This window comes from Microtus pennsylvanicus, chromosome 4 (genome assembly GCF_037038515.1).
Source record: "Microtus pennsylvanicus isolate mMicPen1 chromosome 4, mMicPen1.hap1, whole genome shotgun sequence".
Classification (NCBI taxonomy): Eukaryota; Metazoa; Chordata; class Mammalia; order Rodentia; family Cricetidae; genus Microtus; species Microtus pennsylvanicus.
In genome coordinates this window covers 106484378-106606273 of record NC_134582.1, presented here as the reverse complement: position 1 = coordinate 106606273, position 121896 = coordinate 106484378, and the positions used below count along the sequence as shown (strand labels likewise).

Here is a 121896-nt window from a genome sequence, read left to right as displayed (position 1 = left end):
TCAAACTGAAAGGAACTTTGCAGAAGATATTTATTCAAAGTCTCCTCTAGCAGAATAGGAGGGAAAACCAAAGTGTGTGGATTCTGCAGGAAGGGCACGATTCTCTTCTTTGGGAGTGCAGTATGACTCCCTGAGCAGACAATATATGTACACCATGCTAAGTATCCAAATGGAAATGTGGTGGGTAGATCTGGTAAACTGCAGCTAGAGGCCAATACAGGAACCAGGGAAGCTCCTGTGAGCAGAACTTGTCAGAAGCCATTTCCCCCAAAAATTATTGCAGGGACCATTGTCCTGGGGAGTTTGCAGAGAGCCCCACACCGCAAAGGTATTTAGAACTGTTTTGTCACACCCCAACAGTATTTAGAACTGTTTTGTTGGCAGAGCCTACCCCACACCCAACTACCTGTTAGCGGAACCCGCCCCACATTCCAACTATCTAGAGAACTAGGTGTGACTTCCCGACCAGGAATTGTGACCTGACCAATTGTAACCTCCTGCCGACGACCGCGTGGCTGGCTTGAACCATTCTGCAAGATTACTTCCTGCCCGTGCCCCTGCCCCCATCTCATCCCCAAATTCCTCATCCAGGGGCTATATAAGCTGCAACCATAACGCTAATAAACGGAGGCTTTGACAGAACTTGCTTGGCCTCCTTCCTCTTTCCTGCCCTTGTCTTTTCAGATAGCGCCTCTCCGGGGACCCTGGAATAACTGACCAGCCAGGCAGGTCACAACCCCTAGACTAACTGACCCGCCAAGGCAGTCTACAAGAACTAATCCTCTGGTTACATCTTTTCTTTCTAGTCCTCCCTCCTTTTCCCACCTGCTCCTTAGAGGTTGTCATTCTCCTGGACTAGCTCCTGCTCTTGCCACTATTGGTGGCCACTGCTCAGAGGAGCGAGCTGTGGTACAGCCTAAGAAATTAGCTTCAGGACTATGCCCCAAACCCGGATGATGAGCCAGAACTCAAGACATTTCAGGCAGGAGCCTAGAAGTGCTGGAGAGTGACATCTGATTGTGGGGAGAGGGAGGAAGTGAAGGTACTAAAAGGAAGACCAAAAAGAAAGACACAGAGAGAGAGAAGCGCTGTACAGCCATTTCCTCCAGATAGAAACACTCGGAAGACAGAAACAGACTGCATTAACTCCATTTCCTCCTGCTGTGACCAAGTAACTAATAAGAAATATTTAAGGAAGGAAGGTTTGATTTGGCTCACAGTAGGGGATACAGCCCATCATAGTGGCAAAGGTATGGTGGCAGGGGCATGAGACAACGGGTCACATCATGGCCACATCAGAAAGCAGAGATGAATGCTGGCGCTCAGCTTCCCTTTTTATTCAGTTGGGACCTCAGGGATGGGATGTTACCACCACTTCAGGAGTCTTTTCAGTGTCACATAGGTGGAAATGTCCTCACACACAGTCCAGAGTGGTTTCCATGGTGATTCCAAGTGGGTTGACAGTGATTAACTACTGCAGACCATGACTCAGGAGCGACAGTTAGGAGTGCAGTCGTGTGAAAGAGGTGCCCAGACCAGAATCCAAGTCAGATTCCGACCTTGGAGAAGGCTCCAGCGTGGAGAGCCGCATTTCCCTGACATTTACCATATGGACTATGGATGTCTACAAGGCCAGTAGTCATTCGCCTACACTCACATGGATCTGTGCCAACTTCTAGGTGGCAATGAGGACAACTGGAGCATGAACATGCAGAACAGGCACTAAGTCCCAAGTCTAGAAACTTCCATCTTCCAAACCAGCTACTTTCCTCCGCACAGTGTAGAAAAATGCCAAGAGGCAGTTGCCACATCGGGACTGCGGAAGGGCTAAGTTTAGATCCCACATCAATCCTGGTTCTTCTTTGTAGCTTTAAGCCAGACCTGTAACTGCTGGAAGATTCTCTGTGAAGAGGTGCAGAGCATTCTGGAAGTCATAACTCAGCACTGGTAAAAAGAAGGGTCATGCAAATCAAGTATGTAAATGTGAATATAAAACACTCAGAGCCTTTTCTCTTACCTGGCGCCCCAGGCGGAGGCTGGGGGAGTCTGAAGGCCTCACAGGTGCCATATCAAAGCAGTGGGAGGCCCCAGGAATTAGAAGAGCTGGCTCAGAGGGGCCCAAGTCCTGGGTTACACTCAGCACATGCCAGGGATCAGTGTCCCCTGGGAAGAAAGGAGAGCATGGTGTTGAGCTGGGGCTACAGCGGTGCTGTAGAGCCAGGTTCTGGTGGCACACTCACCATTCACATACAGAACTTGGGTGGCTCCGGGGCTCTGGCCACCATAATAGGAGTTTGTCTGGGACACAGCCTGGGCAACAGATGCAGCTGAGAGACCAAACACTTGTTCACACAGATTGAGCTGGGAGGGCAGTGCTGGGAGTTGGGAAAAAGGACAGGGAGGACCCTCACAGGTGACATCTGTGGAAAGAGAGTACCTATAAGTGTGAAGAATGCATGCAGCCCCCTGCTCTTTTTTAATAACAACTTATACAACACTCCCCAGTAGTGACCTTCATGAGCTCACAGATCTGCCAAACAGGCTCACACATCCCAGATCATGATATCCCCCAGTGACGGGGCTATGATGGAAAAGGCCAGGAGGTGGGGCTCCCAGAGAGAGTTCAGTGGGCTCGGGGAGGGCATTCTGCAAGAGTAAGGGCCTGGGGAATTAGGATGATTGAGCCAAGCAACAAGAAAAAAATGACCAATAGGGAAGAGAGAAAGTGAAAAGGTTTAGAGGGAAGGGAGAATCTGCAATGACTGATTCTCATTACATCATATCTCCCCTGCTAAAAATCCACAGCTCACACTCTTCTGGGTAAACATGACTCTCTTAGTCTCACATGAATCCTTCATCATTTGCTGACCACCTACAATGCACTCCGACATATGTTGGGCAAAATCGAGCAGAAAGTAGCAACCAAAATAGTAGTGCTGTTATTGTCAGTTTATAGATGGGGAAACCGGCTAATCACAGTTAGGCACTTGCCTAAGTTTGTCCCAGAGCACACACATAGGAAACAGAATTTGAACATTCTACTTCATACCACTATTCTCGCTTGTCTTCAAAGTATAAAAAGGATTTAGAACTCAACTCTGAGCTGGGGATGGTGGCATTTGGCTGTCATGTCAGCACTCAGAGGCTGAAGCAGGAGGAATAATTAAGTCTAAGGCAAACCTGGGCTAAATAGTAAGACTCTAGCCCATAAAAAAACACAAAGGCTTAATTCCAGGGTAGGACACCATATTTTACAAATGATACAGGATACCTACATTCAGATACACAAAACCCCCATTACTTTTGTAATGTGATGTTTGAGTTTTTAATCTGCAGTGTTTCTTTGTTTGCTTTCTGCAGTTCAGATTTAACTGGTCATCCTTAGTTTGTTTTGCAACTGCAACCTTGAGTCACTGAAGTGTGAGCCCATATTTAGGAAGACTTCTCTGGCTATGGTGTAGAAGGCAGACTGCACAGGAGTAGTGCAAGCCTAGAGACCAGAAGGGATGAAGGATGCAAGCAGCAGTGTGTGGGGCCTCTGACAGGACCACAGAGTAAGAAGCAGAGGAGAAGACAGGTTGCACAGTGGGCAAAATTCAGTGCTTGACGGGACATTTGGACAATGGGGAGCAGGCATCAAGATAAAGTTTCTAGCCCAGTGAATAAACAGAGCTGGAGATGTCCTGGGATACAGCACAGGAAGCACATGGAAGAAGGGAGGGAGGGGGACACTCGGTTTGAGACCTGAAGTGTGAGTGTTAGAAGGCACGTCACACCAGGTGGCTGTTTACACTCTCCAGCCAGCCCCCTCGGGGTTACACAGGGCCTCGGAGTCTGGTTAGTTGTGATCGTGAGTTCAGATCATCTGTAACATCCTCTGCTTTGGGAGTTAGGCAGGTCACTCACAGAAGCCAAACTCAGTGCAGGTCTGGTACAACCACTGCCGGTCCCCCACGCCAGACACTTGAGGTTCGGTGGTTCTCAGCTGTGCCACTGTCTCTGCCCGCGAAAAGCTTAAACACCTCTGGCCCATGCTGCGCAAGACTATCTAGGGGGACAATACATACAAACATAATACGTGCATACATACATAGACACATTCCCCTCTCCTAGCCAGCCAGGGCGCCACAGGCTTATAGGAAGGGTCCAGGTCAGGAGTGAAAAGGGTGAGTTCCTGAGTTTTCCTGTGGGGGAAGTCAGCGAGAGGGAGGTCCCTGTAACTAAATGTCCAAAGTCTTATCATCTGCGAGACCCTGGGCAAGAGTTAATCGGTCTACGCGTTTGCTCTTCTGTACGTGGGTGGGGTAATGATAGTGCCTGTCGCCTGAGAAACTTTTAGGTTTAGTGAGGTATTTGTAAAGAACTTGGTCCAGAACTAGAGCAGGGAATGTGGTGGCGGAACTGTAACCGTAGAATGGGGAGTGTGGGAGGTACCCCGTAGAACTCTTATCTCAGAGCGCCCCTCCCCCAATCTTAAATACTAGTTTGCATTTGCTGTTTGCCAGACGCTGCTGCAGCCAAGACCAAATAACAAGATAATAGAGATAATAATCATGGTCTCTAACATTTGTATACTTTGTGTTTAGCACCTGCCTGATTGCTTAATAAGCTAATTTTACTATCAGTCGGGTGAAATATGCAAACTTTTTTTTCTAATGAGGAATCTAAGGATAACAGGAGGGTTTCGGGTGTCTGAGCTCAGCCGACGTGGACGCAGCCTTGATCCCCTAACCCCTGGCTTGAGTGAGCGCCGGGGTAGGTTACCTGCACCGCCCGGCGAAGCCCGAGGTAGGGCGTGGAGTGACTGCGGTTGCTGGAGTCCCCGAGGAGGAGTCCGCAGAGCTGGCGCACGCTCAGCGGAGCTCCCGCCTGCCCGTCGTACTGTACGGTGCCTCCCACCAGCGCCTGCAACGCCCCCAGCAACTCTCCCTGATCTTCGGTGCGGTCCAGCGACCCACAGGCGCCCAGCTCCTCCTTCAGCACCGCCTGAGCTGCCGGGCCTGAGCGCAGAAGCCGCTCCACTTCAGCGAAGGATGCGGAGGCCGCCGCCAGGCACTTCAGGAACCAATAAGCGACGTTCGCGGGGGGCCTGGATTTTCCCTTTCTTGGAACCGCATCTTCTTGGGGTGGTTCCCCACCCGGGTCTATGGCCTCACCACGGCCTCACTAAAATTTTCCTCCCACTTCTTTCGCCCCTTCTTTCTAGAGCTCGCTAGAGGCCCCGCCCCTGGTAACGCCTCTCCCTGCCCTGCCACGCCCACCCGGCCCCGCCCTCTTCTCTGTACCGCCTTCCCTACCTGGCGCTTGCTCTCTGATTGCTTCTTCCAGTCTTCATTTCCAGCAGTTCTAAAACCTACCCGCGTTCCTGGGCTAAGGCCTTCCGCCACCCGGCTACCCTACGGCTGCTCCGCCCCTCTGACCAGGCTTTCCCTAGCTCTTCCCACTCCCTCTTCTTCCTCCACACTTTAGGTCCTACCTACCTCCAGCGATCCACCTATCGCTACTTGTGTCAAGCTTCTGGCCACCACCTGCAGCGGGCGGGAAGGACGTCGGGAAAGTGCGAGCTGGGCGTTGCCTCGCGTCCAACCCCTCCCATCCCTCCCCCTCTACCCCCTACCCTCCCACCCCCATTCCCCGCTCCCCCCCAACTCCTTACCTCGTTGTAGGCGTGAAAGTCCAGCACGGCGCTGAGCGGTGCCGAGGAGGCGACGGCGGCGAAGACTAGGTGGGGGAACTACGAAAGGAGGGACGTCATCCTGGGTCGAGGAGGGATGCCGGTGCCGGGAGTCCCTCTCCGACACACGTGGGTAGGGAGAGGCGTGGGAGTGCGCCCTAATAACCCGGGTTCGGACTCCCGAGGAAGACCTCTCCACCCCCGCCCACCCGAGGAATTCCAGGGACCTTCAACCGGGTCCAGGTGGCCAGCGAGCCAGCGTAGGAACCTCCGAAGCAGATCCAGGGGCTGGAGGCGGACACGTTGAGGAGGCGGGTGAGCGCCTGGCGGGCCGAGGCCACGTCAGCCAATCTGCAAAAGAGCGAAAGTTGGACCCTCTACCCTTGGGGGCCACTGTGCAGACCCGGACCAGAACCTAAGCAGGGTTCTAGGCTCTTTCTGATGACACTCGCTGCTTAAGCCAAGGGAGAAGGCCTATCTACCTTCCTTCGATATCCGTTTTAGGTGAGAACGGAAAAGTTTCCTAGCCCCTTAGATTAAAAACTTAACAAAAATAAAGAGAAGCCGGGGCGCCTCAGAAGAAGAGGGTTCGGGATGGGCTAAGGAACCGGGGGCTGGGAGAGACCCAAAGAGAAAGGAGAAAAGATACTGGAGAATAACGTCCTTTCTCTTCTACAACTTTTCTGAAGTGTTCTCAGTCAGTGCCATGTGGCTTCAATTCGAAGCCAACTGAGCTTATAGAGAAGATGAGGAGAGACAAGGAGCGATGGAGACAAGACAGGGATAGTCAGGGAGGCAGATAGAAGAGGATAAGCCTAGTTGAGAGCATTAAAGCCCATGAGAGGTTGGGGGAAGAAATGGTGGGGATTAGTCACAGAAGTGAGGCACACAGGAGAGACACGCAAGTATCTGGGAAAAGACCACACTTTGAAGAGGAAAAGTTCCAAAGCTTGAGACAATGTATCTGCCAGTGTGTAGCAAGAATTGGAGTGTAGCCGAGCTCCCGTGAGTGTGAGAGTTAACCGGGAAACTTGAGGCTCCTATAAAGACTGATGAGTAGCAGGGGGGATGTAAGGAATGAACTTGAGAGTCATGATCCGATTTATGCTCAGACAGTATTCCATTTTCTACCTGGAAGTCAGGGGCAGAAACAGGATGTGGTCATAGTTTTGCTAAGAGATTCTGCTGGTCTGGAATAGTAGTCCACAGTGAGAGCCTAACGTTCTTTGGACAGTAAGATAAGAGTGGAGGGCAAGAGAAAGATGGAAATAGAGACGGACAGAGTTAGAGATGACAGATAAAAAAAATATGAAACACGGAAGAAAAGGGGAAGCCGGAGACTCAGAGAAGAGTGGACAGTAACAGAGAAACACAGCCGTGGAGTCACTAATAGCATTGCTGTCCTATAATTTTTTTAAAAAGATTTATTTATTTATTTATTTTACAGTGTTTTGTCTGTATGCTTGCTGGCCAGAAGAGGACACCAGATCTCTTTACAGATAGCTGTGAGCCACCACATGGTTGCTGGGAATTGAACTCAGGACCTCTGGAAGAGCAGTCAGTCCAGCCCCCGTCCTATAATTTCAAACACCTTCCTTATCCCCACTCACGCATAGCGGCTGGACAAGTAGCGTAGCTGGGCCATATCCAGGCCCCCAGCAGGCATACTCAGACCGTAGAATCTGTGTTCCAGGCTTATCACCAGGGCGCCCCAGGCAGGGGCCAGTGCTGCAGGATGCCCTGTGAAGAGAACATGGGAGAGAGGTGGATGTGAGTTATGAGCTATGCGGCTTCTGGGGTCTCCCCATATTGTCACCTGCAGTTCCCCTTCCTAGTCTCCAGTTCCCCAATCCTTGCTCCTTACCTGCCATCACTGAGCCAGGCCCGAGGCTGCCCTCACCCCCTATGTGCAGAAAGACTGGTGCATCTTGGCCAGCTCTGTGTCGGTCATTCACCCAGTACCGCTAAGGGGGGTATGAGAGAGAAGAAATGACACCACACCCTGACCCATTCCCTGTCACTCCAGTCTTTTCCCTAAGAATCTCTCCTTCTACTTAGTGGTGTCTTAGCTGGGCTTGTCCAGGTCACATAACTGTAAAAGGAGATATTTTGGGCCCTGGAATGCAGAGGTGGGAACCCTAGTTACTGCCTAGCTTGCTGTGCAGTGTGCTAAATAAACTATTTTTCCTTTTTTAAAAAAGTAGATATTTTTGTTTGTGTTTTTTTTTTTCTCTTAAATCCTCAGGACAGGGAACTAGCAGGTGCATGGTAGGCATCTGCTATTTTGTGAAGCAGTAATAGTGACTAGGCAGGTTTAGGAATCACGGAGCAACTTTTGGAGATTGTGTATAGGGGAGGCAATAGAAAAGCATAAATTTGTTTATTCCTTCTTGTGATTTTTTTTTCAAGACAAAGTTTCTCTCTGTAGCTTTGGAGCCTGTCCTGGAACTTGCCCTGTAGACCAGGCTGGCCTCACAGAGATCCACCTGCCTCTCAAGTACTGGAATTAAAGGTGTGCACCACTACTGCCCGGCCCCTTCTTGTGATTTCTGAACACCTGTTGTCACCACTAATTTCAAGGCTAGTTTGAACTTCTGCTACATGTTAAAATCCACTGTTTTTTTGTTTGTTTGTTTGTTTTCTTGAGACAGTCTTATGTCACCTACACTGGGCTTAAACTTTCTATGGAGCCCAGGCTAACTTTGAACTCCTGATCCTCCAGCCTTTACCTCTCAAGCTTGGGATTGCAAGTGTGCAGGGCAAGGTAGAAAAGGGGACGGGGGTGAGGGGGGCACAGACAAGGTATAAAGCTGACTGACCAGATAGTACAGTGGATAGTGGTCTCTACTAGCCTTACCTGCAGGAAGGTTCTTCTGTCAGATGCATTGAAGGGATCCAGTGGCTGCTCTAACCACCCTTGTTTGGGGACAGTCACAAGACCCTGGCTGAGACCAAAGCCCAGATGGAGGTTAGAGCTCTCCTGAAACCTCTGAATGTGTTCTCTCAGGCGCCTGAGAAGCAAGGCTGTGAAACGGGAAGGCATTGGAGTTAGACTAGGCTCTGTAGGTCTCCCTACTTGGCCCCCAACCTTGTCTTACCTGGAGCTGACGGCCCCCAGAGGGAAACCAGAAGCAAGAGAGCCAGCCATGGAGCCTTGACTGCCATTCTGTCCGGTACTCTGTGTAAGGAAGGGTTTCAGGCACTCTACTCTTTTTCCATCACTGAAAACCTAAAATATGTCTTCAGGGCTGGGCTTTGCCGTCACGGGAAGCTCCTGTTTCTTTTGGGACGCCTCTCCTGGCAGGTTAGGCGTCCTTAGTAATCGCTAAAGCATAGCGAGACGCCAGAGTCGGTAGAAGCTGACTGCAGGCAATGCTGCCTGCGCCTAGCTTTCTTTTCCTCTGGCCCCTCCACCCTCATGGTCCCGTTACTCTGAGTCTTTCTTCCCTGCCTCTCAGCACACTTTTGGTTGTCTCAACAATCAGTCTCCCTCTGTTCTTTGATCTTGAATTTCTGCCTTGTCGGCTTTCCAGGCTTCCCACATCACCTCCACCATTCTCTCTGACCCACAGTCCTACCGCTCTTGGTTAAAATTCCCTTACAGTGTGTGAACTCACCAGCCTATGCTGCCTCGGAATTCTTACCCTGCTTGTCCTCTCTGTAAACTGCTGTTTCCTCATAAATTCATAGGGTTTGCTCCTTAATATTTAATGTTCAGAAAGAACAATTTTTTACGAAGGCAAAAATGAGCTGGGACATGGTGGAATGCTTGCCTATCGCGCATGGCATGCTGGGTTCAATCTCCAGCACCAAAATAGCCAGGTGTGGTGATGAGACTGGGAATCCTGTAACCCGTTCCTCAGGAGGTGGAGGTGAGGATCAGAAGTTCAGTCGTCTTCAGCTACATAAAGCAAGTTTGAGGGCAGCCTGGAAATACAAAAGAAAAAACAAATGTTTTATTGACAAAGGTGTGGCCCTTCTGTATCCCTCTTGATGTTTTATTCCTTTTCAAGGCACCGTGAGGAGTGTTTAGACTTAAAAATATTATGTGTATGAGTGCTTTGCCTATTTGTATGCATATGCACTATGTATGTGTCTAGTGCCCAAGGGGGTCAGAAGAGAGTATGAGGTCCCCTGGAACTGGAGTTACAGCTGATTGTAGGCGCTGGGAAGCAAAGTTGGGTTTCTCCAAGAGCAGAGCCATCCCTTCAGGCCCTAATTATGAGGAGTATTATACATATTTTCATATATGTACATATATACATACATGTTTATTTTGCTGTTCCTCTAACTAGAAAGTAAGCTTTAGTCAGCTTGGGATCCATCTCTCTTCCTTTGCTAAACACTAAAATTCCACCAACAGTATACATTGTAATTACTTGTGACAATAACTCATCAATTAATTTTGCTAGCTCTTCTTTAAAACTGTATCAAGGATTTGGTGACCTCATACTTCTGAGCCACCACTGACTTATCTAAAAAAAAAAGACCTTTTAAAGGGTCTTTTTTTTTTTCTGCCATATGGCCATTTCCACTCAGCAGAGAGGAGATCCCATTAAATAGGGACCACCTATTCCTTTCATGGTTCAGGACACACTCCTGACTCCATATCTTACTCAAAGTAAAATCTAGAAGATTTAAAGTGGCTCTTGAAACTTCACTTAACCTAGCCCTTGTTTCCTTCAGTTTCACTTCATACCCCCTTACTTTTAGGCCCTTTCCAGCCACACTGAATGCTTTGTATTTCACAAGTGTATCAGCTGCACCCCCTCGGAGTCAAAGCGTTCATTAGGATGCTCTAGCCCCAAGCACTGGGAAGTCTGATTCTATCACTTTCTATACTTTTCCTCTTCTGTTGTGATTTCTTTCTTCTGTGTTGCAGATCGAACCCAGGTTCCTAAACACAAACACAAAGATAGGGAACACAATAGATAGTGAAGATGTACTCTTTGTGCTGTTCTGAGAGTGGGCTCTAGTCTAACGCAGCATCATAACACCAGATTAAACCTCTTAGGAGCACTTGGTGAAAAGTGTACGTCTCAAGTTTCCTCCGACAATCCGCGTTCAACAACCATATGGATCTTCTCTATATGTAAAGAGGCCGTGTACAGCATGGGAAAAAATGTTTACTGGCTATACATCTGAAAGAAGATTGGTAACCAAAATAATCAAAGCCAAAAAAATCTAAATTCCAAGAGAACAAATAACTTAATTCAAAATTGGGGCATGGAACTAAACAGAATTCTCAAAAGAAGAAATACAAATGGCTGAGAAATATTTTTTTCAGTGTTCAACATCCTTAGCCATCAGGAAAATGTAAATTAAAACTACTTTGTGATTTCATCTTACTCCACTGAGAATGGCTAAGATTTTTTAAAAAAGTGGTGATGAATGCTGGTGTGAACGTGAGAAAAGGGTGTAAACTGGTACAACCTCTGTGGAAATCTATGTGGAGTTTCCTCAGCAGACTAGAAACAGATCTATCACATGATCAGATACACCACTCTTCGGCTTATGCTCAGAGGACTCTCCCCTCTACACAGAGATACTTGTTCACTCATCTTCATTGCTGCTTTAATCACAACAGCCAGGAAGTAGAAACAGCCTAGATGTCCACCAGCTGGTGAATGGAAAGAAAGCAGTGGTACATTTTCACAGTGATGTATTATTTAGCTGCAAAGAAAATGTAATTATGAAATTCACCAGTAAATCACTGAAGCTAGAAACAGTCATTCCTGGTGAGGTAACACAGACCCAGAAGGGCAAATACGTTTTGTCTAGTGTGGATGTTAGATTTTAATCTTTAGATGTTTGTTTACGCAGATACCCAGAGAGGTCAGGAAACTAGTAAGGGGACATTGGAGGTGGTTCTCAAGGGAAAGAGGATAAAACACAAATAGTATGAAGGAGGTTATAGAAATAAAGACAAGAAAGAGCTAAGTGAAGTGGGGGCTGGGGGTAAGGTGGGGTAAGGTAGAGGAAGGAGTATGGGGAGGGATAACTAACATGAAAGATCCCAGAGAATGGCATAAAAGTCTGCTGCTGTCTGAATTGTCATCATCATCTTCCTCCTCCTCTCCTTTTTCTCTGTTTTGGTTTTACCAGACAGGATTTCTTCGTATACCAATCCTGTGTGTCCTGGAACTTGCTTCATAGATCAAGCTAGCCTCAACCTCACAGAAATCTGCCTGTCTCTGCCTCTAGAGTGCTGGGATTAAAGGTGTGCACGACAACACCCAGCTTTGTATGATTGTTCTTAATTATATACATATACAGATACACACACTCACACATATTAAAGGAGTTTAAATGGAAATTCAAGGTGCTCTGATGACTTCGGCCTCCACAGGCTCTTGAACTCACATGCTTATATGCGCGCACACACATATACAGCATTAGAGCATCTCAAAATAAGTCTTCTAAAAAAGTAAAACAAATAAAATAAATGTTTCTTTCTGCATTTAAATTTTCACAATAATTATATCAAATTTTTCATAATTTATAATATGCTCAATAAATTCAAGATGATGCAACTGTTTATTTTTTATAAGGATAAAATAAGTTTATATTTGCAGTAAAGAGAAAGCCTAACTTGCAAGACAATCTTACAGGAGAACATACAGCATACCTTTTATTTCCATGGAATGGAATCAAGGATTAAGATTGAAGCTCTATACACTGTAAATCAACAGTTGCTGGGAACAGAGTCTGGAAAAGACAACAAAATGAGGAAACTTTTCATTGGGGCCTGTTGGCTGGAGTCAGAACCAGTACTAGATTACACAATTCCAGGACAAGAACAAAAAAGTGGAGCTGGGCAGCGACCACATACAGGGTCGACATTTGGTAAATCCCTAGCGGTATTTACATACAAACCAAATAGTTCTAAAAAGAAGATTTGGTCGTTACTTTATGAATCCATCTGCAATATCCACATCAGAAATAGAAGAAGCTCACTCAGGTTCATATTACATCCCATCCACATCTCCTGACTGGTGCGCTTCAGATTCTGGAGCAGTAGTCCGGGACCCCACAATGTTTGTTTGTTTGTTTTTTTTTTTGTCTGGGAGAGGGCGGAGGGCACATTGCTGGGGCACTGGAGCGTAGGTGTTGTCGCGGTAGGGGCAGTTGGTCTGCAGCTGGGCACTTTTCTCACTCCCCAGTGCCCTGACTTGCTGTTTTGTAGACTGTGCTAGCTTATCAAGATTTCCCACCAGAATCAACCCCTCCCTCTCTGCCGCTGCTCGAGGCTAGGATATCTTGCTACCGCTTTTTTTTTCTTTATGTAAGCTACTGAATATATTTCTTTGTCTAGACTGGGGTCTAAGATGCCTTTCTCTTTGGAGAGATGATGAAGAGAAAATGGTGAAAGGTTCTCACACCTTAGTTACAGTGTGCTTTGATAAAAAGGGTCTCTGCCACTGACTGGAACCTTGGTTGTTCTTGATAGTCCTCGATTTTGGTTGGTGTCACTATCATTTATTTCTTACGGCACACACACACACACACAACCACAGGTGGGCAAGAACCATTCTTCGCCCTTTAAAAAATATCAACAATTATAGTTAAGAAAAAGCAGTCATTGTTCGAGCTTAGAATAAGAAGTAAATTAGTTGTGAAAAGTGTGTACGAAGACTACGAACGTTATCAAAATTAGGGAGAACATTTGAAGCTTCAGGGCTCAACTTAATTAAGGGTAAAATGATTAAGCTCAGTTTTGCATCGTTTGCTTTAATTTTCTTTGCACTGGGAACAGCCTCCAGACCAAAGCAAAGTCAAGCACCCTGAGTGCTCAGGCGGGGTATGCCACGCTCCTTCGCAAATAACAGCCACCAGACCAAAACAAGCAGCAGCAACAAAACGGCTGCGGAGTCGGGTGTGGTTATGTGGTCATTCATACCTGTAATTCTAGCAATCTGGGAAGCTGCGACAGGAGGATTGGCGCTCATTTAAGGCTTCCCAGTACTAATGAATGATTTCCAGGCCAGACTGCTTTGAGGCAGATGGCTTACAACAGAGGTCAAGGGGACTCAGAAAGGAAACAAACCTAAGAAAAGGCCAGGGGGGGGGGCGGATGTGGAGAGCACGCACTGGCCACCTGTGCGCCTTAATTGCTTTAACCGGCTCTTGAAAATGTTGAAAATGACCTTCGCCTCCGGGCGTCTGTCTTAGAAGCAGTGCAGCTGTCTGGCTCGGCGAGACTGCTGGCCCCGGCTGATCCTCTGCATCACTGGTTCTTTGGAGCCCATCAGCTTGTGCGCATCGAGGGCTAAGCACCGACTCTGACAGTTGTGAACGCGAAAGCCGCCACTGTCCCAGCACAGAACGGCTCTTCGGGAGCGGGAGGGCAGGAGTCCTCCCGGGGCAGGAAGCAGGAAGCGGGGTGGGGAAGCATCTTTGGAAGGTCTGAGAAGCAGATCTCAGAGCTGTTACCCCACGCCATACTCCCGTACACACTGCATCCCAGACAAAGCCAACTGATTCCTGTTCAGAATAATTTTCTGGAAAGAAGAAAACATCAGGAATCCTGTTTGTCAGACATCAGAGGATCTTCGCTGACCACTTCAGGAAAACCGGAAGGCCAGAGAAATCGCAGAAATTGGGTTGCACACCTTTTTACCTTCGTTTATTGAATTAAAGGACTGAGCCGCCTACTACGAGAGCGTGGGCACTCTGGAATCCAGAGACAACGATCAGGCCGCACAGGCTTACCCGTCAGGAAAGAGGAAGGAGCCAGATATTGAAGGATAATAAAATCACGAAATGAAGTTTCGTGTGGTGGTTCAATCTGGAAGCTGAGGCAGGAGAATAGCTATGAATTCAAGGCCATTGTGGGTTACAAAGAGTGTAAGACCCGGTCTCAAAATAAAATAAAATAAACACTGCGAAACGGAGCAGCAGACACACGCGCCCTGGCGTCCTCCCATGGTCGTGAACCAAGGAGAGGAGCCCGCGAGCTTCAGGGCTTCTCTTTAGCCCGCCTTGTACCTAATGCGCTAGCAAGCAGCTTCTTCCAGATCCTTCTCAGGGTCTCCGGATTCCGGGTTGAAAGCTTCTCTGGTGGATGTTGTAATAGGCGCGTTTAAGGCATTTTCTCCCAGATACGAGAAGTTATTTTTTTTTTTTTTTGCCGGAACCGCTCTTATCTCTAAACTCATCTCTGTTCTGTGGAGCGAGGGGACACAGGAAGACTCTTAAAAGCAATGCTGCGTGCGGGAAATTAAGATTATCTGAACGAAAATCTTTCGACCAGGGGAGAAGAAATTTCTTTAAAAGCACGAACATGAATGTTTGTTCTTATAAATTTTTTTAGAAAGTTTGCCCTCATGTGGTTGGTTAAAGTGTGGTGCTGAGAATGCCCAGCTTGCAGTTCCATCCTTTGCACGGGTGTCTACATACCTTTTCTTGCCTATAAAAATCTCATCGCAGTGACTCCACACCCAGGCACACACTGTAAAGGAAGGTCTAAAATTGCAATTGAACGTTGTCTTTTCTTCATTCTCTGTCTGAACACCTACTCATTTTGTCATTGACCGCTTTTCTTTTCTCTTCTTCCCCTTCTCCCTTTCCCTTTCTTCTTCCCCCTTCTTTATCTTTCTCCCTTTTATTTTCTCTTCCTCTTTCCTATATTTTTCCTTTTTCACTACCAACTGATATCTACCATAATTTCTGTTCATGAAGACGTCCCACCCGCACCGCCAGAACACCGAACAGTTCTGTAGGCAGAGTAAGGCATTCAGTAAATATTTGTGAAAAGATTGACCGTGGGTGTGTTTATAATAATGCTGGGACGGCTGGAGAGACGGCTCAGAGGTTAAGAGCATTGCCTGCTCTTCCAAAGATCCTGAGTTCAATTTCCGGCAACCACATGGTGGCTCACAACCATCTGTAATGGGGTCTGGTGCCCCCTTCTGGCCTTCAGGCATATGCACAGATAGAATATTGTATACATCATAAATAAATAAATAAATAAATAAATAAATAAATAAATAAATAAATAAAATAATGCTGGGAACATGGGTGGAGGTCGGAGGAAAGCTGTCTAGAATATTCTTTCTCCTTCCACCATGGAGAACCTGGGGTATGAATTCAGGTCTTCAGGCTTGGCAGCAGATGCTTTTACGTGTTGAGATATTTCATTGGCCCTTTGGATATACATTAAAAAAATTCTTGTTTTTATTTTGTCGGGAATCACTCTGGGGTGACTTCTGCAGTGATCCTAGCTGCAGCGGGTTCATAAGTTTTTGGGTAGCGCCTGAGGATTAAGAAAGTTAGGTAGGAGAAACAGGGATAAGAAAGAAACACAGAGACATAGGATAGTACGGGGAGGGCCACTCAGTCTCCCCTGGATAATGAGTTCTGATTTCTGAGTTCACCCGGTGTTTAATTTTTCCATACACAAAAGGGGAGAAGAAGACAAAAGACTGCTTTAACATGATACAAAAGACAACTAGAGCAGTTACTTGCTTCAATACTTTGAGACAATCAAGCTATTATTTCTTGAGAAAAGTATCTGATGGTTGGGGCAGTGAAAACATCCTAGACAAAGTATCCTGTAGGCAGCCACTCCCTAAGTCAAACCTATTTCAAAAAAAGGAGCAGAAGTAAGCTTGATTCAGGATGGAGAGGATCTACCTCTATGGGCCATCGTAATGTCCAAAGCACCGAGTAACCACACCCTGGGTCAGGGTGTGAAGCCACACTAGCTGTCAACAACTCTGAGAGAGCCAAACTCTCTGACCTTCAGACCAAGTAGAATAGGCTCACATTTTGGGGCCTCAAAATTATTTGAAATGTATTTATGTCTTGCTTGCCTACGTATCTGTGTGCTACTTGCCAGGTGCCTGCCCAGGTCAGGGGCAGGGACAGGGCCGCAGGTCCTTTGGAACCTGAGTTACAGTCATGTGAGCCTTCCCGCAGGTGCTGGGAATAAACCTGCAGGCCTCTGAGCAGCTCTTAACTGCTGAGTCACCTCTCCAGTCCGCCTTGAGTGCTTCTTTAAACATGAGAATATTTTGGTTATATCTAGTAAAACACATATGTAAAGGAACCGAAACTCTAAAGCTCATCGTTTACTGCAGAATATTGAGGACATACCATTTTATAGAACACACAGAACTGCATGCAGGTAAGAGCAACGAATGACAAATATAATACCGGAATAACACAAAACTTAGAATTCTCATATTTGACAAGGGGCCGTTTGTCAATGTTTAGTCATCCCTAGCTATAGGTGTTTAACACATCTGGTTCTCCACACATTTAACACATTTTTTTTTCTGCATAAGATATTCCCCACATTGGGGTACCCTGGCCTATCCCTGTAATTCCTTCACTGGGGGTGGGGTGGGGCAAAGGCAGATAGATACCTGTGAGTTTCAGGCCAGCCAGGGATACACAGTGAGACCCTGTCTCAAAAACAAAACAAAAACAAATAAACCAAAAACACAAACAAAGCAACAAACAAACAAAACAAAACAAAACCATCCCAATGAAAAGGCATGCATGAACTCACAAATAAAAATTTTGCCATTCATTACAATAAAGTGATTTTTATATTAAATTACTTTTTAAAATTTCTTTAACATTTATTTTTTAATCATGGGGGGGGAGGATGTGCGCATCTGTGCGCATGTGAGTGCGCATGTGTCCTGAGTTCTGAGAATTAAACTTTCAACAAATGCTCTTAACTGCTGAGTCATCTTTCCATTCCTAATTATTTTTTTAAAATAAAAACACTTTTTAAAATTAGGAAAAACAAAACAAAAAAAATCTAAAACAGAAACGACACCAAAGAAGAAACTCCAAAACACTTCGGTCTCTTATATCTCTGCTTAGCCCCTATTTCACTTTGCCCATCTCGGAGAAGGAGCTACCCGCTTGGTCAGGAGTGGCTAAAATGAAGCTACGTTTTAACTGTCACTTGTATTTGGCAGTCTTACTGCAAAGAAAAGCAGGCAAATTTAAGACCTAGCACTTAAAAAAAGCATGTTTCCGCCCGGTTTCGAACCGGGGACCTTTCGCGTGTTAGGCGAACGTGATAACCACTACACTACGGAAACGCCCTTGGCAGCGGCGGTGCTTTTCCAAATTAGTTAAAAATGGATCCTATTAGCGGGGCCAAGGTGACGGGCACCGTCAATCCCTGCATTCGGGAGGCAGACGTAAACCGATCTCTGAGTGGAAACCGGTCTGGTCTACCGAACAAGTTCCAGGATAACCGAGAATACACAGAGAAACACTGTAAACAAAACCAAAAACCCCCAAACCAACCAAACAAACAAAAAACCCAAACAATCAACCAGTCAAAAAAGAATCCTACTGTCTTCATACTTTTGTCTTCATACTTCATACTTTTTCTTAAATTCAATAGTGGCAAAGCCCAAAGAAGCAAGTAGGAGCCCTGTACAGCTGTAATTCCTCTGTGAGCTCCAGGCAGAGAAATCTCAGGTGAACTCCTGGGAAATTTTATTTATTGCCATCACTGCTATTAATATATCTGCTAGTCTGTTATTACTCACACATTCGAGTTTCTAACTCTAAAACTGTTCACACATGTGTGTGTATATATATATATATTAATTTTTGCTATGTATGGGTATTTAAATTCTAAAAACTATTTTTAGTTGTACGTGAGTGCATGTCTGAGTGCAGTGCCCATGAGAGGCCAGAAGAGGGACACTTGGGACCTGGAGTTATGGGTGCTTGTGAACCACCCAAAATGGGTGCTGGGAATCAAGCTGGGGTACTTGCAAGAGCAGCAAGCACTCATAATCACTGAGCCATCCCTCAAGCCCGATATATATATTTAAACTCTTTAGATCAGCATTAAAAAATTTAAATCCACAAATGACTCTACTGTGTAGTGCAAGAACCCTAATATATTTTTGGTTGTGAGCCTAGCCTTTAACGGCTGACCCAGCTCTCCAGTCCAAGAATAATATATTTTTAAGCCCTCTTCTGTATATCATGGTAGGGGGTACGACAACATCAAATATTGTCCTTCTTTAGACGTCATTCCTGATCAGCTCTTAGTCCTGGCAAGCCTGGATTTCACTCAATATACAGAGGCCAGAGTCTCTCAGGCCTTTTTGCTCATGGGCACCAAATTCCTGAGGGTTCAGAGGCAGAACCCTGAGATGAATGTACTAATGAGCTGAATGATACATTCATTATTGCCTGAGTAAGGCATGTTTGTGAACCTGGCAAGCTTCAAGAATTCCCCCCCAAAAGCCGAATTTTCTGCATTAATGATGTTAAGTTAGGGAGAACTGTGCCCCTTCTGTTCTGTGTGGGGTAGCTGACATAACCCTCTTTGTCTATTGTGCTGGGGTCAAACACCCGGCCTTGTGCATGGTAGACAAAGGCTCTACCATGAATTCTCTACCTCCCCCTCCACACATCTTGGCTCTTTTCTCTGGAAACCAAAACAACAGAGGGGTATTTATTTTTGTGGCCCTCAATATTTTCTGAAGTATAGAACTTTTATTATGAACTCTACCTTATGATTTATTTAATCTCACTCTAGAAATCTTCACAGTCTTTTGACACAATCCTCCAAATACCCAGCCTGAGACTTGCTGTAGTGAGCTCTTTCCCCATCGCCTCCATGTTGGCCAGTGTCCTGCTGACGTGGTGGGTTCTGTGCTTGTGGCTTGTGACAAGGACTGTTGGAGCCCATAGAAGCGACTCCGTTCTGTCTTGACTTAGGGTGAGAGTTCAAGCTTGCTTTGCTCCTTCAAGGTCAAGCAACAGGCCTAAGGTGAAGTTGCAACACGTCTTGCCTAGATAACAGGATGTTTGGCCTAAGGTGTTTGGCTACTGGATGTTTTGCTTCTTAATGTTTTGAACTCCTGTTTTTTCCTTGTGTCTGGATAAAAATGTCCTTTTGCCCTCCCATTTGGCTTGGGGCGTGAAAGGGCGATGAAAAACAAAGCCGAGGCTGCAGTATTCACGGTCAGTCTCCTGAATCTATCGTGGTCTATTTCTTCTATGTCTGTGTTATTTCTATCTGTGATTTCTCCAACCAGGGATGATCAAGCCGGGAGGGACCGGTCCTTAGACGTTGTTGCCCAGATACGGCCTACGACAAGTACGTGGTTGGTGCTGAGAAGGACGCTTGAGCAGGTACAGCTTTTTATTTATTTATTTATTTATTTATTCATTCATTCATTCTTTTATTTATTTATTTAAGATTTCTGCCTCCTCCCCGCCACCGCCTCCCATTTCCCTCCTTCTCCCCAGATCAAGTCCCCCTCCCTCATCAGCTCGAAGAGCAATCAGGGTTCCCTGACCTGTGGGAAGTCCAAGGACCACCCACCTCCATCCAGGTCTAGTAAGGTGAACATCCAAACTGCCTAGGCTCCCCCAAAGCCAGTACGTGCAGTAGGATCAAAAACCCATTGCCATTGTTCTTGAGTTCTCAGTAGTCCTCATTGTCCGCTATGTTCAGCAAGTCCGGTTTTATCCTATGCTTTTTCAGACCCAGGCCAACCCTAAATAAGAAGGTGAATCCAAAGACAAACATATAGGCATCCTCCTGAATATTAACCTTCATCAGGCGATGAAAGGAGACAGAGACAGAGACCCACATTGGAGCACCGGACTGAAATCTCAAGGTCCAAATCAGGAGCAGAAGGAGAGAGAGCACGAGCAAGGAACTCAGGACCGCGAGGGGTGCACCCACACACTGAGACAATGGGGATGTTCTATCGGGAACCCACTAAGGCCAGATGGCCTGGGTCTGAAAAAGCATGGGATAAAACAGGTACAGCTTTTTTTTTTTTTTAAAAAAAAAAAAAAACCGCTTCGCTGCTAATGACGTTGTCGTGGAGTCCAGCTCCGCGCGTGCGCCCTGGCATCCTTCAAACTTAGTCGTCGGACTAAGCAGTCAGTGGGCTTGGATAGTGGCTAGTGGCTCATGAGCCCGTATGCTGCCTTCCACCTCCACCTCATCATGACTCCACTTACTTTTTCTGCACACCGAATCTTTTATTACATTCCCTGTATTTTTTTTTGTTTGTTTAAAAAATCCTAGTCTTCATTGACTGCAGTGTCACACAATCAGGGATCACTGGCCTTTAACACTCAGTATAATATGTGGCACAATTTAGTGGCTAAATTGTATGAGTTATGAGGTTTTTCTTTTTTACTTTTTAACCATCGCTACAAGGCTTTGCTTCCTTTAAACCTAACTCCAGATTTTATAGATAAAACATCATAACCGCTCAGATTAGATAGTATAATCTAGTATGGTACGACAGATAAGTTTTTCTATTACTGACTGGGGTGGCAGAATATTTGTGTTAGATTTAATAGCCAACAGATATGTCTGCTGGTTCGAGTCCCACTCCCAGCAGAATCTTACTGAACCTTTGAGCTCATCTTCCTTCCTGAAGGAAAGAGTTCTTTATGTAAAATTCCAGTTTTTGAGTGTTTTCTCTTACCTCCCAGACAAGCAGTATCAAGCAGGTATTTGAATAGAAGTCAAGGTACTTTTAGGCCATAGCGATCGGGGATGGGCCCTCTAAATCTGGTTTTCAGCTAAAGAAACCTAGGTTGAGACAATTTACTCCAGGAGGAGCGATTGAGGAAACCGTGTGGCGTGCAGAGGCAGCTGCATCAGGGATAAGCTTCTCAGTGATCCTGTAGGATTGAGGACAGAGATAGGAGACTCCCTCACCTAGCAGACAGCCAGATAAGTCTTCAAGGGAAGGGTCAGCCAGAACGTTTAGGAAAGTATCAATCCACATGAAGTTTTCAATTTACTTAATTAAGTAGGAGACAATCCAAACATCAAAGAGAATTCTAAAACAACAACAACCCCCCAAAACCATGGGTGGTGGGCTGGGGGTGGGATCCTTGGGTTGGTTACCTTTTCAGAGGAGAAAGATGTTATTGGAGCATCGCGGGGTGTAATGATACTGTCCTTGAACCTGGTGGCTGGAGCAGCTGCTATTTGCCCAGTTATTCTCAGAATCTGTTGCTGTCACCTCTCATGACAGTGAGGGTTCTTAATGTCCTGTTATTACCTTTGCCTGACAAGTTTAAGGAGAAGCTGCTTAGTTGTTTCTGAAAGCCACACACCAACCGTGAGCCAGTGTTTGCATTCCTTCACTTCCTCCCCAACAGTTGCTAGTTTTAGCTATCATAAATATCCAGGCATCTTAGGGGCTTTAATTTGTATCTCTCCAAAGATGTAAGCATCTTTTCTTGTGATTATTTAGTTCTTGTAGGTATACTTTCGTGTGTGCTAAAATATTTGCTCACTTTTAGTTTTAGTTTTTGAGACAGGGCCTGGGCTGGCCTTGAACTCCAGATCCTCTTGCCTGGACTCTTAAATGCTGCAAATACAGCTTGTAGCACCGTGCCCAGCACAGGTGGCATTCTTACTAATGAGCTTTGAGAGTTGTAGAAATATTCTCCATGTATCTCACTGATCAGACATGGTCTTCGCCAACTCCTCTTCTAACTGTAGAACATGCCTGCCTGTCTTTCATAGAGGGTTTGATTCATCATGTTTTCTAAGAGCCGTGTTAACCCATGTCCGAAAGGGTTTTCTTATATTTTTAGCAAGAATGCAAAAACTTCTGCTAATAATTTCTTTCTTCTCCACACTTAGATTCAACAATTCATTATAAAATGAGGTTGTATCTCCTTGGGAAGCTGTCCCTCCCTCTCACCCGGGGAGCTCATCTTTATTTTATGTGTGTGGGTGAAACCACTTGTTCATACACCCTGGTCCCTCTCCCTGGATGCCTTTCCTTAGATTTCAGACTGTTTTGGTAACTAGGAGACCTCAGCTCATAGATGAGTCAAAAAATGAAAATTATGCATGTCTCAGTTATCTGTAGTCTTTAAGTCAGGAGGGGGCACATGTTTCAACACAGCCCTGCGTGTTCACGCAGCGGAAAAGGAAGCACAGGAAAACTGTGACCAGCTTCGTGTTCAGTCAGTCCGGTAATTTACAGGCAGTTTAGCCTGAAGAGAACTGACACGCGGAGTGGGAAGCGATGAAAGACTCACCGTAAAATATCCAACGTGCCTTGGGGCTGACCAGACTGGCTACACGCAGTGATGCTATGCACAAAGTACACTCGCCGTGGAATCTGTGGGTCAGCGGTTCTCTAACACGAGAAAGTCAGAGGCGCTCCACACTCCTGCGTTTCCCGTCCATCTCAACTGGCATGGGTTAGACACAGTCCGGCCTTCGTGTAACTTCATTCTTTTAATCCTAGCACGGGTTAAAAGTCAAACTATGTGATATAGATAAACTTCTGGAAGGAGAATATGGTGCATATCTCAATTTAGTTTAATCTGTGTTCTTTTTGGATTTCTCCTTGAGATCCTTTTCGAGCACCTTCTCCCTGTTCCACGTCTCAAGCCTCACGTCGAGGAAAACCTTAGAAGGCAGATTCACCTGTTCAGACACTGTCCCCAAACTGCACTTTTGGATCTTCCTATACCCTCTGACTCTTAATTTTGTCTAGGATCGTTTTCAAATATGAACAGTTTCTCAGACCGCTTTCTAGCCTCAGTATCTGCCACTTTTCTCGCCTCTCCAGGAGGAGCTCAGGGACGGTAGAAGCTTAGCCACCGGTGGAGCCCAGTTCAGGGCTTGGCGGGATAAACGAATAAAATAAATTTTTTCCTCTGCTACTGTGATTTTTCAAAAATTAAGATATAATTCATGCGCACTAAAGCTCAACGTTTTAAAGTGGTCAATCCAGTGATTATTCATGTACTGAATCATTAACAGTCATTGCTATCTGACTTCAAATTTTTTATTTCTCCAGTCCCGGGCAACCGGTGATACGTCCTAATTCTAGCTTTGGTGGTCTGGACATTTAATTTCAATAACAACATGCAGTATGTGTCTTTTGTGCTGGTTTCTTTTTCTCCACACGGTGCTGGTAACGTTTCAGAAGTACAATCCTTTCTGTTTTTAGAAATATCATTTTGTTGGGTCGTGTAGGGCAAGACAAAAATCTAGTGAGAGCCAGATTAGGGCTCTTCAAGAGTTAATCTGTTCCGGTTATGGATTTGAACAATCGAACAGGAATTTCTCGTTTTGAGTTAAAAGGAAAAGTTTTAGGCCGAGCCAGCCAGGAGTCGAACCTAGAATCTTCTGATCCGTAGTCAGACGCGTTATCCATTGCGCCACTGGCCCGCCGTGAGGGGGCAGTCCTCCACTATTTATTATTAGCCACTTCATTAAATTAAAGGCCGACCTAGTATCAAGTAATGTAAACTCAACAAATGTTCGATTTGTGTAATTTACAACCCTTAAAATGTTTTACATTCATAAAGGAATTTCCTGCCTGTACGCCACGTACGTTATGAAAGTTTTGTATTCTATTCTCGGCGCCTCTTGGTTTCCATTAATTTAGGCAATTGGTTCCTCTGACATTAAACAACCTCTCACCTCCAGCCCGGTTGATTGAATGAAAGAGTGATGAAACGAAACCCACTCTTTCCTCTCCTTCCTTCTGTCCTCTTATTTTTAGATGTTTTGAAACAGTATCATTCTGGCCTCAAAATGGCAATTCCCCTGCCTCAGGCTCCTGGAGTTCTGGGATTACCGGTATGCACCACAAAGTTAAATATCTTAAGTTTTACAATCTCAATTCAGTCAGAAATTTAGACGCTCAGAGTTCAATTGAAGATTAAAATGAGCCAGACGTGGGGATACAAAACTTTAAACCCCAGCATTTTGGTTTTTACCTGTGGAGTTATCTTAAAAATATAAAAGAAAACTTGGCTGCATTTTATTTAATTTAATTTTGTTGTTTGTTAATGTGAGTGAAAACACAACAGAGTTGGTCAAACCTTTCCTGATTGAGTTTGGGTCAGCCTGGATGTTGCACTGCAGGTACTGCTCTGGGTAGCTTTCAAGCCTTTTTATTCTAATTTAAAAGTAACAAGAAACCTTTTAGAGTTTAACACTACCACGGAAATGCTTTAGAGGAAAAGCTATGGGTTTTCCAGAGAAAAGATATAGCAAAGCCCTTGTACGCTGTGAGCAGGATTTGAACCTGCGCGGGAATAACCCATTGGGTTTCGAGCCCAACGCCTTAACCACTCGGCCATCACAGCTAGCTATGCACAGAGCTGCTATTTTTCACATATGTCCTAAACAAAAAAAAATCATATAAAAGGCATTTACAAGGATTGAGCACTATAATTCTATCACTGTCACATACTCCCGTCTATTGGACAGTTTCCTTTCAGCAATGCACAGAAGGCAGTCACTTGATCAAAACCTAATCAGATCTCTCCCCCCCAGCCTTTTTCAATTGGACTCTATCGCTACAGGCTTTTAGGTCCCAAATTACAGGTTTTAAAAGGATAGCAAGGGGAGGAGGTGGAAATCTTAAATAAATAAATAAAAATAAATAAATAAATAAAAGGATAGCAATATTGCAGCACATCAGAGTTTTTAACCTTCTTCTTCCCCACTCCAGTACTCACAGATAATCGATTTTTCTTCATAGTTGTGTTAGGGAATAAAGGCTGAGTTAGTTGTATATACACTAAACAATCTTATTCAATCATCCTCTCTCCACACAGCTCGAGAGGCACTGCTCCCTAGGGAGGCAGTTTAGCAAAATCTATCCATACTCAAAATTCATGTGCCTTCCGAGACGGTATTTCTAAAAATGTTTGCCCACTCCAGGGGGTCTGCTGGGGTAGAGCTCATTCTCTTCTGTATTATCTGGAACTGCAAGATTGGGGGAAATCATCAGCAATATGAGTCTTTAAAAATAATTATCTTGTTAATGTTAAATAATTCGGAATAATTTCAGCAGGTACTTTATGGCAACACACGCATAGTGAAGTATTATGCATGTTAAAGAGCTGGCTGTGGTTAGACACTTGTAATTCTAGTTCTCGAGAGGAGTAGTGTTAGGGGAAATAAGAGACCCGAAAGAAGGCGGAGCCCAGGGATGATGCCCTGGCCCTTTGGAACGTGGAAGGCTAGCGGGCGCAGCAGCAGAGCAGCTGGAGACTCATTTTGGATTCCCCATTCTTTGCTGTGATTACCTAGCACAGATTTTGCTTGATAATAAACACAAATAATCCTTTGACTCTCCTCATCAGTGGAGGCAGGAGAAGCATAAATTCTAGGCAATCCTCCACTACGTAGAAAATTCGAGGCTATGAGACCCCCGTTTCAAAGAAAGAAAACATATAAGAAAATGAGACTATAAGGTGTGTGTGCATATAAATCTTTACTGTAAAATCCATGTTGAGATCAAAGTGCATAGACGATTACCATGGAAGACAAATTAGTGTTAGATTATTCATGTATTTTTACAAAATATTACGCCAAGAGCTGGGCATGGTGGCGCACACCTTCAATTGCAGTACTTGCGAGGCTGAGTCAAGTGAGTCTCTGAGTTTTAGGAAAGCCTGGTCTACATAGAGAGTTCCAGCACAGCCCAGGGGATGCAGAAAAACTCTGGGAAAAAAGAAAATCTCTACAAGAATGTATAATTAACAAATAACGGACCCTAGACGGTTTCTTCACTGGCTTTGAAGATTTTTTTTAGGCTGAACCGACAGTTTCAGCTTCTGTTTCATCTACTTAACTGCTCAAAGTGTAACTTGGGGTGGGAATCTAAAGATTCATCTTCAGACAAAAGCATACGTAAGATTAAAATGTTAAAACTTATGCTATATAAACCGACAACTTTCTACTTGAGGCCAGTCCCCCTTGAGCATTAGTTAGGACAGGCTGCATGCTATTGTTATTAAAGAGCTTCTCCTTTATTACTTTCTGAGATGTCACAAATTGGGAGGTTTGCATAGCTGCAGAGGGACCAGCCTTCTGCAGGCCAGAGAGACCAGGAGCGAGATGCAGAGTTGGCAAGAAAACATAGACTTCTTTTTCTGAGGGATAAAAGCTTCTCTCCTATTTTATTATTCTTTCTGTTGCCTGTTCTATTCTTATTTTTTCTGCCCTGTTCTTCTAATGTTTCCCTTCTTTCTTCTTCCTAATGCCTTCCTTCTTACTACTTCCTGATAGCATCCTTCTCCATCTTTCCTGGTGTTTTCCTTCTACCTTCTTTATGTTTCCCCTTACAGCATCTATACCCCAGCAGAATCTTAAGCAATATAGAAATTACAATGTGGTCACATCCTAGTTTTTAAGTGAATGGTTACAATGAATACAAGTCAAATTCAACATGTTTTCCATATCCCTACAAAATTAAACGTTTTATATATTAGAGGTGAAAAATTATCTCCAAGAACCCACATACATATTTATCTTTTAGACTTCTTACAGGTCATGAACCTTTCAGTCATAACTGTTTACATAAACAGAGTTTTTATAATTGTTAGAAAAACAGGTGACTAGTTTTACTCTTCATAGTTCAGAGTTCTGTTCAACTATCTTAACTATCTTGGTTTTCTAGTTACATGAAGTCAACTGTTTAAAGCTTTGCTATGATGCTCAAACCCGTGAATAGATTTCCCAGTATCAGGAAGAACTCGAGCTAATTCCTAGGACTCTTCTGTTTTTCTAATCGTTAACCTAAACCATAGCGGATATACTCCTCAAGAGAAACGCATAGGTCCTACTGCATGGCACCTCTTTGGTCCTATTTTCTCTCCTCTGCAGCTTTTGCTCTACCCGGGGCGGTGGCAACACCTTAAACAGTACAGCTTAAAAGGAAATCATCTTCATAATATCCACAGATAAAAATGCCCAGCAGAATGAGGTATTTCCATGAGGTAATCACATCACATTAAAGGCAGTGGGGATCCCCCAACACCCATTCCCACTATGCCGGATATCAGTTAAAAATGGAGGTGGCAAACATAAAGGCACAGGAGTAGCAAGAGACATTCTGGAGTCAAAGCCACCAGGGCCTTGCCTACCTGAGATTCACTCATCAGGGCCTTGCATTCTGGTGGGCCCCTCTCCAGAAGTCTATTGCCACCTGCTGTTCCTCTGACGTGGCCACCGGCACATACCGAAAGAATTTTATTAGAATTCTGGAGGCTAGTTCAGGATCAAAGAGCTGCCAGGGTTCTTTTCTGGTAAGACACATCTTTCTGCCTTCTGTCTCTATTCTAGTGAGATCTTTGTGCATGTAGGGAGGGAGATCGCTCATGTCCTTTCCTCCGTCACACAAGGACACAGGCTGCACTGGATTACAGTCCCACGTTGTGACCTCATTTAACTCTAATTATCTTCTACAATTTCCATCTCTCAATGCTCTCACACTGGAGTGAGGAATCTCCAGAAGATGCAATCGGGCCGCGCCATTTCCATCTTGTCTTTGGTAGTCTAGTGCCCACATTGGGCCTGTCTCGCTCTGACTTCTACTCATCTCAGTGATTGCTGTGCTGCGCCAGGGAATCTTCATGGCAGAGGGTGCCGGGATTGAGACGTGGAGCCTTCTTTTCAGGTGGAAGAACAGCAACTTTTATTTGCCCTGAGCTAGAGCCTTTTATACCTTTAGGCAGATGGCCTGAGACCTGCTGAGCAGCCAGAGGTCAAAATTAGAGCATCCTGTACTGGGACCACCTCTGCGGAAAATCACTGGCCAGGAAAAACACCAAACATCCTTGTCAATTACAGAGTACAAGGAAGTTCTGCTGTCGGTCATGGGGAGCGAGGGCAGCCGGATTGCAACATGCTGAGTTCACTTATGATGTCTAGGAAGAAAGGAAGAGTCATCACAGCGCATCCTGAGGGCACTAGAGCTGTGCGCATGAATGTTTCTCACAACCATGGCGAAAGGCTCTCTGGTGAAGCGTGACACCATTTATAGGCCTGTATCCTATAAATCTCATTTTAGCATTTGAATCTCTCCAGTCTGTAGGTATTTTGCTCTGCAGCATATTAAAGGAGACCTGATATTTCAGTTCCATTTTGTTGATTTGCTCTAACTGTGGCTCATGTGTTAATTAACCGGAATCACTTGGAGCCATCCCCATCCCCTTGACCTGTAGCCCTGGGTCAGGAATCTCAGCCTAAGAGTCAATGAGTTTGATCTGATAAAATGTTTATAACCGTTCTCCCTTGATCCCACACCCTCAAAATTCCTTCTTCTTTAGGTTTGTCGGATTTCAATCAGTACACATGGAGACATTTAACGTGGCATGGTGGCCTGCAATCCCAGTAGCCAGAAGGCTGAGAGACGGGGAGGATTGGCACAAGTTCTAGACCAGCCTGGGCTTCAATGTGGCGCTGTCTCCAGTGAGTAAATGAATAAATGAATGATGACTAAAATGACGTACTTCTTCTGGTTTGTGACACATCTCAAAAGTCACACTTTGGTTTTACCCCCAAGGGTCAGGGACACATCCTGAAGAGTATCAGGAGAGTCTCAGAGGACAGCTCCCTCAGACAGGACAGTGTCCTGTCTCTCTTCAAGAGACACTAACATTCTCAGGATGGGTAGAACAGCTACTCCCAGCTATCACTGGAGTCAAAAGCTGGAACTAGAGAATCATTTCAGTAAACTTTGGAGGCAAAGGCAGAGGCAGACACATAGATCTCTGATTTTGAGGCCTGCCTGGTCTTCAGAGAGAGTTCCGGGGCAGTCAGGGCTATACAGAGAAACATCATCTCAGAAACCAACCAGACAAACAAAACACCCCAAACAACAACGACAATAAACACTCCACCAAGATTTATACGGACTGGGTTAAGGGTGCATGTTTGTAATGCCAGCACTGAAGTAAGTAGGCAAATAACATTTTAAGGACTGGCAGTCCCTAAGAAACAGGCAAATCTATCATGTTAGGCTTCATGAAGACAGGCTAATTATGAAGAATGACCACGAGAACTATGGATGGATAAAAATGCATGATCTACAGAAGACAAACTGGGGTAGGGTGGGCACTTATCAAGGTCTATACAGATTATTTTCTGTGTTCCTCATTCTTTGCTTTGGACAATCAAACAACAGAAACTTGACACTATCGTGATTTTATAAAGGCAGCCTAAGAAGACACCTGTTTCCCAGAGAGCAAAAATCATGCCTTTAGATATTTGCATTCTGTTGTAGATGGTGGCGTTATTTCAAGGTTTCGTTTGTTTCTCAGGATTTTCCAGAATACTGGCACAAGTGACTACGTCGAGTTGATTGCCTGCAAAGGAAATAACGCTTATAGTTGCCCACGGTGCTAATGGCCTCTGACCCTCTTCCTGGGCTCAGAGTGCTAACTTCAGATTCCCTAAGAATCGTTTTCTTTCTCAAAGAATGAGCATCCGGATGCATTGAACATACGGAAGTAAGCTGTGTAGACAGAGTTTATAGTCTGGAAATCCTTTTTTGCAGAATGTGTCCTTAGCTTTTCTCTCTCGCTCGACGTTTGGGCAGAGTTTTATGCGCTATTTCCTATAATTTATAAATGTAAAACAAAAAGAAAAAATCCTACCTCTTTAAAAATGATCATTTCTAAAAACCTAGCATAGTAACTTTGTCTGTAATACATGGGTGTGGCCCTAGAAGGCCTGTGAGCGTGTTGTTTCCGTAGTGTAGTGGTTATCACGTTCGCCTCACACGCGAAAGGTCCCCGGTTCGAAACCGGGCGGAAACATTGTGACTAGCTTTTTGGAAGCAACTATTTGTTTGAAGAAAATAGATCCACCAAGTTGTCGCTGTGCTCAGTGTTTTCTGGCCGGCTACATCTGTGTGGAGGAGCAAGGCAAAAGGCCACACTTAGACATAAGAAGCAGAATCTACATTTGGTTCTCTGGTTTTGCACCTCTCAGGGAGGAGCACTGCAGGCCAAGCCTGCGAGTAATGATGGGGCGGGATACCAGGCTTTATTTGGCTCATACTTCCAGCTCATAGCCCATCATTGGAGGAAGTCAGAACAGGAACTCAAGCAAGTCTGGAACACAGAGACCATGGAGGGGAGCTGCTTACTGGTTTGCATCCCAAAGCTTGTTCTGCCAGGACCACGAGCCCAGGGACGGCACCACCCACCGTGGGCCGGGCCCTCCCCCATTGATCACTAATTGAGAAAATGCCTTACACCTGGATCTCATGGAGACATTTCCTAAACTGAGACCCCGTCTCTCTAATGATTCTAGCTTGGGTCAAGTTGACACACAGTCCCAGCCAGTGCACAAGCCTGTATCATCCTGACTCATGACATCCAGTTCGTGTGATGAACGCGAGTCGGATTCTAAGTGTCCTTGACCTTGTCTGGAAACTGCAGAACAAAACCGCTCTGCTGGTTCATTTTATGTATCATCTTAACTAGGCTGTGGTGTTCAGATACTTAGTAAAAACTCATGCTAGGTGTTTCTGCTTGGTTGGGTTCTGGATGAGGCACATTTAAATTGGTGGACATTTAGTAAAGAATATGTGTGTGGGTATTCCATAATCAACATCAGGGGTGAACGTCAGGAGTGGGGGTGGAGGGGTGGTTTCTGGGCAACTGCATTCTTCCAGCAATTTTCTTTGGACTGGAATGCAACCTTCAGTTGAGTCTGTAGCCTGCCAGCATCCTTCATCAGAATCTGCATTTGCCAAATCTTGTTCAAAACATTATTGAATGACAGTTTCGCAACTACGATGAGAAAGAAGGCCATGCACAGGGACCATTGAAAGAGGGTCTTGCTGTGTGGGAGACTGCGCTCAACTCTGCACATAGCACAGGACAGTGGAATGTGGTGAGGAGCAGTGTGAGGTTAATGGGGCTACTGGATAGTGTGGGCTTAGTGGACAAACACAGTAAAGGTCTTTCTCACTAAACTGACCTCTCATGCTTCTTGCTCGTGACAAACCAGGGAGAGCCAACATTCTGCAGAGGAGAGAGGAAGATAAGGCACTCTAGTAGATACTGAGGTAAGAGTTAGAGGGCACTGACAATCTTTCTCAATGGACTTACTTTGTAGACATCTTTCCTGGGGGTGGATTTTACAAGGAAGTGCACAAAGGGCCTGGGAAATGGTTCCGGAGTTTGATTGCAGTGTGGCCAAAGAATCTTTGCCAATCTCCACAACCATGTGAGCAAATTCCTTAAAACAAATGTCTTTCTGTGTATGCGCACTTCTCTGGAAAACTCTGACTGAATCACTGTTATTTTGAAGTATTCTGCTGCTTAAAAAAACAGTGTTTAGCCACGTCAGCAGCACGCTGGCTTTCATGTGTGATAACCAGGTTTGTAATTCTGTCAACTCTGGGGACAGGCAAGAAGATCATCAGTGGCCACATAACAAGTTCAAGGCCAGTCTAGGGCACAGGAGACTTTCAAAACAAACTAAAACTTAAATCAGAACAAAGAAATTAAAAACTCAGAGCAAACAAAAACTCCAAGTCTCCAACAACGAAAACCTCAAACTAACCAACCAAACAAAACCACAAAGTTTACAAGTTTCATTTGGAGAACTGGTGAGTAAATACGGTCGCTCCGGGTCTATAATTAATTCGACAAGAATACCTTGGTTCGTTGTGAATAAGGCAACAATTGCAATTTCTATATTTACCCAAGTTTGGAAAATGAGTACCAGCTGACAATAAAGTCGCAGAACCTATCTGAAAAGTGCCGGTCGATGCCATCACCAAAGTCACCGTGGACCTAAGGCAAGTCTCGGGGTTGTGCCCTTTCCCAAGCTCCTCCTACAGAAGGCAGGCAAAGGCAAAACAGACGCCTTTGTCGGTGACCTGCGTGCCCTGGGTTGTTGGCTCTCTTGCGTTGTTACTGACGTGCTTTGTTTGGTAAAGAGTGGCTGGTGCCACCGGGCGTCTTCATGCGGTACTGCAGCTAGAGACCGATTTCCGCTCCCTGAGTGGCAGGTCCTGGGGACAGTGGCGGAGGTGCAGCGCCGGGCCTTCCCGAGACGGGCTGGGAAGCGCGCGACCCCTAGGCTCCTAGGCGTTTAAGTCTCAGAGGTTTTTCAGGTCAGAATTCGCAGTTTGAGAGATTCTGTTCCCTTTGGAGAAGCAGAGTTGTGTTTGCAGGCACTAACGTCGGCTGCTTGTTGTCTCCATTTGTCTTTTATTTTAAGTAACAATAATACAAAATTGTCATGCTTTAAAAAAAAAAATTTAAACGAAAATAGTAATCACGTCTCTTAAGTATACCTAAGAAAGGCATTCACTCAAGCGCCGGCCGGTTAGCTCAGTTGGTTAGAGCGTGGTGCTAATAACGCCAAGGTCGCGGGTTCGATCCCCGTACGGGCCAGCAGAGACTTTTCTTACATTTGCCGGCTAATTCAACCAAGTCCAGAGGCTCACCAAGTGAATCTAGTTTCTCCTTACTCAGAATAGCTCACGTTTTTCTTTTGGTGAGGCATTGAGATAGTTACTGCTTTAAGTCCCTAATCAAGGCTAGCATCAAAAACAAAACGGTGTCGATGAAAAACAACACAACCGATTGTATTTATATTTCAAACAAGAAAGGTCTCATGTAATTTTCTAAGAATGAAGACGATAAACTCGGTGTGGATGTTGGCGTAGGATGTTAGCTTAGCTTTGGGGAAGTTAAGTCAGGAGGACCAGGAACCAGAAAGAATTATGACACTAAGAAAGCCTGAGTTTTTCTGTGGCATATAAAATGATAAAGACAACTCCAAATTCTTAAGGTTCTTAAAAAACTGAATGATCAGGCTATAAATTTCAGCATAACTATTTTCCTTGTTCTCAAAAGTAAAAGTGAATCCTGTTCCAAACCAAATGACATGGCTTATTATTTTTCTGGTATTGGTAATCAGAGGCCGTCATTTGACTGAAAAGGTCGGCTGGCACTGGCTAAGATATTCCACCTGAATTTCTAAAGCAGAATTCAGGTGCCACTCTACTGCAAGATAACAGAGTAGATAGCAGACCTTTCTCTCGCTTTTTGTGTCATGAGACATTTACCCTTTGGGAGCTTCGCCACAGTCAAAAGATTTCAATTCAGGGATTCACTAAGGTGGAACATTTGAGTACAGAGTGTGACCATTTATAAAATGTCACAGAGCACTTTCCACATATTTAGAGATGGTGACATTAATATGACAAAACACAATAGTGGAGAAAGGCCCCGCTGGGATTCGAACCCAGGATCTCCTGTTTACTAGACAGGTGCTTTGACCGGCTAAGCCACAGGGCCCCCCTTAAACACCTATACAATTATAGTCTATATATATTTATGGTTTGTGTGAAACAGCTATTTCCCGTATTTACTTGACCCTGCACCAAAGAAACCACACGCACGTCTCCATCTTTATACCAAGAGAATTTCCAGCATTGAAGAAATATTTTCGTAAATGTAAGGTTTAAAATTATTTCCAAATTTAAATGGTTGACAATTTTATTTCGTGGTGACTTGCGCCCCCTAGAGGGAATATTGGACGTTTTAACAGTTTCCTCATTTTCTTCTGTTCCCTAAAGTTGTTCTCCATTGGGCTTCAGTCCTTACTTTTCCAGGTATTGGAGATAAAACAATGAACAAAACAGCATAAATTTATTTTATTATAAAAGCTGGCTTCAAACTCGGAGATCTGTCTGCCCGAGTACTAGGATTAAAGCGTGGGCCGCTTTGACTGGCTCTCCTACTTTAATCTGGCAGAGAAAGCAGGCCCAGATGACGATTTCTGTAGGAAGTGTGGGCAGTGAGCTCCCACGTGCCCTCTCCTGAGATACCCCTACCCCGCCCCCACCTTTCAAAGATACCCTGGCCTTTTCTCATGATGCTGGGAGCTCTCTCTGAGCATCTCCCTCCTCTTGTTTAGTTCTTTGCCCCACGAGGTTAAAACAGACTAATTCCCTGTCCTCCAGGTTATAATAAACTAGATGGGGGACATGGAGAAATGAATAAAGAAGTGGGTGAAACGCGACAACCCCTTCCGAATGCTGTCAGAGTCTCTAACTTTGGACGTGGTGATGGGGCATCAGAGCAGACCAGAGACCTCCTCACTGCTCCTTCCCGGTCCCTTTGATGCACGGGGAAAGGTGGTGGCGAATTTAGAGGAAGGCAGCTTAGTATTAGAATGAGATTGATTTCCTTCCCTCCCTCCCTCCCTCCCTCCCTCCCTCCCTCCCTCCCTCCCTCCCTCCCTCCCTCCCTCCCTCCCTCCCTCCCTCTCTTCTCCCCGCCTCCCCCCCCTTCCTCCCTTCCTCCTACCCTCCCTCTCTTCTCGTCTCTGTCAATTTGAGACAGGGTCTTTAGAAAGTCCAGGTTTTCCTGGAACTTTGAGCCCTGACTGGCTTCAAATTTGCAACAGTCATCCTGTCTCCCAAGGGCTGGCATTCTAAGCACTGGCCACACCTGATGCTCCCTGGAATGTTCTTTTGTGGAGAAGACTGAGGGCATCTGTATTCACAAGACCTGAGAGACAGGCGCCGCTGAGTTTACAGTGCTGTGGATCTGCTTTCCTGCGGTTACCTCCCAACGCTTTCCTTTCAGACCGGCCCCATCCGCGTGTCCCTTCCCACAGTGGCCCAGACGGCATCCGTTTGTCCACACACCCTGCCACCCTGCGTTCCCCTCCTCACATAAGCACTTTTTAGTCTTTTTTTCTTTTTTCCCCCTTCCTTTGAGACAGGGTTTCTCTCCGTTAACAGGGCTAGCTCTCCAGGAATTTGAGTTGTAGACCAGGCTGACCTCGAATTTACAGAATCTGCCTGCCTCTTCTTCCCAGAGCTGGGATTAAGGGTGTACACACTACAGCCCTGAATATAGGTGGTTCTTCCTTTGCTGCCTGCCGCTACCCCGCTGAAGTTACTCTGTGCACACATAAATCATTTCTAAAGGCCAATGGCTTCATAAAAATCCTCCTGGGGGCACTTAACATCTGTCTCAGGAGGAAAGCTAAAGATTTTTCCACCGTTTCTCAGCTCCCTCTACGCGCCTATGTGGGTATTTTACTAGAGGCAGAATGGCCAGTTTACTCAGTTCCCCCACCCCTTTTGAGAGAGAACACATTTTTATTTTTTTTTTAATTAAAAAAACCCAGAAGAAAAGGAAAATATTGATAAGCACAGTGCAGTTGGTTGGTTCAGGACAGTGGTGGCTTTGAACACTGAGGTGATAGTTTACATTTGTACCAGGAGACTTTGCATTGCCCGTTACTGTCAACTCCTAAACCCAACATCAGCTTTGGAACCTACAATGTTTAGGGTGATATATAATGTATATAGTAAAAAAACCAAATAATGCATGGTGGTAAACCTCTACAATAAAATCTTCCCATTTGTATGTATTTAAAGGATTTTGTGTAGTAATTTGGAGCAGAGGGGCTGCGTCCCCAGCACCCCGGCCACCCACATGCTAGCTTATGCCCGAAATAACAACACACAAACTGTATTCATTTAAACACTGTTTGGCCCATTTCTATGTAGTCTCTTCTCGGCTAACTCTCGCACCTGGACTAGCCCATTTCTAATCATCTTCATAGCACCGCTAGGTGCGCTTACCAGGAAGATTCTAGCGTACGTCCATCCTGGGTCGGATCTTCATCTTGTGCATCTTCCCGGGAGCGGGGAGCATGGTGTCTTTCTCTGAGGCATCTTACCTCACTTCCTCTTCCTCCCAGCATTCTGTTCTGTTTACTCCACCCACCTATGTTCTAAGCTATGAGCCCAAGCAGTTTGTTTATTACTTAACCAATGAAATCAACAGATTGATATATGACACTTCCACATCAATTTTGGTTGTCTCTGTGCTTGGTCATCTCTTTAAATGCTCCTGGGTTGCACTTCTTTTTTGTAGTGCTGGGGACTGGACTCAGGGTCCCATGCATACAAAGCAAACACTCTACCAGCTGAACCACACTCCCAGTCCTGTGGCTTGCATCTTGCACATGAACATCTCTTAGACTGTTTGTCCATGTTGTGAGGCTGACATATTCTCCATGATGACACCCAGCGGGTGTGTTTCATACTCTAATCTAGCAGACTGTAGATCTCAGATCTGGTCATATTGGCTGCTGTCTGTTTTCTTAACATTAGGTCCTTGATCAAATTTACTTTTTTTTTCCCGCACAATTGAACCATTGAGGTTATTGTAACGGGAAAGCACTGTTCTAGAAACTCAGGGTCTTGTCGGGTGGTGGTGGTGGTGCACATCTTTAATCCCAGCACTCGGGAAGCTGAGGCAGGTGGATCTCTGTGAGTTTGAGCCCAGCCTGGTTTACAGGAGCTAGTTCCAGGACAGCCAGGGCTGTTACATAAAGAAACCCTGTCTTGAAAGAAAGAATGTCTAGATTTTAATTTTTAGGGTGAGTCATCTAGATAAGTACCTTAGGTTCTTTTTTATATCAAAGAGAAGGAGAACAACACCAGCTGGTTTTCTGTTTGTCTTCAATACTAGGGAATGTACCAGTATTGATTCCTGCTAGGGAAATCTTTAGAATAGAAAATGGTAACATACCAACAGAACCTGCACAGGGGCGAGTGATACAAATAGTCACATTCTGAGCCTCTGAAGCCTGTAAAATAACAGCGCCCCTCTTCCCCAGCTGAGAATGCAATGTCAGATCCCTTGCGGAGGGTCAGCCACATCTTCTGACCTATCCATCACCTTTCCAAAGCGGAGAAGCTAAAGCCCCACAGAAGGGTGGTACATAGATGACTGCCTTATGTCCTGATAAACTCAAAGATCAAAAAAGGCAGAGTCCTCTTTCCTCAAGCCATAAAGGTGCAGAATTTCCTTCCTTTGTTTCATGGGTTGCTGTGGGACCTCCTTTTCCGGCTTCTCTTGCTGCAAGGGGCTGTGGTTATTGAACACACCCGATATCCTGAATTCTTTCTCAGCAGGAACTCCCAGGTCACACTAACTACATGAGCTTTGTGGGCTCTGAGGTCAAGTTTACTGAACTGGGAATCTGCGTTATTTAAACACACTAATAACTAAGCTCTACTCTTTGAGCAGAGCACATGTAATTTTATGCTGATTGTTCATCTGGCTTTTTAAGCTGTTAATTGTGTCAGAATGAGGACTGTATCCTCCTCACTACCAGATAGGCTCTGGGCAAGAATTCCTGAGTTTCTACTACTATGAGCAGTAGGATTTGCACTATTGTGGGAATTAAAAAAAAACTGATCTAAATTTTATCATCCATTTCACATACATACATACATACATGCACACCATGAACTTTTTTGGGGGGTCCATATCCATATAAAACCAGGTAGTTAGTGAGAAGAGCACACAAAAATAAAGTAGGTGAAGGATTGAACATGAATACTTTGTTGTGTAGAACTTTAGGCTGAGCCCTCTCAGCCTCAGTACCTTAGTGCTTTCCCCCTCCATGGGAACCTAACAACTACACATGCACACACTGAAATGTTGGGAACTTTCCATCATCTACCTGAGTCCTTGTGAATGTTCTCCAAATAGAACTCAGTTATTAAATGGGGGCAAAATAACCCTCAGGTGCTGACTCAGTTCCTGGTGTTTTGACTCAGTCCCTGGGAAAAGGGCAAAGTGACCCTCAGATGTTCCCTCTTACCTCATCTGATCTGGCAACCGCTCTCCAGCCAATTATTGGTAATAGCCCCTTTAAGTAAGTCAATCATAATAGTTAAACAACAAACTCCCCACCCTATATAGGTTTAGGACACAGAGCTTTACCTAATGTATTTATTTGTGACTTTGGCTGCCCCCTTCTCTGTGCTCAGTAATGCAATAGATCACCCGTAGCTCCCCATCTCTCAGAATTCTGAGATAAGTTTGTGCCAGCTAGCTCCTGCATAACTCTGAGCTTTAAGTGCATCTCACACTGAAGATGGACCATAATTTCTTACACTTGTGAATATTGCTGCTAGGAAGCAGCTTTGATGTTTGAGCTAACAAAGCTTTCTGATTTTTTAGAAGTAGTTTATCTGGTACACTTTATGTGATAAATTATTTTTGACTTGTTTTTGATAAAATACCTCTATAATACTAGTTGCTACACACCTTATTCTGTTCTGCATTTTTTTCCGGGAGTATCTACCACCTGATATCCCGTACCTTCGTTTCCCCAGCTGGAAGCAATTTCCACGAGGATATTTCCTAGGCTGTATTATCCAGAGGTATCCTCAAAAACGTACCATTAACGCCGGGCCAAGAGTTTGCCAGAATGACATTTAGCAGACCATAATTATGTTCTGTAGTAGAGGATGAGTTAAGAATGCTATCCTTTATTGAAGGTTAATATTTAGGCAAGATTCTCAAAATCCAAACTGACTCAGAACATAAAAACGTTGTGACACTTAACTGTAATGGTAATTAGCCCCTAAACGACCCTGATAACTATACTTTTGTCGGTAGACAAAAACACCGTATGTATTTAAAAATGAGTTTTAAGTTTCCGTGCAGCAGCTGCTTTTTAGACTATATGAGTGGCTCTGAAAAGAGCCTTTGGTGGGATTATCAAAATCTGCTCACTTGGCCTTGTGGCTGCTCTCGGTCTTCTTGGGCAGCAGCACCGCCTGGATGTTGGGCAGGACGCCGCCCTGCGCGATCGTCACGCGGCCCAGCAGCTTGTTGAGCTCCTCGTCGTTGCGGATGGCCAGCTGCAGGTGGCGCGGGATGATGCGCGTCTTCTTGTTGTCGCGGGCCGCGTTGCCAGCCAGCTCCAGGATCTCGGCCGTCAGGTACTCCAGCACGGCCGCCAGGTACACCGGGGCGCCGGCGCCCACCCGCTCTGAGTAGTTGCCCTTGCGGAGGAGGCGGTGCACGCGGCCCACGGGGAACTGCAGGCCGGCGCGGGAGGAGCGGGTCTTGGCCTTGGCGCGAGCTTTGCCACCTTGCTTTCCGCGTCCAGACATACTGGAAACCTTAACAAGCTGGAGGTTATGAAACCAAACCGGGCCAACTCCCTTGGCTTTTATAGTCAAGCCACGGCGCGAAAAAGGAGAAACATCATTGGTCAACATTCTGAGTTCATTTTAACCAATGGAAACGAGGTTTGGGAACTTTTGTATTCTGATTGGATCAAAATAGACCCAACCTTTTTCTCTGAGTGTCCACTAACAAGACACAGAACACTTCACTCCATTTGCATACGAAGCGCTAGATAAGGCGTACACAAGGCATGTTTACTTTGGTTTCCCGTTGGTGTTTTATCCCTGCGGTTCTCCATCATGCCTGATCCTGCAAAGTCAGCTCCCGCCCCGAAGAAGGGCTCCAAGAAGGCCGTGACCAAGGCCCAGAAAAAGGACGGCAAGAAGCGCAAGCGCAGCCGCAAGGAGAGCTACTCGGTGTACGTGTACAAGGTGCTGAAGCAGGTCCACCCCGACACCGGCATCTCTTCCAAGGCCATGGGCATCATGAACTCGTTCGTCAACGACATCTTCGAGCGCATCGCGGGCGAGGCGTCGCGCCTGGCGCATTACAACAAGCGCTCGACCATCACGTCCCGGGAGATCCAGACGGCCGTGCGCCTGCTGCTGCCCGGGGAGCTGGCCAAGCACGCCGTGTCCGAGGGCACCAAGGCCGTCACCAAGTACACCAGCGCCAAGTAAACTTTCCAAGTGACTATTAACACCACCAAAGGCTCTTTTCAGAGCCACTAAGTTCTCGGTATTAGAGCTGCCAACATGAATGAGTTCTAGGGCAAGGTTCTGGAACCCTTTACGCAGACCGCGATTCTGGTACCAGGTGTAGTGCATAAATACACAAGGGTAACGCAAAGAACTGTCTGTGTCAGTGGCTCAACGTTGTGTCCTGAGAAGCCACAGACTGCAGGTTAAAAATGGCGTGAACTTTGGACGTAAGGAAGTATTAATGAAGTTTAGGTTGCATTGTTTCCTGGCCTAATTTGTTAGAAGTAGAGATTAGGGCTGAAAATGTAAAGTTCAGCTGGTGCAGAAAAACCTGGGCTTAATTCCCATCAGTATATAAACCTGGCCTGGTGTATGGGACACATCTATGTTAGTGTCTTAAGTGGAAGTAGGATTAGAATTTTAAGGTCATGTGATGTGTTAACAAATTCTGGCCAGGTTGGTCTACTTGAGGTCTCGTGTAAGGGAGGCTAGTTTCAAAAGGGTTTTGGGGGCAGTGGTGGCGCACGCCTTTAATCCCAGCTCTGGGGAGGCAGAGGCAGGCGGATCTCTTGAGTGCAAAGCCAGCCTGGTCTACCGAGTGAATTTCAGGACAGTCAGGGCTACACAGCGAAACCCTGTCCCAGAAAACAACCCAAACCGATTTCATTACGGAAACACGCATACATTTTTGCCACTCGCTTTTCTAAATTTTGCGGGCACAGCTACTCAACACACAGAATGAATAGCTTTTGGGTGGAAGTGTACTTAGGAGGTGAGCAGGGTCAGAGTGGATATGTTTTCTAGTCATTCAAGTCTTTACTAGAGATTTGCCTGTTATGTTAATACTTTTTAAATATATCAAACGATTTTTAACATTTATTGAGTACTTAACATGTCAGACACCCATCTATATATACATGCTTATAGTGTATGAATCCATTTAATCTTTACACAAATCTGTGAGGTAGATTTTAATAGGTATCTTTTATAAATCAAAAACAGTCTAGAAGGATAGAAAGGAAATGATTTACAACTAAAAGAGCAAGGGCAGAGGCAATTGGAGAAGGGATCTATCCCACAAGTAAAGGGTACTGGTATAATGTGAGCTTTTTGGCGTATCCCAACCAGTATAAAGTTCTCTGATCTGCCCCCTTCACTTTTAACGATAGCAAAGTCTTTCTGACCCCTTAGGCAGATCTCAAGTAGCTGATGGGACAAAACACCAGCATAGTACAGCTGCCTGTTTCAGGTTCATGGAAAAGAATGAGAAACACTTTTAGGTTTCTCCAATAAGTATTCTAGCTTTCCACTATTCCGCTACACAGGGTTTTGTTTTGTCAAAAAAAAAAAAAAAAAAAGACTGGTTTTTGCTGTGTAGCGCTGGTTGATCTGGAATTCATTGTAGTCGCCTGCCTCAGTCATTTGAGGTTTTGCATTATAAACATTTGCCATCTCATCCAGCATCTGATATTAAGGGTTTTTTTTTTTTGTTTTTTAGAATGATGTTGAGCCGGGCGGTGGTTGGTGCATGCCTTTAATCCCAGAATTTGGGAGGCAGAGACAGGAGAATCTCTGTGACTTCCAGGCCAGTCTGGTCTACAAGAGCCAGGACAGGTTCCAAAGCTACAAAGAAACCCTGTCTCAAAAAAACAAAAGAAAAAAAAAAAGGAAAAAAAAAGAAAAGAAAAAGAATGATGTTGAATTCCTTCAGGTTTATTTGATTAGTCTTGGATCAAGTTTTTAGCTTCTGAGTTTTTAGCTGTTGTTTACTCTAAGTTGGTAAGCTACTTTTTCCAAGTATACCTAATCTTGATTCTAGAAAATGTATTTTCTGAGAATACACAATGTTTTAATTAAAAAAACTTGGTGGAAATAAGACCTTAACTTCCATTGTCACTACTTTTCTCTCATTTCCCTTAGCTCTCATTCTGTTTCTCTGGAGAGTACAGTGTCAACAGCTGGAATGAATCAGTCTAGATTAATGTTTGTAAGCGGCGTAAAAACCAGGCTAGCTTAATATGAAACAGCAAATTTTAATGAAGGGATGCCTTACAACACCAGGGATCCAGCGATGAGCAGGAGATACAAAAAAGAGAGACTGGCGGGGCTCTTGCCCACCAGATTTATATGTAAACATTAGCCCGAGGCGAACACGCCCCCTAATAGGCTGGGCTATCCCTACAAATGTTCTTTCATAAATACCAAAACTGATGCACAGACCTTAAATAATTTTGCACAGAACTATGAAAAGCTGGAGAAAATTCCAGGACACCCTTCTACTGCTGTTTGGTGGGCCAGCCTTCAGCAGCACAGGGCTTTGACAGGAAGCCATGGGTTGGCAAAGCTGATCTCTTCTCTCTGAGGGGGGTTAGGGAAAATGGCACTCACAAACTCTCTTGATGGTTTCCATCTTTCTTCTTTTTTCTCTCTTTATTCTCTGTCCTCTATCTCATGTTGTTTTACAGCTTTTATACCCCAACAGAATCTTCCAGGCAGTACAAGAGTTGAAAGAGTTGCATTCCATTTGTCAAGTTGATGATTACAGGTAAAACATGTTTCTCATCTCCCTCACATGATCAAACGTTTTATGTATTACAGGTGAAAAACAAATTATCCCAAGAACCCACATACATTCAAACCCAAGCAACTTGTTATAGATTTGTCGTGTGGGCGAGCAAGGTGTTCTCGTCAGGTCTTTTGCTGGCAGGCTGCATTTTGCAGTTACAGAAAAAGGGCCAACTACTTTATTACTTATCTTGGAAAAAGATAATCTTGTAAGGAATTTTAAAGGAATCACAATCCTAAACTTTTATTTACATAAAAGAATCAGTCAGCTCTACTTAAATCTTTATGGTATATATCTGTTCATTAGTATGAAATTGAGGGCAGAAATGGGTATAAGGAATTTACCATAACTTTGGACATCAACCAAACCTACCAAGGAAGAGTACATCAGCCAGTGATACTTAGGCTGCTTTGTTCTTGTTCCCTGACCATAAAAGAGTTCCACATTCAACTATGTCCCTTTCTAAAACTTTAGATTGTCTTCTTGGGTTTTTCACCTCAAAGTTATTTAACAAAAACATCTTAGTCTAACTTCATTATTTTCAAAGCTTCGTTTCAGCTGTGATGCACTCTGTGAACACATCTCCCAACAATAAGGTTAAAAGAATTTAAACCAGCTGGGCTACTGGGACACAATTGTTAGTCATTAACTTGAGCTACAATCCATGCAGCTCCTTAGGTGAGACTCTCAGACTCCAACTGTGAAACATGTCCTTGTATTCATTTCTATTCATCAAAACTCTGTATAAGCTAGCATTATTATCAAATTAGACAGTACTACTTAGGGATGGGTCATCTTTACAATCCACAGGTAAAAATGCCCAGTAGAATGGGATGTTTCCAAGAGATAAACACACAACATTACAGGCAGTGGAGCTCTCCCCACGTTCACTGACATCATGTTGGATATCAGAGAAAGAGATCTGGAACAAACATGTAAAGGCACAAGAGAAACAAAAGACATTCCAGGTCCTGCAGTCCCATGGCCTTGACTAAAAGAGATTGGCCCACCAGAGGATTCCCTTCTGGGGGGCCGACAGCTGGAACTCCAATTGCAACTAGCTGCTCCTCTCTCTGGCATGGCCAACGGCACCCTTCTCCCTTATGATTACATGATGTGTGTGTGTGTGCGTGTGTGTGTATTTATATAACGTATATATAAAACACATATAAAATATATACTTCTCATATTTCCTGCCTCTTTAGTCATTATTAGTTCCACTTAACTTTGGACAAAACAAGATTTTAATTGTATTTTTATAATCAAATTATTAAAATGTTAAATTTGCTATACCAGTGGATGATTTTGCTGAGTGGCGGCGGCAAATGTCTTTAATTCTAGCACTCGGGAGACAAAGGCAGGTGGATCTCTGAGTTAAAGGCCAGCCTGGTGTACAGAATGAGTTCCAGAACAGCTAGGGCTACACAGAGAAACCCTGTCGGGGGTGTGGGGGGGGTGGAGATTCTTTTTGTAACAGGCAGCTTATGCCTTAGGACAGTTGTGGCTCTGCTCTGACTTCCTCAGGTAACATCTGGATAGTCTTAGTCACTGCTGCAGCCGCCATTCTGTGGGAAGTTTCATTTCAAGTGCTCTAACCGTGACTGCCTATAGAATTTCTGATGCTTCACGAGGGCTCTAGGGGTCCTTTTTCTTCCTGTCCCTTTGTTCTTCTTTTCTTAGATTATAGGATGGCGCTGGAGGTGTCTTGGCTGGAATTACAATCCAATGAAATGAAAGCGGAAGACTCGATGGTTCCACACTGGTTAGGATCCCTGTTAAAATTTTGCAGTCCTTCCCTGTCAGCACCCTGACCCTTTAAGAGGCAAGCTCCGCCCACTCCCAATCTCTCCCTTCCGGCCAAGGCAAACTGGTCTCCAGTCTTCTCTTTCTCTCCCCCTGTCCCATTCTTCTTAAGAGGAAGCTTTCTGTCTCTCTTCCCCTTCCCTAACCCCACCTCCCGTCCCTCTCTTTCTCTTTCCCGCATACTCCTCCCCCTACCATACCCCTCCCAATACTCACTAAATCCACTAAATTCCCCAAACCCAAGTTCTCTCTGCATGGTGTATCTGTCTGTCCCTTACCCACCGCGGTCCCCTACCCACCATGCCCCCCCCCCCCCCCCCCCCGCGCTGTAAATCATAACAACTCCCTTCCCCCCAACACACACACTTTCAAAATGAAGTTTCTGGTGAAATTTCCAAGAAAAGTGCAAATTTAATACCTGCGATGGATTGGAGAAAGGTCTTTGGTGAAAGTTGCTAAACTGAAATTTTCATCTGATTAAGGGTGTCACTCTGGAGTGAAGAACTCTTTGCCATTCCCCTTCTCTGTAATGTTCCATTTCCCTGTCCTGCTTCTACCCGAGATTAATCGAACAGAGACTTTTATCTCTATCTGTCTTTGGAAATGTAACGGGGAAAATGAAATTTGTTCATTCTCCTAGGATTTTCTATGAATATATTCCTCTATTTGTATCTGAAAGCATAAACCCAGTTTTTTTTAACTCTAAGTTTACTGCTCAAGAGAGCTACAGCATAAATATAGTTTTCACTTAGCTATCAAGCACATTTTTAATAAGGTAAGAAGTGATATTAATTTTAATATGTTCCATATGATCCACTATGTAAAAATGGTTTCAGTATGTAAGACATTTAAGTAGACCGTATGTGTGTGTGTGTGTGTTTAAGTGCTTGAGATCTAGATTCTGTATTATACATCAAATTTCTTCACCTGTATTTCAATTACAGATGTTTTTTGTTTGAAACAAGGTCTCACCATGTATACTGTGCTGGCCTTTGGAGTTATGTAGACCAGTTTGCTTCTGCTGGAATTAAAGGTGCAAACCCAGTTTGATTTGAGTTCTCATCCAGGAAGATTCAGATTATATTATATACCTAAATTGTTCTACGCATAATTAATGTTAATCTCATAATTGAATGAATCCATTGAGGGAAAACTAAATAAAACAAGCGTTCACTTCCCCAGTCACGTGCCAGGTTGTTGGTACAGCCACATACGCCAGGACACCTTTAATGTCTGTGCTTGGGTGGGAGATAGATGCAGGCAGATCTTTGTGAGTTTGAGACCAGCCTGGTCTACACAGTGAGACCCTCTCTCAAAGAAAGCAAAATCAAACAACAAAAACTCATATATGCCTATTATTATTTGACATTCAAAGGGCAGGAATGACCTTACAATGTTGGGGCAGGATTAAAGAGCCTTCTGAAATCACCAGCTCCTTTCCTAAGGGATGCGTGTGGTCAGCGAAATGGGCTTGAACATGAAAAAAGAACTGGAGGACATTAAAGTGTTCTTTAAGAATTAAATATAAAGAATAAAAATGTCTCAGGTACGCTACTCACAACTCTCAAAGATTTAACAAAGCCAAACCGATTTCAATTGGCTCGGTAGCTGCCAATGGTTCCACGGTCGCCGTTCTAGGACTACTGCCACCACCAGCTCTCGATGGGTTGTTATTGAGAGGTTAGTATGACATACATATGGCGGTATCCAGGCCCCTATAATCTTTTTTTTTTTCTTTTGAAGACAGGGTTTACCTGTATAGCCTTGGCTGTCTTTGAACTCGCTCTGTAGACCGGACTGGCTGGCTTCGAATCCAAGAGCTTCCCCTGCCTCTTCTTGCTGGGATTAAAAGCAAGCGCCACCATAGCCTGGTGATAGTGGTGATATTTTCTCTCTTGTAATCTCAATTACTCTGGAAGCAAAAATCAAGATTACAAATTTTAGGATGGCCTGGAAGGAGCTGCTTAAGATGAAATACTTCTGGTCTAAATCTGTACAAAACACCAGACGGAAGACCCAGCCCGACAAATCACGACCAAACTAAAATGATGGAAACACAGCAGTTATGACCTGGTAATGAAATGGCTGTTTCTTTATCGTTTCAGTGTAATAAACCACAGGAAAACCTTAACACACTTTAGTTATCTTCCTTACATTGTAATCCTGGAGGATTTAAACTACAGCTAAACATACATTGAGTGGAAGCAAGTTAAAAGTTTTCGACTGAGGCCTACAGTCCACGTACACGCGCATTTTAAGTCCTAAACCTTCCACCCTCGGACCCCCCCCCAATCTGAGTTGGGTTCTGGAAAGGCAGAGTTGGGCCTCGATCCCACAACCCAGCTCAAAGGCTGCAGTTCCTAAAGCCTTCTTTATAAACAAATCCAACGGGCCAAGCTCCTTTGTTGACTGCGTGGTGGCCCTAAAAAGGGCCTTTGTGTAACAGTGCGGAAGCCGCTGGCAACTCAGCCGCCGAAGCCATAGAGGGTGCGGCCCTGGCGCTTGAGCGCGTAGACCACGTCCATGGCGGTGACGGTCTTGCGCTTGGCGTGCTCCGTGTAGGTGACCGCGTCGCGGATCACGTTCTCCAGGAACACCTTCAGCACCCCGCGGGTCTCCTCGTAGATGAGGCCGGAGATGCGCTTGACTCCTCCGCGCCGGGCCAGGCGGCGGATGGCGGGCTTGGTGATGCCCTGGATGTTGTCGCGCAGGACCTTGCGGTGGCGCTTGGCGCCTCCTTTGCCCAGGCCTTTCCCGCCCTTGCCACGACCAGACATCGCTAACTCAGAGGAAGAAAACCCGACTGACGGCGTGCCTTAGCCACCAGGGCTCTCTTATAGGGAATGTGCGGACCGGAGTGAAAACAGGAAGCGCCAGGCGGAAGTGCCTGCGGCTGGAGGAGGGGCCCTCAGCAGCGCAGGAGTCCCGCGGCCTTTTCAATTCTATTTTACTTCATTTAAAAACAAAGTCTGCTTTCACCCTTTAATGTGATTCCTGCCCAACCCTTAAACAAGAAAAATTTAGCAGTATGGGATGTACCTGGAAAGGAAGCAAATTCTGTCATTTACATTTACGTTTCCTTTTAGCGTTTTGTATAGGACGATGCTATTTAACTTGGAATACCTTTTAATAAATCAAACAATAAAGTGTGAAAAAAATCACTAATTGAGCCACGCAGCTAAAATTCTTTAAATGTTTTATCAAGGGAATCATTTAAACTGCTGTCATTACTATTTTCCACTCTTATTTTGAAACAGTTTCCTTAATGTATTTGACGTGTTGATTGCTGTGTAGAACAGGCAGGCTCTCTTCGCGAATGATAGTATTAAAGGCTTGCAGCACAACACATGGTTATACTTTTTAAGTCAAAATTTGAAATAATTTAAGTATGAAGAAGTAAAGCGAAATTATACTTTTGTTATAACAGATTATAAATGCGGAAGGAATTTCAATTAGAAGTTTCAGGGAAATCAGATTTTCGATTTTATAATATTTAACCTGTCCGCGGCCCCTCCCACCCCCGGCCTCGTCCCCCGAGACGGTTTCTCTATTTCTGATTGTCCTAGAACTCAGTAGACCAGCCTGTCCTCCGAGTGTCTCTGCCTCCCACGTGCTGAGATTAAAAGGGCATGTCTCACCACTGCCTGAAGTTTACATAAATCTTGTCAAGACATAAATCTCACATGGGAGGTGGAGGTAGGTGGTTTCACAGACTATTAAGGGAAAATGCGGCTCCACTTGCCGAGGATATAGCCACGCAGAGCTCTCGGTGACATAAGAAAACCAAAAGCCTGACCCTAGAGTGAACTAGTGAGTCTCTAGGCATAGACCGCCAAATCCGAAACACCGAGTGCGTCCTACCTTCGGAAACTGTACCCTTCTATACTTTAGATAGGAGTAAGCTTTGTCCAGACTGTGGCAGGTTTCACCTCTAATCCTGTTATTTATGTCCGGTACTTGAAAGCCACGAAGAGTCCGGACACAAAAGTGTTCCAACCAATTTACTGAACCTAGTTTGTTTCCGTACATCTGTGTTCCACTCGATGACAAAGGTAAATGTCAAGCCTCTTTTTAGAAAATGTGGGTGGCTCTGAAAAGAGCCTTAGATTTGCGTTAGAACTAACCAAAGGAAGTTATTTCCCCTTGGCCTTGTGGCTGCTCTCGGTCTTCTTGGGCAGCAGCACCGCCTGGATGTTGGGCAGGACGCCGCCCTGCGCGATCGTCACGCGGCCCAGCAGCTTGTTGAGCTCCTCGTCGTTGCGGATGGCCAGCTGCAGGTGGCGCGGGATGATGCGCGTCTTCTTGTTGTCGCGGGCCGCGTTGCCAGCCAGCTCCAGGATCTCGGCCGTCAGGTACTCCAGCACGGCCGCCAGGTACACCGGGGCGCCGGCGCCCACCCGCTCCGCGTAGTTGCCCTTGCGGAGGAGACGGTGCACGCGGCCCACGGGGAACTGCAGGCCGGCCCGGGAGGAGCGGGTCTTGGCCTTGGCGCGAGCCTTGCCGCCCTGTTTGCCTCGTCCAGACATCTCGCAAATTTAGTAGCCCTTAGCAGCTGTGTAGACGAAAATGGCAAGAGCTTGAGCTTTATAGTTTTCTCCGGGAGCGAAAAAGAACCCTTCCAATTGGCTGTCTTTTTTTTTCTTTATTTAGACCAATGGGAAACGTTTGTGCCATCGCGTATTTCTATTGGGCACTACTCAAGATGACATCACCGAAATATCACCCACTCAAAAGTCTCTGTTTTTCTAAACCTCATTTAAATAATCCCCTTTTAAAAGGGAAGGGCCAACAGGTTCAGTGTTAGTGTTCCTGCATTGTGTCAATATGCCTGATCCTGCGAAATCTGCTCCCGCCCCGAAGAAGGGCTCCAAGAAGGCCGTGACCAAGGCGCAGAAGAAGGACGGCAAGAAGCGCAAGCGCAGCCGCAAGGAGAGCTACTCGGTGTACGTGTACAAGGTGCTGAAGCAGGTCCACCCCGACACCGGCATCTCTTCCAAGGCCATGGGCATCATGAACTCGTTCGTCAACGACATCTTCGAGCGCATCGCGGGCGAGGCGTCGCGCCTGGCGCATTACAACAAGCGCTCGACCATCACGTCCCGGGAGATCCAGACGGCCGTGCGCCTGCTGCTGCCCGGGGAGCTGGCCAAGCACGCCGTGTCCGAGGGCACCAAGGCCGTCACCAAGTACACCAGCTCCAAGTGAGCGCGCCCATCTCGCTCTTAACCCAAAGGCTCTTTTCAGAGCCACATACCTATTCGAGCAAGAGAGCTGTACTTGTTTTACTGGTAATTTTAATAATTACTCCCTTCCCAGGTCGAAGATCGCTGCATACAGACAGCTTGGGATAAAACTGGGGCAGAGTGACTCAGTTTTCCTGCTTTATTTGTCTACACCTTGGTTGGTGCTAGATATGTCCCTTTGCATCGTCAAGCAGCAGTCTTTTATTCCTAGGAGATTTTGCTTGTATCAACCATAAGCAAAATCCACGAGACTAAACTTTAAAAATGCGCTATTAAAGCTTCGTGTCACGTTAAACTACTCAGTATCCAGCTGTAGAGCTCCAATTGTCTGATATCTGGGATTCACTCAGGATCTGAAATGTTTTGGCAGTTCTTCATCCTCCCCTTCCCGTGTATACACACTTGTATACTCAGTTCAGCTCCACTCCACATGTACTTGTATTTTGCATTCACCTCCGTGGTCAGGTATCAAGGTGTTGGCCCCCAGTGCAACCAAGGCTGCTACTTCCTAGTGGTCCCATGACCTCTGCGGGGACACCAGCCCTGCCACAAAGGTGCCAAGCCTCGGCTTCTCTGACCTTTCCAATCCATTCCAACCGAGGCTTCATCTTCAATGGCCTCTCCTTGGCCACTCAGTGCCAACCGACCCTTAGCAGTTCTTTGTGACTCCTTCCTGCCTTCAAACCCAGCATGGCATGGGGGCTTCCACATTACTGAGTTTTACTTTCAGCTTGAGATTCGGCCTTACTTATTTACCCGAACTGGAGCACAGCTTTTGTGTGCTTACCCTGAGAAATACTTTCCAGTTTTTTGACTGAACGATATGCTGGTCTGGAACTAATCACAGTGGAATTTTTCAGCCTCAGCTAGCCAGCATCTATTGTTCCAGCAAAACAAATGTTTAACTTCGCTACTACTGGTCTCTTGTTAACCACAGCCGATTCTTCAGCCTCCTTAGTGAACAGAAACTGCAGTATATTTAAAATATGACACGAGTGGCCTAGAGCACTGCTCTCTACCTTTGTATTGCTGTCACCGTTTAATACAGTTCTTCATGTTGTGGCGAACCCCAACCACAAAGTTGGTTTTGTTCCTACTACATAGCTGTAATTTTGCTACTGGTTAATTAATTTTTATGTTTTGTGCATTGGAGTTTTGCCTGCATTTATAGATCTTGGAATTAGAGTTGTGAGCTGCCTGCCATGTGGGTGAGCGCTGGGAATTGAAACCAGGTTCTCTGGGAAAGCAGCTGAGTCATCTCTCCAGACCTTGCAGCTGTTAGACATTGTCAAATGGGTCACAACCACAGGTTGAGAACCCGGGGTCTAGAGTCTCCCATCAAGGAAAGTTCAAAGTCTCTCTGAAATGTCTTAAGTAGGTCCCCCGTCCGGCATCTGCATTTCCCTCAGCATTATCTCCCAAGATCTCAAACAGCTCATTAATCTCTACATTCAAAGACTTCTACAGTCCAAAGCTCCAAAAATGTGTCCACAATCCTTTCACAAACCTCATGGTCAAATCCATCACAACAACACCTCTCTCTTGTACCCATTTTTTTTTTCCTAGTTTGGTTTTGGTTCATTTGATACCATGACACAAAGCAACTTGAAGAGTAAAAAGTTTATTTGGTTTATAGGTTATAGTCCATCATCTGGGGAAGTCAGGCAGAGTTTAAGGCAGGAACTGAAGCAGAGACGATGAAGGAATGGCTTGCTCAGTTACCTACTTTATAGAACCTAGAGGAACTCCGACATCATATAGAAACTAACAAAATGTTCCAGGCATGCTCATCCCCATGGAGGCTGTTAGGTATGATCTTCAGAAGAGCCTCTCCGCTGACGCAAAATAACTCCAATTGGACCAGATTAGACCAAATCAAAGATGCCCCCGTTTAATGAATGCAGCGGGAGCACGGGTGGGGGGGGGGAAGGTAAGACAGAGAGGGAGAGATCATCAAAACCCGCGACCATGTGTTTCTCTTTTTGGTGTGAGCCTAAATAGCCCGTGGGAGTGGTCCTAACCCTCCCTGGGGAAGGGTCAGCACTTCATGGGCTTCCCTATGGTGGAGTCCCGACCAAGGCAACTCCCAGGGGGAAGGGGCTTAGGATGGATGCCAGGGACTGGGGTGGTGCTTCCAATCAGAGGTAATTCCTTAGCTGATGTTCCCTATTCCCAGGTGTGTCAGATTGACAAGTGAAGCTAACTATGACACTTGGCTACTTAGAGATCTAGATAAACATGTTTTTATTTATTATATGGATTTAAATTTGTTTAGGAGGAATAGCAACCAAATGTCCAGTGGATATGAAAAAAAAATCTACATTAAAAAATCATTGTTTAAAAAAAAGAAATGAAGTAATTTCAGACTATCCCTTCCCTTCAAAAATGAAAGAAATGTGGTCTCAATTAATAAACATAATTTGTCTTTTGGTTAATAAGGGGCCATGCTGAGAGGAATCAATTTGTGAAGAGAAATTCTATTTTAAATAACTGGTCAACATTCTAGGTTAAGTCCATCAGTGTAGGCTCAAATCTTGTAACTCAATGTCTGGGAATCACAAAAAGAGGTGGTGCAGGCCATGGCCCAAGGGACGGTGGAGTCCCGATGCAGAGGATACTGCTTGACAAAGTTCCAGCAAATCTTCACTGAGGGTTCAGTTGCTGGGTGCCATCTTTTACTTTGATTTTTAGGAGCAGATGTTTGCATGATGGGGAATTTTCTGCCTATGCAGACCCTGGGGAAATATATTCATGTCCCAAGGGAAACTTTGAAGACAGGGGGTCTTGGCTGAAAGGAAAGGGGAGTCACAGTAGAAAGAGTCTTCCTTATGCCCCAAGAACTGTGGCACCGATAGGGCAGAGTCTGAGAAATTTCTTGTTCAGCTCTGGATACAAATGTCATAAATATATCCTCTTCTGTGGCGCTGTCAAGGATAGTTGGGTCAGAAATGTCAGCACAGGCTCGTGGGCCCCTATAAACCTGTTAGTGCTATAAATCCCCTTCTCCAGGGTATGCAGCATGTAAGACGGGTGGCGGGGTATGGATTCCTCCAAGCTCATCTTCCTGATTTGGACACATCATTGCCCTATACCGGAGCCTTTATAGAGAGAATAAGAATAGTGTGGGTTGATGGAAAAAGAATGTGCTGCAAGGATCTTCCTTTCTGGGATCCTATGAAAAGAGCAGGACCTATTTTAAAACTAAAGAACGGAGAAATGCTACGATCAGCCAGCTAAATGCTTATTATAAGACGTTTTGCAAAGCTCGCATTCTAGAAAACATATGATGATTGCACCCATAGCTTGGTTAAGGCAAAAATAGTTCCAGACTGTCTAAAGTGCATGAGCAGCCAGCCTAGACACGGGCTGTAAAAATAGTTTTATGCCTGATTTGACAGACACTGTCCCAAGGTGTTGTTTCAGATAAGACTGTTCTGTAATTTTTCTTTTCACCCTGAACATTTAATGAGAAAGTAAAAATGAGATCTGGGGCTCTGATGCTGGCCAAATGATTTAATGTGGTTAATATGCTGTATAAAGAGAGAACAGCTGAACCCTCCGGTGTGCGTTCGTCTCTTTCTTCCTCAGCAGACACCACACTCCCTCTTTGGAACCTGAACCCCCACTGAAGCTGGATTTCAGCAGAGAAGAAAACTGGAAGGAACTGTTGGCCCTAGGGGAAGTTGGCAGAATTGGGGTTGTTCCATCTGAAGAGTAGCTGAGAAGCTCTGTCTCCATCTTGTGGCCATTTCGAATAATGTAGCTGGGGTTTTTAGGTAACAGCATATAGAAAAGAGGCCCCCAGTCCGTCTGGTTACAGCAGTCTCCAGCACCCATCTCCCTAATCTACTTGGGGAGAGAATATATAAATCATGTAGGTTTTCCAGCTTCTATGGCAACTCTAGCCAGGCTCTTCTGGACTAAGTGCCACCTAGTTAAAGACGTGAACAACGACATACTATCTACTGGTCAAAGACCACATCTGCAGGGTGACCCCAGTGCCTTCAGATGACCTCTTGGTAACACTCAAACAAAGCTGACAAAAGATGTAGTCCCTGAACTGTCAGCCTGTTAATTTAGGAATTCTGCCCCCAGCTGTCTAACCTGGGTGAGGCTATTTCCCTCATTCTAACTGTTCGTCTCCCTTGTTCAAGCACAGAGCTTAGCCCCTTTCCTCACTCTCTGTGGTCTTTAAATTTTTCCCACTGGATTAATGGATATTTTGATGTCCTGTAAAACCATGTTTATTAGTTTTACATGTAGCCGTGTAAAGGCATACAGGTCTTCTCTCTGTCTCCTTTGTGGATTCAGATGACTGAGGTTAAACCTGGTCTGCCTGTTGCTGCTCTCATTAGCTTCCTGGGACCCTTCCTATTTATGAGCAGTGTGACCAGATTATCGTAGTAGTTGAGTCGTACGTGGGTCACCTGATCTGAGAAGGAACCCCACAGCATGGCTGCTGCATCTTCTCTTTCTTGTTGGGATCTTCACTCAGTATGGCAAGGTTTCTGTGTCCTGACAACAGACACTCATCTTAGGAGCGGTATCTTCTCTGACCTCTCGTCGCCTACACACCTCACTGATACTGCATTTTCTCGCCTAGGATCTGGGGGATCTGGCATTCTGTTCTATTTTTGTCCATTTATTTACTAGCTCCGCTTTCCTGCTCTTGCCACTAGAGGTGAAATACCTTGGGAGTTTATTTTGGAACAGGGGTAGAGCATATTTTGATCACTTAAGTTTGCTTTGTGAGACACCAGCTGCGATACCGGCTAGGGATGTTGATGGGGACCAGCTAGGCCACTCTTTCCCTAGCATTCTGGCCCTCAGAAATTGGAAGATAATGAATATTTTAGACAAGGGAGTTCTAGCTTGCTATGCTACACATCAGTAATGTAAATGCAAGGGATAAACAAGCTGTAACCATGCTGTGAGACAATTAGGCAGACATGTTAGTAGTGACGCATATACATACAACATACACAGTAACAAAAAGGCAGGAAAAAACACGTGTGATTCCCCACCAAGGTCTATTCCCTTATTTGGTCACTTCTTTATGCTTGACTAAAACTCCAAGGTCCAACTATCAAAACACCAAGGTCCAGTCATCAAAATTCATTATTTGGCTACATTGGCTAACATTGAGTGACTTAAACTCATCTTAACACAGACTCCCCCCTTTTCGTCTTAAAAACTACTCCTGCAAAAAACAAAATAAAGCAAGCAAACAAATAAACAAACAAAAAAACAAACCGAAACAAAAACCCTACTGCTGTTTTTACAATCCAATCCAGAGGCAGCGCGCCCACTCTCTTGTCTCTTCTCTGGGGTAATAAATCTCCTTTGTGCAGAGAAGTGAGTGTCTGGGTATGTTCGGTGCCAGCTCTGAGTCCCCTGCAGTCAGCATTAGTGATCCAGACAAGGCATTTCACAGCAGACCCGCCCCCTTCGCTTCTGTTTCTTACATTCTTTTTGATTCTTCTAACAAGATGTTCCCTCAGCCTGGGGGGGATTAGTAATTCTAAGGATAGACAGGTTGATAGCAAATGAAAGCATAATCAGAGAATGGAATTTGTAAGATTCTAGGCAGTCTACTGACTAGACAGATCCAAATACACGTGAAAATATAGCTTATGTTTCATTGTGCACAAGGTATGTAAGCAGTAATAATTTCAGTCTGGTGTGGTGGTTCTGGTGTGTGTGCGCGTGTGCGCTCTGACTTTCTGTTTTTAACGCTCACAGAAGTGCTGATTTCTAACAGAGGGACTGACATATGTATGAAAATGCCATAATGGAATTAAAGTAATAAAATGGAGTAAAGAAGGGACTTCAGCTTCATCCTTTCCTTCCTTATCCCCTTCTCTCTCTTCCTTGGTTTTTCCTTTAGTGTCCAGGAAGGAACTCACCAGGAGAAAGTGCATTAAATTGATCAGGCCGGGAACTTCGCTCATACCCTAGCAACAAGCATCAAGCCAACTACGATGGTTAAAATCCAGAGTTTAGTAAGACTTAATATGATGAAACCAAGCAGCCATCCTAAGCAAGTTAGAACTTAAGTTCATAGATACTTATAAATCTCTGGCAAGATTTGAATTTACAACTCCTTATAAACCTTTTGTTTTAAATAAAAGACCTGAATCGACGAGGATGGGATTCGAACCCACGCGTGCAGAGCACAATGGATTAGCAGTCCATCGCCTTAACCACTCGGCCACCTCGTCAGGACATGCCAAAGCTATCACGTGGCTCAACCAAAGTTTGCTAGCACCACACCGTGGTGCTCAGAGGGACTTTGGGGGCAGTCTGGGACATGTACTTTGTCCCCAGAAGAATGAACTAGAAACCGAGAAAGTAAGAGGGGCGAAAACACTCCAGCAGCAACAACAAAAGGAGCCGGGATGTGTGCGCTTTCGCAGCGTTCAGGAAAACAGTCACCTGGATAGGACCTCCGGGAAGGAGCATCTCTGCAGAGGTTGGAGAGTGTGATCGACGTGCTGGAGAGGGCGCCCCCTAGAGCCCGTGACGCGCGGGTTCCCACCCCTGTGTGTGTGCTGCCGACCTCTCTGGAGGCTACTTCTAGGAACGTGGGCGCTGGCTCAGAGTAGAGGGTACTCAGGATCCGCGGGTTCTTCTGTTTAGTAGGATCCCTGGACTCTTCTCCCAGGCTATCGGCACTAGAGGGACCCTGATTTCTTTCTGGCTGGCCTAGTTGACATTTGATTTTTCCAAGGAACGCGGGGCTTGAAAAAGTACGCATAAACACACGCACACACGCATGCGCGCGCGTGGGCCGAGGGGCAGGCAGAAGGGCCGGGTGGAAAGGAGGGAGAAACAGGGTGGGTAGACGCCCGGAGCTACAGGATAATTCGGAAAGGAAAGAAGTGAAATGACTATTTCAGTTGTTTTTGTTTGTTTTAGGATATGGATAATGAATAAAATAAATAAACACAGATAGGGATTACTGACTAATCAGGGCCATAAACGTCCGTTTGAAAATGAGTTAATAGCAAATTTTTTGGTTGTTGTTTTGCTTTGGTTTTTGTTTTGTTGAGACAGGATGTAGCTTAGGCTGGATTCTAGCTAGTTCTACTGTTATGTCAGCTTGACCTAAGCTAGAATCATCTGAGAGGAGGGAACCTCAATTGAGAAAATGCCTCTGGAAGATCCAGCCTAGGGCATTTGCTTAATTAGTGATTAAGGGAGGCCCAGCCCACTGTGGGCGGGGTCACTGCTGGGCTGGTGGTTCTGGATTCTATAAGAAAGCCTCAATGAAGAAGCCAGTAAGCAGCGAGGGCTGGAACAGCACTTTAGCGGTTAAGAGCATTGATTGCTCTTGCAGAAAACCCACTTTCAGTTTCCAGTAACCACGCAGCAGCTCTCAATATCTGTAACTCCAATTATGACTTCTGTGGGCAGCAGTCATGTGGGTGGAAAGCATGCATATATGCCAGTAAAATAAGCATACACAAAAATACATGAAGTACAGTGTTATTAATGATGGTAATCATAGTCCTAATGTTGCTTAATTGGTCTCTTGAGTACATTCCCCTTGTCTAACTGGTTAGTTTTCCTTCTGTGCTTGGGTTTGGGCCCAGAGACTTATGACTACTAGGCAAGTGTTGTACCCCTGGTCCTTTGACCAGTATCTCCCAAAACTTGTGGGTCCTCAGTCGTGGTCCCTTGTTCTGTCTTCTTAAGAATGTAAACCCTTATATAACTGAAATCATGTGGCATTTCTCAATGTCTGCATATTTTACTGAACATGCTGTTTTCAGATACCAGGATTCCCCCCCCCTCCTCCTCCTCTTTTCATCTTTTCTCCTTTTCCTCCTCATTCTCCTTTCCCTCATCACCATCTTTTTGTCCTCCTCCTTTTCTACTTCTTTTTCTTCCTCCTCCTCCTATTCCTCCCTTTTAGGCCCATCACCATCTTTATTGTATGATGCTTTGCTTCTTATTCATTTTATAATTTCTTTCCGTTGTGGTGATGATTATTTTTTATCCATTTGTTTATCTATTTCAACATTTTTATTTCTGCATGCAGAATAGTTGGCTTCATTATGGCATTTTAATATCTACTAGGTTTTTGTTGACTCTCTCCCCATCTCCTCATTTCCTATTTCCATCTAAACCCTTAGGATTTCTTTCTTTTAGTGAATGAATAATATTTCATTCTTTTTACATATGACAGTTTTATGCATTGATCAGACACTTAGGTTGAATCCATGTGATCAATGAATGCTTTCATGACTAAACATAGGAGTACAAGTATTTCTACCATTCAGATTTCATTAGACTATAAAGAGAAAGCTACACTTACCTTAAATGCAGTCAGTGACTCTTAGAAACAGTACATACCTACAAAATCACACCTGAATGTTTACAGTAAGCTAGAAACCCTTCCATGTTCCTCTCCTGTCATGACCTCAACAGAGCAGGGGAATTCCCTGCCATGAAAGACCCTACCTTGGTTCTTCCCTGCCTTCTACCAGTTTGACATGCTATTCCTGCCAATGGGAACGTTGACTAGCACTATTTCCACATCTCTCAGATCTTCAACACAGTCACCAAAATACGTTTGAGCGAGGCACAGTGGCATATACCTCTAATCCCAGCAGCTGGAAAGTTTGAGGCGGAAAGATCCAGAGTTCAAGGCCAGTGTGGTGGTTTGAATAAAAATGACCTCCGTTAGCTCATAGGGAGTGGCACTATGAGGAGATGTGGCCTTGTTGGAGGAAATGTGCTTTTAGGGGGTGAACTACGAGATCCCAATTGCTCAAGCCAAGTCTAGTGTGACATTCACTTCCTGCTGCCTTCATATCCAGATGTGGAAATTCCCAGATCCTTCTCTAGCACTGTTTCTTCCTGCATGCCACTGTGATGATAAAGGACTAAACCCCTGAACTGTAAGACAGCCCCAATTAATTGTTTTCCTTTATAAGAGTTGCTGTGGTCATGGTGTCTCTTCACAGCAGTAGAACCCTAACTTAGACAGCCAGCCTCTGCCTTAAAGGAAGTTGAGGCCAATTTAGGTTACACGAGACTGTGTCTCAGAAAGAAAAAGAAAAAAAGAAAAAGAAAAATTTCAATAGCCAGAATGCTTGTTTTTATTTTTGGTTAGGTGTATGTGTCTGTGCACATGTGTACAGATGTCTGAGGATTCCAGAGGTGCCAGATCCCCCTGACCCGCAGCTGTATGCAGCTGTACACTACTTTATGTATTGGGACTCAAACACGGGTCCTATGCAAGAGCAGTGTGTGCTGTTTACTGCTGGCTTAGCTCTTCAGTTCCCTCATAGTTTTTTTTTTTTAAAAAAAAAAAACCTCAGAGAGGCAAAAGGAAGTACTTATTAAGCTTCTGCTACTCTAGTTTCTCTCCAATGTAATAATTCTTATAGCTATTTTACTCTCGCAAATGATGGAAAGCAAATCTAGTTAATGATATTACTATATTATGTTATTTTTACTTTATTGTATTTATTTTATTATTTTATTTATTTATTTTATTTCATTCCATATCAATACATTTTGAGCTTATTTATTATCTTATAAATACCGTACCAAAAATCTTTAAATTTTTTTTCAAATTACATTTGTTTGTGGGAGTGGGGCATGCACGTGTCATGGCACACCTGCAGAGGTCAGAGGGCAGTTTAAGAGAGTCGGTTTACTTCTTTAACCACATGGGACCTGGGGATCAAGCTCAGGTTATCACCTTCGGTGATAGAGCCTTTTCCTGCTGTGCCACTTCCTCAGTCCGAAATACCATTCTGTTGTAAGTGTGGAGCTAGGGATATGTTTTCAGTTGTGTTTTTCTTTCTGATTTGGTTCTGGAGGTTGAACCTGAGCCTTGTTCATAAAGGAAGTCATTCTGACACTGAGTCACTCCCCCAGTCCTGCCTGGACATTTTCAAGTAGCTAACAATTGCTCATTTGTTTGATATTTAGGCAATGTGTTTGGAATGTTATATATAATTTGCAAATTGTATATCTCTAGTGAACACTTATATCCAAAGGATTAGTTCTAGAAATGAGGCTCCTGAGTCAATGAGATTCAGTACAGTAATTTGTGCAGGTTCCTGTTACATCACTCTGTAAATCTTCACTACCTGAAGCTCAGTGGAGAGAGACCTCCATCTGTCTGTGCAGAGTTCACACTGAATGACCTCCATCTGTCTGTGCAGAGTTCACACTGAATGACCTCCATCTGTCTGTGCAGAGTTCACATCAAATGTTCACAGATGATGTAATAGAAAAAAAAAGATCCCTGGGTCCCTTTAGCCCCCTAGGATCTTTGTGTCAGATACAGGCTGCTTGCCACAGCTCTACTGTGTGAGACTATCTTTACCTGCTTAAGCTTTTCTTACTTGATTGGAAAATAAATACAAGGAGAAGAAAATACTAATGGCCATTTGAAGCCTTTTCTTTTTTTCTTTTTTTGAAGAGATCAGAACAACATGGCTTCTCAAATCTTACTGAGCATGCCAACATTTAGCCAGATGTCCATCCCTGTGAATCAGTATCCATGGACTGAAAACTGCATAACCAAGTGTCAGAAATTCTTGAAAATGCATTGTTAAGGAGTCATTCTTCCAAGAGAAAGATAAATGTAAAGAAACGAAACAATCTGTCCAGTAGAAGAAAAGAAAACAGAGCATCAGAAGGAGGGCACTCTGAGCAGCTCTCAGCTCAGGGGGAGTTCTGTAGAGAAGCTTGGAGTTCTGGAGGTAGAGGACATGCTGGTGGTGCTTGTGGAGAAGAAGTACCATGTAGCCACTGGTGCCTCCCATGGCTCCCTGAAACACAGTATCTCTTAGGACCATGAGCATGAGAAAAATGTTGTTCATTTTCTGACTTTCTTTTCTCAAATAGCAATATTTACCATTACTCAGTTGCAGTGTGTTTGTACCTCTGTTTCTGATGGAATGGAGGATGTTCATGCTGATCACAGAATTGAGAATCCAGAAGAAAAGCAGGGAGAGAAGCACATACCCTGGAGACCTCAATTTGAGACTCCCCCACCAAGAGACTCTGGGACTGATGATGATGGCCTGGACCACAGTGAGGAGACTGCTGGTGCAGATGGAGACCCCACGGGCCACCCTTCTTAGATAATGAAGAATGTGACAGCCTAAGTCCCCTAGGAAGTGTCTCAGACCTAAGGCTTCAATTGTTATTTGCATGCCCTTTAGCAAAAGCATTATAATATTTGTAAAAGCCAAGTGGATGAGAATAAGATGTATGGATTTCTTTCTAGAGCCCACAAAAGTGCATATTTGATTGACAAAAACAGAAACGTTAGCCATAGTGCCAAGTCCAGTTAGAAGAAGAAATATTGTTATTTCATCAACATTCAAAAACATTTCTAATTTCAAGGTCAGAAAAATTTTGGATCTTCCAAGTAGAGTTTGAGGAAATGATGTGTATCTATAAAATATACTTTATGTCATAGTGTGTTTCTGTTATATAAAAGATGTCCCCGATATGCATTGGAACAATTTTCCTATCTAAAGAATTATACTTTCTTTTTTTCTCTTGTTAGTCTTTATGGGACATCTTGTACCTGAAGTGGGATCTGTGGGAGAACATAAAAATATTTGAAATTGGGGGCTGGAGAGATGGCTCAGTGGTTAAGAGCATTGCCTGCTCTTCCAAAGGTCCTGAGTTCAATTCCCAGCAACCACATGGTGGCTCACAACCATCTGTAATGGGGTCTGGTGCCCTCTTCTGGCCTGCAGGCATACACACAGACAGAGTACTGTATACATAATAAATAAATAAAAAAATATTTGAAATTACAAAGCATATTTATAATAGCAAATAGACTTCTATATTAGCATATTAGATTACATGTTCAGATGTTTACATATTCCATGTATTTTGAACCTCAACATGTGTTTAAATAAAGTCAAGTGTTCACCAACCTTGCTTTTCCTATTGAATTTTGTTACCACCCCTGTGATTCAGTTCCCAAAAGCAGCTTCCCTTCCCCTCTCTCCCTTCTGCACACCTAGTGAACAGACACTTTGATAAAAAATTGTGTCAAACATGGTGGCTCACGTCTGTAATCCCAGCATTTGAAGAAGGGTGAGGCAGGAGGATTACTGGGGATTCACTGCAATTACATTCAGCCTGACCAACACAGAGAGTTTCAAGTCAGCCATAGTCACATAACAAGACCTTGTCTGAACCTCTACCCCAAGAAAACCCTAAACACCCCCAAAACAAAACAAAATAACCCAATCTTACAGCATCAACGTTAGCCGTTTTCAGAGTGCAAGACTTTCCTTCTTCTGTAATGTCTTTTGTTTTGTTACTATGTGATTTTTCTTTTAAAATGAACATGGCAAAGACCTGTTTTATGCACTGTCTCTAGTTTCTGTGTATATGATTCATATATTTTTATACTCCAGAGGTGTAGGTCACTATGCCTTTCTTTTATCTTTTATCTTCAAGATCACTGGCAGCAAGAACTGTGTGAACATTGACTTGTACCTTAGTCTGCGATGACACAGCCTCATGAATGGAAACGTCGGGTACCTTCTTTCAGCCTCAGTTTCCGTGGCTGCAGAATGAGAGGTTACAATCTGTAGCCACACGTTAAACAAAGCATGCTGTGATTTGAAATTCACAGTTCATAGTGCACGAAAACACCAGGCATGGCAGTAAGGACAGTTATAACAAGGAAGTTCAAATTAGGGCTGATTAAAAATTTAGTTAGAGATCTAGAATCCTAAGGGAAAAATTTCAGACTATTCCCCGCTATCCTCATGTCATTAATAAATACTTTTATGTTTTTATGATTTGCGTCTAGTGTTTTCCATCTTTCCAGGCTCCCTACCTTAATGTTAGTGAGGACCCAAAGCCTCCAGACAGGTTTAGGGTAAACTTTAAACACCTATTACAATGCTTCCGTCAGTTGTTTACTGAACAATTTGAACAGTAGCAAGGGACAGAGTGGGGAATTACGTTCCTAAGTAGCTCTTGAATTATTGGAGACTACTTAAAAGGCCATGGCTTACGATGAGTTATGTAACAACCCAGGCAGGCAACTGTGCCCATTTCAGACATAGTTCTCCCAACTAAAAATGGGAACAGTGCTTGATGCTTCATAAAACTAAGTCTAGCTTACAATAGATTACATTAACTCATAACCTGGTCAAGTAATAGTTTTCTCCTTCATACTGATATATAATGATGAAATTGACTCAGAGGTATAGTATGTTATCTATGAGACTGGGAGAGACTTTGAAGATGAGTGCAGAAAACACAATTAAGACATACACACACACACGGTGGGGGGGGGAAAGGGGGAGGATTTGTGGAATTAAGATCTTAATGGGCAAAGAGAAAGTTTGTCCATATATAAGAGACAAAAATGCCTGAAGAAATCCTGTGAGAGCTGGTAATGGTGTCAGTCATGTTACAGGTGAGAGCAAAGGCTTAGAGAAGAGAAATGTTTTTGCTTTTTTCCCCCTAGGAACTGGAAAAGCTCTTGCATCAATTCTCATTCTCCCCCAAAATGAAAGAGGCAGCACATGCAAAGACCCTCCTTGAGCTCCCCAAAGGCACTGGCTCCTAAGCACGGAAGCCTGGCACTTAACCATTTTTCTAGCCTGTAGCACATACCTGCGGAGATCAGGCTCATCAAGCCCTGTGCTGTGAAGTCAAAGAAAAACCAGCTAATGTGCTTCTGAGGGAAAATTTCCAGCCCAGGGAGGACTATTAAAGAGTGGTCAGGTGTGCCCAGGGCAGCGGCTGCCGTGTAAGCCCGTCTCTGGGTTCAGTCTCTGGCTAGGGGAGCCTTACAGGGTTGTATTTGAATCTTCTGGATTTATAGAGTTCTTGTTTTCAATAACAAGAGCTGTCACTGGGCTTTAGTTTTCTGTTCTCAGGGTGTAGGGGAGAAGGAAGCCCTCTGCAGAATCTTGTCCCTGGAGTACAACTCTCTCCCTCCCTCCACAATTACTACCTAGGTTTGTTCTAGAAGCTGTTTCAGTCTTAATTGGAATTTAATTACTTTATACAACCAACTATGGAAATGATCCTTGAAGATACAGTCTTGAGTTTAATTACCTTAACAGAAGGACATGAAGTGAGGAGGTCAACAGCTGCCAGGTTCTGTGTCTCGAGTCCCCTCTGTCTCCAGTCCTCTCTTCGCCTTCACCAAGTTCTGTAAAGAAGGAGACTTGCTTTTCGGGCACAGAAAAAGCAATGTCCTGTTCCTTCCCTTGACCTGTTCCACACATGAGAGTATGACCCGTGCCGTCCATCTCTGGAGATTCCACTTTCTGAGAAAGTCTCAGATACACACTGGGGAGAGAGGGGTCCTCCTTACTGTAGGCACCTTGATGTTTCAAAGTCTTTCATGAGTGATTGCTTCCTTCTTTTAACAACAACTGGGACACCCCCAAACCCAATGGAATTCCATGTGAAAGACGAACCCTGTCCCATATCAATGGTCAGTACGTACAAGAAGGTTATTGACTGAATTATTGATGGAGGCAGTAAATTTACTCAGGGAGCCAAATTACTAGGTGAATTTAGGATAAACTGTTTTCTGCAAAATTGTGTGTCCCTTATTTGATATTGAGTTAGAGTTTATCTTTGAAAATCTTAGTACATTCCCACTAATTCTACTTGCCTTTCCAGCAGGGGTCAATACTGTCACTACTTGGTGGAGAACAAGTAGGTACAGTTGGTAATGACAGACTCCATCAAGACGGCAGTGTCCCTGCCTTCTGTGTATTTCAAGATGGGATTCTCTTGTTGCATTACCAAGAGGAAAGGCAGGGTGAGGTCTTGTGAGAAATTTCTTCTGGTCTATGCTGACATCTCTACTGGTGTGGCCAATGTGCAGTCTTGTGCAGGCAAACATATTGTGAGGCTTCGTGGGTGTAATAACCCTGTCATGTTTAGAAGGCACTATCTCTCAGCAGGTGTGCCGGTCCTCTGATACAATCTTTTTGCCCCTGCTTCTTAAAAGTTCCTTGAACCTTGGATGTAGGGGACGTATTGTGGATTTATCAGTTGATACTGGGCACCTCATGTATATATATATATATATATATATATATATATATATATATATATATATATACACATATATATATGTGTGTGTGTATAGATATATACACACATATACATACATACACATACACACATATGTGTGTGTGTGTATGATGAATGAGGAGTTTCTTATTTAAGGTTTTAGGTTTTTGCAATGACCCATAGCAACTTTTACAAAGGAATACATTTAATTGGGTCTGGCTTACACTTCATAGCTTTAGTCCATTATTGTCATGATAGGAAGCAGGGTATCATGTAGTCAGATATGTGGCTGAAGAGGTATCTGGGAGTTTTACATCCAGATCAGTAGGCAGCAGGAAGAGAGTGACACTGGCCCTGGATTGCTTCTGAAGCATGAAAGCCCACCTTTAGTGACAAACTTCATCCAACAAGAGACCACACCGACTCTAACAAGGCCACATGCCCTAATCTTTTCAAATCATGTCACTCCCTATGAGCCTGTGGGGGCCGTTTTTATTCAAGCCACCACAGTAGGTGAGGCTATATTTATCTGTTGGTATGAGCACAAGTATTTGGAACACAGTTTAAAGCAATGCTGATTTGGGAAAATGGCAGTTGTAGGTTTCTCCCCTACAGTCTATGGCCTTTCCATCTATGGGATATTGGCTAGGTTTATAGATAGGGTCAAGTATGAGTTTTCTCCTATTGAACACCCATCCTTAAATTCAATTAGACAGCTGTTGGTTATCCCCAAGATATAATGTTGAACCATTAGAGATATCTTGCCAGGTCAGTCATTCGGTTTACAACCGAATACAACTGCTGCTTGCTTTTCTCCTTTAGCAGTGTGTGCATGATCTTATAATACTATTAAGAGGTAGCTCTCAGGAGGCTTCCAGGTCCATAACCAGCTTGATTCCCCCAAGTCCTTTATGTGAAGTTTGTGATATCTCCAGAAATAGGGTCTTGCCTTCAGGTTCTGGGAGGTAACAAGAGATGATGGCTATCGCCTGTATTGTTCTGGGGGTCTTTGGACAACTTTGAGCAATAACTCAAAGAGCAGTGTTCCTTGCTAGACACTAGGGTTGTCGTTAGTCAGTGGTTTCTGGGAGAATTATTATCCTCTGTGTGGGTAATTTGTTTAAATATTTAAACAAATATTTAAAAGTGTTTATATATGTATATATATATATATATACATACAGAGATGAATAATAGCATTTTTTAGTCGGCTTATAGAGTTTTCCTATAGCCTTTTCAAATATCCTTCATATTATCTCTATTCTCATTCCCTCCTTTATATTACTTTCCATCATTTTCCCCTTGTGTTTCTTTTTTTACAAAAAATTTATTTTTCAAATGCTCTTATGAATTTTTAAGTGATGGGTAAACATTTCCCAGATATTCATTTATTTCAGCTTAACTAACCCATTGTTCATTGGTATTTAGCAGGTTTCTTCATAAGGCTTCTGGCTTCAGTGAGTTCACATAATCCATGTGGAATCCTTCAAAGATCAGTATTACATGGTTCTAAATGTCTGAAGAGGGGGGAGAAGGATTCAAAGAGTAAAAGACAATGGATCTGGTTTACACACACAATAGTTAGCATTGTGAAAAGAGATAACAAACCTGTAAACATGTTGATCGTTTATTTATTTGATACACACACACACATATGTGTATATATATATATATATATATATATATATATAGCATGTTTGCCTGCACATCACAAGAGAGCACCAGATCTCATTACAGATGGTTGTGAGCCACCATGTTTGGTGGGAATTGAACTCAGGTCCTCTGGAAGACCAGTCAGTGCTCTTAACCTCTGAGCTATCTCTCTCCAGCTCTTCATCAATTATTTTTAAGAATCCACAATGTGCTTGTGTATGTGGGGGCTCATGTGTATACACAGGTGTCAGAGCATCACTTTATACACTGTATAATCTTAGTGGTCGACAGCCTTGCACTGTGGCTGTGAGAAATCATTTAATGAGAGTGGACAGCCTCAGTGTTTTGATGAGCTCTCTGAAGGGGCTCTGCAGTTGACATGGAATCTCCCGTCAAACTGTGCCCATCTGGTTCCGAGGGGATAAAAAACAAATGATTAGACTTACCCACCATAGAGAAGGTTGTTACGGTCATGAAAATAACAGTGATCAGAGTAATTGAATACAGAGAACCTTTTTGTATTTTGGTCAACTGATCGTGGTATCTGATAACTGTAAGACTCGAGTGGCCTAGAACTCTACCTGAGTTCTGTATGAAATATATATGGGAACTCACCAGGTCTAGATTCGTCTGACTTGAAACACTAGAACTATTCATCAGTGAGTTTCCAAATATGAGTCAATGCTGAGTCTCATAGCTCATAGAGGGTGAAGCCAGATTCCCTTTCAAAGATACTGCCACAAATACGTACTGTCAATCAATTCTCCCCTTCTTGCACAAATGAACTGCACTCAATTCTTAGGTTACTTTGTGGTGAGAAATGAACTCATTTAGACCTTTCAGATTCGATAGGACACTCGTCTAAAATGACATTCGTCTTTAGAAGAAAAACATATAGGCATCCTTCTGAATATTAACCTTCATCAGGCGATGAAAGGAGACAGAGACAGAGACCCACATTGGAGCACCGGACAGAAATCTCAAGGTCCAAATCAAGAGCAGAAGGAGAGAGAGCACGAGCAAGGAACTCAGGACCGCAAGGGGTGCACCCACACACTGAGACAATGGGGATGTTCTATCGGGAACTCACCAAGACCAGCTGGCCTGGGTCTGGAAAAGCCTGGGATAAAACCGGACTCTCTGAACATAGCGGACAATGAGGACTACTGAGAACTCAAGAACAATGGCAATGGGTTTTTGATCCTACTGCACGTACTAGGCAGATTGGATGCTCACCTTACTAGACCTGGATGGAGGTGGGTGGTCCTTGGACTTCCCACAGGGCAGAGAACCCTGATTGCTCTTTGGGCTGACGAGGGAGGGGGACTCAATTGGGGGAGGGGGAGGGAAATGGGAGGCGGTGGCGGGGAAGAGACAGAAATCTTTAATAAATAAATAAATTTTTTTAAAAAAGATTTTTTTAAAGATTTTTATATTGTGTTTGTGAATATTTGCCTGTATGAATATCTGTGTACTGTGTGCATGCCATGTCTGAAAGTTGGAAGAGGATATCAGAGCCCCTAGGAATGGAGAACAGATCGTTGTGAGCGGCCTGTGGGTGCTGGGAATTGAAACAGGGTCCTATGGAAGAGTATTCAGTGCTCTTAACCACTGAGACATCTCTCCAGCCCTGGCACTGGTTTGTAAAGGTGTACTGTAGTTTTAAAGGTAAAAGGTCATTGTTCCCCACCAATCTGAGTTGAGGTTTCACAAGGAAAGGTGATCGATGAAGGTTTTTGTATAAAATTCAGATTGCCTTGTGGAGATGCCAATGTTATTTGATAATCTATATTTGTTTATAAGTAGTCTCTTGTTTCTCCAAGGACACTTTCAAAACTTTATTTATTGTTTTAATTTTTAGCGATTTACGATGTGCCTGGGTGTGGACTTAATAGTTTCCTGCTGAAGATTTGCATATTCTCTCTCTCTCTCTCTCTCTCTCTCTCTCTCTCTCTCTCTCTCTCTCTCTCTCTCTCCATGTAAATATGGGGTTGATTTCTGGTGTCATCTTCCACTATCACTCTCCACCTTATCACTATTTTTGGTTCACATTTGTGTGTGTATAGCCTGCACATGGAGGTCAGAGGGGAACTTATGGGAGTAATTTCTGTCGTTACACTGTGTGGGTCCCAAGGACTGAACTTATTTCATTAGGCTTGGTGACCATCTCACCCACCCTCTACACTTTATCTTCTGAAACAGGATCTCCCTCAGAGCTTATAGACTGGGTAGTTGTCCTGTGAGCTGGCAGGGTCTTTCCTACGACGCCTTCTCAGTGCTAGAGTTGCTCATGTCATTATGCCTGGCTTCTTTTATTCCACATGGAACCTAGCGATCTGAACTCAGGTTCTCAGGCACGCACAGCGAGCACATTGCTGAGAGCCCCAGCTCTGCCTCCACCTCCTTCTCCTCTTGCTCCTTTATCCTCTACCCTCCCCTTCCTCCCTTTCTTAACCCCGAGTCCTGAGATAGCAGGCACACCCACACCTGCCAAAACACTTTGATCTGAAGGCACCTGATTTCAAGCATTTTTTTTTTTAGTTATCATTTGTTCAAACATTATGAAAGGTTTTGAAGGCAATAATCACTGCGAGATTCATGTTCTTATTTTTATTTTACTGGCAACAAAATCTATGAAGAGAAGAAAATGAAAGTCACTTGATGAAACTACTATAAATTCTATATTTTCAAATTCGGTTCCTTACACATGTAGATTTGCAACAATTTTAACTTAGCATTCCCCTTAGTTTTATTTATTTTCTACATATAGCGTTGGAGCCATTTAAATTTTGATTCAATTTTGCTTTTCTGGAGAGAAGCCCAAAGTGGCACCAATTTAAGAAACTCAAAATCCAGTCTATTCTTCCTGATGCTGTATCAATGGTCAAGCATCTCCTGTCTATTCTTAATGCTCAGCAATCTTCTCTTGTGGTTCAGATTTTACACAATGTTCTTCACCCCATCCCTAGGTTCTTATATCATTTCCTTGTGAGTTGGTTCTCAGAAACTGATTTAGAAAGTACTTGTGTGGTCTAGTCTTAATGATAGATACATTTAAAGCTTGTAAGAAGAAAACCATGAGACTAAGATAGGTAATATTTTTATATTCACACTGCAAAGTAACAGTTATACTGGAAACTAGTTTAAGGAACTATAAGATAAAATTATAACAGAAATTGCTAACAATTTTTTTGTGCAACCACACACAAAATAAATATGTACTCACCATTGTAAAACTGAGCCATGATGTACCCAAATGTTTACAGGGGTTCTCGCCAGAGGTGATAGAAATGCTGTTTTCAAATAGGGTACAAATATGTCTCTGACAATTCTAGAGTTTTGTGTTTAGAGGTTGTATAATAAGTTATCTATCAGTAAGAATTTTTCATAATGGGTTCACTCAATAGCTGGTAACTAGAATCGTATTCTCTACCCAATGCCTTGTTGCATGAATCCAATTGCAGAAACTGTCAATTAAATTAAAGTAGAATCAGATCCTTTTGCAGTTCTTTGGGAACAGAGAAATGGATAATGTTGTGGAGAGCCCACATCCCTACAAAGGGCAGCTACAGACAAGTCCTCTCGGCTTGAAAACTCATTGATTTATCCATACTGAAAAAAGAGGAATTCACATTTTCATCAATGCAGCAGTTATGGGAGGATCTAGACTGAAACTTTCCTGTGCATCCATTATCCTGTTCTCACACGGTCTATAATCTATTTTCCCGTAAAAAGTCGTCCCGCACCCATGAAAAGTCTCAGTGCATTGGTGTCAATGGATTCTAATGACTGAAATTGCACAGTACCTGTCAAAACACCAGACGAAGGTGTTTTGATTCTTCATCATTTCCTTACAATTCCTTTCTATGGCAGGATAATTATTAACCTTCTTTTTTTGTGTGGGTAGGAAACTACATTTTCCCTCATTTTCAGAAGTATTGTTTACTTGAGATCAACAGTGAAAAAATGACAATAATTGTAAAAATAAGACTTATTGATTCTTTCGTGTAAATTTTCATAGTAGAAAGTTTGGGAGAGACACGAGAGATGTCTTTGTACTTAAAAGCACTGTGTGCTCTTCCAGAGCACCTAGGTACAATTTTATAATATATAACATTTTCCACAATAAAATTCTCAAAGAACAAATGTTCCTGTGGCTATAGAGCTGAGATAAGAAATTCCTGTCAGAAAAGAGAGATATTCTAGTTCTCTTGATAAAATTTACCGAATTTGTTCTCACATATCCTACTGGAATCACAGTCCTGAGAAAACCATTTTCACAATCTGCAATCAAAGCCCCTTATCTGGGGTGCCTAGCTGGAAGAGATATCTATATCGCTGTAATTTGCTTAGATCTTATTCAAGTCAAGGCTATGAGTCACCAGGATTATGTTTAAGAATAAAAACATGTTTAAAGTGTTTTGCTTGGATTTCGTCTTACCCACAGTATTACAGAGCTGAGAATTCTTTCATGCTTAGTAAACAGATAAATGAGAAAGACAATTTCTCAATTTCTTCCAGTGAGCATGCCAACACTCAGCCAAAAGTCCATCCCTGTGAATCAGCACAAGGGGGCTGAAAATTGCATAACCAAGGACCAGAAATTCTCGAACAATTATCGTCTCAGAATTGTTTCCTAAAGAGAGACTTAAAAATAGAGAAAAAGCACAGTCAGTCCAATAGAAGAAAACAAAACAGAGCATCAGAAGGAGGACACTCTGAGCAGCTCTCAGCTCAGGGGGAGTTCTGTAGAGAAGCTTGGAGTTCTGAAGGTAGAGAACATGCTGGTGGTGCTTGTGGAGAAGAAATACCATGTAGCCACTAGCCCCTCCCATGGCTCCCTGAAACACGGCATCTCTCAGGACCATGAGAGGGAGAATAATCCATTTCGTTTTCTGACTTTCTAGCATAAAATGACAATAGCTGTAACCATTCTTAAGCTGTGATATATTCAGGTTTATACTTGTGATGGAATGAATTAGGTTCACACTTATTAAAGCATTGAGTATCCAAAAGAATGAAAAGAATGGAAGGATGTGCCATGCAGACTGTGGTCTGAGCCTCCTCCACCCAGATGCTCTGGGACTGATGATGATGGCCTGGACCACAGTGAGGAGACTGCTGGTGCAGATGGAGAGCCCACGGGCCACCCTCTCCAGGTAAATGAGGATCTTACATCCTATGTCATCTAGGAAGTTTCTCAAACCAAAAGCTACCATTGTGTTTGGCAATCCTTTTGCAAGAAGAATTATGATGTTTGTAAAAGCCAAGTGGATGAGAATAAGGTATACGGGTTTCTTCTCAGTGCTCCCCCACCAACTGAACATATAATTCACAGAAACAGAAATGTTCCCCAGAGTTCCAAACACAGTCATGAAGAGGAAAACCATTTGCTTAGTAAATTTCAAAACCATTTCTTCCTTCCTAGGTAGAAAAATTTGTATTCCAGGCTGCAAACATTTTTCAAGAAAGCATCAGAGATGTTAGACATGGACCTGAAAAGCACACTTTTCACATTAGCCTTTTCTAGTGTGCAAGAGGCAGCGGTGGCCACATGTAATGTTGCAGATTAGTCCTTGAAAAGCCTCCTTTTCCCCACCCGGGACTCTGGGATATTGTGTGTGCTTCAACACACAGCATTTGGTTACTACTGTTCAAAATCTAAAGTTTTAAAGGAGACTTTTAGTTTTGAGCTCTACTCTAGCAAAATTGACTTGTTTAAGTGTGTGTGTGTGCGTGGATTATCCTTGTTAACTCTCAGCATAGTTGACTTGAACTTCAAGTTTCTCCAACCACAATTTCTTCCTTGTTTCTCATTCTATTTCATACTTCCTCCCCAATTCCCAAAGCCTGAGGCTCTTGCTGACCTTGTCTGCCTTCCTCACATCACACAGACACTGGGAAACATTGCTGGATCGGAACCTGTAACATCTCTCAGATCTGCTAACTTTACCCTCCACACTGCCCCCTCCTTTGATATTCCTTTCTCATCTGTATCTTGCTTAGTATAACTACTCCCAGGTTTGCATTTGGTTTCAAAGCTTTATAATTGGATTTCTCCTTTTAAATTTCTTGAGATGAACCATTCTGTGATTTCACTTCATATATATATAAAATAGTTCCCAATGTCAAGTCGTAGTGAATAACTTTTCTACATAGGGTTCAACAGTTAAAGCTGAATCATTGAAAGACATCCTGGAAAAGACTGTTGGGTTAAAAACTCATGTAACTACCAGGTTGCAACCAGGGAGGGCATCGAGAGGTATCTTGGGGGCACTTCCTAGGAGAGTGGGTAGCAGAGGGCTGTGAATCTGTGACCCAGTGAGTGACCTCAGGGCATCTAAAGGAGTTTGGAATAGTTCTGGACCAGGGGATAATGATGAGGTGGACCGGAAAGGGGGTCAATGAGGTATCATGTGCTGTTATGAAATGAGTGATTTTTGAGTTGCGAGTCCTCGGTAATGGCTACATATAGCACGGTATGTTGGGGCATACTGCTGAGAGCAGGGATTTCCCCCGTCTCAGAGGCCATGGTGTCATTTGCCTCTGTGGGGCCTCGTGAGCAGCAGCTCTGCAGGTTGCTTCTCCTGTTTCTTTTCCAACCTGTTTTTCTGGCAGGCTACTTTGTTCTACATCAGTCTGAGCTGATCCAGAACTGAGACTTTGGCAGGATGCTATCTTCATGTCTGGGAGCTCCATTCTCATTTCTTTGACACCTTTTCTAGTATAAGAGGAATCTCGATATGTCATGAGTTTGTGTGTTCTGAGTACTTGGAATGCCTCTGTCCCCCTTGCTCTCTTCTGTTAAACTCACAGGATTGCTTTAAATATCATGTCTGATCTCACCTGTGACTCGTGTGATCTTGTGAGTTCATATTGCCTCATGACTCAAGAAATGTCAGTTATTGCCTTTCAACTGCTCCAGAGGGGTAATTATCTCCTGTATCATTGAATCCCAGAATTCACGATAACCTTCTATATGTCTGTAAATAATGGACGATGCTCCAGATATTAATAGCAAGCATACCAGCATAACTACCTTCATTAGCACATTTAGAATAATCATGAAATATTTACTTAGAGATTAGAATCTGTATAATCCCTGCTATCTTTTTGCCTCTAGTCCTAATGAAAAATATTTCATGTTTTCTGTTTGTTGAAGTTCCCACTTGCTAACCCTCTTTTCTTCTCTCCAAACTTTAAAGCTCTGAGTCCTATTTGAAGCCAGCTTTGGGACATCTTAAAAGTGATTTCTGTTTTCTAACTGAAGACTCACAGGGGGGGTAGAGGTGGCTCATTTCCTAAATTAGCTTGTGGAATGTTTTAGATTAAAAGGTGTGATATCTATTTACAGAGACAAAGAATACCATATTCTGGTATAATCCCAGAACCCTGAGTTGTATTAGTGATTTATTCCATGCCAATTAATAAGATTATTGCTCCTTGTTGCTTAGCACTGGGATAAAACGAAGATGAGCTGTATCAGGATATAGTTACTTCACAGCCTGGAGCCTTTACAGCAGGAAGTCTCAAGATGGTAATGGTAACTGTTACTCTAGTAGTTTCTGCTTCACACTTGCCAGGCATACAAGAGTAAAATTGACTTACAAGTATGTATAATATTATGTGACAGAGTCAAGAAACTTTAACAAAGACCGTCAAGTTTACCGTAAATGGGTTTAGGACTTATCAAGTCATTGTAAAAGAAAACACTTTGGAATATGAAAATGCCTTAAGTATATAATCTTCCTGGCTTATTTTCCTACTGCTGACATCACAGGATGTACTATCCTCTCGTCTCAAAGTTGTGCTTTTTATTTTGAAATTTTTTTACCATTTTATATGTATAGGTGTTTTGTCGACATGCATGTATGTCGTGGCATGTATATACCTGGTGCCTGTGGAGGCCAGAAGTCATCAGATCTCTCAGGACTGCAGTTTCAGATGGTTGTGAGATATCATGTAGGTGCTGGGACAAACCCAGGTTCTGTGGGAGAGCAGCAAGTGCTCCTAACCACGGAGCCATCTCTCTAGTTCCTGTCACAAGATTTTGATTGTCTACGAAAATTTCCCTATATCTTATTGATTCCTTTTTAAAAGGCAAGAAACTAACCTTAGGCAAAGACTCAGCCAGAGCTCTGTCATGACATTCCAGCCTGAGGATGCCTCAGCCTTTCTGTTCCAACTCTGTTTCTCCAGGAACTAGTTAGTCTCCTTTGATCTTTTTGGAGCTTTGTCAGGGTCAGGAGGAAACTGGGGGTCCTGGGGGTCCTGGAGCCTTGCACCTGTTCCCTGGATTAGTTAGAGAAGAATCTTCTGCTTTAATGAAACTCTCCATGGCACAGCAGAGGGGATCGAAGCTCTTACCTCCATGTACTCACCTGAACCTCTGTGGTGCAGACAGGATCTGGAGCAGCTCTGGGAAGGTGACACTTTCCAGGTCATATTTGTACTGTCAGGATTTGTGGGCTCGTGGCTGCCATCAGGTATTTCAGACTGCAAGTTTCATGTTGTTACAGTGTCAGGGGGAAGGAAGGCCTCTGCAGAGCCCCGGTCCCTGAAGTACAGCTTCCCTCTTTCCACAATTACTACATCTGTCTTGCTCAGAAGTAATTTCAAACTTAATTAAGATTTAATTATTTTGAGAGGAAGGGTGTGAGGCAAGAAAATGAGCAACTAACTAAGTTTCTCTGTATGGAGCTCCCCACATCTCCTGATTGATTTTCATTTTCCCAAAGTGACCTGGAAGGGAACCAACTTCTGACACCCAGACCAAGTCTCTTGTTAGACGAGAATAGAAGAAATGATGCTCAGCGTTGAGAGTTCTGTTTGCCTGAGCAAGTCCCGAACATGGACCAGGACAGTTTAGAGTCCCTTGTTCTGCCTGTGCCCACCAGCAGGGAAGGGAAGGTCATTGCTGTAACTGATGGTTTCATTCCTGCACATTAACTTTCTCATGGGATTTGAAATCTGAATGCCTCCCTAACCTTGGCCTTATTCCAAAAGTAGTCTTTATTTAGTATAAAACTTATTAAGGCCACTTTATAACTTACGTGTGCCCAAGACTGCTCCTTCTTTGTACTTTATATTCTAGTTTCTAGGAGACCCTTCCTTTCCTGTGTGCAAAGTGATGTAAATAAACGTGCAGGGCTGAGACTGGAAGTAATGATGTCATCATTTTTTCCTTTTCTTATTTATTTATTTTATTGATCTATATATTTTTTTCACTCCCCTCCGTTCCGTTCCCCTCTCCCATGATCCCTACACTCCCAATTTACTCAGAAGATGTTGTCTTTTTCTACTTCCCATGTAAATGAGATCCATGTATGTCACTCTTAGGGTCCTCATTGTTGTCTAGGTTCTCTGGGATTGTGAATTATAGGCTGGTTTTGTATGTTTTATGTCTAAAAGCCACTTATGAGTGAATACATATGATATTTGTCTTTCTGAGTCTGGGTTATCTCACGCAATATGGTGTTTTCTAGATACTCATCATTTTTTTTCTTGAAGGGAATGCACCACTCGGTTGCCTTGGGAGATCCATTCGAGGTCATGACTCTTACTCTGTGCCCCATACAGATGGTGTCTCCATACTTATAGCTGCAACTGGTACATAATAGAAGCTAAACATGCTTTTCTGTAAATGCAATGACAGCTTTTGAGGAAACCAGAATTCCATCCTCTCTGTTGAAAGGGGAATCCAGGTGTAAAGAAACTAAGTTGTATATTTCAAAGGTCAGGGTAGATAGATATTGAAAACTAAAATTATTTTTTTCTGGCTCACCACTTCCTTCTTATGTCTCTCCCCACCAACCCCGAAACAGGGTTTCTCTGTGTAGAACTTGCTTTCCTAGACCTCTCTCTGTAGACCAGACATCCAACTGCTTCTGCCTCTGAAGTGGCGGGGGGGATTAAAGGTATGCACTACCTCCCACACGGCTCTCTGATGTCTTTCCTATTCTGTTTAGAAAACTTCTAAATTTCTTTTTTGTCTTTGAAATATAAAGAAAATATAGTTTAAAGCTTATGGTGCTCATAGTTTATTCAATCAAAGATAAAAGCCGGGCGATGGTGGCGCACGCCTTTAATCCCAGCACTCGGGAGGCAGAGGCAGGCGGATCTCTGTGAGTTCGAGACCAGCCTGGTCTACAGAGCTAGTTCCAGGACAGGCTCCAAAGCCATAGAGAAACCCTGTCTCGAAAAACCAAAAAAAAAAAAAAAATCAATCAAAGATAAACTATCAGAAAGAAAGCCTTTTATGCAGCTTCCTCTGGGGGGGAGTTCTGTAGAGAAAATGGCCACTCACAGACAGAGGACATGCTGGGGGGGGATCACTGGTGACCTCCCTTTTGTTTTGAAATCTGATATCATGTGAGGGATTTTCCTGTTACCGGGTGGCACTGAAGATTAATAAATCATGGATGGGGAGATGGCTCAGTGGTTAAAGTGCTTTGCCTCCAAGCGTGAGTCCCAACTCACTTAAATACCTATTGGTAGTTTGCCTGTAATTCCAGCCTCAGAAGCCAGGGACCGCTATCCCTAGAGGAACGGGACAGTGAGATTAGCCATGTTGATGAGCTCTGTGTTTGATTGACAGCTCCTGACTCAGTAAAGAGGACAATGGAGGATGATTCCTGACACCAACCTCAGTCTCCTGCATGCAGGACAGTCCAAATGTACACGTGTGCAAACACACACACACACACGCCTGCCCACTTGCAAAAATGTAACACACATTTAAAACACAGACACATAAACACAGATGCACATGAAAAATGGAAACCGCAGAATTTCCTCATGCCACTGCTTCCTTAAGGAAATTAAGAAACAAACTGATTAAGCAAATGGATTTATTTACGATTTGGCAAATTCAAGGAGAGAAAGAATCTTTCTTTCTCTGCATACTTCAGGGTGCTCTCCTCTGGACAGCAGATTAGGCATAGACCCAAACACCCAAACACCAATTCCCAAGCACAAACCAAACACAGAGATCCTTTACTAAGCAAGGCAAAGAGACAAGGTGGCTGAATCTGAATCAGGCAGAAACAGGAGTAAACACCTTTGCAAGTGTTAGTTTTAAGAGGGAAAAAGGCGAGGTCTGTGTTAGAATGAGCCAGGATGACTTGGTAAGTTTTGATTATTTTAATTAGGTTAGTGAAAATAAGGAATTTGGATTCCTTAACTTATTTAATGTTTGGATGCTTAACTTATTTAATGTTTGGATAACAGAACAGATTGTGGTGTGGCAGCAAATGCTCAGGCAGCTAGATTACCAGGTCAAGGCCTGGGCTATAAAATGGTTTCCAGAGCAACTGAAACCACATAGCAAAGCTGCATGCCCTCCATGTCCCCTCCAAAACATTAAGACAAATCAACGACAGTGTGAATCTTCACCCAAAAAGTCATTCAAGAGATTTATCGGGAGGGAAGAATCCAGGAGAGCAGCTGCCTCTCCCAGGGTGGAAAAAGTAGCAAGTCAGCTCCCTGCTGAACAGGCACTGGGCTCATATAGGGCTGAATCAGGGCAGAGCAGAGAAGGACCAATTTTCACAGGAGCAAACTGCTACGATTTTGTGGGGGTTGTGGGAGTGGAGGTAGTGGAGTGAGGGGTAGGGGAATAGGTGTTAGGGGTGAGAAGAGAGTGGGAATATGAGAGGTGTCTGGGTGTCGGGTGTTTGGGAGATCCCCCTTAGCAGAGTGAAGCAGAGAAGTAGCTACTTCTGTCAGAGCAGAGAAACAACACACATCTCTGCTGGGAAGCTCCCTCAGTGGAGCAGAGGAGAGAAGCAGTGGACATCTCTGCTGGGAAGCTCTCAGTAGAGTGGAGCAGAGCTTAGCTGTAAAGTCTCTCTCAGAGAGGAGCAGGCCTCTATGTTCCTGCAGGGAAACTATCCCTGACCAGAAGAGCTGTAGGTATAGCCTGACTCCAGACAGTCGGGATTCCATTCCCTTCAGAGCTGTAGCACTTACAAACCCACATACTTTCATACCCAAATAGTTTATTATAGAGTGTAAGCAAGGAAAGTCTTTTTCTTAGCCAGTTCTTTTACTGCCAGGCTGCATTTTTTTTCTTTCTTTCTTCTTTTTTTTTAATTGAGAAAATGAGAAAAAAAAAACAAGTTTCCACCTCCTCCCAGCCTCCCATTTCCCTCCCCCTCCTCCCACCCTTCTCCCCCTCCTCCCACCCTTCTCCCCCTCCCCCCACTCCTTTCCCCCTCCCTCTCCAGTCCAAAGAGCAGTCAGGGTTCCCTGCCCTGTGTTAAGTCCTAGGTCCTCCCCCCTCCGTCCATATCTAGGAAGGTGAACATCGCCACCTTAGGGTTGGCAAGAGACTTGAACCTAGAGTGGCTCCCAGGTGCCCAAGCCGAGGTCCCCAGTTAATTCCTTGGGCAGCTGGGGATAGGGAACCTGAAATGACCCTATCCTAGAGCAATACTGACGAATATCTTGCATATCATCATAGAACCTTCATCTGGTGATGGATGGAGATAGAGACAGAGACCCACACTGGAGCACTGGACTGAGCTCCCAAGGTCCCAATGAGGAGCAGAAGGAGGGAGAACATGAGCAAAGAAGTCGGGACCACGAGGGGTGCACCCACCCCCTGAGACAGTGGAGCTGATCTATTGGGAGCTCACCAAGGCCAGCTGGACTGTGACTGAAAAAGCATGGGATAAAACTGGACTCTCTGAACATGGCGAACAATGAGAGCTGATGAGAAGCCAAGGACAATGGCAAGGGGTTTTGATCCTACGTAATGCATTTTTTTTCTTACAAAAAAAATCAATCACTTCATTATCTCTAAAGGTAATCTTCTAAGGGATAGTAAAAGAATCATAAACCTAAATTTTTATTTTTTTATTGATTTTATTGAGCTATTCATTTTTTTCTGCCCTCCTTCCTTCCCCTCCCCTCCCCTTCAACCCTCTTCCCTGGTCTCTGTACAACTTCATCTACCTTAGGGATGCTTTTCTGTCATGTACTGTCCCACCTGGGGGGCCTTTCCAGTTGCTGATGCAATGCACTGTAAATAGCTGTGGGCACAGGGTTGAGAGGAGGTGAGAGGAGCATCTCCAGTGCAGAAGTGAGAGCCGTGCTGGCCTGGGATGTGGCTCCTGGTCACTACTCTGGCCTGGAGGAGGAAGCTCCAGGTCACTGTTTTCCCTGTGTTTCTGATGTGAATCAATGAGCGTTACTAAGTGATACACTTTTCACAAAAAGAGGCTAAAAACTCTTGTGCCATAAACAAAAGAATGAGGAACTCTAGGATCTTCTGTCATACACTCCAAGTGAGTGTGAACTGGGCTTGGATTCAGCATCTGAATTATTAAGAAAGCGTTTTGAAGAAGTGGAGAGAATGCATGAACTTGAGGTGGTTAGGTGAGGAACCAGCCCTACTCCATTTTGTTCCTGGGAACCATTTTAAGTCTGTAGCTAAGTTAAGCCTGTTGACTGCAAAACTTGAGTGTCTGTTTCAGAGCTTGGCTGTACCCTATCCCATAACCATGAAATGTTCTGTAACACACATTCCAAGATTTCCTCAACCGCTTTGTGAACTCTTAACTGCCTGGTCTCTCTTCGGTAACCATGGTGCCTTGAAAAGATCCCCCACCTTGAGGTTTTGCCCTATAAACGAGGTATGGAAAATTGAATCGAATCTGGTCTTATGAACCCTGCCTTAGGGGAGACATTGTTGACTTGGCTCTGATGTGTTGACAAATAAAGCTGCTTTAATATGGTTATGATTTGGGTCATGGTCTTTCTCCTCATTGTCTGTGAAATTACCACAGGGAAGAGGAGAGGTTCTGGAGGAACTTGGAAGAGTAGAAGGCTATTTTCAAAGTATATTTAAATTTGACTTTTTTTTTTCCAAGATAGGGTTTCCTTTGTGTAGTTTTGACTTTCCTGGAACTCGCTCTGTAGACCAGGCTGAACTAGAACTTGTAGAGATCCCCCTGCCTCCGCCTCCCAGAGAATTGTTTTAAATAATAAAAAATTAAAACAACAACAAATTCAAAACCCAAAACCATATGCAGGTAGTTTCTGAGGGCTGTAGGCTGCACACCACACACTGAAGACTCCATTCTCTTTTGTATGTAGGTTCCACTTATTAATAAAATCATGTGGTATTTGTCTACATGCAGCTGACCTATTTCATTTAGTATAATGTCCATAGGTCCATCCTAGTGATGAGCAATGCATCGAGCATAAGGAAATGATGAAGTTATCTATACTAGTCCATCTGTCAAATCTGTGATTTGCCTGAAGGGCGTTATTGAATCCCATTTTCAGTTTGGCTTCACTATCCTATACTCATTTAGAATTTTCATCAGGTATTAACATTTTAATTTATGTTTAATCAATTTTTTTCTGAACACACTCTGACTTTTAGAGGGAAATTGAATAGAGCAATTTTGTGTACCACTGAAGTCCAGGCCATCCGTGGTCCTGCTGTGTCAGCAATTATGTATCTCTTGTCTATCCTTTTTAAAACAATTTAAGACTGTTTTAAAGCCCCCGTGCATATTCTTAATGTCGAGCAATCTCTTCATTATTCAGATTAAATATATGTTCCTTTACTCCTTCTCCAGGTTCTGACACCACCTCTTTTTGAGTCAAATTACACAGACTGATTTAGAAAGTGTTTGATTTGTCCGGTCATTTATATCAGCTATTAGAAAAAGACTTTCACAAGAGAGCTGTGAGACTAAGGTAAGCAATGGATGTTAACTACAAGCAATTCACATTTACGTGAGAAAGACAAGGAGCAGGAGGGATGTTCAGAGACATGCTAATCTTGGAGAGGACCCTGGTTCCTCAACATCCACATCATAGATCTTATGACTGCCTGTAGCTCTAGCTTCCAGGGACCCAATGATCTCTTCTTTCCTTTGTGGGCACCTGTAAAAATGAGGCATAAACTCATATAGACACATAAATAAAAATAAATCCTTATATTAAATAGCAAGCTATTTTTAAATTATAACACAGAATAATACAGATCACTTAAAAGTTTTGTGTATACTGTGTAACCAAGCAAAAAGTAAGTCCATGTTCATCATTATAACATAAATCCATGATGCACCCAAATGTTTACAGGGGTTCTAGTCAGATATGACTGATAAGATTTAAAAATTAAGGCATAAACCTATCTCTAATGATTCAACAATTTCATGTTCAGTGATTATACTAATAAGTATTTTTCAATATAGGTCTATCAGATTCTTAGAACTATATCAATATCTTACTCTGTGTGCCCAATTTAAGAAATCAAGCAGTGAATCCTTCATTTAAATGAATGTAGAATCAGATCCTTTGGCAACGTGATTAAATCATGATGAACTGTGATTCAATCCACCAAATTCTTCTGCATACTTCCAGTCATGGTAGGTGTGAAATGAGTTCTACAAATTCTAATGAAAGTTACTTTCTCAGTGCTGGAGAGACAGCTCAGTAGTTAAGAGTGCTGGTTGGTCTTCCAGAGCAGCCAGGTTCAATTTCTGGCAGTCAGAATTTGTTTCAGAGACATCTATTTAACTTCAGTCAGTCACAGGACATTTGATGTTTTTTTCCCAGAAGCTGAAGGTCCAGGCATGCATGTGCTACACAGGTATAATTGCATGCAAACTATTCATACACAATAAACGAATACAAATATAGGAAAGTTAAAAAGAAAACCAAAATACCTTTAAAAAGGTGACAGTACAGAAAATGAGGTTTCTATGTTACTGTCATTTGTTATGGTCTTCCTCACTCTCTCCACTCAAGGCTCCGAGTCACCAGGAAGATTGAGAATAAACATAAACTTTAACTGCTTTGAAAGACTTTGTCTACTGACAATATTGCAGGACTGAGGGCTCTTTCATACTCACTGAACAGATAAAGGAGAGAGACATTTTCTCAATTTCTCCCACTGAGCATGCCAACACTCAGTCAGAAGTCGATCCCTGTGAATCAACACAACAGGGCTAAAAGTTGCATAACCAAGAGTCATAAATTCTTGAATGTTTACCATCAAGGAATTGTCCACTGAAGAGAGACTTAAAAATAGAGAAAAAGCACAGTCAGTCCAATAGAAGAAAACAAAACAGAGCATCAGAAGGAGGACACTCTGAGCAGCTCTCAGCTCAGGGGGAGTTCTATAGAGAAGCTTGGAGTTCTGAAGGTGGAGGAAATGCTGGTGGTGCTTGTGGAGAAGAAATACCATGTAGCCACTGGCCACTCCCATGGCTCCCTGAAACACAGCATCTCTCAGGACCATGAGAGATAGAACAATCCATTTTATTTTCTGACTTTCTAGCATAAAATAACAGTTGCTTTCACTCTTAAACTGTGAAATATTCAGGCTTGTACTTGTGATGGAATGGATTAGGTTCATACCTATTAAAGCATTGAGTATCCAAAAGAATGAAAAGAATGGGAGGATGTGCCATGCAGACTGTGGTCTGAGCCTCCTCCACCCAGATGCTCTGGGACTGATGATGATGGCCTGGACCACAGTGAGGAGACCGCTGGTGCAGATGGAGACTCCACGGGCCACCCTCTCCAGGTAAATTAGGATTTTACATCCTATGTCATCTAGGAAGTTTCTCAAACCAAAAGTTACCGTTGTGTTTGGCAATCCCTTTGCAAGAAGGATTATGATGTTTGTAAAAGTCACGTGGATAAGAATAAGGTGTACGGGTTTCTTCTCAGGGCCTCCGCCCCAACTGATCATATAATTCACAGAAACAGAAATGTTTCCCAGAGTGCCAACCATAGTCATTAAGAGAAAAATTGTTTCCTTAATAAATTTCAAAACCATTTCTTCCTTCCTATGTAGAAAAACTTGTGTCCAGGATGCAGTTTTTCAAGAAAGTGTCAGTAATGTTAGACATGGACCTGAAAAGCACATTTTACATAATAGCATTTCCTGGTGTGCAAGAGACAGCGGTAAACACATGTAATGTTGCAGATTAGGCCCTTGACATTCCTCCTTTTCCCCACTGTGGACTCTGGGATATTGTGTGTGCTCTGACAGGTAAGTTTGATAAGCGCTGTTCAAAATCTAAAGTTTTAAAGAGAATTTTATTTTTGAGCCCTACACTAGCAAAGCTGACTTGTTGAAGTCGTGTGTGTGTGTGTGTGTGTGTGTATGTGTTTTGTATGTGTGTGTGTGTGTGTGTGTGTGTGTGTGTGTGTGTGTGCATGGCTTATCCTAGTTAACTCTCAGCACAGCTGAACTGAACTCCAAGATTCTCCAAGCAAGATTTCTTCCTCTGTTTCTCATTCTATTTCATATTTTCCCCACTCAGTTCCCAAAATCTGAGGTTCACGCTGACCCTGTCTGCTTCCCCACAACACAGACACTGGGAAAACCTGCTGGGTCAGCACCTGTAACATCTCTCAGATCTGCTAACTTTACCCTCCACACAGCCTCCTCCTTTATCTGATATTCCTTTTTTATCTGCATCTTGATTAATATGACATTTTCTAGATTTGCCTTTGGCTTCGAAGCTTTATCACATCTATTCTACATCTTAATATTTAAAAAGTTTTTACATTGACCATTTTGTGATTTCACCCCATATAAATGTTTACTAGTTATTTATAAAGCTAATCCTCAATGTCAAGTCACATTGTGTTGCGGGAGGTCCTCCCACTCCTCCAGCCTATCGCCGCTGAGATACCAGCCCCTTGGGGCGTGGTCTCTCTCCCTTTAAAAAAGCGGCCACTTCCCTCTCCTCTCTCTCTTCACTTCCTGCTCCGCCGGTGACTTGACTTCCTTCCTGGTTACGCAGAGGGCTGAAAGTGATCTGTAAGTTTTTCCCCCTTTAAATAAATATCACCCTAATAATCATAATCCCAAATTGGCATTGTTTGTGACTTACGCCTTCATTTGGCGCCCAACGTTTGGTTTTAGAACCTCTCCCGGCTCGCAGCCGCGAGTTCGGCTTGGCGGCCGGAAGTTCGGCTTGGCGGCCGCAAGTTCGGCTTGGCGGGCGCTTGTTCAGCTTGGCGGGAGCAGTTGCTTCCTCAGCCGCTGCCTGTGGATTTAAACTCCACAGGCCCGCGAAGTCTCTGCCCGCGTGATTTGCTCTTTTCTGAGTCGTTTTCAAATCTCCCTTGCAAGCACAGCTCTTAAGTGGCACGAACCAGAGCACGCGGTTGCTGAAAGCTGCAACCCCTCAGGGTGACTCTGTCACGTGGAGGCATAAGCGGCTTCCAGGTTGCTCTTCCCTACCCCTGGATTCTGGTTTCTGGTTCCATCTCTGGAATTGATTTAATTACATTTACTTTGTTGAGCAACTTACATTTTCCAGTTTTTAACAAATACTAGGCGGACTCTGAAACAGGACCGTGTTTTCGTCGAGACTTGGCAACAGCGCCACCTGCTGGATAATAGGTAATATGGCAGTTCTCGTTTCCAACGCGAATTTTACTGTTCTGGTTACCAATACAATGGGTTATATCATGCAAGGTTTATATGACTATGGGGATAACTTAATTTACTGGTTACTAGGTTTCAGTATTTTTTTGCATATTCTATCATTTAGGAAGATCATGGCACTCCTAAGAACCATACAATCTTTACTAGAAACTCATGCAGGTCAGGAGATTAAGGATTCAAAAGAGACAATAATAAAAAGACTTGAAATGATTGAAGAAATGATTGGAGCTGGTGAACAGAGTAATAAGGCACAAGGACAGAATACAATGCCAACACCAGCTATTAGAACTGGCTTACCAAAGGTTTTAGCAGCATACCCTATACTTAATTCTGACAAAGCGTCAACTTCTAAAGGCTCAAAGGGAGTCAGAGAAGTTAGATGGACGCCAATAGCAATGAATGATCTAAAAGAAATTAAGCAAGCTATTGTTAATTTTGGCTTGCACTCTGCATACGTAAAGGAAATGATAAGGACTTGGGCTTCTAATGCTAGAGCTACCCCCCATGATTTCCATCAGTTAGTGTCTGCAGTTTTAGATAATGGACCTTCCTTGATGTTTGGAATTTATTTCAGAGAAGAATCCAAACATATGGAACAGCAAGGAAGAGCAAAAGGTATTGAGGTTTCCCAAGATCAAATTCTTGGTGCAGGAGAATATGCTGATCCACAGGTCCAAGCTCTTTATGATGATGAAGTACTGTGTCTATGTCACCAAGCAGCTTTAAATGCTTGGAATAGGATACAAGATCCAGCAAAAAGGGTTGAATCATATACCAGAATTAGGCAGGGACAGAGAGAACCCTTTATTGACTTTTTGCAAAGATTAATTAAGGCTCTGGACATAGGGGTAACAGACCCAGAAGCTAGACGAATACTTCTTGAATCTCTAGCTTTTGAGAATGCAAACATAGAATGCAAAAAGATAATTGGGCCTTTAAAGTCTAGATCAGCACCTATGGATGAATGGATTCAGCATACGATGAATGTTGAGACGTTTAGCTATAACGATGAATCTTGGGTAGGAGAAGCGATTTCCACAGCAATGAGGAGACATCAAACTGCCAGGTGTTTTAATTGTGGTAAATTAGGACATCTGAAAAGGGATTGCAGGCACAGAATTTCTAGGAATATTATCTCCTCTGGGAATGACAAAGATAGGAGACCTAGGCCTTCAGGTATATGTAGGAGATGCGGTAAAGGCCGACATTGGTCCAATGAATGCAGGTCAACAACAGACAAACAAGGCAACCCGATACCGTCGGGAAACTCCTTGAGGGGCCTCTCGCAGGCCCCCAAGCCAACAGTGGCCCAGTCATTCCCAGTCACAGTGGAGAACGTGCCTCACCAAGAAAATTAAAAGCTCCAATTTCTGCTGTAAAAAGTAATACTGGTCTAAATGATGAAATCCATGTGGAGGATGAGTCAAAAAACCCAGTTGGACAGAGTAAACGTATATTTTGGCAGACTTCTATTAATGATCAAAGACCAAAGCTAAGAGTCTGTATAAATGGCACTTTTATTGAAGGCTTATTAGACACAGGTGCAGATGTAAGTATCATTACCCCAGAATCTTGGCATCCGAATTGGCCTCTTCAAGAGGTAGATGTTCAGTTCCTGGGAATTGGAACCCTATCTCGTGTAAAACAAAGCACAAGATGGGTTGAATGCATAGGGCCCGAAGGGCAAATAGGAAGACTAAGGCCATATATAGCCAATATTGCCATAAATTTATGGGGCCGTGACCTGCTACAGCAATGGAATACCCAGATTAACATTCCTGTAGTTCCAGGAACTCATAATTCTGGGAAGTATATGATGAGGTATTATGGAAAAAGGTCACTAGCCATTCAGGCTGTACAAGAACATACAGCAAATACCAAACCTTTAGAGGTACCAACAGCCCTACCTTTAAAATGGCTAACTGAGAAGCCAATATGGATCAAACAGTGGCCTCTAGCTGAAGATAAACTACAGGCATTGGAACAGCTGGTGCAGGAGCAACTAGATGCTCACCACATTGAAGAATCAACCAGCCCTTGGAATTCTCCTGTGTTTGTTGTAAAAAAGAAATCTGGTAAATGGAGAATGGTGACAGATCTAAGAGCTGTCAACAAAGTAATTCAACCTATGGGCCCACTACAGTCTGGAATTCCTTTGCCTTCTCTGTTACCAAAAGGATGGCCTCTTATAGTTATTGATTTGAAAGATTGTTTTTTCACTATACCGTTACAAGAAAAGGATAGAGAAAAATTTGCCTTTACAGTGCCTACTTATAATAATTCTCAGCCCAATAGGAGATATCAATGGACTGTCCTCCCACAGGGTATGCTCAATAGTCCTACACTGTGCCAATATTTTGTGAGTAAGCCATTGGAAATAATTCGTAAACAATTCCCCAAGTCCATTATTTATCATTACATGGATGACATCTTGTTATCTGATTCAAATAAAGATACTTTAGAAAGGATGTTTGAAGAAGTAAAGAAAGTCTTGCCTAGGTGGGGATTACAAATTGCCCCTGAAAAGATTCAAAGAGGAAACTCTATTAATTACCTAGGTTACAGAATAGGGTTAGAGAAAATTAAAACGCAAAAGGCACAAATTAGGAGAGACCGCTTAAAGACTCTTAATGACTTCCAAAGATTGTTAGGAGACATTTCCAGTCTACGACCAGCTGTTGGGATAACACCTGATCTAATAGTTCATTTAAACAAAACCTTAGATGGTGATAAAGATTTGAATAGTCCAAGAGAACTGACAGCTGAAGCAGAAAAGGAACTGACAATGATTGAGGAAAAATTACAGGAGGCACATGTGGATAGGGTGAACCCAAATCTTAGCTGCATCCTAGTCATATTGCCTTCCAGAATTTCTCCTACAGGGATTCTAATGCAGAGGGAAGATATTATTTTAGAGTGGATATTTATACCTAATAAACCAAGTAAAAAATTAAAAACTTATGTGGAAAAAGTCTCTGAATTAATTATAAAAGGTAAGCTGAGACTTCGTCAACTAGCAGGTATAGACCCAGCAGAAATTATAGTGCCTTTTACTACTGAAGAAATAAAAAAGTTATGGGAAGACAATGAACCGTGGCAAAGAGCTTGTGCTAATTTTTTGGGAGAAATTAATAGCAACTATCCCAAAAGTGGTAGACTTAACCTCATAAAAAGAACTTCTTGGATTCTTCCTAGAATTGTACGTGATGCTCCAATAACTGGAGCCCGTACGTTCTATACTGATGCAAATAAATCAGGGAAAGCAGGTTACAAGTCAGATGAATTGAGTAAGGTGGAACAAAGCCCTTATAATTCTGTCCAGAAGGCAGAATTATATGCCATTCTTATGGTGCTAAGGGATTTTAAAGAACCTCTTAATATAGTTACAGATTCACAATATGCAGAAAGAGTTATCTTGCATATTGAAACCGCTGAATTTATACCAGATGACACAGAGTTGACTTCATTGTTTATCCAGGTACAAGACATAATCAGGAACAGGCTTTGTCCGATGTACATAACACACATCCGGTCCCATACAGGTCTGCCTGGTCCTCTAGCCCAAGGCAACGCTGAGATTGATCAATTATTGATTGGAAGTGTGTTGCAGGCCTCAGAATTTCATAAGAAGCATCATGTCAATAGTAAAGGCCTAAAGAAAGAATTTTCCATTACTTGGCAACAAGCTAAGGACATTATAAAGAGATGTCCTACTTGTTCTTTCTATAATCAAACACCGTTGCCTGCAGGGAGTAACCCAAAGGGCACTAAGAGAAATGAAATCTGGCAGATGGATGTGTTCCACTTTATAGAATTTGGTAAATTAAAATATGTACACCACACCATAGACACGTATTCAGGTTTTCAATGGGCTACTGCCCTGAGCTCAGAAAAGGCTGATTCAGTAATCACACATTTATTGGAAGTTATGGCCATCATGGGTATACCTGCACAAATAAAGACAGACAATGGTCCAGCATATGTATCTAAGAAAATGAAATGCTTTTTTGATTATTATAATATAAAACACATTACAGGTATACCAAATAATCCTACAGGTCAGGCAGTTATAGAAAGATCAAATCGTACTATAAAGGATATGCTGAACAAACAGAAAGGGACCGAAAATACCCCCAGAAATAGATTACATAATGCTTTATTAACCTTGAATTTTCTTAACGCTAATGAGAAAGGAACGACAGCAGCAGAAAGACATTGGATAATGGAAAAGTCTGCTGAACTAAATCAACCGATTTATTTCAAAGATGTGCTGACCTCTCAGTGGAAGCCAGGAGATGTGCTACGTTGGGGAAGGGGTTTTGCTCTTGTTTCCACAGGAGAAGAAAAATTGTGGATACCATCAAAATTAATAAAGTTTCGATTTGAAGAGGAGAAACCTCTTGGAAAGGAGAAATGACAACTTATCCACAATGATGATATTCATACAGGTGGTAAGAAAAACATATAGAATGGGGGCAGGGTTCTGTTCTTATCTCCACAGGAAAACACTCATCTTTGAGAAATTCAAGGGACCCTGGATGTTTGGATACTGACAGATGGAAAAATACCTGCCCGATAGGAAATATCAAGAAAACTGAATGGGTTGTGTAAGTAATATTAAACCATATTTCTAAATTTATAAAGCTGGTTTTGAAGTTGGACTCTGGCTCAGTCCCTCTCCAATTCCAAGCCTGTTAGTAAGAGAAAAACCCAGAGTTTCTGGAGTTTCTGTCTCATGTCAAGAGCCATGATGTAAGACAGAAAGAAATATGAGTTTAGAAAACATCTTTGCTTTTCTTCATATCTATCATACTTTTCATTGAATATATCTATCATGTCTTTCATTGAATATATATATATATGTCTATATGATTAATGCTTAAGTTTTTCATAATGAACAATGAGTTTTTCCTGAAGTGACATTTGAAGTTTCCAGGAAGAAGATGGGGCCCCATAACAACAACTCCACCTGGTTGATATGACGTCATGATACTGATAGCGCTACAACAAGACTTGCTTTGGGTACCAGCTGCACAAGACAGTTCCAACTTGGTTAGCTGAAATGGTGCACATCTTGTACAACATTCTGGCCAGACCTCCACAAAATACTCAGAGACTATTTGCAATTTTAAAAGACATTGATCTTGAAATTTAACCATCATTTTACTTTCACAGGATCCCCCAGAAAGAACGTCGCCCCTATGACAGCTGGAAGTAATTTTAGAGGACGACGTCCCCTCTCCCAGTAAAGTTTGCCCTTGGGTTTAGGGACATCATTTAGGGGTTGATTATAATTAGTATACGATTGAGGGTTGGGGGAGGAATTTTATAAGCTCAGGGATCATTTTGAAAAAAAAAAAAAAAGAGGGATGATGGGATAATAGATTTGTAATTGTGAGTTACTGTTGTTACACAAATATATTGATATAGATTCTTGTATATTGATACAAAGTTAAATTGTATTGACTATTGTATGCATTCATGTTTCTACCTCTGTTTAAAACATTTTTTATGTATTGACATATATATATATTGTATATATTTACCATATTGCAGTGTACATTTCTACCTCTGATTAAGATACTTATATAATGTTCGTGTATTGGTATATATTTACCCACTGCAATGTATATTTGTACATTGTTTATATTTGGAGGTCATTGTCCTCATTTGTTTCACAGTTGTTTATTGTCTTAGTCTTTAAGTTAGATAGATATTGAGAATTATATAGACTAATAGTCATCTAAGTTTGTCATTTATAATTAGACTAATCAGGTTCTTTAGATATATAGAGATTATACTCAGTATAGATAGATAATCTTCAACTTCTTCAAAGAGCTGTAGAAAATGGCCTTTAATCTAACTCAGAGTTTTGTGGTAGTGAGACACAATTGCTCCTGGCAACACCACTCTATTCCCGAGAGAATGTTGAGCACCAAAGACACTCCACCTGGAGCATTTCTTTTTGGCAGAACTGGCCTTGGGGCAAAGAAATGCCCATACCTCAACCACTGACAAAGATACAGAGCATGCATCAATGGATAAAACAGGGCTGTCTTATCCTGCCAAGACAGGGTAAGATAGTTTTGAAAGTTGCTTGCCTTTGAAAATGGTGTGTCAGTTATGTTAGGCCTTAGCCAAAGTTGGTTGCTTCAACGCTGCTAATGTGACTTTGGGTGATTGCCTAGGTAGCTAGTTGTCTCTGTGATTTGTTGCATGTTTTGGAAGTTGTTTTACTGAACTTCCTAATTACCCAGGTAACATTATTTCCCTTCTCAGATCTTTGATGGGGTTGAAGACTATATAAATGTAGTTACTTTCTCTCATGACTTGGCCAAGTTATTTATTATACAAGACCTAAGCTAGTTAGAATAGCATATTTGTACTTATTGTATATAATTTCATAGTAGGTTTAGAACTCTCTTATTTAAACAGAAGGGGGAGGTGTTGCGGGAGGTCCTCCCACTCCTCCAGCCTATCGCCGCTGAGATACCAGCCCCTTGGGGCGTGGTCTCTCTCCCTTTAAAAAAGCGGCCACTTCCCTCTCCTCTCTCTCTTCACTTCCTGCTCCGCCGGTGACTTGACTTCCTTCCTGGTTACGCAGAGGGCTGAAAGTGATCTGTAAGTTTTTCCCCCTTTAAATAAATATCACCCTAATAATCATAATCCCAAATTGGCATTGTTTGTGACTTACGCCTTCAACATTGAATAACCTTTCCCATATTGCCCAGCAGTTAAAGTTGAATCATCACAAGCCATCCTGAAAAATTTACGTTACTACCAGGTTGCAGCCAGGGAGGGAGTCTAGAGGGACCTGTGGCACTTCCTAAGAGAGTGGACAACAGAGGTCTGTGACCCCAGTGGATGACTTCAGGGCATTTGTGACTCCAGTAAGTGACCTCAGGGCATCTAAGGGAGCGTGGGTTAGCTGTCCACCAGAGAAAATGATGAGGTGAATGGAAAAAAGGGGATTAAATAAATTTTATGTGCTACCATGAGATAAGTGCAGTTTCAGAGTTATGCGTCTTCCATATCAGCTACAAACAGCGCAGTAGTGTGGGGTGTAAAGTGGTGACAGGGCTCCCCCCAATCAAGAGGCCATGGTGGCCTTTGCCTCTGTGGCGCCTTGTGAGCAGCAGGTACGCCAGTCTGCTTTGCAACGTGCTTCCCTCCTGTTTCTTTTCCAGCCTGTTTACCAGGCAGGTTGCTTTGTTCTACATCAGTCTGAGCTGATTCCAGAACTCAGACCTCAGCTATATGCTATTCTTCATGCCTGGGAGCTTCATTCTCAATTCTCAGGCATTTGTGGTATTTGGGTGCCGTTTCTAGAATGGTAAAAATCTGGATATTTTATGAGTTTGTGTGTTCTGAGTACTTAGAATGTCCCTGTTCCCTTTGCTCCTTCCTGTTAAACTCACAGGATTGCTTTAAATATCCATGTCCTGATGATCTCATGTGTGACCTAGCCATGTTGCTATATTTGTGTTCAGGTGGCTTCACGGCTTTAGAAATGGCAGTTATTGCTCTTCCACTAATTCCTCTGACTAAGGTGTAATCTTCTGCACTACTGTATCCTAGAAATTACAATACCATTCTAACTATCTGAACATAACGAAACACGCTCCAGACATTAATTCCAAACACATCATTCATGGCATATTTAGAATAAATACTAAGTGTTTAATCAGAGATTAGATTCTGTCAAAAGCCCTGTTATCCATTCACCCCACGTCATGATGGAAATACCAACACTTTTCTGGTTGTTTAATGCTTGATTTCCTGGGGATTCCTTTTTTTCAAGTCCTCTTTTCCCTTTCCCAACCTTTAAATCGTATTTGACACCAAATTCTGGGACTTCCAATAAGTGATTCCTTATGTTGGAGTAGACTGTCAGAGGAGAGAGAGGCAACTCATCTTCCACATTATATTGGGAAATACTGTAGGAAATTAATTTAAAAGACAAGATGGACTTGTGTTCAGAAATGTGGATGATCCCTTGTCTGGAAAGAATCCTCAAGAACCTGACATAGGTTACATCCAACCTTTCTGGTTTTCTAAATACAAGAAAACAAACAAACAAACCACAAACCTAAAAGCGATTACAACTCTTTGGTGCTTAGTACTGGGATAAATTTAAGATGAGATGTTTTGGGATGGACTAGTTCACAGCCTGGATCCTTCACAGAAGAAACATCCAAGGTGTTATTGGTCACTGTTACACTTGGTTTATACTATCTACCAGGCATATAATGACTATAGTTTAGATAAGCATATATAATATTATGTGATATAGTCAAGAAACTTTAAGGACAGATATGGAAAGAAAACTTTCAAATTTAGCGTTATAATGTTATTGTAAAAGAAAGTATGTGTCAGTATTTGAAAATTGGAAATCTTCAAAAGTGAAAAGGAAAAACTTTACAAACACTCGTGATGCTGTTGAAGTTACAATACTGGCAAACAGGTGACTGAGAACAGGAGCTTTTGTTTGCTTTCTTTTTTCCTGTTAATTTTGAGACAGAGTCTCCCTATGTAAACTAGAATATCCTTGAACAACAATTCCCTTGCCTCAGTCTCTCTAGTGCTGATGTCACAGGAGTGTATCATGATCCTCTCCAGGATTTCAAAGACATCCGAAAATCTTATCTATCTTATTGATCCATTTAGAAAGGTAACTTAAGCTAAGACCCAGCCAGAGCTCTGTCAGGATACTCCAGCCTGAGGATGGAGAGCAAGGTCTCAGCATTTCTGTTCCATCTCTGTATCTCCAGGATCTAATCTCTTTTGATCTTTCTGGTGCGAGGGGTCAGCCTCCTCATGGACAGAAGGAAAGTGGAGGTCTTGAGGATTACAGAGCCTCCCTACTGCTCCCTGGATTCATCAGAGAGACTCTTCTGCTTTGATGAAAGTCTATGTTACAGCTGAGGGGATGGAAGATCTTACCTCCATGTACTCACCTGGACCTCTGTGCTACACACAGGATCTGGAGCAGCTCTGGGAAGGTGACACTTGCCTGGTCATTTGTACTTTAGGATTTATGGGCTCTTGGCTGCCATCAGGTATTGCAGACTTCAAGTTCATGTTGTCACAGTGTCAAGGGGAACAAAAGCCTCTGCAGAGCCCTGGTCCCTGAAGTACAGTTTTCCTCTCTCTCCACAATTACTATATCTGTTTTGCTAAGAAGTTATTTCAAGCTTAATTAGGGATTAATTATTTTGAGAGGAAGGATGTGGGTTGAGAAAATGAGCAACTAAGTTTCTGTGTATGGAGCTCCCTGTGTCTCTTGACTGTTTTTTCATTTTCTCAAGTGCCAAGTTGTGACCTGTAAGGGGACTGGGTTCTGACACAGAGACTAAGTCACTTGCTTTCCTTTCTTAAATTCATTCCTAGTCTGGATTAGAAAAAAATTATTCTCAACAGTGGGGATTCATGTGCAAGTTCCAAACATGGCCTAGAACAAGTTTAGAGTTCTTTGCTCTACATGTCCCCGTTGGTAGTTAAGTGTTGTCAGAGGCCACCTGTTTGTTCCTGGCCACCCAGATTCTAAATAACCATACAGAAACTGTATTAATTAAATCACTGATTGGCTTATTACCTCTAGCTTCTTATTGGCTAGCTCTTACATCTTAAATTAACCCATTTCAATTATTTTATATTTACCACGAGGTTCGTGGCCTACAGGCAAGGTTTTGGCTGGCTGCTAGCATCTTTCTCCCCTGGTGGCTACATGGCTTCTCTCTAACTCTGCCTACTCTCTCTCTAGCTCTCTTTCAGTCTGGCTTTATTTTGTTAAGCCATTGGCCGAAAGGAGCTTCTTCTTCTTCTTCTTCTTCTTCTTCTTCTTCTTCTTCTTCTTCTTCTTCTTCTTCTTCTTCTTCTTCTTCTTTTTTTTTTTTTTGGTTTTTCCAGACAGGGTTTCTCTGTAGCTTTGGTGCCTGTCCTGGAACTAGCTCTTGTAGACCAGGCTGGCCTCGAACTCCTAGAGATCCACCTGCCTCTGCCTCCGGAGTGCTGGGATTAAAGGCGTGTGCCACCACCACCCGGCTTAGGAGCTTCTTTTTTCATGAACCAATAAAAGCAACACATATACAGAAGGACTTCTTATATCGTTTCCCCTTTTCTGTTTAAATAAAAAGGAAGGTTCCAACTTTAACATAGAAAATTACATATACCCAAATAGCTTTCAAGCAAGAATTACAGTTACAATATTTATATCTATTTTATCTTTTATCATAACTAAGGAAAACTATAACTATCTATTCTTCAACTCCATCAAAGACTCCAGAAGCATATAGTACTACTTAAATAAACAGGAAGTGCATTGTAAGCAACTTCTAAAACTCTAGAATTAACAGAGATATTTCACTGCCTGGACAGTCACCCAAAGTTCTACTGTAACATTGTGGGCACCCATCTTCAGTCTGCTGGCTCATAGTATCTGGCAGACTTTTTCATGAAGCAGGAAATTTCAAAGACATTTTCACCTATATTGGCAGTTTGTCAGTCACTTTCTTCTGTGTACTGAAGAATGTCTTGTAGACTCTTTTATGAAGTAGAAACCCTGAAGGGCTGTTTCACCTTCTTTAGGCAACTTCAGCAATAATTTTTCTGTGGGTCCTTCATGTACAGTCAAGCAGTTCAGGCAAGAGCAGTTTCTTGCTTAAATGACTAATAAACTCCATGAGGTGCTTCTTCGATGCCTATCTTCATCTTGAAGTAGATTGGTGCTGCCAAAAGCAGACATGTCTTACTGTCAAGAAAAGTCTTAAATTCTTAAAACATTTTAAATGCCATATTCCATAGGTCATTGAAAGGTTTGAAGACTATCTATGTAACTGAAATATATCTCTACATATCTAGAAAAACCTAACTAACATGACTACAAACTTGACTATTATAAATGATTATTTACTAATCTGTATTTTTAATTATATATTACAGTTTTAAATGAGTTATACAAACACAATACCTTAATCAAAGAGCAGTAATATGCATATAACAAAAGTGATCTCAGTTTGTATTAATAGACCAAGACCCATACCAATGTAAAGTACCCATCTCTATAGCATATCCCCCTTAAAATGTAAACAAACATTTATAAACAATATTTGGGAATTTGGGTATAGTTCTCTCCAAACTGCTTCCTGCTTTTTGTTGGGTGAAGTAATTTCAGGGGGTGTTCACGGTAACCTTTCAGGGGGTCTTCGTCCATCAAATCACATTAGTCTGGAATGAATCCGCAGATTCTCATCCTCTGTGGAAACAAAAGAACCTCTTTTCCAAAGCAAAAAATCCTTAGACCCAAATTTTGAAGTCAAGGTACCTTTATGTTGGTTAAGCTTAGCAGCCCATACAAAAATTCAAAGAAAACACAATAATATACATAATCTAGACTCTCTGTGTATATTCCATCTTTCCGAGACTTCTTTTTCTTTACTTCTTTTATCTATGACTGCCTGTACTCTGTCTCTTTCAAGACATTTTTAAAATAACCATTTACTTTCTTTTATAACTGTCTAAATTCCTTTTCCTCTTTCTCAAGCCTACGTACATTTATCCAACACTGTGACTCACTTAAAGGTCTTTTTCATCTGAATCTATCTTTATTGTATACCTGTAATCCTTTTTCTGACCAGAGCCACTCCTTAAAATGCTAAGTGGTGTGGCTAAGACTAAGGCTGATTTGCCTTTTGCCTCCACCCAGTTCAACATGGCAGACACCGATGACTGCCTCTGAGACTGCTGGGGGAGAGCTGTCCTCACCACCTCAATGCTGGTAACCATTTGGCCCATGCTGTCACCAAGTAACTTGTAGCACGCTGCCCACAAACCCCATTTAAATGCTCGGCCTCCTGAAAGAACCAGAGCTCTTCATGCATTTAGCACAAACCGGGAAGGGTTCTTAAAGGAGCTGAACAGTTTTTGCTGCCAATGCTGAGTCAGGAAGACCTCTCTTAAACTTGCTGCCAGCAAATAGAGATAATCTAGAAAAAAATGTGGCAAACTTTTTATTTTATTTTATTTTATTTATTTTTTCTTGTGTGTGTGTCTAAAATTTTTTATAAGCTCTCTCTGGTTTTATGTGGAGTCAGTTGGCACATGATGGTGCACCAGTGAAGGTCTTTGTTGTAACTGATTCTTTCATTCCTTCACATTAAATGTCACATGGGAATTGAATTGAATACTTTCTTAGCCTTATCCCTAAGGCAATATTTACTCATTATAAAACTTTAATGACATTTCTAAAACTTATGTGTTCCCAAGAGTGAAGCTTATATGCACATTTCATTCTAGTTCCTAGGAGGCCCTACCCAGAGCAGATGGAAAATGATGTAAATAAATATACAGTGCGAAGATTTCAGGTGATGACATCATTATTTTGTTCTTTAAGAGAAAGCACCATTGGGTTGACATAGGAGATGAGTTAAAGGCCATGACTCATACTCTGTGCCCTGTATGATGGCATTTTCATACATATAGGTGCAGCTGACACATACTAGAAGCTGAAATGCTTCTTCTGTAAAAGAAATGACAGCTTTTGAGGAAACCAGAAGTTCTATCCTCTATGTTGGATGTGGAATCCAGGATCAGAGAAACTAAGTTGTACATTGCATATGTCACAGTAGGCAGAAATTGAAAAATAAGGGTTGTTGGCCAAAGGGCCCCATGGAATCCTCAAATATTCCAGGCTATTGTCAAGACTCTAGGTATCTCCCCACAAACAGGGCACTGACAGGAGCCTCCTTAGGATGCCTGCAGCACAGGGAGCCTGGATGATGTGGTCTCAGAGCAAAATCTGTGTTTTCCCGGGTGGGAGGCTATAGAGTCCTCAGAGCCCCAATGTCCTATTGCCATAGAATGCCAGGCTGCATGAGCTTCAGCAGCCAGCTCCCCTCTGTGTCTTTTTTTTTTTTTTTTGGTTTTTTGAGATAGGGTTTCTCTGTGGTTTTGGAGCCTGTCCTGGAACTAGTTCTTGTAGACCAGGCTGGTCTCGAACTCACAGAGATCCGCCTGCCTCTGCCTTCCGAGTGCTGGGATTAAAGGCATGCGTCACTACCGCCTGGCCCCCCTCTGTGTCTTGAGGACAGCAGTCCCCTGTGTCCACAGCTGAACAACACGTGCCTGACAAGCAATAGGGAGGATGGAGCCCTAAACTCTGACTGTGTGGCTGGCAAGCAGGACGACCTAACAATTCCACATGTTCTATGTAGGCCCTAATGAGCGAATGGAAGTGAGAGCCAGCAGCTGGGGTGCAATGTTCCTGGGATATTTTTACACAGCACTGTGCACAGGAGTGAGGTTCTCAAGTGGGGCTTGTTTTCCAAAACACAATGGCCTTCTCTAAATATGACATTTACCCTGTACTTTTCTATATGACCAAATATCAGTGTCACGAGTGTGTTTGTAATGACCTTACAGCGTTTATTCTGACCAGTTCTTTAGTGCTTGGTACCCAGCAATACCAAGCATTCACTAAGTGCAATGAAACAGCTTCTCTCTGTGGTCATCCCCACTTTGCAAGCGACCTTCAGATAGAGGATGCTACCTGACATCCTTCTCCTTCACTTGTTCTTCTGCTTACTGGATTTAGAACAGTCTCTGGCACATAGTAAGTGCTTTGTATATAAGTAGAGGCGTAGGTGATCACGGAAGTACATTAGAAGGAAAAAGAAGACAGGAAATGTTTGTGCACCCATATGAGACTAAAAATCTAGCATGTGGAAAAATCAATTTTAATTTCAGGCGACTGCATGCCCTCCTGCATTTCCCGATGAAGGATGCAGCGAGCTAAACTGCATGACAGGGACGGTGGGATAATGAGAATCAACGCCAACACTCTAGAGTCTGAACCAATCTTCAATGTCTAGGACAAGCTCTCTTAAAAATTAATCTATTACCTCAATCCATTTAGTGTTGTGATACAATAGAACGGAAGAGCAAAGCCATCCCAGTGTACACAGTAAAGAACTGGGTGAGAAAAGGAATTTCTTATTTCTCAGGGGACACAGCAGGGCTTAGTAACATGGACATCCCTGACAATCAGAACAAAGGGACTGAGGCCAGCATAACTAAGTACTAAAAATGCTTTTATGTTGAGTATTGTGGAATCATGTGTCATTGTGAAGCCTGTGTAGAAGGAGAAAATGAAATCTGCCCAATAAAAGAAAAGGAAACAGATCATGAGAGTGAGAACACTCTGGGCAGCTCTGATTTCCAGCCTGGAATTATTTGCCGACCTGGAGCTGCGAAGGTACAGGACACGTATGTGATGTTTGTACAGATGGAGAGCCATGGACCCACTGCTCCAGCCCATCAGACTCTGAAAAACAACATCACGAAGAGCCATGAGAACGAGGAACAGCCACTTAACTGTGTTGCCGGATGGCAGCATCCAGCAATACCCAGTATGAATCCCAGCTTCAGACCTGTTCGTGCTCCTGGCGGCCGTGACGTAGTGAAGCAAGTTGAAGCTTATCAGGGAATTGAAGATCCAAAAGAGGAGGAGGAAGGGGAGAACTTGCCATGCAGTCTGTGGTTTGAGCTTTCTGCAAAGGGTGGTCCTGGGACTGATGGTGACAGCCTGGACCACGCTGAGGAGACAGGTGGTGCAGATGGAGAGGCCACGGGCGACCCTTTCTAGGTAAATTATAGTTTTACAACCGACGTCACCTAGGAAGTTTCTGAAATAAAAAATAGCGGCTATGTATCTGACCCCTATGCAATGAATAATGATTGTGTTTACAGAAGCCAAGTGGATGATAATAACATCTATACTTTTTTTTCCCTCAGGACTCATAATGAGAGTATACACATGTCTCACAAATAAGATGATGTTCCCTAAAACTCCAAGTCCAGTAAGTGAAATGAAAATTAATCTCTGGATGAGGTCCCTCCAAATCATCTTCATGTTATTTCCAGAACCAGGAAAGCCCTTTTGAGAAATACAAGGAGGTAAACACCATATAGTTCAGTCCTGTGGGTGTTCTGCTTTCTTCACTAAAAAGAACAGTGTAGTCTGTATGCACAGAGTTCTCTGCTGTAGATGTCTGATTTTATTCTTGTCCCTTCTGTTCTTGCTTCCACCGACATGAAGATGATGCTGATGTCAACTGGACATAAACTCCGTGCTCATGCATTAACTGCTTTACACAAGATAATTCTTTATATTCTAGTCCTTAAACCTTTTTTTTTTCCAGGAGAACATTTAAACAGAGGGCAGCATCATGCAATTTCTGAGTCATGATGTTAAAAATCAGCTTAGATGTCCTCTCTTCCCACATCCTCTTTCCCATCCTGTACATACTCATCCCTCAAGTATTGAACTAACAGAAAATTATACCTACTCCAGATTAGTGTAATACTTGTCCAAATGATGTTGCTTCCCAGAGAAAGTTACGTGGCTTTTCTCTGTCTCCAACTCTGAATTGACCTTTACAGTAAATAAATAAATAACAATAATTAGGAAGAGAAGGCCCATTATCTCACCTTGATGGTGTGATTAATTTTTTGTTCTCTATCAATCCAATTGTGGGATTATATTAAGGGAGACCACCCCCCTAATTTTGTGCATTTACTGACCATTCCCTGAGAATATTCCCCCAAGAAAACAACACTAAACTCTCAGCTTAGGCATTGTTCCTTTAGACTCCCCAAAATGGTACCTTCTAACATTTTGATTTCCAAGGCTCATCAAATCAGTGGTTTTTACCAGTCAGTAATGACAAGCAACCTACCACCCCATACTAACTTATGCAATTTTACACATAATATCCATTTTTTCTGTTTTCTCTCCTGTTTAATGTTAAAATGAGGATTAAACATGAATGTATTCATTTTTCTTCCACTTTTACAAATCATAAATAGTTTTATGTGGGAAATTTGTTTATTTCTTTCCACTCTTTAGTACTGTGTGCTACTCACCAAATTTATCTCCCAAGTACATGTAACACTGGCATTCCTCCTGCGACAAGGGTACATGTGATGTTCTCTTTGGGATGTGATTCCAGCTATAATTCTTTATAGCTAAGTGCTGCCCACAGGTCACAAATGTGTGTCCCACAATTTCCCTGAATCCTCCAGTCCGTGCTGTCTGTTACTCTGCTTATGTCATTCCGTCTGTGCTGAGAAGCTCTGAGAGAGGCTTTATTGCATCAGTTCCCTTGCATAAGCCTGTTATGGGGTGCCCAGTAAATTGATAACTGAGAGCTGTGGTTGTAATAATTTGTATAAATCACAGAGAGGAACGGAAAGAGAAGATGTCCTGGTTGTTCTCTTTCTTTAAAGTGCTGGAAAGGTCAGTCCAATTTGGAATACACATTCTGGAACGTCTGCTGTATGTCCTTTCATGCATAGAGGAGGGAAATTTCCAAACTCCCACACTTCCAGTGAATATCACGGACTATATTTAAATGCATTCATCATTGTGGCTCATTTTTAGTCACATTATCTCTGTAATGATCTTTTTATGACCGTATGTTTTTAAAGGTGCACCTCTTGTTTCTCTTAGGTACCAATAATGCATATTGAAATTCAGGAAGCTGTCACTGTTTGATGAATAGTGTCACTCTTGCAAAAATTATCTATTTACCTTTCTTCAAGGAACCGCCAAAGGTCACTTATATGTATATCTCCATTCATTCATTTTGAGTTTAGTTATTTTATGTGTACGAATATATGCCGGGGCACTGCTTGTATTCCTGGTGCCTGCAGAGGCTAGACAGAGTAAGGCATTGGATTCGTTGAAACTGGATGTGGAGATGGCTGTTAGCTTTGATGTGGGTGCTGAGAATTGCAGGAGTAGCAAGTGCTCTTAACCCCTGAGCCTATTCTTCAAACATATATGTACAACTTAATACGCTTTCACAGACTTTTTACCTCCACCACACTGGAACCAATCAATCCAGTCTGTGTGCATCCAGTTAAATGAGGGATGTTGCTGCAATGATGTGGTGAAGTGTTGAGCAAGTTCTAATTGGTCTTAACAATAAAAACCAAGAGCCAGATATTGGGGCAAATGTTGAAAGATCAGAAAGAGAGAGGAACAAGCTACAGCTAACTCTTACCTTGCTAACTCCTCAGCCAAAAAGGGTATCCTGTCTCTGTAAGTCCTCAGAATGAATGCTGTCTTGTGAAACCTTAGACTGCATCTGCTCCTGTCTCCTCCCACCTCATATTCCTCTCTCTGCCCAGCCATATCACTCAAGTCCCCACCTCCCCAGTTCTGGGATTAAAGACATATGATCCCAAGTGCTGGGATCACCTTTGTGTGAGTACTATTTCTCCTTTAGACAGATTCAATCTCCTATAGCTCAGGGTGGCCTTGAACTCACAGAGATCCATCTGCCTCTGTCTCTTGAGTGCTGGGATTAAAGGTGTTTGCCACCACTGTCTGGCCTCTATGGCTAACTAATGACTTAGTGCTGCACTCTGATCTTCAGGCAAGATTTATTTATTAGAGTATAAAAAATATCAGTACAGTAGAGGGTTATACATATTCTAGAAGTTGGAGGAATACCAAAATTTTAGAAATAGAAAGTCCAGGATTCACAAGAACCTGTTTTGTGACCACCCACTATGGATTAAAATTACAGCTTTCTCAATTCATTTATTTATCCTGTTAGGAATATTATTTGGCTTCTTTAAAAAGCATTTTTCATATGTAAATTTCATTTTGTGCAATATTGGCATATTTTAGGGAGTCAATGAACTGACCTGTATAGTGCCTAGGGAAGTACCCAGCATGTTATAAGATCCGTTTTCTATAATCAGCTCTTAGCATTTGTAGCCTCATGCCTGCTTTATCCACAGTTCTCATATTCTGTAGTTTACATTGTGTCTAGGTAAGGAGAAATTCACACACACACACACACACACACACACACACACAAAATGAAATCATGGTAAGGAAAGAAAGAGAAGTCCGTCTGCAAAAGACTGTAGTCACTAGAAGTTATACAGCTCAGATCAAAGTCCCCAGTCCTGGGAGGAAAAAACACCCAGAGATTGTGCAGAAGCTGTGGGAGCAAGAGCTTCCCACTCCAGGCTGCAGCACGGTGCCCCTGTCTCCTACCCTGCCTGTCCTATGTAATGAGCAGTTCTGGCCCAGTTGTTCACACACACTGTCCACATGGGTACTGAAGCCCTTCTGGATTACAGGTAGGAAATGGGAGACCATCTTCTCCCTGGATTCTGCCACTTTCCTCTCCCAGAGTGACAGGGAGCCCATGTCCTTGTCTCCTACATCTCAGCCCTCTACAGTTTCTTTCAATAACAAAGGCAGCTCCAGCCCACCATGGCATGACAGCACTTACCCATGCAGTCTGTGCAGTGGCTCAGGATGGGTGTCCTCATGGCACCAGCCAGGCCTTGTTATTAAGCTGAGAACTTAATGCAACAAGGTGTCATGATGTTATCATCAGGAGTTTGGTTTTGTCAGGGGAAAAGGCTGCTTCTGCAGTCTCCATCCCTGAGGCCAGCTCTGCCTTCTCCCTGGTGCTCTGCCATTTGCTGAACCCAGAAACTTTCTGATTCTAATTATCGTGCCTGTGAGTAGGTGATGAACAGTACAGTGCACAAGGGGTCTGGGCTTTTTGAACTTAAATTTATTCTTTCCTTTTTCCATTCATTTACCCCTAAACCCAAAGCACCTTTGGAAGAAATATCTGATGGTCCAAAGTGATCACTTTCTGATTAATTTTCAGGCATATGTTTTATTAACAGCAAAAGATCATTGAGTACAACAGACAAGGGCTATCGTCAGGGTCATGTTTAGGAAAAGTCACCAGGAGACTGTGGGAGCCTCTGTGCTTTCAGGACTATTCTGAACGCCAGCTGAGAGCTTTACAGTCAGTCCTGTGTATTTTGTTTTTCTTTTTCTGAGCTATTTACTTTTTCTTACTTAAATATCTTTCATACACAGTGTTTTAATCATTTCATTCTGGTCCCTCAACACCTCCTGCATCTTCCACATCCCCCTATGTATCTAACTCTACATTTGCTCTCTGTGCTCTCTCCCACAAAAATAACAAGACAAAATAAAACAAAAAAGCCCCAAAGAAGAAAAAATGAATAGAACCAAACAACAACAACAACAACAAAAAAACTCTAAAAAGCTCATACAAAATGAAAAAAAGAAGCCCACAAACGAAAAATATGGGGTTCATTTTGTGTTAGATAATATTCCTGGACTTGGGGCCTGCCCTGGAGTATGGCTGAATGCCACTCAGTGACATCTCATTGGAGAAAACTGATTGTCCCTTTTCCCAGCAGGTATTAATTACAAATAGCTTTTGGGGTAGAGTAAGATCCCATGTTCACTTCCTCTCAGTGCTGGAACCCCGTCTATTCAAACCTGTGCTGTATTGTGTGTGCTGCCGCAATCTCTGGGTTCATATGTGCATCAATTCTGATGTATTTGGAAGACACTGTTTCCTCAGAGTCATCTGTGACCTTAGTGTCAGCTGTCCCCTGCTGTGGACTAACCCTTCTGGAAACTGTGAGGATGTGCTGCTCTCATTGTTAGTAAAGAACTGACTGGACAAGAGCTAGACAGAATTTTTGGGGCAGAAAGAATGCTGGAAAGAAGGGTGGAGTCCAGGAGTCCTGAGGAGACACAGATAAGGAGGAGATGAACTTTTGGTACTTAGATAAGGTAATGAACCACGTGGTAGAACACAGATGAAAATATAGACTATTTAAAGTTGTAAGAATTAGTTAGTAGCAAGCCTAAGCTATCTGCTGAGCATTTTTAATTAATAATGAGTCTCAGTGTGGTTATTTGGGAGCCAGCTGGCAGGAAGAGCTGATTGCCAAGACACTGAAACTCCACCCACAATCCCTCTCCATATCCCTCCTTTGTCCTGTGCTCCCACCTCCCTCTTTGCTTCACCCTTTGTGGTGTAGGAGGGTCTTCTTTCTATGTGTTGCTTTCATTGGTTAAATAAAGAAAACTGCCTTGGCCTTTTGATCGGGCAAAACTTAGATAGGCAGAGTAGACAGAACAGAATGCTGGGAGAAAGGAGGCAGAGACAGAGAGCTGCCCACCAGGAAGCTGCCAGGTCAGACACTCTGAATCTTTCCCGGTAAGCCACAAGCTCGTGGTGACATACAGATTATTAGAAATGGGTTGAATCAAAATGTGAGAGTTAGCCAAAAAGAGCCTAGAACTAATGGGCCAGGCAGTGTTTGAATGAATACAGTTTCTGTGTAAGTATTTTGGGGTTAAGCTAGCTGGGCGGTGGGAAGCAGCTCGCTGCTTTTTTACAACACTTTGAGTATACTTAGAAGACTATACTCTAACTCCTGCTCCTTGGGAAATCTCCTCCCCCCACTATGTACCTAACCACTCTAGTTATATAAATTGTAACACATATAGTGAAAGTTTAAAAGCTAACATCCACAAATAAGAGAAACCATGCAATATGTGTCCTTTTGGATCTGGGTTTCCTCAATCAGGATGACTGTTTCTACCTCCATCTATTTACTTGTAAATTACATTTTTCTTAACAGTTGAATAATATTTCGCTGTGTAAATGCACCACATTTTCGTTATCCATTCATCAGTTGATAGACACCTAGGGTGTTTCCAGTTTCTGGCTACTATCAATAGAAAAGCAATGAACATGGATGTACAAGTGTCTTCTTTGGAGCTGGGTGGTGGTGGCACACGCCTTTAATGCCAGCATTCTGGCAGCAGAGGCACGTGGATCTCTGAGAGTTCGAGGCCAGCCTGGTCTACAAGAGCTAGTTTCCTGGACAGGCTCCAAAGCTACAGAGAAACCCTGTCTGAGGGATGGGGGGGATCTTTAGGTATATGTCTGTGCTTGGGAGAGCTGGATCCTGAGGTAGACCAACTTTTAGTTTCCTGAGTCGTTGGTCTGGTTCAAGGCCTCTGGCCTTCTGCACATCATCATCATCATTACTGGACCCTCACAGAAACTCCTCTCTGATATCCTGCTTTTGCCTCAAGTCCTGGAGATGCTGTGGCTATTGTTCCACAGGCTCAGTCCTTTCATGCTCTCCAGCAGGCCATAGATGGGGTAGATGTTAGGGTGAACCAACTCAAGACCCAGGTTGTGGGGTTGGGGTAGCTGAGTGGTCAGTCTGGGCTGCTGATACTGCCCCCTTCAGGTGAAGGGCAGACCAGCTCTCCTAGGTCCATGCCATTGGGGCCAGATCTCCCTAGTGTATGCAGAGGGGAGTGGGGGAATAGCTCTCTCCTGAGGGATGAGACCAGATCTCCTGCTGCTGTGTCCAGCAAAGAGCAGGGCCAGCTTTCCCAGGGCCACAGAAGAGCAGGGCTGGCTCAGCATGGCTCTTAGGATTCAGCATGCAGGGTTCCTATGGCTCCCTATGGTAACATAGACTCCGACCATCAACACAGACACTAGCTACAGCAGGACCACCGATCCAGACATGGCCCTCAACAGCAGCTCAGGTTATGCAGATTAACATGGCCCTGACAGTAACATATCCCTGGGACACCTACGTGGTCTTAGGTGGCTGAGCAGACGCTGGGCATTCCCATGGCCCTCAGTGGTAACAGGAACAACAGACATCAACTCAGACCCTAGTCACTGCCAGGCCAGACCCAGACATGGTTTTAGGCAGCAGCTCAGGCCCAGATGATACCAAGATCCCAGATGGAAGAGCAGGCCACTCAGATTGGCATGGCTCCAGCAGCAGCACAGCCCTCGGGCACCAACATGGCCTCAGGCTGCGGCCTAGACCCCAAGAATTCATGTGGCCTTTGGTAGCAACATGGGCCACAGATATCAACACAGACCCCAGATGTGGTAGGACAACAGATGCAGACATGTTACTTGGCAGTAGCCCAGGCCTGGATGCCACCATGACCCCTGCAGCAGCGTGGCTCTCAGACACCAAAATGGCTACCAGTGGTGGCCTAGACCTCTGACATTAGTGTGGCCTTTGATGGTCACAGAAGGTATAGATGTCAACAGATGGAGAGGCCATCAACTGAGACAGGACCTTTGGTTGCAGCTAGGGCCTAGAGGCCACCATGGCACTTTGTGGCACCATAGGTCACTCAGATCTTTATGGCCCCAACTGCAGCTTGACCTTCAGACACCAAGGCCTCAGGTGGCAATCCAGACCTCAGGCATCTTTGTGGCCTTGAGTGGCAACAGGGGTCATGAATGTCAATACAGTCCCCAGCTGTGGTAGGACCACAGACCCAGACATGGCCTTTGGCAGCAGCCTGGCCCCAGGTGGCAAGCAGGCCACTCAAATAAGCCTCTTTCTAAATGCCTTTGCTTCTCCAGTTCCGCCACTTTCCACAGCACACGGGAGGTCTGCTGCTCTTCTCTCCCCCGTATATTTGCTCATCATAATGGCACCCACCTGCCCATCACCAAGTGGGCCTGTAGATGTCTTCAGATGGCTCTAACTGTGAGGACCCAGGCTTGCTGTGGAATAACCCTTCTTTACACTGTGAAAATATGTTGTTCTCATTGTTAAAACAAAACAAAACAAAACAAAAACTGATTGGCTGATGGCCTTCAACCCTCTCCCAAGGTCCCCATGCTCCCAATTTACTCAGGAGATCTTGTGTTTTTTTCTACTTTCCATATAGTTTAGATATTTTTGTGTCTCTCTTAGTGTTCTCATTGTTGTCTAGGTTCTCTGAGATTGTGATTTGTAGGCTGGTTTTCTTTCCTTTATCTTTAGAAACCACTTATGAGTGAGTACATGTGATAATTGTCTTTCTGTGTCTGGGTTATTTCACTCAAAATGATGTTTTCTAGCACATCCATTTTCCTGCAAAAGTCAATAATAATAATTTTTTCTGCTGTGTAGTATGTTTCGTTTTCTCTTTTGTATGCTAAAAAGATTAATAGACATTTATCAATATCTGATCTCTCTTACAGAGTATGACAACATTTAGTCAAATGTTCATCTCTGTGGATCAGTATGAAGGGGCTGATAACTGCATAACCAAGGGTGAGAAACTCTGGAACATACAGAATTTTGGAATAACTCTCTATAAAGAAAGTAAAATATAAAGAAATAAAACAATCTGTTAAATAGAAGAAAACAAAACAGAGCATCAGAAGGAGGACACTCTGAGCAGCTCTCAGCTCAGGGGGAGTTCTGTAGAGAAGCTTGGAGTTCTGAATGTAGAGGACATGCTGGTGGTGCTTGTGGAGAAGAAGTACCATGTAGCCACTGGCGCCTCCCATGGCTCCCTGAAACACAGCATCTCTCAGGACCATAAGGGTGAGACAAATCCATCTTGTTATCCTGCTTTCTGGCAGAAAATAGCAATAGTTGCTGCCGCTTTTACTCTGAGTTATGTTCACACTCTTGATATTTTTAATGTAATACAGTAAGTTCATGCTGATCAAGGAATTGAGGATCCAAAAGAAGAGCAGCGAGCAAAGAATGTGCTGTGGAGTCTTTAGGTTGAGCCTCTGCCACCTGGAGGCTCTGGGACTGATGATGATGGCCTGGACCACAGTGAGGAGACCGCTGGTGCAGATGGAGAGGCCCCGGGACACTCTTGCCAGGTAAACCACAACTTTACAACTGATGTCATCTAAGAAATTTCTAAAATTAAAGGCTTCTATTGTCTTCGGCATTCCCTTTGAAAGAAGCATTATAGTATTTGTGAGCGCCAAGTGAGCAAGAACAAGGTGAATAGGTTTCTTCTCAGTGCTTTGGAACACGTGTATGTAACTCACGAAAACTAAGACGTTTCCCATGGTGCCAACCCCAGTGAGACAGAAGAAGACTGTGCCCTTGACAGGATCCAAAACCATCCTTAGATCTGATGCAGAAGTGCTTGATCCAGCAAATGCCTTTGTGAAGAAATCAGTGAATCATGATAAGCATCAGCAAAAATTCCTTTAAATCTGCTTACTTTTCTGGAGGAAAGAGAATGATATATATTATTGTTCATCTATCCACACAGAACTTACTTGAAGACTTGTTTTCAAAAATCTAAATTTTCAAACTATCTATTAATTTATACTCTAAAATCTAATCTACTTGTTCAGATTGATATATCTCACTTACGTTCTGTATCAGCATGTCTGAAGTAACACCAGTGGCCCCAACCAGAATTTCTCTAAGCATTTTATTTTTCATTCTATCACATTCCTGTAGTCCAGTTCTGTAAATCATGCTCACCCATCTGCCATGTGGCATATACAAACATCTGGGAAGTCCTATCGTTTTATCACATTGACCACCTCCCAAATTCAACCACAGTTTGATTTCCAACAGAGCCTGGAGCTGTTCTAGATATGTTGAAGTTTATCGTATAAATTAGAAGATTAATTAGGCATCGTGCTATAAAACAAAGATATGTTAAGATTGAGACCTGATAAAACTTTGTTTAAAACAACTAATAAAGGATCTGGCGCCCTCTTTTGGTTTCTGCGGGCACAAGTTATGAAAGCCAGACAGTTATTGGTAGGAAAAGCAGATTTTAAAAAATAAAAATTTTAAAAATAATTGGTTGGCGAATCCCTGATATGAACTGATTGTTCTCATGGAGGGCCAGGGTGGAGTTTTGCCGCTGTCATGTGACATTTAGGAGCAGCTGTGTTTCCAGGTGGCTTTGTGGCTGTTTTATCCCTGCCTTTCCCAGCACAGGGAACGTGAGAGCGGCAAGGCTGTGTGTGATTGGTGTGGCTGTTCTCAGTTCAGGCTAGGATCGGCTTTACCTCTTCTAAGAGCTCAAGTCTCCCTGACTAGCAATGCATGTCACATGATGGGCACTTTCTACACAGCAAAAGAGATCAGGACGCTCAATCCAAACTTTGGATTTGTCCAAGTTTTCTGTTCTTGAAATGCAGTTCTGCAAGCCTCCTGCCTTTCCTTTGTATTAAATATTAAAGATTGTTGCAGACCTCCGTCCTGAAGGTCTCTGACAACATGAACTATGAACTCTAGGCTGTACCCAGGTCAATAACAGGCGGCCTCCTCTTCTAGGAACATCAGTTATCGCCTTTCAACCCCTCAGACAAATGCGGTGATTTGTACCTGGACCATCGCACGACAGAGAGCAGAACGCTGCTGTAAATTCTCAGCACACTATGAAACATGCTGTGGCTTTTATAGCAATCACAGGAGTGTAGATGAACAAGCCTGGGATAAAACCCAAGTGTTTCATCAGAGATGAGAATATACTAAAACTGTTGACACTCAACACATCTCAGTGTCCTGACAGACTTCTCAATTCTATTCAGAGCTCTTCTGTCTGTCCGTCTGTCTGAGACTGCCTGCTTCTTTCCAGCCCTCTGTTCTTTTCCACAGACTTCAATGATCATATGTAATGAGTGATGTCTCTCTTTTCTGACTGAAATGGATACTGTCGGAGGAAAAATTCACCATAATATTACAGACTCCTGGAAAGTCTTTTAGAAAATTAGGGATTTTCACTCCTTTTTTCTTTTTATTTATTCTTCTCTGATACAAGATGTCCTGACTACAGCTTCCCCTTTCCCTCATAGCCACTGCTCTTCCATTTCTCCTTAGAAAAGAACAGGCCTCCCAAAAGTGTCAACTGAACACCGCATAACAAGATGCAATAAGACAAGATGCAAAGCCTCATATCAAAGCTGAATGAGACAACCTAGTAGGAAGAAAAGGGTCCCAAGATAGACAAAAGAGTCAGAGACAACCCCATTCTCACTGTTAGGAGTTTCACAGAATCCCCAAACTAAGCAACCATAGCACATATGCAGAGGACCTAGGAGAGACCCATTACAGGCTCTGGGATTGCTGCTTTAGTCTCTAGAAGCCACGATGAGGTCAGATTAGCGGATTCTGTGGTCCTTGTTCTCCTGGTGTCTTTGATCCCTCTGACTTTTAGAATGGTTCCTCCTCTATGGACAAGTGTGCAGCCTCGTTTCGGGCCAGCACATGACTACCTATCCAATGGGTTTACTAGGAACGAAGTAAGTATCCAATGAAAGGGGTTCTCACTTGGCAAGGAGCAGTAAATAACAGGACAGCATAGGAATCTGCAAAATTCATGCAGTTTGCAGGCTCTTTTCTCTCCCATTATACATTCTTTGGGCAGTTCTTAGTTTTACTCTGTCAGTCACATAGGCAACAGCTGCGATTTCCCCTGGAAATTCTGTTCTTTTCTGGTCATTGTCCCATAAGATTCATCAGGGCACCGATGCTTCTCAAACCCCTTATCTGGAATTGCTAACTACAACTCTCAGTCCTGGGAGATTTCCTGACAAAATAGAGACAGTCAGGTACCCTTGGAACATCTCCATGTCTCACAGTTCCAGAAAGGAGAGCAGGGCATGCATACACGGAATATGGAAAAGACTTCACAAATACAAATAGTGCCAACTGGTGAGAATAGATTCCCTGGACACCAAGCATAGAATCAATAGTAGAATCTGGTACATCCCAAGAGGAAAAACTGCATCGCAAAATGAGGGATGGATAGATCGATCTTTGCTACACATATGAGCTTATATTGGTGGAAAAAGGTATGGGATAGTGGGATGGGGAAAAGGGGTCTTATCAAAGTCTGCCTTTTACAGACACAATAAAACATGGGACTCTCTTGTGGAAAATGGAACTGTATAAAAAACATATTTTGCAGACAACAAAAAATTGTTTGTGTTTGACTATTGTTCTTAAAGCACCGTATTCATGTCTATTACTTTTTAACTTTATAACTGCAAGTAGCTGCCCACTGACATGAACAATGCAAGAACAGGAAGTGTCTGGCTGGATATTTAGTTAAGCCTGCAAAAATGCCAATATTTTAGTTAAGGCTGCAAAATGCTGAACTATCTGTCTAGAATAAGGTTATGTCGGGGTGGGAAAGTGTATTTGAGGTAACACAAAGCGGAACAATGGGGGCTTTAATAATGATTATGATGTATTTCTTAAAAGTCAAAAATAGGAGCCAATAATAAAACAGTTCATGTAAGCCTGGTAGAGAAAACTCTTAAAAGTATGAATAAAGACTAATTGTGCTATTTGAGGCCACTTGAATTCAAGGCATCTAGTGGTCCTAGGTTTTCCTGGCTCCAATGATGCCCCTTCCACATCTCAAGACCTCAGCCTGAGCCACAGTTGGACCCTGGCACCAGCCCAATCATCTCTGAGGTTCCCCGAGCTCTGTCTAATGATTGGCTTAGGGTCTCTGCTTTGACCTCATGGCACGACAGTCACACCTCTGACTCCAGAAAAGTAGTTTTCGAAATTGATTGTGCAGGGAGGACTAGTGGGAGCGGAAAGGAGAGGAAAAGGTGGTCAGGACAAAAACAGGAAAATACAATGACTTATGCATGAAAATGTCATAATTGTACTCATTGCTTTACACAGCAGCAAAAGAAAAACAGCAGCAGCAAATAAAAGCAAAAAAGGAGGATGGCTTTGCATTCTGATAGATGGATAATGTTCCATCTGGATTCCAAATCAGCAGGGACTGGGAAGTGGATCTGTCAGACCCAGCTTTCTCAAATTAAAATATAAGGTTATTGCTCCTTGATTCATTATATTAAGAGAGAACATCTTATAACAACTCAAATCTGGCAAGTTCATTGTTATTCTTTCGGTCCCTGCCCTAGCCACGCCCACTCCTTTTAACTCCTGACCTCTGTCCCGCATTGCTCTCTTCCTGCTTTTCCTCTCACACGGGGCTTTGCCTCTCACAGGGGGCTTTGCCTCTCTCCTCCTCTCTCTCTCTCCTTCTCTCTCTCTCTCTCTCTCTCTCTCTCTCTCTCTCTCTCTCTCTCTCTCTCTCTCTCTCCCTTTATTTCTTTCTCTCCTTGTTAATAAATTCTTATATGGCTATTTCCTCTGTTTATATGTCTGACCCGCCGCCATAGCCGCCGACTGTAACGGCTTGCTCGGGTGCACCGGCGCCCGGCACTTCTGGGACCCGCCGGAGTTTGCTGCGGGGCAGGGGGACCCAAGGGATATTTTTTTTAAGAATATGATTCATGACTTTATTTCTTTAGATTTTTGTTGTTGTTATGAGATACCTGGGTTTCTCCTAGACTGGCCTTGACCTCACCAAGGTCCACCTGCTTCTGCCTGTCTAGAGCTGGGATTAAAGGCATGTGCCAACATGCCAGTCTTATTTTTCATCTTTGTAGGTGTTAATGGCCCTCACCACCATCTAGAAACACAATGGAGATACTGACTTATAAGTTTTGTACAACATCACATGTCAGGATGGAGACTTTAAGGATGGATTCACAAAAGAAACCTTCAAATTAAACAGCACCAGGCCTGGGCAGTTAACAGTCAAACTACAAAAGACAAAGTTGTAGGCACAAGAAATGTAGAAATTCACCAAAAATAAATTGGATGGATTAAATTTACATCACTGGCATCCTTATAAGGCAAGTGAACTTTGAGGTTAGAGAAAATGGACAATTTCCATAGAAATCTGAAAACTTTCTATTTATTTTTAGTTATTGGAAGAAAGGAGGACCCATTAGACAAAGATTCACCCCAAAACTCCTGTGACAGCAGACCCTGAGCACAGGGAATGAAGCACCTGTGTTTTCCTGACGTCACAGCTCATGGAACTGACCCCAGTTATTTTAAAGGTCAGAAGAGTGAAGGTGACCAGGCTCAGCCTCTTGCCTCTACTCCTTGGTTTATCAAAGAGAGTCAGCTGTGTGTCTTTAACAAAATGTTGCACGGCACACATGATTAAAAGAAACGGGGAAGTCTACTCACCGCGGTGAAGAGGGGCAGACAGGCTCTGGGTCCTTCTGGCAAGTGAGCCTTCTCGGGTTCTATTTGTACCTTCAATGTTTGTAGAGCACTTGTCACCATGAAGTGTCCTCAAGACACTAACACATCACGTGTCAGGGGAAAGGAGGCCCTCTGCAAGACCTCAGTCCCTAACGTATGGCTTTCCCGCTCCCTCCTCAATTACTACATTAGTTCGCCTCAAAAGTTACCTCTGGACTAATTAGGTTTTCATCATATTATAGAAACAAGTGACGTGAGAAAAAGAACAACAGCAAAGTTTCTATGTTTAGAGGTCCCCACGCTCCTGATTTCTTTGTCTTTCTAAACTAAGCCTATGAATCAAAGTAGAGACCTGCTCCTGATACAGAAAGAAGTCAGTTCTCTTTCCCAAGTCCTCTGTTGTGTGGAGGACATAACAAATGACACCCAACAGGTTACACTCTATTTTCTGAGCACATCCCAACCACACACCTGAGCAGAACAAGATGTCTTTGCTTCCTCTGAACACATTGTAGGTCACAGTTTGCCATAAGAGACAGGTTTACTCCTTCTTTGTTAGATAAATGATATCCCCAAACCAGGTGGACCTCCCTTTTCTGCTTCAAATTCTGTTCCAACACCCCTGTATCCTTGTAACACAAAGGCACTCCTGATACCCAATGCGGGATAAAGATCCTTGGGCTGTGAAGGAAGGAAAGTCCTTTATTGCCTTCTTTTGAAAGGGAAATTGAAGCCTGGATGGATCAAATTGTTCCATCACATTTTCAAGGGTGAATACAAATAGAAAAATGAAAGCCTTAATTTTCAACGAAGCAAAAGGACAAGATTAATCTCAATTCTTTCTTTTAAGACATTTTTATCATACGTTGTAAATATATATTTTTCTTTCCCCTTTGCGATGTTTTCAAAGTTTTAATTTCTTCAAGACAATAATCCTCCATTCTCGTAATAAACCTAGAATCAATCCTAGGAAGGATCCTCATATTTGTAAGGTATGCATGTGTTATCATTGGTGCTAAGAAAAAAGATGGACTTTATTCTCTCCCACTTGACATTCTGGAGCATTTTGTTATTTATTATGATGGAGACATTGACTGTAGAGAGAGAGACATGGGTTTTTTTATTTTTTATTTTTTGACTAGTGGAGAGTGACATTTACCGGGATATGGAGATACAAAATACCAACCTGCGCTTTTGCTCTTGACTGCCAAAATATGTGATTGCAAGGCTTCTTCAAGGAAGAGTCCTCATATGGGCACCAGAGAGCCAAGAAATGCTGGGAACCCATTCTCCTGTGGCTGCCATGAGAATCAGGCTCTCCTGGATTAAAGTACACTTTGTACAGTGACATAATAATGTACCATCTGGAGCCTCCCTGAGCCTTTTCTCTTTCTTGAAGCCCCGCTGGAGGGACAGGAGTCTCCCTGTGCAGGCCACTTTGCCTTGCACCAGATGCTAGAGTTCTTATTATCTTGTTACAGATCTAAAGCTGAGTATTTCCGAATCCACCTGACCTCTCCTCATCTACTCTTGACTATAAGACAGCAGTGCTTTCCCCTACAGCACAGTCCTTCTTTCAATGAGAGCACCTGGTGTTTTATTTCAGACTTGTGGAGATACCAGCAACAGCTGGGTTCTCTAATCTGCCCTCTTCCCCCGCATCACTGTTGTTATTTATCATAACCAGTAAAGCCTTTGCTATCATAGTATCACATGGAGATGGCATCCCATCCAACACAGCCAGAAGCAATGGAAACAGAGGCAGTGTTTTCTTGAAAATTCCACGGTTCTTTTTCTACTGATACTTCTCTGGCATTGGTATTTGAGAAGCAATCAACATTTGGGGTTCCTTCAGTGCTATGTGTCTTAGTTAGGGTTTCTATTATTGCAACAAACCACCATGACCAAAAGCATGTTGGGAAGGAAAGGGTCTATTAGGCTTACCCTTCAGTATTGCTATTCATCATTGAAGGAAGTCAGGACAGGAACTCTACCAGGGCTGGACCCCAGAGGCAGGAACTGAAGCAGAGGCCATGGAGGTATATTGCTTGCTGGCTTGCTCCCCACGACTTGCTCAGCCCACCTTCTTATAGAACCCAGGACCACCAGCGCAAGGATGGCACCACTCACCATGGTTTGGTTCCTGCCCTGTTGATCACTGAGAAAATGTCTTACAGCTGGATCTCATGGGGGTATTTCCTCAACTGAGGATCCTTCTTCTGATTGCCCTAATTTGTGTCAAGTTGACGTACAAAGCCAGCCAGTACAACGTGCTAGATTACATCTGAGAGAACCTAAAGATGGAATGAGAACAAATAATCTTTTCAGTAGGTGAGCTCTTTTCAGGGGAGTATTAGCAGCTCCTTTATTATCTAGGTCTAGCTGTGACTGAAGTGTTCCACTTATTTCATGACTTTGGGCCACTATAGGTCTTTCTAGTAGCTTTGCTTCAAGAAGACAAACGGTAGTGGCTGGAGAGACGGTTCAGTGGTTAAGTAAGAGCAGTGGAAGCTCTTGCATTGGACCTGGGCTTCTTTTCCAGCACTCACATGGTGACTCATAATCATTTGTAACTCAGGTCCAGATGCCCTCTTCTGGTCTCTTCAGGTACTGCATGCACATGGCACACATACATACACAAGCAAATAAAATAAATAATTGAAAAGGTGTTTTATTTTTTTTATTATTTTCATTTATTTATTTATTAAAGATTTCTGCCTCCTCCCCGCAACCGCCTCCCATTTCCCTCCCCCTCCCCCGATCAAGTCACCCTCCCTCATCTGCTCGAAGAGCAATCAGGGTTCCCTGACCTGTGGGAAGCCCAAGGACCGCCCACCTCTATCCAGTTCTCCTAAGGTGAGCATCCAAACTGCCTAGGCTCCCCCAAAGCCAGTACGTGCAGTAGGATCAAAAACCCACTGCGATTGTTCTTGAGTTCTCAGTATTCCTCATTGTCCTCTATGTTCAGCTAGTCCGGATTTGTCCCATGCTTTTTCAGACCCAGGCCAGCTGGCCTTGGTGAGTTCCCAGTAGAACATCCCCATTGTCTCAGTGTGTGGGTGCGCCCCTCGCGGTCCTGAGTTCCTTGCTCATGCTCTCTCTCCTTCTGCTCCTGATTTGGACCTTGAGATTTCTGTCCCGTGCTCCTCTGTCTCTGTCTCCTTTCATCGCCTGATGAAGGTTAATATTCATGAGGATGCCTATGTGTTTGTCTTTGGGTTCACCTTCTTACTTAGCTTCTCTAGGAACATGCATTATAAGCCCAATGTCCTTTATTTATGGCTAGAAACCAAATATGAGTGAGTACATCCCATGTTCCTCTTTTTGGGTCTGGCTTACCTCACTCAGGATAGTGTTTTCTATTTCCATCCATTTGTATGCAAAATTCAAGAAGTCCTTGTTTTTTACTGCTGAGTAATTCTCTAATATGTATATATTCCATACTTTCTTCATCCATTCTTCCATTGAAGGGCATCTAGGTTGTTTCCAGGTTCTGGCTATTACAAACAATGCTGCCATGAACATAGTTGAGCATATACTTTTGTTGTATGATAGGGCCTCTCTTGGGTATATTCCCAAGAGTGGTATTGCTGGGTCCAGGGGTAGGTTGATCCCGAATTTCCTGAGAAACCAAAACACTGCTTTCCAGAGTGGTTGCACAAGTTTGCATTCCCACCAGCAATGGTTGAGTGTACTCCTTTCTCCACAACCTCTCCAGCAAAGGCTATCATTGGTGTTTTTTATTTTAGCCATTCTGACAGGTGTAAGATGGTATCTTAAAGATGTCTTGATTTGCATTTCCCTGATCGCTAGGGAAGTTGAGGATGACCTTAAGTGCCTTTTGGCCATTTGAAGTTCTTCTGTTGAGAATTCTCTGTTCAGCTCAGTGCCCCATTTTATAATTGGATTGATTAGCCTTTTACGGTCTAGTTTCTTGATTTCTTTATATATTTTGGAGATCAGACCTTTGTCAGTTGTGGGGTTGGTGAAAATCTTCTCCCAGTAAGTGGGTTGCCTTTTTGTCTTAGTGACAGTGTCCTTTGCTTTACAGAAGCTTCTCAGCCTCAGGAGGTCCCATTTATTCAATGATGCCCTTAGTGTCTGTGCTGCTGGGGTTATACGTAGGAAGTGGTCTCCTGTGCCCATGTGCTGTAGAGTACTTCCCACTTCCTCTTCTATCAGGTTCAATGTATTCGGACTGATATTGAGGTCTTTAATCCATTTGGACTTGAGTTTTGTGCATGGTGATAGATATGGATCTATTTTCATTCTTTTACAGATTGACATCCAGTTTTGCCAGCACAATTTGTTGAAAATGCTGTCTTTTTTCCATTGTATACTTTTAGCTCCTTTATCGAAAATCAGGTGCTCAAAGGTTTGTGGGTTAAAGTCAGGGTCTTCTATTCGATTCCATTGGTCGACTTCTCTGTTTTTATGCCAATACCAGGCTGTTTTCAATACTGTAGCTCAATAATAGAGTTTGAAGTCAGGGATGGTAATGCCTCCAGACAATCCTTTATTGTATAAGATTGTTCTGGCTATCCTGGGTTTTTTGTTCCTCCATATAAAGTTGATTATTGTCTTCTCCAGATCTGTGAAGAATTTTGATGGGATTTTGATGGGGATTGCATTGAATCTATAGATTGCTTTTGGTAGAATTGCCATTTTTACTATGTTGATCCTCCCAATCCAAGAGCAAGGGAGGTCCTTCTATTTTCTGGTGTCTTCTTCAATTTCTTTCTTCAAAGACTTATAGTTCTTGTCGAATAGGTCTTTCACTTCCTTGGTCAGGGTTACCCCTAGATATTTTATGCTGTTTGTGGCTATCGTGAAAGGTGATGCTTCTCTGATTTCCCTCTCTGCTTCCTTATCCTTAGTGTAAAGGAAGGCAACTGATTTTTTGGAGTTGATCTTGTATCCTGCCACATTACTAAAGGTGTTTATCAGCTGTAGGAGTTCTTTGGTAGAATTTTTGGGGTCGCTTATGTACACTATCATATCATCTGCAAATAACGAAAGCTTAACTTCTTCCTTTCCAATACAAATCCCCTTGATCTCCTTATGTTGTCTTATTGCTATTGCTAGAACTTCAAGCACTATATTGAAGAGGTATGGAGAGAGTGGACATCCTTGTCGTGTTCCTGATTTTAGTGGGATGGCTTTGAGTTTTTCTCTGTTCAATTTAATGTTAGCTGTTGGCTTGCTGTAAATAGCTTTTATTATATTTAGGTAGGATCCTTGTATCCCTATTCTCTCCAAGACCTTTATCATAAAGGGGTGTTGAATTTTGTCAAATGCTTTTTCAGCTCTAATGAAATGATCATATGATTTTTTTCTTTCAGTTTATTTATATGGTGGATTACATTGATAGATTTTCGTATGGTGAACCAGCCCTGCATCTCTGGGATGAAGCCTACTTGATCATAATGGATAATTTTTTTTTATAAATTTATTTATTTATTAAAGATTTCTGTCTCTTCCCCGCCACCGCCTCCCATTTCCCTCCCCCTCCCCCAATTAAGTCTCCCCCCCAGCCCGAAAAGCAATCAGGGTTCCCTGTCCTGTGGGAGGTCCAAGGAACCCCCACCTCCATCCAGGTCTAGTAAGTTGAGCATCCAAACTGCCTAGGCTCCCACAAAGCCAGTGCATGCAGTAGGATCAGAAACCCATTGCCATTGTTCTTGAGTTCTCATTAGTCCTCATTGTCCGCTATGTACAGAGAGTCCGGTTTTATCCCAGGCTTTTCCAGACCCAGGCCAGCTGGCCTTGATGAGTTCCCAGTAGAACATCCCCATTGTCTCAGTGTGTGGGCGCACCCCTTGCGGTCCTGAGTTCCTTGCTCATGCTCTCTCTCCTTCTGCTTCTGATTTGGACCTTGAGATTTCAGTCCGGTGCTCCAGTGTGGGTCTCTGTCTCTGTCTCCTTTCATCACCTGCTGAAGGTTAATATTCAGGAGGATGCCTATATGTTTTTCTTTGGGTTCTCCTTATTTAGCTTCTCTAGTATCACTAATTATAGGCTCAATGTCCTTGGTTTATGGCTAGAAACCAAATATGAGTGAGTACATCCCATGTTCCTCTTTTTGGGTCTGGCTTACCTCACTCAGGATAGTGTTTTCTATTTCCATCCATTTGCATGCAAAATTCAAGAAGTCCTTGTTTTTTATTGCTGAGTAGTACTCTATATGTATATATTCCATACTTTCTTCATCCATTCTTCCATTGAAGGGCATCTAGGTTGTTTCCAGGTTCTGGCTATTACAAACAATGCTGCCATGAACATAGTTGAGCATATACTTTTGTTGTATGATAGGGCCTCTCTTGGGTATATTCCCAAGAGTGGTATTGCTGGGTCCAGGGGTAGGTTGATCCCGAATTTCCTGAGAAACCAAAACACTGCTTTCCAGAGTGGTTGCACAAGTTTGCATTCCCACCAGCAATGGTTGAGTGTACCCCTTTCTCCACAACCTCTCCAGCAAAGGCTATCATTGGTGTTTTTTATTTTAGCCATTCTGACAGGTGTAAGATGGTATCTTAAAGATGTCTTGATTTGCATTTCCCTGATCGCTAAGGAAGTTGAGCATGACCTTAAGTGTCTTTTGGCCATTTGAAGTTCTTCTGTTGAGAATTCTCTGTTCAGCTCAGTGCCCCATTTTGTAATTGGGTTGGTTAGCCTTTTGCGGTCTAGTTTCCTGAGATCTTTATATATTTTGGAGATCAGACCTTTGTCAGTTGTGGGGTTGGTGAAGATCTTCTCCCAGTTAGTGGGTTGCCTTTGTGTCTTAGCGACAGAGTCCTTTGCTTTACAGAAGCTTCTCAGCCTCAGGAGGTCCCATTTATTCAATGAGGTCCTTAATGTCTGTGCAGCTGGGGTTATACATAAGAAGTGGTCTCCTGTGCCTATGTGTTGTAGAGTACTTCCCACTTTCTCTTCTATCAGGTTCAGTGTGTTCGGACTGATATTGAGGTCTTTAATCCATTTGGACTTGAGTTTTGTGCATGGTGATAGATATGGATCTATTTTCATTCTTCTACAGGTTGACATCCAGTTTTGCCAGCACAATTTGTTGAAGATGCTCTCTTTTTTCCATTGTATACTTTTAGCTCCTTTATCGAAAATCAGGTGTTCATAGGTTTGAGGGTTAATGTCAGGGTCTTCTATTCGATTCCATTGGTCGACTTCTCTGTTTTTATGCCAATACCAGGCTGTTTTCAATACTGTAGCTCAATAATAGAGTTTGAAGTCAGGGATGGTAATGCCTCCAGACAATCCTTTGTTGTATAAGATTGTTTTGGCTATCCTGGGTTTTTTGTTCTTCCAAATAAAGTTGATTATTGTCTTCTCCAGATCTGTGAAGAATTTTGATGGGATTTTGATGGGGATTGCATTGAATCTATAGATTGCTTTTGGTAGAATTGCCATTTTTACTATGTTGATCCTCCCAATCCAAGGAGCAAGGAAGATCTTTCCATTTTCTGGTGTCCTCTTCAATTTCTTTCTTCAAAGACTTAAAGTTCTTGTCAAATAGATCTTTCACATCCTTGGTCAGAGTTACCCAAAGATATTTTGTGCTATTTGTGGCTATCGTGAAAGGTGATGCTTCTCTGATTTCCCTCTCTGCTTCCTTATCCTTAGTGTAAAGGAAGGCAACTGATTTTTTGGAGTTGATCTTGTATCCTGCCACATTACTAAAGGTGTTTTTCAGCTGTAGGAGTTCTTTGGTAGAGTTTTTTTTTTTTTGGTCGAGTTTTTGGGGTCGCTTATGTATACTATCATATCATCTGCAAATAACGAGAGCTTAACTTCTTCTTTTCCGATAAGAATCCCCTTGATCCCTTTATGTTGTCTTATTGCTATTGCTAGAACTTCAAGCACTATATTGAAGAGGTATGGAGAGAGTGGACATCCTTGTCGTGTTCCTGATTTTAGTGGGATGGCTTTGAGTTTTTCTCTGTTCAATTTAATGTTATCCTACGGCTTGCTGTAAATAGCTTTTATTATATTTAGGTATGACCCTTGTATCCCTAATCTCTCCAAGACTTTTATCATAAAGGGGTGTCGAATTTTGTCGAATGCTTTTTCAGCATCTAATGAAATGATCATATGGTTTTTTTTCTTTCAGATTATTTATATGGTGGATTACATTGATAGATTTTCGTATGTTGAACCAGCCCTTCATCTCTGGGATGAAGCCTACTTGATCATAATGGATAATTTTTCTAATGTGTTCTTGGATTCGGTTTGCCAGTATTTTGTTGAGGATTTTTGCGTCGATGTTCATGAGTGAGATTGGCCTGTAATTCTCTTTCCTGGTTGAGTCTTTGTGTGGTTTTGGT

The 121896-nt window shown here is 43.2% G+C and overlaps 10 protein-coding genes, 7 non-coding genes and 1 pseudogene across 17 annotated transcripts; 4 read left to right on the top strand and 14 right to left on the bottom strand.

Annotated features, from left to right (window-relative positions):
• Nucleotides 1-1268: 1268 nt before the first annotated feature.
• Prss16 (serine protease 16) lies at nucleotides 1269-8839 on the bottom strand. Its single transcript, XM_075971061.1, has 12 exons — nucleotides 8773-8839; nucleotides 8532-8698; nucleotides 7539-7638; nucleotides 7285-7414; nucleotides 5902-6025; nucleotides 5657-5734; nucleotides 5481-5528; nucleotides 4765-5055; nucleotides 3907-4048; nucleotides 2241-2420; nucleotides 2018-2163; nucleotides 1269-1902 (listed from the first exon to the last, which is right to left on the bottom strand). Exons 1-12 carry the CDS (start codon nucleotides 8837-8839, stop codon nucleotides 1846-1848), a joined length of 1530 nt encoding a protein of 509 aa, XP_075827176.1. The 3' UTR covers nucleotides 1269-1845.
• Nucleotides 8840-17663: 8824 nt separating this feature from the next.
• Nucleotides 17664-17736, bottom strand: Trnav-aac (transfer RNA valine (anticodon AAC)). Its single transcript has one exon. It is a non-coding gene; the product is annotated as a tRNA-Val (tRNA).
• Nucleotides 17737-23770: 6034 nt separating this feature from the next.
• Nucleotides 23771-23843, bottom strand: Trnar-acg (transfer RNA arginine (anticodon ACG)). The gene has a single exon. It is a non-coding gene; the product is annotated as a tRNA-Arg (tRNA).
• An 844-nt stretch (nucleotides 23844-24687) lies between these two features.
• Trnas-cga (transfer RNA serine (anticodon CGA)) lies at nucleotides 24688-24769 on the bottom strand. Its single transcript has one exon. It is a non-coding gene; the product is annotated as a tRNA-Ser (tRNA).
• A 5393-nt stretch (nucleotides 24770-30162) lies between these two features.
• Trnav-cac (transfer RNA valine (anticodon CAC)) lies at nucleotides 30163-30235 on the top strand. Its single transcript has one exon. It is a non-coding gene; the product is annotated as a tRNA-Val (tRNA).
• A 2524-nt stretch (nucleotides 30236-32759) lies between these two features.
• On the top strand, nucleotides 32760-32833 carry Trnai-aau (transfer RNA isoleucine (anticodon AAU)). Its single transcript has one exon. It is a non-coding gene; the product is annotated as a tRNA-Ile (tRNA).
• Nucleotides 32834-33668: 835 nt separating this feature from the next.
• Trnat-agu (transfer RNA threonine (anticodon AGU)) lies at nucleotides 33669-33742 on the bottom strand. The gene has a single exon. It is a non-coding gene; the product is annotated as a tRNA-Thr (tRNA).
• A 5177-nt stretch (nucleotides 33743-38919) lies between these two features.
• On the bottom strand, nucleotides 38920-39396 carry LOC142848883 (histone H2A type 1-H). The gene has a single exon (XM_075971060.1). The coding sequence runs from the start codon at nucleotides 39385-39387 to the stop codon at nucleotides 39001-39003; it is 387 nt and encodes a 128-aa protein (XP_075827175.1). The 5' UTR covers nucleotides 39388-39396; the 3' UTR covers nucleotides 38920-39000.
• Nucleotides 39397-39684: 288 nt separating this feature from the next.
• Nucleotides 39685-40104, top strand: LOC142848882 (histone H2B type 1-H-like). Its single transcript, XM_075971059.1, has one exon. It carries the CDS (start codon nucleotides 39703-39705, stop codon nucleotides 40081-40083), a length of 381 nt encoding a protein of 126 aa, XP_075827174.1. The 5' UTR covers nucleotides 39685-39702; the 3' UTR covers nucleotides 40084-40104.
• A 6788-nt stretch (nucleotides 40105-46892) lies between these two features.
• H4c9 (H4 clustered histone 9) lies at nucleotides 46893-47271 on the bottom strand. Its single transcript, XM_075971058.1, has one exon. The coding sequence runs from the start codon at nucleotides 47248-47250 to the stop codon at nucleotides 46939-46941; it is 312 nt and encodes a 103-aa protein (XP_075827173.1). The 5' UTR covers nucleotides 47251-47271; the 3' UTR covers nucleotides 46893-46938.
• A 1253-nt stretch (nucleotides 47272-48524) lies between these two features.
• LOC142848880 (histone H2A type 1-E-like) lies at nucleotides 48525-48999 on the bottom strand. The gene has a single exon (XM_075971057.1). The coding sequence runs from the start codon at nucleotides 48997-48999 to the stop codon at nucleotides 48607-48609; it is 393 nt and encodes a 130-aa protein (XP_075827172.1). The 3' UTR covers nucleotides 48525-48606.
• Nucleotides 49000-49296: 297 nt separating this feature from the next.
• Nucleotides 49297-49724, top strand: LOC142848879 (histone H2B type 1-H). Its single transcript, XM_075971055.1, has one exon. The coding sequence runs from the start codon at nucleotides 49298-49300 to the stop codon at nucleotides 49676-49678; it is 381 nt and encodes a 126-aa protein (XP_075827170.1). The 5' UTR covers nucleotide 49297; the 3' UTR covers nucleotides 49679-49724.
• Nucleotides 49725-55855: 6131 nt separating this feature from the next.
• On the bottom strand, nucleotides 55856-55937 carry Trnas-gcu (transfer RNA serine (anticodon GCU)). The gene has a single exon. It is a non-coding gene; the product is annotated as a tRNA-Ser (tRNA).
• A 4251-nt stretch (nucleotides 55938-60188) lies between these two features.
• Nucleotides 60189-61079, bottom strand: LOC142848878 (vomeronasal type-1 receptor 4-like). Its single transcript, XM_075971054.1, has one exon. The coding sequence runs from the start codon at nucleotides 61077-61079 to the stop codon at nucleotides 60189-60191; it is 891 nt and encodes a 296-aa protein (XP_075827169.1).
• Nucleotides 61080-70927: 9848 nt separating this feature from the next.
• On the bottom strand, nucleotides 70928-71858 carry LOC142848877 (vomeronasal type-1 receptor 3-like; annotated as a pseudogene).
• Nucleotides 71859-82288: 10430 nt separating this feature from the next.
• Nucleotides 82289-83345, bottom strand: LOC142848876 (vomeronasal type-1 receptor 4-like). Its single transcript, XM_075971053.1, has one exon. The coding sequence runs from the start codon at nucleotides 83222-83224 to the stop codon at nucleotides 82289-82291; it is 936 nt and encodes a 311-aa protein (XP_075827168.1). The 5' UTR covers nucleotides 83225-83345.
• Nucleotides 83346-98846: 15501 nt separating this feature from the next.
• On the bottom strand, nucleotides 98847-99940 carry LOC142848875 (putative vomeronasal receptor-like protein 4). Its single transcript, XM_075971052.1, has one exon. The coding sequence runs from the start codon at nucleotides 99756-99758 to the stop codon at nucleotides 98847-98849; it is 912 nt and encodes a 303-aa protein (XP_075827167.1). The 5' UTR covers nucleotides 99759-99940.
• A 7793-nt stretch (nucleotides 99941-107733) lies between these two features.
• LOC142849067 (vomeronasal type-1 receptor 4-like) lies at nucleotides 107734-108630 on the bottom strand. The gene has a single exon (XM_075971181.1). It carries the CDS (start codon nucleotides 108628-108630, stop codon nucleotides 107734-107736), a length of 897 nt encoding a protein of 298 aa, XP_075827296.1.
• Nucleotides 108631-121896: the final 13266 nt, after the last annotated feature.

Excerpts from the sequence above, each read along its gene's own strand:
- Prss16 (XM_075971061.1), bottom strand. The coding sequence starts at position 8,839 with ATGGCAGTCAAGGCTCCATGGCTGGCTCTCTTGCTTCTGGTTTCCCTC. Across the intron at positions 5,056-5,480 it reads CGATAGGTGGATCGCTGGAG|TGCCTGGCGGCGGCCTCCGC; the intron begins GTAGGTAGGACC and ends TGGTTCCTGAAG. Across the intron at positions 4,049-4,764 it reads GGCTTCGCCGGGCGGTGCAG|ATAGTCTTGCGCAGCATGGG; the intron begins GTAACCTACCCC and ends TTGTCCCCCTAG.
- LOC142848883 (XM_075971060.1), bottom strand. The coding sequence starts at position 39,387 with ATGTCTGGACGCGGAAAGCAAGGTGGCAAAGCTCGCGCCAAGGCCAAG.
- LOC142848882 (XM_075971059.1), top strand. The coding sequence starts at position 39,703 with ATGCCTGATCCTGCAAAGTCAGCTCCCGCCCCGAAGAAGGGCTCCAAG.
- H4c9 (XM_075971058.1), bottom strand. The coding sequence starts at position 47,250 with ATGTCTGGTCGTGGCAAGGGCGGGAAAGGCCTGGGCAAAGGAGGCGCC.
- LOC142848880 (XM_075971057.1), bottom strand. The coding sequence starts at position 48,999 with ATGTCTGGACGAGGCAAACAGGGCGGCAAGGCTCGCGCCAAGGCCAAG.
- LOC142848879 (XM_075971055.1), top strand. The coding sequence starts at position 49,298 with ATGCCTGATCCTGCGAAATCTGCTCCCGCCCCGAAGAAGGGCTCCAAG.
- LOC142848878 (XM_075971054.1), bottom strand. The coding sequence starts at position 61,079 with ATGTTTTTGAATGTTGATGAAATAACAATATTTCTTCTTCTAACTGGA.
- LOC142848876 (XM_075971053.1), bottom strand. The coding sequence starts at position 83,224 with ATGGTTTTGAAATTTATTAAGGAAACAATTTTTCTCTTAATGACTATG.
- LOC142848875 (XM_075971052.1), bottom strand. The coding sequence starts at position 99,758 with ATGAAGATGATTTGGAGGGACCTCATCCAGAGATTAATTTTCATTTCA.
- LOC142849067 (XM_075971181.1), bottom strand. The coding sequence starts at position 108,630 with ATGGTTTTGGATCCTGTCAAGGGCACAGTCTTCTTCTGTCTCACTGGG.